Below are 144,179 nucleotides of genomic sequence, written 5' to 3'. Positions count from 1 at the left end.
GCGAGAACTCCATTCAAATGCATGTAATAGCGAAAAACGCACTAACGTGGTGAAATAAAGCGTTTTTGTACAACTTCTTAAACATGGCTATAACTTTTGATAGAAGACTCGGATATACGTATTCATGGCTTTATCTTATAGAACTCAATAAACCCGTGTTGAGCAAACAGTTTTAAAGCTGTTTAAGTTAAGACTTTCACGTTATTCACATGCATGTAATAGCCATAAACGCACTAACGTGGCGAAATAAAGCGTTTTTCATCAACTTCGTAAGCTGTAACTTTTGATAGAAGACTCAGACACAAATATTTATGGCTTTGCCTTATAGATTTCACCATCTCCGTGCTGGGGAAATAGGTTTTGCAGCTGTTTGAGCTAAGATTTTCAAGTTATTCTCAAAATGAAAACCTATACTTTGTGTCGGGCGAGAACTCCATTCAAATGCATGTAATAGCCAGAAACGCACTAACGTGGTGAAATAAAGCGTTTTTCATCAACTTCATGAAGTTAGCTGTAACTTTTGATAGAAGACTCAGACACACATAAATATGGCTTTGCCTTATAGATTTCAGCATCTCCGTGCTGGGGAAATAGGTTTGGCAGCTGTTTGAGCTAAGATTTTCAAGTTATTCACAAAATGAAAACCTATACTTTGTGTCGGGCGATAACTCCATTCAAATGCATGTAATAGCGAAAAACGCACTAACGTGGTGAAATAAAGCGTTTTTGTACAACCTCTTAAACATAGCTATAACTTTTGATAGAAGACTCGGATATACGTCTTCATGGCTTTATCTTATAGAACTCAATAAACCCGTGTTGAGCAAACAGTTTTAAAGCTGTTTAAGTTAAGACTTTCACGTTATTCACATGCATGTAATAGCCATAAACGCACTAACGTGGCGAAATAAAGCGTTTTTCATCAACTTCGTAAGCTGTAACTTTTGATAGAAGACTCAGACACAAATATTTATGGCTTTGCCTTATAGATTTCACCATCTCCGTGCTGGGGAAATAGGTTTTGCAGCTGTTTGAGCTAAGATTTTCAAGTTATTCTCAAAATGAAAACCTATACTTTGTGTCGGGCGAGAACTCCATTCAAATGCATGTAATAGCCAGAAACGCACTAACGTGGTGAAATAAAGCGTTTTTCATCAACTTCATGAAGTTAGCTGTAACTTTTGATAGAAGACTCAGACACACATAAATATGGCTTTGCCTTATAGATTTCAGCATCTCCGTGCTGGGGAAATAGGTTTGGCAGCTGTTTGAGCTAAGATTTTCAAGTTATTCACAAAATGAAAACCTACACTTTGTGTCGGGCGAGAACTCCATTCAAATGCATGTAATAATCAGAAACGCACTAACGTGGTGAAATAAAGCGTTTTTGTACAACTTCTTAAACATAGCTATAACTTTTGATAGAAGACTCGGATATACGTCTTCATGGCTTTATCTTATAGAACTCAATAAACCCGTGTTGAGCAAACAGTTTTAAAGCTGTTTAAGTTAAGACTTTCACGTTATTCACAGAATGAAAACCTATACTTTGTGTCGGGCGAGAACTCCATTCAAATGCATGTAATAGCCATAAACGCACTAACGTGGTGAAATAAAGCGTTTTTGTACAACTTCATAAAGACAGCTGTAACTTTTGATAGAAGACTCAGACACACATAAATATGGCTTTGCCTTATAGATTTCAGCATCTCCGTGCTGGGGAAATAGGTTTTGCAGCTGTTTGAGCTAAGATTTTCAAGTTATTTACAAAATGAAAACCTATACTTTGTGTCGGGCGAGAACTCCATTCAAATGCATGTAATAGCGAGAAACGCACTAACGTGGCGAAATAAAGCGTTTTTCATCAACTTCATAAAGACAGCTGTAACTTTTGATAGAAGAATCAGACACACATAAAAATGGCTTTGCCTTACAGATTTCAGCATCTCCGTGCTGGGGAAATAGGTTTTGCAGCTGTTTGAGCTAAGATTTTCAAGTTATTCACAAAATGAAAACCTATACTTTGTGTCGGGCGAGAACTCCATTCAAATGCATGTAATAGCCATAAACGCACTGTCTTGGCGAAATAAAGCATTTTTGTACAACTTCATGAAGTTAGCTGTAACTTTTGATAGAAGACTCAGACACACATAAATATGGCTTTGCCTTATAGATTTCAGCATCTCCGTGCTGGGGAAATAGGTTTTGCAGCTGTTTGAGCTAAGATTCTCAAGTTATTCTCAAAATGAAAACCTATACTTTGTGTCGGGCGAGAACTCCATTCAAATGCATGTAATAGCGAGAAACGCACTAACGTGGCGAAATAAAGCGTTTTTCATCAACTTCATGAAGTTAGCTGTAACTTTTGATAGAAGACTCAGACACACATAAATATGGCTTTGCCTTATAGATTTCAGCATCTCCGTGCTGGGGAAATAGGTTTGGCAGCTGTTTGAGCTAAGATTTTCAAGTTATTCACAAAATGAAAACCTATACTTTGTGTCGGGCGAGAACTCCATTCAAATGCATGTAATAGCCATAAACGCACTGTCTTGGCGAAATAAAGCATTTTTGTACAACTTCATGAAGTTAGCTGTAACTTTTGATAGAAGACTCAGACACACATAAATATGGCTTTGCCTTACAGATTTCAGCATCTCCGTGCTGGGGAAATAGGTTTGGCAGCTGTTTGAGCTAAGATTTTCAAGTTATTCACAAAATGAAAACCTATACTTTGTGTCGGGCGAGAACTCCATTCAAATGCATGTAATAGCCATAAACGCACTGTCTTGGCGAAATAAAGCATTTTTGTACAACTTCATAAAGTTAGCTGTAACTTTTGATAGAAGACTCAGACACAAATATTTATGGCTTTGCCTTATAGAATTTAACATCTCCGTGCTGGGGAAATAGGTTTTGCAGCTGTTTGAGCTAAGATTTTCAAGTTATTCACAAAATGAAAACCTATACTTTGTGTCGGGCGAGAACTCCATTCAAATGCATGTAATAGCCATAAACGCACTGTCTTGGCGAAATAAAGCATTTTTGTACAACTTCATGAAGTTAGCTGTAACTTTTGATAGAAGACTCAGACACACATAAATATGGCTTTGCCTTATAGATTTCAGCATCTCCGTGCTGGGGAAATAGGTTTTGCAGCTGTTTGAGCTAAGATTCTCAAGTTATTCTCAAAATGAAAACCTATACTTTGTGTCGGGCGAGAACTCCATTCAAATGCATGTAATAGCGAGAAACGCACTAACGTGGCGAAATAAAGCGTTTTTCATCAACTTCATGAAGTTAGCTGTAACTTTTGATAGAAGACTCAGACACACATAAATATGGCTTTGCCTTATAGATTTCAGCATCTCCGTGCTGGGGAAATAGGTTTGGCAGCTGTTTGAGCTAAGATTTTCAAGTTATTCACAAAATGAAAACCTATACTTTGTGTCGGGCGAGAACTCCATTCAAATGCATGTAATAGCCATAAACGCACTGTCTTGGCGAAATAAAGCATTTTTGTACAACTTCATGAAGTTAGCTGTAACTTTTGATAGAAGACTCAGACACACATAAATATGGCTTTGCCTTACAGATTTCAGCATCTCCGTGCTGGGGAAATAGGTTTGGCAGCTGTTTGAGCTAAGATTTTCAAGTTATTCACAAAATGAAAACCTATACTTTGTGTCGGGCGAGAACTCCATTCAAATGCATGTAATAGCCATAAACGCACTGTCTTGGCGAAATAAAGCATTTTTGTACAACTTCATAAAGTTAGCTGTAACTTTTGATAGAAGACTCAGACACAAATATTTATGGCTTTGCCTTATAGAATTTAACATCTCCGTGCTGGGGAAATAGGTTTTGCAGCTGTTTGAGCTAAGATTCTCAAGTTATTCTCAAAATGAAAACCTATACTTTGTGTCGGGCGAGAACTCCATTCAAATGCATGTAATAGCGAGAAACGCACTAACGTGGCGAAATAAAGCGTTTTTCATCAACTTCATGAAGTTAGCTGTAACTTTTGATAGAAGACTCAGACACACATAAATATGGCTTTGCCTTATAGATTTCAGCATCTCCGTGCTGGGGAAATAGGTTTGGCAGCTGTTTGAGCTAAGATTTTTAAGTTATTCACAAAATGAAAACCTATACTTTGTTCCGGGCGAGAACTCCATTCAAATGCATGTAATAGCCAGAAACGCACTAACGTGGTGAAATAAAGCGTTTTTGTACAACTTCTTAAACATAGCTATAACTTTTGATAGAAGACTCGGATATACGTCTTCATGGCTTTATCTTATAGAACTCAATAAACCCGTGTTGAGCAAACAGTTTTAAAGCTGTTTAAGTTAAGACTTTCACGTTATTCACAGAATGAAAACCTATACTTTGTGTCGGGCGAGAACTCCATTCAAATGCATGTAATAGCGAAAAACGCACTAACGTGGTGAAATAAAGCGTTTTTCATCATCTTCATGAAGTTAGCTGTAACTTTTGATAGAAGACTCAGACACACATAAATATGGCTTTGCCTTATAGATTTCAGCATCTCCGTGCTGGGGAAATAGGTTTTGCAGCTGTTTGAGCTAAGATTTTCAAGTTATTCACAAAATGAAAACCTATACTTTGCGTCGGGCGAGAACTCCATTCAAATGCATGTAATAGCGAGAAACGCACTAACGTGGCGAAATAAAGCGTTTTTCATCAACTTCATGAAGTTAGCTGTAACTTTTGATAGAAGACTCAGACACACATAAATATGGCTTTGCCTTATAGAATTTAACATCTCCGTGCTGGGGAAATAGGTTTGGCAGCTGTTTGAGCTAAGATTTTCAAGTTATTCACAAAATGAAAACCTATACTTTGTGTCGGGCGAGAACTCCATTCAAATGCATGTAATAGCGAGAAACGCACTAACGTGGCGAAATAAAGCGTTTTTCATCAACTTCATAAAGACAGCTGTAACTTTTGATAGAAGACCCAGACACACGTAAATATGGCTTTGCCTTACAGATTTCAGCATCTCCGTGCTGGGGAAATAGGTTTGGCAGCTGTTTGAGCTAAGATTTTCAAGTTATTCACAGAATGAAAACCTATACTTTGTTTCGTGCGAGAACTCCATTCAAATGCATGTAATAGCCAGAAACGCACTAACGTGGTGAAATAAAGCGTTTTTCATCATCTTCATAAAGACAGCTGTAACTTTTGATAGAAGACTCAGACACACATAAATATGGCTTTGCCTTATAGATTTCAGCATCTCCGTGCTGGGGAAATAGGTTTTGCAGCTGTTTGAGCTAAGATTTTCAAGTTATTCACAAAATGAAAACCTATACTTTGTGTCGGGCGATAACTCCATTCAAATGCATGTAATAGCGAAAAACGCACTAACGTGGTGAAATAAAGCGTTTTTGTACAACTTCTTAAACATGGCTATAACTTTTGATAGAAGACTCGGATATACGTATTCATGGCTTTATCTTATAGAACTCAATAAACCCGTGTTGAGCAAACAGTTTTAAAGCTGTTTAAGTTAAGACTTTCACGTTATTCACATGCATGTAATAGCCATAAACGCACTAACGTGGCGAAATAAAGCGTTTTTCATCAACTTCGTAAGCTGTAACTTTTGATAGAAGACTCAGACACAAATATTTATGGCTTTGCCTTATAGATTTCACCATCTCCGTGCTGGGGAAATAGGTTTTGCAGCTGTTTGAGCTAAGATTTTCAAGTTATTCTCAAAATGAAAACCTATACTTTGTGTCGGGCGAGAACTCCATTCAAATGCATGTAATAGCCAGAAACGCACTAACGTGGTGAAATAAAGCGTTTTTCATCAACTTCATGAAGTTAGCTGTAACTTTTGATAGAAGACTCAGACACACATAAATATGGCTTTGCCTTATAGATTTCAGCATCTCCGTGCTGGGGAAATAGGTTTGGCAGCTGTTTGAGCTAAGATTTTCAAGTTATTCACAAAATGAAAACCTACACTTTGTGTCGGGCGAGAACTCCATTCAAATGCATGTAATAGCGAAAAACGCACTAACGTGGTGAAATAAAGCGTTTTTGTACAACTTCTTAAACATAGCTATAACTTTTGATAGAAGACTCGGATATACGTCTTCATGGCTTTATCTTATAGAACTCAATAAACCCGTGTTGAGCAAACAGTTTTAAAGCTGTTTAAGTTAAGACTTTCACGTTATTCACAGAATGAAAACCTATACTTTGTGTCGGGCGAGAACTCCATTCAAATGCATGTAATAGCCATAAACGCACTAACGTGGTGAAATAAAGCGTTTTTGTACAACTTCATAAAGACAGCTGTAACTTTTGATAGAAGACTCAGACACACATAAATATGGCTTTGCCTTATAGATTTCAGCATCTCCGTGCTGGGGAAATAGGTTTTGCAGCTGTTTGAGCTAAGATATTCAAGTTATTCACAAAATGAAAACCTATACTTTGCGTCGGGCGAGAACTCCATTCAAATGCATGTAATAGCGAGAAACGCACTGTCTTGGCGAAATAAAGCGTTTTTCATCAACTTCATGAAGTTAGCTGTAACTTTTGATAGAAGACTCAGACACACATAAATATGGCTTTGCCTTATAGATTTCAGCATCTCCGTGCTGGGGAAATAGGTTTGGCAGCTGTTTGAGCTAAGATTTTCAAGTTATTCACAAAATGAAAACCTATACTTTGTGTCGGGCGAGAACTCCATTCAAATGCATGTAATAGCCAGAAACGCACTAACGTGGTGAAATAAAGCGTTTTTGTACAACTTCTTAAACATAGCTATAACTTTTGATAGAAGACTCGGATATACGTCTTCATGGCTTTATCTTATAGAACTCAATAAACCCGTGTTGAGCAAACAGTTTTAAAGCTGTTTAAGTTAAGACTTTCACGTTATTCACAGAATGAAAACCTATACTTTGTGTCGGGCGATAACTCCATTCAAATGCATGTAATAGCCATAAACGCACTGTCTTGGCGAAATAAAGCGTTTTTCATCAACTTCATGAAGTTAGCTGTAACTTTTGATAGAAGACTCAGACACACATAAATATGGCTTTGCCTTATAGAATTTAACATCTCCGTGCTGGGGAAATAGGTTTGGCAGCTGTTTGAGCTAAGATTTTCAAGTTATTCACAAAATGAAAACCTATACTTTGTGTCGGGCGATAACTCCATTCAAATGCATGTAATAGCGAGAAACGCACTGTCTTGGCGAAATAAAGCGTTTTTCATCAACTTCATGAAGTTAGCTGTAACTTTTGATAGAAGACTCAGACACACATAAATATGGCTTTGCCTTATAGAATTTAACATCTCCGTGCTGGGGAAATAGGTTTGGCAGCTGTTTGAGCTAAGATTTTCAAGTTATTCACAAAATGAAAACCTATACTTTGTGTCGGGCGAGAACTCCATTCAAATGCATGTAATAGCGAGAAACGCACTAACGTGGTGAAATAAAGCGTTTTTCATCAACTTCATGAAGTTAGCTGTAACTTTTGATAGAAGACTCAGACACACATAAATATGGCTTTGCCTTATAGATTTCAGCATCTCCGTGCTGGGGAAATAGGTTTGGCAGCTGTTTGAGCTAAGATTTTCAAGTTATTCACAAAATGAAAACCTATACTTTGTGTCGGGCGAGAGCTCCATTCAAATGCATGTAATAGCGAAAAACGCACTAACGTGGTGAAATAAAGCGTTTTTGTACAACTTCTTAAACATGGCTATAACTTTTGATAGAAGACTCGGATATACGTATTCATGGCTTTATCTTATAGAACTCAATAAACCCGTGTTGAGCAAACAGTTTTAAAGCTGTTTAAGTTAAGACTTTCACGTTATTCACAGAATGAAAACCTATACTTTGTGTCGGGCGAGAACTCCATTCAAATGCATGTAATAGCCATAAACGCACTAACGTGGCGAAATAAAGCGTTTTTCATCAACTTCGTAAGCTGTAACTTTTGATAGAAGACTCAGACACAAATATTTATGGCTTTGCCTTATAGATTTCAGCATCTCCGTGCTGGGGAAATAGGTTTGGCAGCTGTTTGAGCTAAGATTTTCAAGTTATTCACAAAATGAAAACCTATACTTTGCGTCGGGCGAGAACTCCATTCAAATGCATGTAATAGCCAGAAACGCACTAACGTGGTGAAAAAAAGCGTTTTTCATCATCTTCATGAAGTTAGCTGTAACTTTTGATAGAAGACTCAGACACACATAAATATGGCTTTGCCTTATGGATTTCAGCATCTCCGTGCTGGGGAAATAGGTTTGGCAGCTGTTTGAGCTAAGATTTTCAAGTTATTCACAGAATGAAAACCTATACTTTGTTTCGTGCGAGAACTCCATTCAAATGCATGTAATAGCCAGAAACGCACTAACGTGGTGAAATAAAGCGTTTTTCATCATCTTCATAAAGACAGCTGTAACTTTTGATAGAAGACTCAGACACAAATATTTATGGCTTTGCCTTATAGAATTTAACATCTCCGTGCTGGGGAAATAGGTTTTGCAGCTGTTTGAGCTAAGATTTTCAAGTTATTCACAAAATGAAAACCTATACTTTGTGTCGGGCGAGAACTCCATTCAAATGCATGTAATAGCCAGAAACGCACTAACGTGGTGAAATAAAGCGTTTTTCATCATCTTCATAAAGACAGCTGTAACTTTTGATAGAAGACTCAGACACAAATATTTATGGCTTTGCCTTATAGAATTTAACATCTCCGTGCTGGGGAAATAGGTTTTGCAGCTGTTTGAGCTAAGATTTTCAAGTTATTCACAAAATGAAAACCTATACTTTGTGTCGGGCGAGAGCTCCATTCAAATGCATGTAATAGCGAAAAACGCACTAACATGGCGAAATAAAGCGTTTTTGTACAACTTCTTAAACATAGCTATAACTTTTGATAGAAGACTCGGATATACGTCTTCATGGCTTTATCTTATAGAACTCAATAAACCCGTGTTGAGCAAACAGTTTTAAAGCTGTTTAAGTTAAGACTTTCACGTTATTCACAGAATGAAAACCTATACTTTGTGTCGGGCGAGAGCTCCATTCAAATGCATGTAATAGCCATAAACGCACTAACGTGGCGAAATAAAGCGTTTTTCATCAACTTCGTAAGCTGTAACTTTTGATAGAAGACTCAGACACAAATATTTATGGCTTTGCCTTATAGATTTCAGCATCTCCGTGCTGGGGAAATGGGTTTTGCAGCTGTTTGAGCTAAGATTTTCAAGTTATTCACAAAATGAAAACCTATACTTTGTGTCGGGCGAGAACTCCATTCAAATGCATGTAATAGCCATAAACGCACTAACGTGGCGAAATAAAGCGTTTTTCATCAACTTCGTAAGCTGTAACTTTTGATAGAAGACTCAGACACACATAAATATGGCTTTGCCTTATAGAATTTAACATCTCCGTGCTGGGGAAATAGGTTTTGCAGCTGTTTGAGCTAAGATTTTCAAGTTATTCACAAAATGAAAACCTATACTTTGTTCCAGGCGAGAACTACATTCAAATGCATGTAATAGCGAGAAACGCACTAACGTGGTGAAATAAAGCGTTTTTCATCAACTTCATGAAGTTAGCTGTAACTTTTGATAGAAGACTCAGACACACATAAATATGGCTTTGCCTTATAGAACTCAACATACCCGTGTTGAGCAAACAGGTTTAAAGCTGTTTGAGTTAAGACTTTCAAGTTATTCACAAGATGAAAACCTATACTTTGTTCCGGGCGAGAACTACATTCAAATGCATGTAATAGCGAGAAACGCACTAACGTGGTGAAATAAATCGTTTCTCATCATCTTCCTATAGACAGCTGTGAATGTTGATAGAAACGCACTAACGCGGCGAAATAAAGCGTTTTTGTACAACTTCTTAAACATAGCTATAACTTTTGATAGAAGACTCAGATATACGTATTTATGGCTTTATCTTATAGAACTCAATAAACCCGTGTTGAGCAAACAGGTTTAAAGCTGTTTGAGTTAAGACTTTCACGTTATTCACATAATGAAAACCTATACTTTGTTTCGGGCGAGTTCCCCATTCAAATGCATGTAATTGGAAGAAACGCACTGTCTTGGCAAAATAAAGCGTTTTTGTACAACTTCATATAAATAGCATTAACTTTTGATAGAAGACTCAGACACACATATTTATGGCTTTATCTTATAGAATTCTATATCCCCGTGTTGGGCAAACAGGTTTTGCAGCTGTTTGAGCTAAGATTTTCAAGTTATTCACATAATGAAAACCTACACTTTGTTTCGGGCGAGTTCCCCATTCAAATGCATGTAACAGTGAGAAACGCACTGTCTTGGCGAAAGAAAGCGTTTTTGTACAACTTCATATAAATAGCTGTAACTTTTGATACAAGACTCAGACACACATATTTATGGCTTTATCTTATAGAATTCAATATCCCCGTGCTGGGCAAACAGGTTTTGCAGCTGTTTGAGCTGAGATTTTCCAGTTATTCACAAGATGAAAACCTATACTTTGTTTCGTGCGAGAACTCCCACAAAACCAGCCAATCACTAGTGATGTGCGGATCGATCCTGAAATATCAATTCCTCTGATACCAATCATTTATGTTCTAGAATCGATTCTCACATTAAAATATCGATATTTTAGTACTTTAGGGTAATTTTGTAGTTTATCATTAACAGGAACACAGTGGAAAGAAATCATTCGGATTGTCTACATTCAAAGGAACTACTTCCTCTTCCGCCTTTCATACTTATGTGCGAAATACGGCTGCATAAATGTCTCGCAGCCGCTGGCGTGCGCACTCACAACAATGGCTGAGCGTCATGTGCGGAGCCAGCAGCGGAGTCATGTGCGGACGTATTTTACCTCCACAAACAGCTGAGACGTGGTTTGCGATACATGTGGCAAAACAGTGAGGTGTTGTGGCCATACATGCCAACCTTGAGACCTCAGAATTAGGGAGATATTCAAAAGGGCTGTTGGGGTGGGGGGTGATAAATACATTTTACAGTGTTTATTTATCGGATAAAATATGTTAAATGTCACCGTTATTATTGGCCGGTGGAGTGAAATGCTGCCGTCTGCTCCTTGCTATCTAAAATATAATCGGGCGCTGACTTAAACTCTCGACCATCTCACACTTTAATTAGTTTTCTGTTTGACGTTTATTCAGCTGTGTGAAAACCCCGGAGGAACCCTCCAGAGGGATTAATAAAGTTTAATTTAATTTAATCTAATCTAATAACTTTAATCTCAGCCAAACTGATTTACTCACAAACAAATAAAACACTGAAAAGCCAAACAATAACATTTTTAAGTTATCAAAGTGACTTATATATCATGTTTAACCCGAGTAATGAAAGACCGCGGGGGTTTGAAGATGATGTGTCGGTCGGCTCAGATATTTGAAGTTTACACAGCTACATTCTCACCTGAAAATATGTTAAAAGTTTTTTTGCAACCCAGAAAGAGAAATAAGAGTAATATTAAAACTAAGTAGCTGCTGCCATTGTTGGAAACTGGAATTGGCTGGGCCGCGCTGTGAATTCTGCCATATGGTTTTTCAATTTTGTTGTCCGGGTGGAAAATTGGGAGAAATTCGGGAGAATGGTGGCTCCGGGAGATTTTCGGGAGGGGCACTGAAATTCGTGATTCTCCCGGAAAAATCGGGAGGGTTGGCATGTATGGTTGTGGCAACATCAATAACCTTGTCAAACACCTCAGAGTAAATCATATCACAGAATATGATGAGCGTATGTTGAGACGAACCGAAGAGGAGGAGAGGGACAGGTGCTGCTAGGGCGAGACAGACGTCTCTCAGGGAGTCCTTTAGTGCTGCAGGCAGGCAAGTTTTTTTTATTTCTATATGATGAATAAGTGATAAGAACAAGTAATCTGATGTCCCGTAATCATTATGATGCTATAATTTGAGATACAATAAATAAAATAAGTTTATGTACAAAGTATCGGTATCGGATCAGTATCGTCGAATATTACTCGGTATCGGATCGGAAAGGAAATCAGTGATATCGCACATCACTACCAATCACAGACTGGGATGCAAAAAAAATCTGATTGGCTGTTTTGGTCTCCAATCAGCTCGAAATGACGAATTGCAATATCCCAGAATGCATTTCGTCCAAAACTCAAACGAGGCAATGGCAGAGGAACATAGAGTGGCAGAGTATGAAATGTTACTCTTTCTGGGTCACAAAATGAACTTTTAAGATATTTTCATGCGAGAATGGCGCTGTGTAAACTTCAAATACCTGCTCGATTTATCGAGACATCACATATTTACAAAAGTGCTCTAACGTTTTCAGAGATGCCTGTTACCCACCAGCTGACCGGGTGGTCACTCGGGTTAAACATGATGTATGAGGCTGAACTGACAAAAAAATCACTGACTACACCACCGGGTATTATAGGAAAAACCATAAAGCCTTTGAACTAAAACAAACACAGTTGTGACAGTGATGTACACTGTCTTGTTGGTATATATGTATGATTTGTATCACCTTCATGTTTCACTCTCACCAGATAACCAAACCGGTATCATGAGCAGCAGCTTTTACAGCTGTGGCTCCAGCAAACATCAGCTGATACTAGAAAGTAATATTAAATAAATTCTAACAACAGCTGATCAAGCTTAAACGTGCTGCTGTTGTTTAAGGCGACATCCGCTGGTTTCCTCTTTCTGGAGCAAAGTGGGCGATAAACAAACAAGAGAGACGATCAGCTGATCATTGATCAGTTTCATGACTGAAGTAGCAACAGGAGAGGGAGGGGAGAGAATGAGAGAAAAAGAGGTAGCTGTGCAGCAAAAACACAGAATAATTTCAGCTTTGTGTTTTCTTTTTCATTCTAGCTGAAGTCTGAGACAAATCGCATTCCTTTTCCCCTCAATACAGATGTATTGTCAGTGGCGGTCCTAGCCTGTTTGGCGCCCTGGGCGAACACTCCCTCTGGCGCGCCCCCCCCCCACACACACACACACGCAGACAAAACATATTAAGGATTGTACATTAACATAAAGCTGTTGTACACACACACACATATGAAGAGAGAGAGAGTATGCATAGTATGCAAACGGCTACCAAACAGCCATCATAATTCGTCATACAATGAGAACAGGGCAAATCAACAATTGACAATGACTAATTAATATTAAAATCTGTAACATAATGTATTGTTTGGAGTTTAGTCTGTTACTGTTGCTATTTTTACCATTCTTGGAGCAACTGTAACGCACATAATTTCCTTAGGGATTAATAAAGTATTCTGATTCTGATTGTTTCAGGATGACCTGCCATTATCCAATGACACATCTGCTTACCTGTATCTTTTGCTCGTTTCTCTTCCTCTTCTTTTCTCTTTTTTCTAAACTGAGGATATGATGGCTTTGAACTTTTCTTGTCCATCTTCCATTGGTTTTAATTTTGCACTCTAGTATGAACACCCATCCCTCAACCCAAGGATCACCACAACATGATCTAACACACCTACACCTTAGTTCACAGATTCACTTTGTCTAGGGTGCATTTCTGAGATTTCACACAACCCAGGATTCAAATCATGAATACATAATGGGCTTGGATTTACAACATTATAAATGAAATGCGCTCTATTTGGAAGCAGCCGCCCCCCCTCCCCTTTCGACGGGTTGTGTGTGAGACTTTAAATCATCAAACTGTAAATTTTAAATTGTTATTGATCCCTTTACGCCTGGTCCTAAAGTGTATATTTATTTTCTTACTCTTCTTATATATATTGTTTGTTTACTTGCACTGCTGTAACTGGAGCCTCGCCGTCTCGTCTCTCTATATACTGGACTGTAGCGGAGATGACAATAAAGTTTACTTTGACTTCAGCAGCAAGCAGGTGCACCGAGGGCTCTCGCGCTCACTTTTCGTGTATAGAATTTCGAAAAAACATCGGTGCAAATTATAAGTCTGTATTATAATGTCTGGTGTTTTCGTGTTTGTTGGTTTGTTTTAATTTTGTTTTATTTTGCGAGTTGGTTATTAGATGCTGCTCCAGCCGGTCAGAGAATCCCCTGCGTCCCCGCCCTCTCCTCTCTGCGCCGCAAGCAGCAGGCGCACCTGGCAAACGAAGGGCGCCCTTACTCCCAGGAAATGGGCGATAGAAAACCGATCGGTGCCTATGCCATTCCCAATATGCGCTGGCTGACGTCGGGGCAGCATGAGTACGAGCATTTTTTATTTTTTTTTGCCAATGCCCGTGATTGGCTGGTTTTGTGGCACAAATATAACGGTGTACAGAAAGAGTTGCGCGTGCACGGGCAGAAATGCTGAGAGCGCGAGCAACACATTGGGAGCAAACGCAAATGCAAAAACTGAGCGCGAGGGGCTGCTATTGTGTGTGTGTGGATAATAGTAAACACTGAAATACAGTTTTTGCACGCAGCAATGAATTTTGTTCACTCAAATTTAGCTTTTCTTCGCTCAAAATAATTTTCTCCTCAAAATGCAACACTTGCACCTGCAAATTTTTTTTTACGTGCGCTCAGAATAATGGCACAAAAATAACGCCATACGTATTGCACCACCAACTGCCAAAACAACGACAAAGAAGAACAACCTCTGCCGCCCTTCAACGCGGGTTTCTCTCCCACTGAAGTTAGGCCAGCAGTGTTTTGCAGTATGTTTTAAGTTACATTTTTTGAATTTGTCAAACATATTTACTGCACAGTTTAAAGCACTTCTTAATTTTCGCCCATACGGTAAACAATATATTTTAAAATATATTTTGAAATATATTTCAAAATATACAAAAAATGGCCAAAAAATATATGTGCTAAAATACATTTCAAAATATATAAATATATTTTAAAATTTATTTTAGCGCATATATTTTTTGGCCATTTTTCTATATTTTGAAATATATTTAAAAATATATTTCAAAATACAATTTAAACTTATTTAAAATCATCCAAAAATATATAAATTTAACCCTTCATATATTTCTAAGAAAACACATTCACATATAACAGCTGAAAGAAATCTTTATTTGATGTCTAAAACATACATATAGCATATCAATCAAGCAAGGAATATTCATTTTACAATTTTATTCTCAGTACATACTTAAACATTCTAAAAGAAACACACACACACACATATATATATATATATATATATTAGGGGTGCAACAATACTCGTATCGATATTGAACCGTTTGATACAGTGCTTTCGGTTCGGTACGCATATGTATCGAACAATACAAAATTTTTAATTTATTTTATCAACTTTTCTTCTGACGATGCTGTCTGTGTTGAGCGCTCAGTGGATCTGCGCTCGACAGTGCAGCCTAGGCGGAGTAGTCGAACGTAGATTCACTGAGCGCAGGGCAAGCTAGCGAGACAGAAGTTAAGCTGTCGTTGCAACATGGCAAATTGAACCTCCCCCACCCTCATTCAGATGTGGCGTTTGGAACTATTTTGGTTTTCATGTGACGCATGACCCTGAAGGTAAGCGCGTCATGGACAAAAGTAAAACAGTATGTTGGATGTGCACCGCAATGCTCAATTACATTGGTGGAAACTAGTGCGGTAGCTCGTTAACGGAGATTTGCCGTGTTGTGGCGTTAACGTCATTTCAACGAGATTAACGCTGACAGCACTAGTGGGAACACAACGAATATGACTGCACATTTACTCCGACATCATCCTAGTGCAAAGACAAGTGGAAGCAGACAAAAACAACAAGCACGCATGCTACAAACTTTACCCGAGTCATTTAGACAGCCGTTAGCACATGATTCTCCTTATGGGGACCTGATATGTTTAATATGCTGCTAAGAATATAGCCCAGAAGAAGCGTATAGTATAGCTTTTATTTTGGAAAGAGCCATTTCTCTGTAATAAACTCTCTTTTCCAAAGATGAGTGATTTGTCGATCAGATAGATTAATTTTTTTATTACTTTGTTGTTTCAGCAACATTAAATTTAAAAACTGTACTTTTGAGTTAAAATATATATTTATAATTTTAATAAATGACAAATTAAAAAGGCATGAACATTTTTTGTATCGAAAAAATATCAAACCGTGACACCAAAGTATCGAACCGAACCGTGAATTTTGTGTATCGTTGCACCCCTAATATATATATATATATATATATATATATATATATATATATATATATATATATATATAGTGGAACCCCGACTTACGAAATTAATTCGCTCCCAAGGGTCTTTCGTAAGTCGAAAATTTTCGTAAGTCGAAGCACCCATCGTGCCTGTTGAGTGAGGCGATGCTGAACAATAGGCTATAGGCTAATTGCTAACTAGAACAACAATACATTGTTCAAGTGGAACAGCGAAGCGCAATTACGAAAGCCAAGGGGTTGTCACATGATTTGGAAGGCATTGTGGGCATTGTAGGCTTAGGCAATCAGAGCCAGCGGATTTCGTTACACGGGCAATTTGCCATAACACGGGCAGAAATATTGCCATTCAGTGCCTTCGTAACTTGAATTTTTCGTTAAACGGGTTATTCGTAAGTCAGGGTTCCTCTGTATATATATGTATGTGTATATGTGTGTGTGTGATTGTATGAACATAAGTCAACATACTTAAAATGTAATTTCTTTTCTTTTTCCAGCAGTCTCAGTTCCCCCAGCTTTCACTGCAATCCTCAAAGCCCCTCTGGACACATTGGGAAACCTCTTCCTTACCGCCACTGTAACAAACAAAAGTCACAGTTCTATTACTTTTATCAGCGTTAAAATTAAAATATGATTTATGTTAGCTGGCTTCATTTAGCAAACAGATAATTCTGTTTATATAGATACAGATATTAATACGGATATATTTTACGCATAATTTTACCTCTTTTTTTTTTGTCTAAAGTCTATCCAGTTCACATTACAGTAATGCTAACACCCCTTTTGGTCATCTCTCCTTACCCTCCAGCATTCATAAATCTGACTTTCTTTGTCTGAGACCACCCACTACAATGCATCATCACCTACTTGTGCAATTTTTTTAGTGGTTGCAAAGTAAGTTACTTGTGCTGTATACAATTTTAGATACGCACAAAGTCTTCACTTACTATATATGGCTGTCATAGTGTCCGTTTTGCTCTGTCCTCCTATAAAAAGCATGAACATTTGAGTATCTGACTAGTTTTAGATTTCCAAAAATCTGATATTTGTACAACTAAACATTTGAACTACAATGATATGCTATTGAGAGATACTTTTATGGGTACTTTTTGGTAAAGAAACTGGTGACAGAGAAGTAGGCTTTTTAGAATACTATTAGCTAACCATTTGAACTGACTTTCAAAGCTGTTTACCTTTTTAAATTGCTGTGGATCAAAACCTCCAGTGGGAAGGCGGCCATTAGAAGAACAGGCACCACTGAACCTGAAAACAACAAAAACAAACAAACAAACAAACAAACAAACAAACAAACAAAAAACAGAACAATATATAAGAGTCTGGTAGGGTAATAAATCTCTTCTAAAGCAAAATAGTTCATTTTGGGTGAAAAACAAAACATTCCCCTAAAATATATATACTGACATCAGCAATCAACATCATGATTGTAATTATTTCCCTCCTAGTCCATCTACTGCTCTGTGCATGTGTCAAGCACTACGACTGTATCTATGCATATAAATTCACCGTATATATCCTGCAAAAATGTCTTATTATGGTCAAAAAAGGCCAACAAAAAAGGCATTCAAAATAAATAAATAATAATAAAAATAACATGATGTAATTAAAATGCACAACTTACATTAAGGACATCTGTATTTGTATCCACAGGCTAAAAGTAAAACAGTAAATGTGTTAGTAATAGTCCAGGTATTTGTAAAAAACAAAAAAACAAAAACGAGGCAGTAACTGTGACTCTTCTAGTCGGATGCTAAATGCAGAGATTTAAATTTACAGTACAGTACTGCATGTACAGGTAGCTGTGTTGTGAACTGTAACTGAATATCAGAGAATCTCAGAGAAATTAAATGTATTTATTTTTTGAATTTCTCAATCATAAAACCGTCTGTTTTGTAGGTCTGTTACGATAACAACTTTTTGTTGGTCTGTATATTGCCCCATAAACAATTGCGACAAGTTATGTCATTGTCATTTTAAGACCATTTTATGTCTTTGAATGTATAATCATAATATAACACCATAGTAATGCAAGATCATGTATCATAACAAGCTTGCCAAACATGTATGACCACTAAGCAATGTCTAAGCAGTAGTACTGGTCTGAATGACAACAAACATAGCTAGTGTTTGGGAAAATCTGTTAGAAAACAGTTATTATTTCAATAATTATGCTTAGCATGTGACACAGACACTGTATAAAAAACTACAACAACAAATACTTACTTTAGGAGGATGGGAGAGGGCAGCATGAGGTTGAGACTGTTCCCTGCTCAGATGCAGTGTACAAGGACAATCAGGGCTGTCACAACAATGGGGTGGGGCCAAGTGGCTGAAACCCTAGGTACAATGTACAAGTATATATAATTACATATAATATATGTGAATAAAGCAAGAATCTGTTTAGGTTAGTTACTGTGCTGACTGATGCTTGCTAGGTTTATATGATTGTAAACTGCACAAAAACAACAACAGCAACAACATTAATGATAACGACGAACAAAATTACTTAGATTTATGTAAATCTCACATCAGGAAGATCTGCATTCGATTTCATGGGCTGATAGGCAGAAACATTACTGCTAAACAACCAAAAAAACTCTAAAAAGCCTAAAAATGACTAAAAAAGCAAGGAAATGTGGAACATTGTAATTGGTGAATATTAATAAAGCATAACTGTGCTTTGTTTCTCACCTTGGTAAGTAAGTGCTCTGTAGCCAGAAGGAGAGCTGGGATTTCTGTAAAAGTCAAATTAAATGTGAATATTGTATATAACAAGTGTAAAAAGTTTTATTTGTAATTTTTTTTCCCCTTTCTGAGAAGGCAGAATAATAAGAAAAGGCAAAAGTACGTCACAATATAATTAATTAAGTTACATATCTTGATTACCAAATTATGGAAGCGTGGAGCTGCCACCCAGGCAAAAGCAAAATAGAGCTATATCACGTTATCACGTGAAAAGTTTATTGTTCTAACATTATGCTTTTCATGTTTGTATAATATAATATCACGTTATTATAATATACATAATTATCACGTTCGCACAATATTGTACGAACGTGAAAAATATGTATATTGTAATAACGTGACATTACATTGTTCAAACGTGAAAAGTATATTGTACAAACATGATAGTATATTGTTAGCACGATATACTTTTCACGTTATAACGTGCTATACTTATATTTCAGCTCTACGCTTCCGTGCCAAATAAACCAGAATAAAGTAATATTATATTGAGAAAAGGCACCTGCTATCTTGATGATGGAGGCTTCATAGACCGGCCACCCGCCTTTTGGCTCCTTGTCGCCACTCCACGAAATAAAGGTTATTCATCCTCATTAAAATCTCGTATAAGTTCAGTTGGCAGAATTGAGAATTTTACATCTTCCAACCACTTAATTAACGCGAACATAATCGGCTCGTTTCTTTCGTCTCCTGTATCCGGCCGTTCCTCTCACTGTCGGAATTCGCGCCTCAGAGACGTCGTTATTTTTCAAAAAAAAAGAAAGAAAGAAAGAAAGAAAGAAAGAAAGAAAGAAAGAAAGAAAGAAACAGCAATAACTACTAAACAGAATTTTTTGCACGTTCATTGCACATTTGTGGGAATATTTAAATATGTACTTTTTATTAATTACTTTTCATTTTATCTTTATTTTTAAAATCACCATGGCAATGCGCATGCGCATACTCTCCTGCACGCAACGGGCTTTGGAGTTGACGTAACGCTGCAATGCATTGTGGGAGCGCAGCACCATATTGGCAGGCCACGAATCAAAACAAACACACTGTGTTGGAAGGACGAGCAATTCTGAAAAGTAGCTCAAAAGAAAAAAGGACGGTATAGAGACGGTACTTGCAAAAAAATAGCGTGCATTGGAAATGGGGACCCGTATGAAATCCGGCAGTGGAGTAGAAACCCTGAGGACCAAACCGCTATTGACTTAGCCTGATATATTCTTGTACCTTGTCTGTAAAGTCAGCGCATACACGGCGCACCAATTTCGCCATTATAAATCTCTGGAGGCTCACATCCAATTCACCAAGGACTGGGTACAATTGTGAGTACGCCGTAATTCAAACAAAGGTAAGTCAGCTCGAGTACTGCCAGTAAAATGCGTTTGATTTCCCTCCGAACATTCAGATTAGTGCAACATTCATGAGGGGGAAATTACAGTGAGAACATGTGGAGGCTGTTAGGTGGATAACATAGTGAGTTCAGTGCACTGATGTGACATTGTCCTGAAGGATTTAGTTATTCTCTATGGTTAAAGAAATTGCACTAATTAATTCATATTTATTATAAATAATCCTAATTACACTTAAAGTCGAACTTTATGCTTTCTCACTCTTGAAAGTGATTACATCCTAGCATTACATACTTAAGTTTTTTGCTGATAGGTTTCTAAAAAGAAACATGCAGATTTAAAATATAACATGCAGCTTTCTATAGATGGATACATAAAAACACTTTATTTGCTACATTTATGATTAATATATTTGAACGTAGATACAACACATTTGTGTCGGCCTTGGCTTATTAAAGTTCGTGTCTTGAACTTTGTCTGTGTGTGTTTCATTGCATTGCAGCCATGGGTCATTGTGAGCATCACAGGGAAGGTTGAAGCCACCCACTGCAGCTGTATGGCCGGAGTCGCGGAGACCTGCACCCATGTCCCTGCTCTTCTGTTTAAAGTAGAAGCAACAGTGAGGATCTGTGGCACAAGGACTGTTACAGATGAACCTGCATACTGGGTTTTGCTGGGTAATATGACCAAGATACAGCCAGAGGTTGGCCATAAGATAGACTTCTCCTCTTCAGCTGCCCAAAAAAAGGCTCTCAATCAAAACATAAACAGACCATCTGTAGTGACAGGTAAAAGAAGCCGTCCTCAAAACAGAAAAATTCCACCTGCTACTGTGGAGGAGTTGGATCAACTGATGGGAAAATATTTTTCCAAGCATAGTTCTGTTCTGAATAACCCATAATGTTTTAATTTAGTGGGGCATGTAAATACTTTGTATTTACTGAATATGTACTTACTAATTACCACTGTTCAAAAGTTGAATAAAGAAACAAACAAACGTTTGCCTATTTTTAATTAAAAGCACTTTGTAGAACATCACATCAGTTACAATGTAGAATCAATGTCATGTATAGTTTACAAATGACAAAATGTTTACATAAAATCATGACAGCATTTAAATAATATCACCCACTACTAGCATTCTGTAATTTACTGTCTCTTTTGAAAATGTATCACTACATATACAGCACAAGCCTTTTAAGAGTATTTAACAAGAGTATTTTCCCTGGTTTTACTAACACACTGGGGCACATGTTCACCAAAATGCAGCAAACCTTTGCCATCTTATCCAGGAGGGTCACCTTTTCACCCTCACATGGAAGAAGTAATCTGATTGGCATGGTGGTATGTAGCATGTAGTTTGAAACAAAGATTTCGTAGTGCCCCATGTGTAGTGTTGGAACCCAGTCAGGATTTGTTTCATTCATTTCATCGGCTGGTTTGCTGCAATAATGCCAAATAATTAGCAACTCTATAAATAAAGGTAGTTCTGCATGTTTGTTCTAATTTGCTATGACCTCAGAGCGCATTGAAAATAAAAAGAGTAATATGAACTTATTTAGAACTTACAAGAATGAAAATACTGAAGCACACCAACAGATATCTGTGGCTGGTAGAGAACAATATCAGCTCATCTCACAGCTGCTATCCAGGCTAGACGCCTTCTTTTGGTAACATCCATCACATAAGCTCCCTCATGATGCTTCCAGGTGAGGAAACAATGAAAAGCTTTCAAGCTTATTCCTTTGCCAGTAGTGCAATCTAACATTACAACCGACCACACAGCAAGCATTTGTTTGGCCTGCTAATATGGCGCCTCAACCAGAAATCCTGGCTACGCCCCATCCGGTAAGATCACGCTCCAGAGCCCTATTAACGTACGGATCTAGAAAGAAGACGCTGCATTTTTAACTCTGAGGGAGATGGAGAATGAGCCTATTTCCAAAAAAAGTGGAGTGTGTTCCTTTAAGTACTATATTGCATATATTGTCAAAAACGAAAGTGTACATAGCAGTTGTTGTATCTTGTTTACTGTATCACTGACAGATAATTTCAAAGTCAAGTGACTGCTACATTATAGTGAGATATTGATATTATTGAGATATAGTGAGATAGTGAGATAATGTGAAATACTGTAAGAAAAATGAATAAACAACCTAATTCTTGCTAAACCTTTGACTCTGTTTTGTTTGAATCCAACTGTTTTTTGCAGATGTAAATAAAACATGTTGTTACTTTTAGTATTATTATTATTGTTATCATCATTATTGCACTAAATACATTTTAAATAAAGGATACTTTGATATACATTCTACTGTAAGACTGGAAATGTATTTTCTTCACCCTGAAATATCTTTTGAAATGTATTTTGGTTTGAAAAAAATATATTTTCAATTTTAAAAATATATTTTTTTGAGCATCACAAATACAACATATATTTACCATATATTTGAAATATATTTTGGCCAGGAAAAATGTATTTTTTTACCGTATGGGCGTGAATGTTGAGGTTTTTGTAGGTGAATTGTTTGCACCTAAATGTTGTCCCCAAAAGTTGTTTCTGTTCATCTGGACATAGCATTTACAGTCATCCAAGTGACTTCTTCAGTCTCAGCTGACTGCAGGTTTTCCCAACCTTATAAACAGTACCTTTGCACAATGACTGAAACTAGCCCACTGAATGAACAATGAGCTGTGAAGTCAGCTGATATGCATTAATATGCAAATTGTTATGACCAACCACTGGTCAAAGCACATTGATCAAAGCCCATTGATCAATGGTCATGAGTACCATTCACAGAGAGTTGGAGAATGGCTGCAATCACAGCATTGTAAGATGGTGAAAGTTTAACCCTTAGGCCCCCTCCTTGATTCAGACATGGTCTTTCCCTTTTCACATACTTCAGAAGTCACTTGGATGAGTGACGAAACGTTTCTCCCACTAAAAACGCTACATCCAGATGAACAGAATCAACTTTTTGGGATTTACTTACCTGGATGATTGAGCATGCATCAAGACACCTTAATGTTGGTTCTTATGCAGTAGATGTGGTAAAGATTATTGTATAATTTCATTGTTAAATTGTTTTTTGTTTAATACTAGTACTTGAACTGGATTACACTTTTCTGTTCAGCAGATGATTTAATGGGCATATGAATAATTGATCAATAGTTATCAGACAAAAATCTATATTGTTAATTAAATGTTAAATAAAAATAAAAGAATTTTTGTTGGTTCTTTTCAAATGTTCAGACTCCAAATTGATTGGAGGATAGAGGTAGTGGACCTCCTGCTATTTTAGTTGGGGACCCCTGGTGTAGTTTGTAGTAACCCAATGTGTATGTCGGAAAATGCCAGAAGAAAAAAATCCACTCAAGGACAGGGAGAACATGCGAACTCCAAACAGAACAGGCTGAGCTGGGCAGGGATTTAACATTCACTTTGACAGATTGTTACTGGAAAACAGAATCACATTCAATGCTGTTGTGCAGTGTCCACTGGGAAAAATGGTTAAGTTTAACTGTCACAATAACAAAAGCTGCAGCAGAGAACCAGCAAGTCAACCCAAACGACTGATGTATCAGCACACTTTCAGTCAGCATGACACACAATCACTAGAGGGCTGTAGCACACTATAGAATGGAGTCTGAGCTGCAGGTGGCTGAAGGTTTGTGTATTTAAGAGCAGGGTCTGATTGCGATAGAGTCTGCCTTCGGCTTTAGCGTTGCTCTACACTCTCTCCATCAATCCATCACTTGTAGGCATCACTTTTATCCTCTTACATCTACCTCCTAACACATAAAGTCTTATTAAAGTAATCATTTATGTGTATCCCTGGATTTATTGTTGATACAGGGGTTTACCTTCTGTAGGTGGTTCCCTTATATTTATTTATTATGCAGATTCCAGCTTTTATACTTTTATATAACATAATGTATCAAGTATGTATAAGACATTCTTGTTCATTATGAGCCCAATTTTAGTGAGTTTTTTTTTCTATCACCCTGCTTTACTTTTATGTTAGTAACACTGTGAATATGATTTAGTATAGTTTTGTTAATTCTTTTTATCTATGGACCAAAGATATTTTGGACTTATTTCAGAACTGAAGGAGACAGTCTTCCATCATTTTTGTAGAGAAACTAAATGCAGTGTGAACTAGAATACTTTTCTCTCTTGTAAAACCTTAAATATGACTAAATGCTAAGCAGCCAAACTTGCTCAGTCTTTTAAAAAAAGAAAAAAAGAAACTGCACTACACTTTTTAGAAAATTATTTGTTTTTTAATGTAATGTTTTTTTTAGATGAGGGCCAACAACCAGTCAGATGAGGTTTTTAGGAAATCATAAAATGTTATCAGAAATTAACACCAAACAAAGTACTTCAAAACCTTTGGAAATTCAGTGAGTTCTAAGGATTTTAAGGATTTCAGAGATTCTTAATTTGCAAAGACCTTCTGCCTTCATAAACGAAGGCTAGAAGATGTAACTGCCCTGTGATAATACAGAGGCTGCATCGAACTACATATCTGTTTGCAATCATAAACGTGTTTAATTGTACAGAGAAGAAGGTGGAAAAAGTGATCATTAGTTTCCCTGCATTATGATCATTTTTATGCCCCAGTTTGTACCTTTCCTGCACCATTTCATGATGCAAATATCTGTACTTATGAAAAGCAAAATAGAAAAATTAGGCATCAGGTACTCATATACTCAGTGACTGAGGCTCTCAGATTTTGACATGTAGACATGTAGACACGCCTCACTCTTCTGTGCTTTTTTGTGTTTGCCTGGTTCCAGATGTGAGAGTCGAAATTGTTCTGATATCCAGGTGCTTTTATTTCTTTTGACTGGGGAGATAGCTACTGATAAATAAAAGAAAATAAAATATATTTCAATTAATAATAGCTCACATGTCCCAGCAAGATTTCTTTATTTACTTTTGAAACATGTCATGCATACCTATGATGATTTCTGTCAGTCGCGTTCAGTATAACAGTTTCAATCAGGAAATTCAGTAACATTTTCTTAACATTAGTTAACAAGCAACAGCCTCCATAAACTCTAAAAGTAGTGGTTTAAAAAAAGCAGACCTAGCCTTGCTTTTTCTTTTTGCCTCCCACAAACTGAACCATGTATCTGTGTGTGCACAAAATGCAGTTGAGTGAGATCACAACACTGTGTGTGTGGCAGGGATACAAGAAAGCATTCAGTGGTGGTCTAAAGTCACATTCATAATCACATTTATTGCTTGTCCCATTCAGACAGTATCAGTGAACTTTCCTGTTTGACATGGGTTTCTTATTTCATGAAACTCTGCTCAGCTGAGCTAAATGTAGCCACCATTTAAGTTACACCTGCTGTGACAACATGTCTGCCATCATAGTAACATCATACGAAAAGACAGCATCTGCAGAAGATCATCTGCACGGGAAACAAGACACCACCAATCAGCAGCAGCAGCAGCAGTAAAAACCAATACAGTCATTGGTAAAAAACTCAGTGACATCATAGATCACTACACTGGGTACCTTATTTTTTATGTTTTTTTTTTTCATTTAATCCCATCCCGGAAAAAAACGTTCAAAAATACAAATGATGTCAAGCAAATATTTTATCACCCCCCAAAATTATTGAATTAAACAGGGGAAAAAAACGTATTTTCGGCTATCGAGCTACGTCACTTCCGGTAGTTAGGGGAGAGCAAACTGACAGCTGGTTTGTTTTCATCAACAAGGGGGATTTCAAAGTAGACGTTAAAGGTAGGCAGAATCAGGAGATTGTGAGTTATGCGGTCCTGGCTCGGTGTGTGAGCAGGCTGTCACTGTGCAGGCGATTGTTCAGAGTGTGTTTGTGTCGCTGCCTTCTGTGGTCCATGTCCGGCTCCACCGAGCTGCTGCTGGGGGTCACTGCGATGTTGAGCCCGGACTGGACACTGTCTGCTCCCAGGCTGTCAGCGGCACACAGTTCGCGCTCATTGTTCAGCAGCTGTTTCGCTGATTTCTTTGAGTTTGTGCTAGAACGGAAAGGGATGTTGTTGTGTTCTGTACTGGGCTAGCTTTACGCATTGGTGGACAGGCCAAATTCTATTCGAATATCTCTCAATTTTGAAGTGTAAGTGCCTTTTCGGCCTATTTGTAGTGTAATAAGATTAATGTAACACATTTGCCCAATCAATAATCCGCATTCATTACATCGGCTTAAATCCATCTGAAGAAGATAAGATGATACCATATTAAAGAAGCAACTTTTAGTGTTGTTATGTATGTTGTGAGAATTGAAAATTGATTGTAATAAGTCTGGATCGCTGTAAATATTAATGCTTTGTCAAAAGTGTTTACGCCGAATGTTCAATAGCTTCACGTTCAATCACACACAATGGCTTTTTTTAATGGATGGACAGAGATGGAACCAAGAACAAAAAAAAGACTTTGCTTAGAAATGTGCTGAAAGCCGTATTAGAAAAATACTCAAATATTAATATTTATTTAGATCGCAAATATTTAGATTTATGACTTTTACCCCGATTATTTATTGAGTTCAGGAATAAAATGATGATGGTACAAAATAAATGGTGTGGCCTCCAAAGAACAATATTTGCACCCAGAATACAGTAAAGTACAAGTAGAAAGCAGGTTAATATAGAAATATTTTTTACAAAGTACAAGTACATTAAAACTACTTTATTACTTAAGTAAATACTAAGAGAGACCTCAGCTTCTACCTCTACTCACATCCAGTGGTACTGGTTGGGAGTGCTTCTGTTCTCCCGTCTCTTTCTCTTTTATTGATACTGCCTGACGAGGCAGAAATTGACCTTTGGCCTTGTTTGCTCTCTATGTGGTGAATGACCTACCAGTCCTTCCTGTTCTGGATAGTCTGAAACAAATCCCACCCGCTGACCAAAGAGGAACCCGCATTTTTTTGCAGTCATCCGTCAGCCCCACCAGCCACTCTGGAGTAAGACCTGCTGATTAAGTCACAGTGCCTGTCCCAAAGGCTGTCATAGTTTCAGTGTGGAAATGGAATAATACAGTGGACTGAAAATGAATAAGGCTTTTCTTGGTTTCTTTGACAGGCCATCGGTACAAAAGCAAAAGAAGACGGCGAGCAGCAATCGTGGTCAGATTAAGGCAGACATCGCTTCAGGTAAGACGCTGTCTGTTTTAACAATTCAGGTATGGTTCTGAATTCCTCTAATCAGGTCACTGGTTCAAACACACATCTGCTGTGGTATTTATTTGTCTTAGGTCAGTAAAAACAAACCACACCATTGTAACAAATGGTGATTTATTATCTGGACAGTAACAAATTGATTTCATCCTTTACTGCAATTTACTACAGCCCATTTTTGACAAATAAGATATTGTAACAGTAGCCTTTTATTTTTTTTATTATGTCTAATCCACTACATAATTTATGCTTCCCTGCAGCAGATTCCACAGTGAGGCTCTGCCCTCCAAGCCTTGAGTGCTGAGTGAGATAAAGAAAGCAGTTCTTTACTTTTTCTTTTTCTAATTTTAAACGTTCAGCAGAAACAGTCTTTTTTCTAATTTTAAAAAGTTCAGCAGAAATAGTCTGCCTTCTTGTTCCTCTTTTTTGGGCAAATCCAAGGACATTTAAACAGGTCAATGTCTCTGTGCTCTGCTGATAAAGAGAGGAGGAAACCTGCTTGTGTCCTGTCATCTAATTGTCATTTTGTAACTCTTTTATCAAGAAATGTAGATGTTTGTCCGCCTGGATACATTTGTGTCATTAAGGAGATGTGAACAGTTGTGAGCCTATCATGTTCAACGTGATTATGTTGTGGTTCTAGTAAAATGGCACATAAATAGCTGAAATGTGATGTGAGGAAGTTTCACTGAGTGGCAGAACTGCTTGTGGAATTTCTCGATAGGATGTTATTGGACTGGTGTTTGTCAGTCAAGAGCAAGAAGACAGCTGAGCTTCTATTGTGTCTGGAGCTTGAATCCATTGCACTCCACTAATAAATCTGTGGCTATAGATATGATATGGTAATTGCTTGGTTAATGATTTGATCACATCTGATATCTGTTAGTTAAAACAATTAGTTGAGAGAAAATTAGCCAACAAACTGTCAAAGTTCTTGTCTAATCTTAACTGTTGTATTAATTGCTCAGTGACACAAGCAAAAATATTACAGGTAACTCAACGAAACAAGGAAAAGCTGGTGTTTGGGTCTTTTTTACACAAGCATTTAAAACCTGAAAACTCTGGGCAACCACCTTCAGTTGCAAGGCGATTGCAGAGGTAATCTGGTTAGCAAAAATTAAAAAATGGCAATTGTTCTTTCATTTACATCATGTGACTGTAGGCATTTTCTGCTTTTCTGCAGTTACTGGTTTTGTTCTCTGTTGTTAATTAGATTTTTCTTTTCTTTTGTATTTTTGTTCTTTGTGTATGTCTCAGTCTTTTATTGTGTATTTTAGGACTGGGCCATATCATACCGTTCACTTTAATACTGGTATGATGTTAGGGAATGATAAGAAAATGAAATATCATGATAGAATATGGGTAAAACATTCATCCGCAGTGCCGTTGTTTTCATACACACATGGCAGAAAAAGCATGGCAGCGACGGAGAATGAGAAGGGCGAAAGCGGATCATTGAATGAAAGACATGAATCAGAATTGGTTTGTAAAAATTGTGCAACTTCAGTGATGTGGAACTTCTTATTACCGTGTTTTTCGGAAAATAAGTCGCTCTTAAAATCCTTTTGATTTTCTGAAAAATCGACAGTGCCCCTTATAATCCAGCGCACCTTATTTATGAATTCTGGTGTCTTCATCTGCTAATTTAATCTCCCTCCTCTTTCTAACTGCTCCTCCATGTTCTGGCTCTGTGTGTTTGGTTTATTCTGGTTGTGTCTTTTGTAACTCGGATTGCTTTGCTGGTTTTCTTGCCACCTAAGTGCAGCGCACTAAGTTCAAATATAAGCTCCTTGAATATAACTGAATACCTTCAGTCTGGTGTTGTCAGCTATTGAATTAATCTCTGGCTCTCTTCCCCATCATGTCTTTTATCTTGCCTTCCTTCTCTCTCCCCAGCCAGTCTCAGCAGATGGCCGCCCCTCCCTGAGCCTGGTTCTGCCAGAGGTTTCTTCCTGTTAAAAGGGAGTTTCTCCTTCCCACTGTCGCCAAAGTGCTTGCTCATAGGGGGTCATATGATTGTTGGGTTTTTCTCTGTATGTATTAGTGAAGGGTCTACCTTACAATAGAAAGGACCTTGAGGCGACTGTTGTGATTTGGCGCTGTGTTTTGATTGAATTGAATTGTGCATTTCTCACAGTGATTGCTTTGCTGCATAGGTAGTTTGTATAAATGTAATATTTAAAAAAGGGTTTTCAGATGTCTGAGTGTGTATGAGTGAATTACCATATTACCACCAATTTAATTTTTTACTTTTTCTTCAGTTTATGTGGATTTTTATGGTAACATTACCCAAGATCTGTTTTAGGTTTTCATTTCAGTAGAGATAACGCTGTGGCTGCAGTGTACATTGTTACATTACATTATTATGAATCTAGGCAGCTGCATCTTTTGATTTCTGTTAGTTATGATAGATTGTTCGGGTTATTAAAGCTTTTTCACACTATTACTAAGCTTTAAGTCCAGCTTCCAGTCACCTTCTAAAAATCCATGGAATTTATTGTATAAGCCAGTCTGGACCAGAGCTGCAATAATTATCTAGTTAATAGATTTATTTATTTATTTTTTGATGAGTAATTAATTTTTTTATGACACCAAAGTAAAAGATTTTCTGATTTCAGCTCCTGGAATATCAGAATTTCGCCTCATTTTTGTGTGCCTGTAAATTCAGCACCAAAACAAGAACACTTCAGTATGTTACTTTGTGCATGTTTCATGTTTTATAGGTCAAATGATGTAGTGGTTATTCAGAAATACTTGTATATGAATCAGTGAATAAAAATAAGTGTGTGTTGTAGCATTGGCTGGTTAAAATATGCATATGCTTGCAGCTAATCGCTGGGAGTGTTTGCTTTGTTTGTGGGGCAGCTGAAGGGGAGGCTGCGCACCAGGAAGGAGCTATGGAGCCACCAGAGGATAAGGATGGCCGTACCTTTGTGGAGGTGATCAGTGAAAAGTATAGCCCAGAGAACTTCCCATACCGCAGAGGGCCTGGTATGGGGGTGGTAGTAGTGTCCACTGGAGGTCCTCAAGGTTCCCCTATGAAAGGTGAGCCAAGGAGAACTATTGGGCAACTGAAAAGGCTAACGGGTCTCTTTGTCACATCTTAGCACTTCCAAGCGATAACGAGCACTTTATTCAGTGTCATCACCACGACAGTGAACTCATAGACCTAGTATTAAAAATGCTGTCATCTCGTTTCCTTTATGTTTTCATGTTAATTTAGCTAGAAACTCTGATAACTCCTTCAGAAGAATTTTGGCGATGTCTGAGCTACAAACTATATATAAAAGATAGATGCAGGCAATGTGACTCCACATTTAAGCTGGAAGTTAGCATTTTTGGATGAGAAGAGGTAGTGAGGTTATCTGCTTATATTAGCAAGTTTGATTAGCAAGTTGCGACTATAAACTGTACATGCACTACACACAGGCAGAGATCTGCTAATTAGTGCTAAGTATCAGATTAGCGTCCAGGCGATTAGGGAAAGTAACAGTGAAATATTAGAATTTCACTTATTAATACTCATGCAAAAGTTTTAATTGTGTTTTTGTTGTACATTTGAATCTGTCAGTGTGTTGGGATTGAATTGCTCTTGGAGCCAGCATCGGTTAAACATTAACTATAATTTTATGCACTTTGGGTTAGCTGCATTTTCTAGCCCTGTAGATTGGCTCTTGATCTGAAGAAGTGTGGGATCTCAGGAAATCCAAACGTCTGACTCAGGCCTTTTGAATATTTCTTCACTGTGGACTTTCCTGGGATCCTGAAATTGAATTTCTGTGGTAGCTGGGTTATCCTTAGAGCTTCTCCATTTACACACCAGCTAAAGCAAGAAATCCAAAGGATTTTTCTGTTTACAGAAGGATTCTCTGGAAGATTTTCACTTTTTCCCGGAGAATGACTGATATTTGATGATTTTCATAGAAACAATAATAATTCAGCATATGAAGTGAAATAAGGGTAATGATTCACTAATAAACAAAGAAATGTCAGTGAGCATAATAAACTTTGGGATTGTGGCACTCACTACCACAGCGAGGCATTTTTCACTGTACAAAATATTCAAGCACCTAACTAGACATCTTGTTTTAAAATAATCATGTAACATGAATAAATCTAGCCAAAGTCCTTCTTGAAGCAAGCCTTCACATTCAGCAGCCACAAGGCACTTTGTTTGGACCTTTATTTTGAAACTCTGTAAAATACGAAAAATGTCAGTGGTTACAGGACATAAAAACTGCACGTATATAGTCACCAGAGCTGATAAAAGCTGCTTATAAAGTTTGTTGGTTTTGAAACAAAATAAAATCTTTATCTAGGAATGGGGTTTTTTTCCCTCTCGAAGGTAAACTGTGTGTGGCTGAACTCGACCCACAACTGAAAGGACATGATCCAAGGATACAACACAATACTTAGAGGTTATTTCGGGAAATGTTTAAAATTTCACGTTCTTTTGTTTGGAGCATCAGCATACACTTTTCTGTTTGATTAATTCTTAATAATTCAATCCTTCCTCTTAGACCGTCTGAACCTGCCCAGTGTGCTGGTTTTGAATAGCTGTGGGATCAGCAGGTCAGGAGACCAGGCTGAGATTGCTGCCTTCTGTGCTCATGTCATGGAGCTGGACCTGTCTCACAACAAGCTGCAGGATTGGCATGAGGTGCAGTCCCTGGGTTTCTGACAGTAACATTTTTTTGTTTTAAGGCTTTAACCTGTGGTGATACTGTTGACGACAGCACCAAGTGTATTTAAGAAAGATGCTACTGTCCTTTTTCAGATTAGTAAAATTGTTTCTAACATCCCCAACCTGGAGTTCCTCAACCTGAGCTCAAACCCGCTGGCAGGAATGACCCTTGAGCCACGGTGGGCTGAAGCCTTCTCCAGCGTGCGACGCCTTGTCCTCAACAACACTCAGGTGTCCTGGGACACTGTGCTGCTGCTCACTCGAGAAATACCGGAGTAAGAAGAACAGCTACCCTAAGCTGGGTGTAACTCCAAGCACACACAGCATTGCTTTATTTCACTTCATCTCACTATGACTAGCACAACACCTTCCTTATCCATAACTAACACTGATAAATCACTGAATGCATTTGATGATGGCAGTTTAACCAAATGATAACAAATATATTTTCTTACTTACTCCATGAGCCGTGCTTCCATGTTTTAGTTTATTTCAAGATAGAAGAAAGTACAGCCTTACTGCTTCCATAGGAATTAAGAGGGTAAGTATGCTATGTGCTGTTAATCAAATGCATATATATTAATTGATCATCAGCAAGTGTGAGCACCTCAATAAAAGAACTAAAAGACATAAAAGAAAAAACTAATTAAATTTTTTTTCTCATCTTTGCCTCCAAATAGTGCACTAGATAACCAATGCATAACTAAGATTCAATATAAGATAAGCTTTTTTGAGTTTTATTTTCTTTGTGTAGGAATGTAAAAGGTGATAATGGAAGAATAGAAAATTTCCAGGCACAATGAATACATAGTTTTGTGCAGGTAGTATCATATGATAAACAACATTTGAAGTGCAGTATAGAATTAATTTGTGTAGATGAGGAACGATATGCAGAATCTCAGATGGACAGAATTCAACACAGGGCGAGCTGTTCATTCACACTGTTGGCCGGTTTTTCAAAAAGGGAACTGAAAACTGTAACAACTGAAATATAAAGCCTGGGAAAACACTGGGGTGAGCTGACCAGACACTCTGGAGAGGGTTAATGAGAGGACAGTAAAATCTATATAAACAGAAGGAGAATTGGGGGTTTGGAGACAGCTGTGGACAACGAGGCTGAAAGGACATGATGAGACAGAAGGGAAGACAAAGGAAGAGAAACTAAAAGTAAGGTACAAGGAGCAACTAACTATTAAAACAAAGTAGGAAGTGAGATAGCTACATGGGGAAAACACAGACATGAACTTGAATTCAGCACGGACTGAGATTCATTGGCTGCACAGGGAATCTCCCATTCCACCACATTCCAAAGGTGCTTTCTTAGATTAAGATTTGGTAACTGTAGAGGCGGTATGAGTACAGTAAACTTACTTTCATATTCTAGAAACCAGTTTGAGATGATGTGAGCTTTGTGACATTGAATGTTATCCTCCTGGAGTCAGCCATCAGAAGCCATCAATATCCAAATGCTGCAGCAGAAATCAAGGCTCTTCAGAGCAGGCAATGTTTTCCCAATTTTGTGTTGTCTAATTTTGGTGAGCCTGTGCAAATTGCAGCCTTCTGCTTCAAGAGATGCTCTTCTGGTTGTAATAAGTGACTATTATTTCACAGAGAACTGCAGCTCTCTGGATATTTTCTCTTTTTCAGACCATTCTTTGAGATAGTTGTGCAGGAAAATCCCATTAGATCACCAGTTTCTGAAATACTCAGACTAGCTCATGTGGTATTGAGAACCATGGCACAATCAAAGTGAATCGTCACCGTACCGACCATGTCTACATGCCTAACTGCACTTAGTTGCTGCAATATGATTGGCTGATTAGAATATATTCCTAACAAGGAGTTGAACAGGTGTACCCAATGAAGTGGCCAGTGAATATATATTGCACACTATAGTACAACATACTATAGAACACAACATACTATAGTACAGTATAATCAATTCCACTGTAGTGTAGTTTAGCACAGTATAGACAACTAAGTTATGCCATGTAGTAATCTGTGAAATTCTGGAGTAGAGCAGGGCTTTATGTAGGTCTTTATTGAAAAGGTTGTGACTGAATGCTCTCTCCTTGTTGTTGTGCAGGCTGGAGGAGTTGTTTCTGTGCCATAATGAGTACAGCAGTGTGAGTTCCTCCAGCGTGGCCTGCTCCACCCTGCGCCTTCTTCACATCACCGACAACTGCCTCAAGGACTGGGCTGAGGTCCGCAAGTTTGGCTCCATGTTCCCCTGTCTGGACACTCTGGTTATGGCAAACAACAACTTGTCCTCCATCCAGGACAGCAAGGATATCCTGCAAAGGCTCTTCCCCAAACTACGCAGCATCAACCTGCACAACTCAGGTAAGTGCATTTCATTCCCAGCTTGTTCTGTGTGTTAGTTTTAGACATGGGACTATTTATACTTGGTGAGTGGTTAGCCATGATAGGGTCATTTCAGAAGGGAATGCTGAAATGTTCCTGTTCATAGCTTAGTGTGCAGCAGTCAGTTGGGTAACAACTGATAAAATTAGCATGAGAAAACATAGCACTGAATCCTACAGGCTTTGTAGTTTATTAAAACAGATTTATCCATGTGTCAGCTTTTATCTCAGGAATTGTTTCTATTTGGAGATTATCAGTCCTGAGTCTATTTTTAGAGTTCTTTTCAGAGGAAAAAAAAGAACAAAAACAGTATACAAAGACATGCTTATATTGACTGCAGTCCATCCATTAGTTATATCTCCTACACCTGAGGCAAGGAACAAGCCATTATGGCTCATATTTATCCCTTAATTCTTAAAATGTAGCATTCAAAAAGTCCAGCTTCCATTATTTAGAGTGTTTTAGAAGTGGCTTGAAAGAAGAAATAACAAGGCAGCAAGGATTGTCAGGATTTTAAGCAGCAGGTTTTTCATCAGCAAAACCAAAACTTCCTTTGTGTCATAGTATAAAAAGGCTCATGAGGTTTTGTTGTTGTTTTTTTTTATGGAGAGAAAAAGGAGGGATCAACAATATGAATTCAGATTCAAGTTAGCTTATATGTTATATAAACATTTTTGTACACACAATATTTTACATATTTAAATACTTGGCAGTAAATCAGAAATGAAAAACTGATAGAAGGCAATTAAATATTTCATGGTATGTTTTTACTCCTGAGTCACCTCAAAAACTCTGGAGTGAGCATAGCTGTCAGTTCACTTCTACCTCATCTGTCAATATGACAGGTGCCTACATCTGTTTTACGCTACCAGTCAAAGGTTTGGATGCATCTTCTCGGAAAGAAAAGCGTCTGGACTCTATGTTGAAGGCAACTTGTCTCTCGGAAGAGCCACCTCAACGGGACAAGACTCAGCTATTCATCTGCATCCAAAGGACAAAGGTCACTCTTTCAAGCATGCCAATGTTCCCATTTTGGACAGAGAAGAGAGATGGTTTGAAAGAGGAGTGAAAGAAGCTATGTCCACTGTGAATGACCATCTTTGAACAGAGGAGGTGGATTTTGACACCAACTGTCTGCTACTAATAATCCAGTTTTGAGATCCCTTTCCAGACGCCTTAACACCCACTCACATCTGGCACCTTGTGACCTCAGTAAATCACATGATAGGGTGGGCTAGCTTTCACAATGGGTTCACCGGAAACCTTGGCTGATTATGACCCACACCTGTTTTTGCACCTTGGCTCGTGTGATTAAGTATCAGGATCAATAGGGGTTCTGTGATTCTTTTGGGGATACTCCCATAGGGCTTAAAATCTGGGACTCTCCACCAATTGCTCTTAGAACTCATTCCATAAATACATGCTGTCTCTCTTCCACAGCATGTCTTTATCCTTTTTTCCTTCTCTCGCCCCAACCGGTCACAGCAGATGGCCCCACCCCTCCCTGAGCCTGGTTCTGACAGAGGTTTCTTCCTGTTAAAAGAGAGTTTTTCCTTCCCACTGTCGCCAAAGTGCTTGCTCATAGGGGGGTCATATGATTGTTGGGTTTTTCTCTATATCTATTACTGTAGGATCGACTGTACAATATAAAGCGCCTTGAGGCAACTCTTGTTGTGATTTGGCGCTATATAAATAAAATTGAACTGAATTAGAACTGAAGAAGCTTCTCGGATGAGAGGTGAAACGTCTTCAAGAAACCTAAAGAGGTCCAGACGCTTTTCTTTCCAAGCTTCTTAGACTATGATGACCTGGATGACTGAGAACCTTCACAGACATGCGACCATCACTCTCCGTCTTGGTCAAATAGCTGTTACACGGCTTGAAGGTGTGTTTGGGGTCGTTGTCCTGTTGAAAAATAAATGATGGTCCAACTAAATGCAAACCGGATGGGATGGCATGTCGTTGCTGGATGCCGTGGTAGCCATGGGGGTTCAGTGTGCCTTCAATTTTGAATAAATCCCCAACAGTGTCACCAGCAAAATAGCCCCACACCATCACATCTCTACCTCATCACATGCTTCAGGGTGGGACATGCATGTAGAGACCATCCATTCACCTTATCTGCATCACACAAAGGCATGGCAGGTGGAACCAAAGATCTCAAATTTAGACGCATCAGACCAAATCACTGATTTATACTATTCTAATGTTCACTCCTTTTGTTTCTTGGCCCAAACAAATCTCTTCTGCTCATTGATTTTCCTAAGTAGTGCTTTCTTAGCAGCTATTTGACCATAAAAGCCAGATTCGCACAGTCTCCTCTGAACAGTTGATGTAGAGATGTGTCTGCTACTGGAACTGTGTGGCATTTTCTAGGCTCTAATCCAGAGGTGGGCAATTCCAAGCCTCGAGGGCCGGTGTCCTGCAGGTTTTAGATATCACCCTAGGTCAACACACCTGAATCACATGATGACTTCATTACCAAGCCTCTGGAAAACTTCAAGACATGTTGAGGAGGTAATTTAGCCATTTAAATCAGCTGTGTTGGATCAAGGACCCATCTAAAACCTGCACCGGCCCTTGAGGCCTGGAGTTGCCCACCCCTGCTCTAATCTGAGGTACTGTTAGCTTGTAATTTCTGCACAGCACAACTGATAGTCCCATCCACATTAAGAAGGCAAGAAATTCTACAAATGAACCCTGACAAGGCACACTGGTGAAGTGAAAACCATTTCAGGTTACTACATCATGAAGCGCACTGAGAGATGGCCAAGGGTTTCATAGGGTTTGTGGCTTCCACAAACTGGTCCCCTGTGTATTTTTAATGGATTACTTATACGTTCATGACACACAGGTACTATATAACATTATGGAAAATAATGGAAATAAAATGGAAATTCTCATATATGTGCTAAGGTAATTAGCATTGTTAGCTAGACCACATGAGAGTACCAAGAATCAACACGTATATATTTCCCATGCTCTAGGAGAAATCTAGTTTAGCATTATTAATTTGTGCACTGTCACTATTCTAATCAGACTCCATTAACTTTTTTTCCTGTTTTATCTACAGAAACTTAACAAGCCCCCCTCCTCCTACTAGTGCCGCTGCTGCACACCAGCAGTGGCAGCATATATAGTACTTTTTTATTGTTTGTTTATTCTAAATTTTATTTAGATAGCACTGGTTCACAATCACAGTCACCTAAAGGTGATTTTAATTGTAAGGTAAAAACCCAGCAATGAGAGAAAACCCCTGCACTAATTCAATTTCCTATGAGCAAGCACTTGGTGACAGTGGAGAGGAAAAATTCCCTTTTAACAGGAATAGATCTCTGGCAGAACCAGGGTAAAAAAAAATCACCACAGGGGACCTCTGCTCAGCCAGGCAGGGCCTCAAAACCATGGCCTCTGTGAATACTGTGGTCACCACCTCCAGAACCATCCAGGTGGAGGGCAGCAACCTTTCCTCCCTCCCTGATGACCTCAACGCTTTCTACACCAGGTTTGAACAGACAATATCACCCAGCTTGAGGAGTGCAGATCCTCACTCAAATCTGGCAGCTCTGCACTCATCTTCAAGACTGAGGACGTGGTGAGAGCCCTCAGGAGGACCAGGGAGAGGAGCTCACCCGGCCCTGACAACATCAGCCGTCAAGTTCTGAGGCACTTTGCAGGGGAACTAGGAAGTGTGTTCCCGACTCCATTTCAACACTCAATTGACAGTCACACCGTCCCCCAGCTGTGGAAACACTCCACAGTCATGCCCATCCCCAAAAGAAACAACCCAAAGTCTCTGAATGATCTTCGTCCTGTGGCCCTCACCTCCCTGGTAATGAAGGCCATGGAGAAGATAATAAAGCAACACATTGTAAGAGCAGAGCAGAGCAGATCCACACAGCCCAACTGTCACCTGGTGAAATATGCTGATGACACAGTTCTCCTGTCACTGCTGTCAGGCCCCTCACAACACCACGGACCCGCTCTTCAGGATTTTGTAGAGTGGTGTGACAGCTCCAAACTTGAACTGAACGTGAGCAAAACCAAAGAGATGGTGGTGACCTTCTCCAGTAGGCAGAGGGATCTGGCTGCTTCAGTCACCACCACCATCCATGGGAAGCCAGTGGAGGTAGTTGAGGAGTACAAATACTTGGGAACCATCTTTGATGACCTCCTGAAATTCTCTGCTAACACAGAGGAGATTCTCAGGAGGTGCTACCAACGGCTATACCTCCTTAGGAAACAGCTCCTTTGGAGTCAGCACACCCATCATGATGACTTTTTAACTATGTATTCCTGGAAAGCATCATGACCATCTCCATTACCTGCTGGTTCCACTCCCTCAGCCTTCAGAACAGGAGCAGACTGCAGGACACTGCATGAGTGTGCTCAAAAATCATTGGCCTGCCTGTCAGAACTCTTGCACAGGTTTTCAGCCAACAGGTCCTTAGACAGGCAGCCAAAATTATTAATGACCCCTCTCGTATTCTTCGTCCTTCGTCCGCTGCACTTCCTGCAGGACTGAGAGGAGGAGAGCCACCTTTGTCCCCAAAGCCACTCTGCTTTTTAACTCCAGCCAATAAGACCATATCCTACGCCCATAAACTACTCTACACTCTTTTTTTTTTACACTGCTGACACTTTATTCAGTTTTAGTCACTTACAGTTATTTGTTCACTTATTCAGTCACTTTAATTTTAAAACTGTATATACTGTATATTTTAAGTATTTTTTTTTATATCATTCTTATTGCCTGTTTATGCCCTGTCCTTATTTTTAACGTCATGCTGCTCTGTATCTTAATTGCCCCTTGGGGATAAATAAAGTCTCGCTGATTCTGATTCTGTAGTCAGGAGCGGCCATCTACCAGGTCCTGTTGGGGTTGAGGGTAAAAAGAAGAGGAAAAAAAGGAGAGCATAGATGAACATGCACAGGGTTCTTCCTTATCAAAACCTGACAACTAGATTTCTTGCAATACATGACCTCTGAAGGTTCAGCTGCAGATATAGCTGTTCTAGTATCAGCTAATGTAGAACACTCCTTTGTAATTGACATCATGCAGAGTCAAGGGTAGGAAAAACTGTCAGGCACAAAAGCTTAGGCTACAGCAGTCTGAGCTTGAGCTTCTGGCTCAAAGGATCTATTTGTTTATGCTCGGATCACACCATTTAAAACTGTGACCAGGTTAAATATGCATATCCATCATTGTAATAGTAGATATATAAATGGGGAAATGCACAATAGGACCATTTTAAAACTAACATGAAGTATCATGTTTAAATAGAGTGATATAATGTTATATGTATATTGTGTAATATGATGGAGGATTATTTGTGTGATATTATATTGCATCTGTTATATTATACTGTATATATAATGTCTTGTAAGTAAGGTAGGCTCAGGTTGTCTGTCTTAAGTGGACATGAGTAGCTACTACAGAGCCGGACTGTAGAGGTCTGGTGAGCTGGCTTAATTTTAACGTTACATCCCCGATCCCAACTCAGTTGACTCCACTTGATGGCATTTATCACACAGCTTCCTCAATAAATAAAAATAGTGCACAGTATCCAACTTTCATCACATATGCAGTTTCACACCCCATCCCTATAAAGACTTTTTGGTGTGCAAGCTTGAAACATGACATCTATGTGTGTTTGTGTGTGTGCTGGTGCACGCACGTGCACTGTCAGGTCTAAACCAGTGGGAAGATATAGAGAAGCTGAACTTCTTCCCCAGGCTGGAGGAGGTGCGCCTGCAGGGCATTCCCTTACTGCAGGCCTACACCAATGCAGAGCGACGCAGCCTCATGATAGCGCAGTAAGTCTGTGACATTAGAGAGAAATGACATCCTTCACAGCAAGTAGAGGACATTGATGAGAGCTTGAATAATCCACAGATCTGAGCTGTACTCTGACCTGCAGAAGGTCAATAAACAGGTACCTGCACAATATGTCATCTCTTCTCTTCAGGCTTCCCTCAGTATCACTGCTAAATGGCAGTGCTGTGACTGACAGTGAGAGAGAGGACGCAGAGAGGTTCTTCATCCGTTACTACTTAGACTACCCTGAAGAGGAGCTGCCTTATAGGTACACCCACACCCTTGTTTACACTGTATGAGCAGTGGTATGAGTGTTGGTTTATGTGTGCTACAGTAAGTGCTGTTAAAACAGACGACACACCCTGCTCTCCTCCTCAGATACCATTCCCTCATAAACAAGTATGGCAAGCTTGAACCACTTGCTGAGATTGACCTCCGACCTCGCTGCCGTGCCCAGGTGGAGGTTCACTGTGAGGAAAAAGTAGAACAGGTCAGTGTGGCATTTAATAATCTGCTGTTCTGGAGAATCCTCGAATGAAAAATACCTTTTGGAAATTATAAAATGTTATAAAATGTAACCGTTGCTTTCTTTTCCTTCTCTACTACTCATACCACTGTGAATCACTTTAGTAAATGACTTATGCCTTTGTACTTTGCCCTTAGTGCCTAAGCACTTGACATTTAGAAGTAGATGAAATCTCTTAACACAGAGTTTACAAAACTCGGTGTTAAAAACTAGTACTATAAAACAATTTTAATATTTCAATCAGCACCAGTTTAACATTTTAAAATACCTTTGCTGTGAAGGACCCTGGAGATGATTTATTTTGCTTGGGTATACTTTATCAATGATGTAATCAGTGCACATGTTTGTTCAAGCCCACAAAAACTCAAAACAACAAAACCTTAAAAAAATACAGTTTTACATTTATTTGCAAATCCTAAATTTTCAAAAGATTGCACATATATTAGACACAATCGTAGTGAAATTTATATAAAAATATGCATTTTTGTCCCAAACGCTGACATTTCAGTCATAGTTTACAGGTGCTTGAATCAGTATTTTTATATTACCAATAAACCCCACAGCTGCATGTAATGTAGAGGGAGTTTATTTTGCTTCATGTCACAAATCTCTTTGGGTTGTGTCAGGATGAGCATCTGGCATAAAAATTTGGCAAATCAAATATGTGGAGCTAGCCACTTGTGAATAAGGCAGCAGTCAAAAGTAGATTTTTAGTTACTTTTATTAAAACAAAAAAATGAAAGAGTTAGTCTATGCGCAGATTGTCAAAGCATTGTGTTCATGCTGATTAATAATTAATAATACTATCTGTGTTCTGGTTCGTAACCAGTGTTAGGGAGTAACGGAATACATGTACTGCTGTTACGTATTTAAAATACAAAATATGAGAAACTGTATTCCGTTACAGTTACCGTTTAAAAGGGTGGTATTCAGAATACAGTTACTTTGTTGAAATAAATGGATTACACGGCGGTCTTTTCCTGTTTCATATATTAGGCTATGCTCTCTCTTTTTTCCTAAACAAAGCCAGCATTAAGAGGCTCTAATGCCTGTGTGTCAGTCTCGTGGCCCATGTCACTACTATTTGCAGCCCGCAAAATGACATGAAGAAATATTTTTTAAAAATTATTCACAAAAATTATTTAATAAGAAGGCAATAGGCAGAGTGTTACAGGCATAGCCCTAAAGAATGTAGCCTAATGGGCAGTATAGTCCATGCTGCAGGGAGAATGGACTGCCATACCCGTTATGTGTCTGTGAGTCTGAGGGAGGGAGAAAAAGTACAAGTTGTCACCCACCAGAAATGGGAGATGGAAGCATGTAAATATAATAATAACCACTGCAGCCAAAAAGAGTGCCTGGCAAGCCCAGTGGTAAGTAAGCTTGACTGTACGCTGTGTTCGTGTTTTCCTCCGAAACAATAAGTTCCATTGGAGAAGCCTTTGAACACATCTCTCTGTCTCTCGCTAGCAAAGTTGACCCAGACAACAAAGTAAAACTTGTTTTCAGCTACAAGCCAGAGGTCCCTTTACTACGGTTCGGAGCCGTTTTATATATGCACGGAATAGTTTTCTATACGAGATCGCTGCAAAAAGTGCAACCTTACCTAATGTCCACCCTACTGTTTTTCATTTTATATTAAGATTTAAAAATCTAGTTGGTATTGGTATGAAGAGTATCCTTCAGTAAAAGTAATAAATCACACAGCAATTCATGTAGTTGTAAAAAGCATGATAATATATTAAGTAATCCAAAGTATTCAGAATACGTTACACTCGTTGAGTAACATAACGGAATATGTTACAAAATACATTTTGGGGCATGTATTCTGTAATCTGTAGTGGAATATATTTTAAAAGTAACCTTCCCGACGCTGTTCGTAACAGCGTGAACTGCAGTTTCTTGAGTTCATGACCTGGGTTGTGTTGGTTCACTTTTAACAGTATAGCTGTCAACCTACAGACGGCTCCTAACTTTAACCTGCTGTGCTCTTGCTGTTACTCTGAAAGTCGCAAACGTAGAAATTGTTTGTCTTTGTGCCAGCTGAGCATCCGTTTGGACCAGACAGTGGCTGAGCTGAAAAAGCAGCTCACGACAGTGGTCCAGCTGTCTACCAACAGCATGAGGCTCTACTACATCGACAAGGGCAGTGCCTTCGGTCCAGAGGAAATGAAGTACAACACGCGAGCTCTCCACTCCTACAGCATCCAAGACGGTGACGAAATACTGGTGGTGCCCAAAACCAAGTGAACAGCTGATGACCTGCTGGCTGACGAGAGTGAATTGAAAAAATAATTTTTTTCTGATTGGTTAACTGATACAGCAAAATAATTGGAAAATAGAACAGCAGCAGTGGCCCACTGAGAGAGGGCATACACAGAAATTATGAAAGCAATATGAGCACCATCAAGGAGACTAGACTAGTGGACTACAGATGGCTGCTGAGTGCCTCTGAAATATAAGTGAGCACTGGGAATGCAGCAGATCCTGTCTTTATTTAATTGAGCTTTCTCTGAGGGGGAACCACTGGAGCGAGCGCACAAACGTGTCACACTTGAGAACGGGCTGAGAAGAGCACCTCGCAGTCAGCTAGCAGTTTCAGTGGAGGGGAGGGCCGCTGCTGGACCAGCAAAGCTTCACTGCAGCTCTGTCTCTTAGCGCACGGCATGTACTATAGCACCTGCGTAGGCAAGTCTCCAACATCACTCGCTTGCCCACTTGTCGCAAAAGTTACACTGATTGGTAGTCAGGCAGTACCACCAAGTGGAAAAGAACTGCTCTCATCTGCACTTTTACCTGAGGCACAACACGAGGAAGAGCAGAGGAAGGCTCGCACCAAAAGCACTGTAAACTGAAGGACTGGTGATTAAGCTCCATTTTGTTGTCAGGTGGTGTTTTTTGCCTTGTTTAATGTGGCAAATTTCTTAAGTTAGGTTGTTGAATCGCATTCACTATAGCCTTTTGACATTCAGTCAAAAGGCTATAGTGACGTGAATGTCACTGTGTGAAACTAATGTAATAAGCAGATTTGGCACTTCTATACTGGATGATGATTAGCTCTGTTTAACGTCCCTACAGTGAAGCTCAAACATCCAAATGAAGCAACACGAGGCAAAACAGAGAGAAAAGATAAAGCACACCACCTAGCAACAGAATGGCTTCAGGAGCAACAGTGCACACTCTCTGCCAGTCCATGTTTTCCTTTGTCAGTGATTAAGAACTGATGCTACTGCGTTTCCTATCATTGATAGTGCTGTGTGCACTCTCACGGCTGCCCACACAGAGCAGCTGTTGCTGTGTCATGTTATATGTGCTGCCTTCTACAAGCTTCACTGTGTTTTTGGTTGGATGTGTGTTCTGCCAGTGCAGGAAGAAATGACACACACACAGACCAGAGTACACAAAAGACATAAGGTAAGAGTCATCAGGACATCATAGCATCTGCATTTGAGATATTATTGATTACATTCAGGCCACGGTGCAACGTTGCTTCAGCAGGCCCCCTTTTGTGTACATGATGATATTAGTTTGAAATTATAATTTTGCATTCAGGACACAGCATTCAATGTTGTCACTGCTCCATGCTTTTTTTTCACCCAAAGAATGACTTTTATGTAACTTTAAATGCATAATCAGGATAATTTATTTACAGTTTATTTGGGTTTTTAAGAATATATAATCAGCAACCATCGTTTAACAGATGCTGATCTCACTTGAAGGCATTTAAGTGCACCCACTGGGTATTTATACCAGTGTTTAAAATGACTGTTTGGCCAATAGCTGACTTCTTCTTTTGATATGTAGTCTAATCAATTTATTTTGTATATAACCAGTTAGCAACAATACCTGCTTTAAGAAGCTTTATGTTATGAAGTAAAGACCCAACTGTATTAGAGGGAAAACCTCAGTGATCTCATAATCCTCTGTGAGTAAGCACTTGGCAGTGGGTAGGAAGGAAAAGACATCTGGCAGAAGCAAATCACAGAGAGGCAGCTACCTACCGTGCCAGGTAAAGGGTGAGGGGAGGAAGATATTTATTTCCACTTCTGTCTGGAAAAAAAAAGAAATCTTAATAAAAAACAAACAAACAAACAAACACAAAACAACCTCCTTGATACACTATTTTTGAACAGTTAGCCAACACAAATATGAAGTACACAATGTGTAAGTATTGGCCACTAACATCAGCAAATGCCCGTATATCAGTCAGAAGGGCTCATACTGATATTAAGCCAATAGTTCTACTTTGAAGTGAACGCTATACACTGAAATACTGATATATTCCAATGTTAGTGCTTCATCTGCCATAATATAGTGTATTCTACATTATAGTCCATTCTGCACAGATATAATTTCACCAAAGATAGCTCATGATGCTGGTAGTATTATAGTAATGTGGAATATATATACAGTTATATTGATTTTAATATGCGGCATTCATCTTGTATTAGAAGAGTGTAGATGTGAGATGTTTGGTGCTATTGATTTTTCCTATAGCAAGCAACCTAGCAGAGTGCTGGATTCCTGACAGTGTTACTGCTATATTTACAGCCACAAAATGAAATATTCACAGTTAGTGGCTGTTTGGGAATGAATGTCTGTAGCGCCGGCTCATCCACTGCTTATAGAAGACTCATCTCAATGCGCTTTGATCTTTTTTTTTTTACCCTGTCTATAACAAATATGTAAACCCTTCCTTTCCCTTCCAACTATAAGTTCATTTTGTAATACCACTGGTATACTTGAATAAGGCACCCCCTCCCCTGCCTATTTTATTATCACACTAGTGCTGAATAAATGTTAGTGTAGCATGAACCACAGCCATAGAAACCAGCACACACCAAGACACCAACATCCAAGTCTGGCCTGGAATATCGAGCTCGACTGTGCTGATCAGTGTGTGATTGTTTGAAAGTGTGTCATATATAATTGTTGCAGGGTTGGTGACGTAATGGTAAGCATGTGATTTATGTATTGAATTTACGTGTTTTTGAAGAAAGTATCACTTTTCTTGCTTATATTACACACATAGATACATAGATACACTCATATATATATGTGTGTGTGTGTAAACTCTTGAGAGAGAGAGGGAGAGAGCTAATAAAGCACTGATCAAAGATGAGATCATAAAAAAATATTAATTATTATTCAGAGGTGTAATAGTCAAAGTCTGAAGTGATTGGTAGGGGGGGATGTGTAAATCCATACTCTCAGGGTTTTAACTGTGCTCTTGGGTTCCTAATCTGTTCCCTACAGTGTTTTGTTCTTTATTGAATAATGTTGATCATCTGGCCGCATATAATACTAAACTCTTTAACAGAGAATATACCATTTTAACACACAAAAACACCACAGCATATGTAAGGTGGTCTTACCTACAATGCCATGAATATAACTAACTAGCCATGACATTGTCATCTGGGCTGATGACATGTCCTCCTCCTACTGGTTGAATTTGTTCAGTTGTCCCTGCCTTTCCCCTATGTAGCCAAGATGGCAATAATTGGGCCTTGACAGTGTGAATCCACTTGGGTTCTCAAAATAATGAGGAAAGGGTTTCCTTACACCTGTTAATCTGAAAGATGGATTTTGGTGTCAAAAGCACAGTAATTGCAATAAAAAACTACAAAATATCCAGTATTAAATGTATCCGTAAACAACATAAAATTGTTTAAACTCACCGCTTGTTGTCCTCTGTTATGAGAAGTCCATTTGGAAATCAGTAAGCATGAGTATGAATTTACACATTTTTTCCTCATTAAATGTACTATGTGGGGTTCCATTAAATTGTTACACATCACATTCTGATTGAAATTCTGAATGATCCAAATCACAGATGGTACCATGACATCAGCCACTGGTTAGTAAAATCCTGTTAGGAAGCCTTAAGATGAGTGTTTTCTCTGTTGCCATGTTGGTGTTTTGAATATTGTGTATTTTGTGACGAGTGAGGGGTGGCTCTGACTCTGACTCTGCACACTCATTGCCAGAAGGTTGACTCTGTTCAACTGGGTGTTGAGGTTTCAGTAGGAGGAACATTTTATCACTCGTCCACGTGACTTCTACTATGTCAGATAACTGTGGATTTCAACCTTATAAACAGTTGGTTTGCATAATTATGAAGCTAGCACCACTGACCAACAATGGCCCACGAGCTCAGCTATGATCATTAATAAGAAAATTGTCATGACCAGTGATCACAGAGGGACAGCTACCTACCGTGCCAACAGAGAGTTGAGGAATGGCAACAATCACAGCACTGTAACATGGTGAAAAATGTACCCTCAGGCCCCCTCCTCTATTCAGAAATGGTTGTTCCTTTTTCATGTAAATAAGGTGGGGGAAACCTGCAGACCGAAGAAGTCACTTGGATGAGTGACGAAACGTTTCTCCCAGTGAAAACGCTACGTCCAGATGAACAGAATCAACTTTCTGGGATGTCTTTACCTGGAGGATTGACCATGCATCCAGCCATGCACACTCACTAGCTAACAACTTACAACTGATCAGATAATGAGCATAATCCTCCTCTCTGGTTCTGATAACCACTGAGATGCACAAAATGGACTGAATGCTATGCCCATATGAAATTAAACTGGTTATTGAGCCAATAAATTCATCAGTAAAGCTTTTAAAGAGGTTACAGGGCGAGGGAGTCAACAGTAGTTTCCCCATACACTTATACAACCTCAATGGAACCACAGGGCAGATGAGTGAAAGGAATCCAGGTTCAGAAGGATTCCTTGTTGGCTTCACTTTTCAGACCTGTGAGCTTCACCCATTTGCTATACTGTCTATATAACTAAAAAATTATTGGCCATATTTCTAACAGTGACAAAAAAATATCTTCATGTGGGACCCCATCATTCCTAATCTGAATCTGGTTTACAAAATAGCTTTTCGAGGCCTTTAAGGGGGAACAAAATCCCAGCTTAAAACTCTCTGACGTGTCATGAGTGCAGTCTTTGTTTTCTTTGGTCACACTGTTGTTTTTTGCTGCAGTTATTGCACTACTCAGCCTAACTGGACCATAAACCTCATTATTTGGTATTGGCCCCAAAGAATCGTACAGTGAGGCTTCCTATAGTCACCTTACATTAATCACTCAGCTGTTCTACTGGGAAACCTCTATAACAGAGCTGGAGACACTCCACCAGCACTCGTGTTTCTATTTGCTGCTATCATTATTAACATTTTCACCTCTTTCTGTACATTAACATATAATCCACAGACAAATGTGATATTTAAAGGAGTATGTCCACTTTTTTGGAGTTGGGTAATTTATATTTATAGTTTAATTTATAGTTTAACTCATGCAGAAATGTTATTCGGTTACATGGCTATTGGGCCTGCCTGCTGAAATGGACAAAATAAGCATCTGTATTTGCTTTGCTTAGTTAAAAAGTCAACATGTGACGCCAGACATGCAGCAGCTTTATTTACAGCACATCCATGTTTGAATGGGAACCTGTGAAAACAAAATAGACATTTGCCATAATAGTAAGTGCACTGCTTGAGTCATCACCTGCCTTCAAAAGTGGATCCTGAATCTCAGATTGGGGCTTTGATTATAGTGTCACAGATTCTTTGTTGGTTTGTTCCCACCCACTCAGTATTTAAGCTCATCAAGTCACTTGACGATAACTTGGGACTATCTGTGGTATTTAAAGCATAACCACTTGTTTTGTAGGAGCCTATAGGAAGTCTTGAGTGGATCAGAATGAGTCATCTGTCTTGTCTTAGTATATGCAGGGAAGAATGCGTCACTGAATGGTAATAAATGGCAGTTTCCCTCCTCAGTGTGTGACACTGTTTCTTCATTCACAGCAGCAGCAGCTTTGGATCCATGTCAAAGGTTTTGACTGTATCTCATGATATGATTTCATGGTTATACCGCAGTATGATTTTATGACTCACTTTGATGCAGACACTCAGATACTCCAGCCTGATGTGCTGCCAGAGTGCAGCAACTTAGCAAACAATATTATACAACATCTACTGGCAAATCCTCGTTGATAGGTGATCCCAGTGACCATTCTTGGGGGCACAGGGGACATGCCTTGCTATTATTTAGACCAGGAGTGGGGAACTCCAGGCCTCAAGGGCTGGTGTCCTGCAAGTTTTAGATATCACCCTAGGTCAATACACCTGAATCAAATGACTAGTTTATTACCAGGCCTCGGGAGAACTTCAAGATATGTTGAGGAGGTAATCTAGCCATTTAAATCAGCTGTGTTGGATCAAGGACACAGCTAAAACCTGCATGACACCGGCCTTGAGGCCTGGTTTAGACCATGTTCATTTATTCCCCACCAATTCAAAAAAATGAATGAACCAGAGGAGCATTACTCACTCTAAGTCCATCTTTTTCTCTCACTCCCAAAATATGACTAATGAATCCATACCACCACTGAATCTTTTACACTTGACCTGATTACCAGAAAAGAGAGTAAGTGTGAGCACATCCCAGCATTTTTAAGAGCCAGACCAGGAGAAAAAATATTAAAGTGGAATTATCTATCATTATCTGGCTACAGTTACTATACTTTGATTCTCTAGACATTTATACAAAGGCTGGGTTTTGATGCATGTCTTTGTCAGGCGTGTGTCAAAGAGAAAAAGAGGTTGTTCCTTTCTGAAAACCTCTAATCAGTGCAAATTACTGTTGACCAACAGGGGGAAACAAATCCAGCACAAGATGGCAATTACAACTCTGTATAAATGTGATCTCAGTCAGCAGAAACACAGTCTCTTTTTTTCTAGGACAATAACCAGACAAGACTGAAAAATAAGGGGGTGGAGGTTTTTTCAAGGGCTTTTCCCCCCTTAGTCTGAAAACTCAGTAAGATACAAGCAAGTTTTTAAAGTTTCAAACTGTGTTGTTGCTGGTTTTCTAATCAATCTTCAGGAAGTGTTGCCCAGTTTTGTTTTCTGTTGTACTTAATAAGATAACAATGATGATTGGAAGGATTCAAGTTCATGTTTTGAACATGCAGAAATGAGGACAGAAAACACTATTTTAAAAGATTAAAGTCCAGAGTTTTATAAATGAAACTAAATAAATTCTTCATCAGTGTCTAAAAACGATCGATGTACATTTAAAAGACACACTGACTGGACTCAGGCAAACACCCAGAGGGCATCAGAATATATGATGTCTATATATGTGCTGAGCCAGCGGGGATGATATTAAATAAGAAATAATACCAAATAATTTTTCGAAAGCAATACAGAATACCAGAAACCAAGCATATGAATAATTATCTGGTGCCATTTATGTGTTTTTCTTTACACTAATTGAACACAGTAGTACCAGGTTGGACCCTCTTTTGCCTTCAGAACTGCATTAATCCTTCATGGCATAGATGCTGGAAGCTTTGTGACATGGGGCATTATCATGCTGGAAGCAAGCATCAGAAGATGGTACACTGTGGTCATAAAGGGATGGACATGCTCAGCAACAAAACTCAGATTGCTTGTGGTATTGACACAATGCTCAGTTGATACTAATGTGTGCCAAGAAAATATCCCCTACACCCTTACACCACCAGCAGCAGCCTGAATGGATGGTACAAGGCGGGATGGGTCCGTGCTTTCATGTTGCTTACACCAAATTCTGCCCCTACCATCCATATGCTGCAGCCGAAATTCAGGCTCTTCAGAGCAGGCAACGTTTTTCCAGTCTTCTCTTGTCCCATTTTGGTGCGCCTTTGAAAATTGTATCCTTAGATCCTTGCTCTTCTGCTGCTGTAGCCCAGCTGCTTTAAGAGATGCTCTTCTGTAGACCTTTGTTGTAATGAATGGTTATTTTCAGTTGCATTTCTATCAGCTCAAAGCAGTCTGTCCTTTCTCTTCAGATCTCTCACACCAAGGAGGCTCAGAGAGTTTCTCTTTTTCAGACTATCCTCCGAGATGATTGATTGGTGAGTCAATGGTAATTGTAGCTTCAATTTTCAGTTCTTAGCTGAAAGGATTTGCACCCAGTGTGGTCTTCTGCTGCTGTGGCCCATCTGCTTCAAGGTCAGGCATACTTGAATACATACATTGAGAGATGCTCTTCCACAAATCTTGGTTGTAATTAGTGGCTATTTGATTTTTGGTTGACTATCAGCTTGAAGCAGTTCACAGATTTTGTGTCCAGTACTGTCTGTAACAGTTTTGTTTTTCATTTCAAGGTAGGTACTAAAGTGTGTATGTACTTATGGAATTTACGTACTTAAATCAATTATTATTATTCTCCCTATACCCTCAATAAAAAGTAGCACGTGTCCACTCATTATGAAAAGAAAAGACAAGAAATGACCGCAGTTTCCTGGGTACTTTTACATAACACATCTCAGCTATCATAGACAGAGCCATTGACTTACTCAAGGGCTCTGATCATAAGGTGACGGCTTCAGTTGCATTAGGATAATGAACTTGTTGTGTAGGCTTTGACTTTTTCCCCCGCAAGCTGTTCTAATTAAATATACTATTTTTCACTATTATTTGTAATACTAATAATACCTACTGGAAAGCTATCCGAATAGCATTTAATTTTTGATTAAATCACGGGTATCGCCAGCTCTCTTCGACGCGCTTGAACATGGCATTTTTTTCAATGAAAGAAATCTCTGATGTTTACGTTCATTGCCATGACGACGGTGTAGGAGGCGGTTCACTCCGTTAGCTAGTGACGCTCAAATAGAGGTATGAACCAATCAGAAAAAAGCTTCGTTGACCGACTGACGTCACCGTTAAAGCGAAAAGAACCGTTACTTGGTTGCTGAAACTCTACAACTGCACTGGAAGGAGGATATGGCTGAATACCAGCGTACTCTTGATTAAATCGCCTGCAGGGCAAGCTTCCAGTCTAATGTTAATAGTGATGCTCTAAAAGCGACCACAGAGGTACTTTTGAGTGGCGCTTCCCTGCCCGTTTGGATCGGGATGTTCTCCAATTGCGGGGTGAGTGTATGCAGTTACCTGACACCACCATAACCCTGATAGGTGCTGTTCTTTCGTATGGACAGAAGCACAAACCGAACTCCCATCGAACTCAGAGAATGTTAAGTTTGCTTTGTGAGGGAAATTAACATATAAACGGCACTAAAAACAATCTAGCGCATTTTAGAAGTGACAGCGTGGCGGTTAAATATTCGGTATCAGCTGTGGTAGTGTAACTGCTGTCTTTTTTTTTAGTATATTTTCAAGTTTTAGAACAAGGATGCTCATTGCCCGAAGCTATGCTGCAAGGCTGATAACCCCGAACGAACTCTAAAAGTTCGTCAAATGAAGTCTTAATTTTTCTTTTGGATATACGTGTGCGAAGAATACTACCCTAGTAGGTTTGGAAGTACTGTGTTATGACACGTGAAATTTGCGTGCTTGCTGCATTAATATGCTTACACAGTACAGCTTGACGCGGTACTCTGACACAGTGCTACTGTCTTGGCTACACTGCACCGTTACTGTTGACTATAGTAAGCTAGCAAGACAGCTAATTAACTGACCAATACGTCGTGGTCACGTGCTTATATAAAGACAAAATCAGTATCCAGGTTAGTTAATACGCGCTGTATTAAGTTTGTGCGTCGCCTCCTCTGGGGATGACAAGTTTTCGGTCTGTCTATCGCCCCTAAACACCCCACCACCCCCTCCCCCTTCACGGACAGCACCGCAAGCCTCCCATTCCATTACCGAGCAACGCTCCCGGGGTCTGACTGGTTATCTAATCACGCGCGGAATAACGTCATCCCCCACTATTAATGAGCAGCATTTAAAATGCGCGTACATCATATTTTGCATCAAATCGGTCCCTTCAGGAGCCACGTTAAGTCCCACACCGCAGTGCAGCGAGCCTGGCAACACCGGTACCAGCGCCATCTCATCTCAGTGTCAGTGTCATGTAACGCTACACCCCTCACAGAGCCCATCCACCACAGAGCCGCGTCTGTCTTTTTCCATTGTCCTGCAAACGTACGTCAACACACTACAACATACTCCACTTCATTTGGTCCTCTCTGCTGCTCACGTATTAGCTTTTTGTTATCTGGATACCAGTGTCATATAAACATGTGGCCAGAGTGAGTGGCTGTCAGCCTCCATCAACAATATTGAGCAGTCTCCCTCTATTAGGTACTATTTAAGAGCCATCTATTTACTGGGGCTGTGTACAGCTTGCCACACACACACACAAACACACACACACACACAAATAAAATGTAGTTACTGTTACTGAGAAACTCAGAGATGCCCATGGAGCCCTTTAAGAGCAAAGTGGAATGCCAGTGAGTGTTGAGTGACCCATGGAGGTCATAGGCGGCTGCTATATTTACTGACTCTGTAACTCGATCGGTGGCATTCTGGAGTGCTGTGCTCACGCTACCCCCTCGCACTCCGTTACCCACAGAGTCCCAAACTAAACTGGCACCCGGTTGCCTTCTGTCTGTTGGCCTGGCCTCTCAGAACATCAAGGGTGAGCCTCTTAAAACCTGACCTAACCTGCTGCTCTTCGTCCTTTTCTTCTCTTAGGTATCTGCTTGAAAAGTTGACGTATACAGTGCGGGCTGCTCTCTCAGCTGTAGAACAAGGCTCGTCTAGGAGGATAGGGGATAACCTTTCAGAAACTTCTGGAGTTTGCTCGCATGAGTAGAAGAGCTTCTGGCAGCGCACTCACCAGAAATATACAGTTAGACAGTCTTAGCTTAGCTGGGCTTTATAATGAGCAACCTTTCTGGATTTGATAGTCCAACTGGGAGAAAGCCATCAATCTTTAATGGTAAGACATGAAATCCGGAACATGTGTTGACTGCTTGCACGTTCACGTCACGCTCGAACAGCTTGTGTGAAAGTGCGGCAACTTGTCTTGAGAGGCAGACGCGTTCATAAGATGCTTCTTTCTGGCGTCAGGGTGGTTTTAATCCTGTGTGCCTGTGTGTTTCCACAGGAGCGTGTGCATGTGCATAGACTATAGGGGAGCAACAGTAGGATGAGCTGCCCCAGAGCCATCACAGTCTGCAGGGACTGACACACACCGCTACAAATACGGCAGGTAATTACTTCACACAGATGCCTTTGGACACACAACTCTGTCCCAGCTGCTATGTCAGTCCTGCTATCATGTCAGCGATTGCAAGGTTTACATGCATCACAGCAGATTTACCGACAGAAAGTAAGGGAAAGTTATAAAAATAAGTTACGTGGTGTGTTTAATCTGCTCATTCAGTGACACACACAAATGTCTAAACTAGAACATTGATCTTGCAAATCAATTTATTCTCAGCTTACAGCACTACTATAACTTGCACACTAGGGCTGGGCGATGTGGCCTAAAATTCATATCGCGATATAATTCGAAGCATGTGCGGTAACGATACATATAGCGATATATTCTTTTTTTTTCTGTATAACGTATTTTCCACACTATAAGGCACACTTAAAATCCTTTAATTTTCTCAAAAATCGAGAGTGTACCTTATGTATGAATTCTGGTTGTGCTTACTGACCTCGAGCCGATTTGGGCGTGCAGAAATCGGTTAAAAAATGTTTTAGTACAACTTTGGTAAGCCCCACTGCTTGATGGATTGTCAGAGCATTACGGCTGCCATAGTAAGGAGCTTTGCGGAGTAATCTGGGTCCAAAACTCCGTCCCACTTCAGGTTCTGAGTGAGAGATTTTTGAAACTAATTAAAACGTACAGCTCTGCTATCACTTCCAACATAAATGAAGACAGAAAACTAAACAGCAGTGGCGTTTGTAGGGTTACTGAAGTTGGACTACCTGGTATATAATGTTGTGCTACGTGATTGCTAGCGACACAGCTATGTTAGCATAACATTAGCACAGTGAAGCTGGAGGATGAACGCTAACTTTTTTTCCACTCATTAAAAGTTAACGTGAGGGATTCTGGTGGTTAGGGACAAATGCAATCGCATAGCAGGATGCTATACATGGGGCAAACTTCAGTCAGGAGAACAATACGAGGTTAGTTATTAATATACTGCAATAACATGGGAATAGAGCAGCTGCGAGAGAATTCAACATTAATGAATCAATGTTACGGAAGTGGAGGAAGTGCAGTTTTTGGCTTTCCCCATATTTTAAAAGTGCTTCATCTCTTTGCCATGACTGTCATCCGGCATAATTTGCAGATGATAATGGTTGTAGCCGCTGCGATGCTTTCGACCAAAACAGGCGCAGCTTGATGACATCAGCGATATAGTCAAAATCTCTATTGTTGGCCAAATTTATATCGTTTCTATCGTATATCGTTTATATCGCCCACCCCTAATGCACACTGTGCCATTAATGGGACAGCTAAAAGGTTCTGATGCCAGTATCATAGAACAGCCTTCCAATATTCAACACATTTCCACTACATTAGACGAAACTGCTGTACAGTGTAGCTTTTATGTGATACAATGCTGGTAACATGTTCATATGTTTCTATAGGGCAACACTTTATAGACATGTGTATGGATTTTTTTTCAGATTTTAGAAGAACAAAGGATGGTATAAAACCAAGACAAAGCCATAGAAAACAACTGTTTTTTCAGATGATTTTTAAAGCGGACTAACATTAACTGCGTTGAAGGCATTATTAGAGAGTGAGAGACTCACTGAATCCTATGGGAGAATTCAGTGAAGGCAAAAGTGGTGGTTGCTGATTCTTTTAAAACCCAGATTTTATAACAAACTTTAAGCAGTTTTCTGGTAATTTGAATTAAGGCAGGGCAATATGGCCAAAAATATTTATCACGACATATATTTGAAAATTATATATAACTGACGACATAACAGATGCGAGACAAAATACTTCACAACTCCACAACTTTATTAGTGAAAACACCGCCCATCAATTCATCTTCACTTAAACAAGCAGCTATATAAAAATTTAACAGTGCAAAGGCAAATTCCTTGCTGACAATTTAACCAAAAGGCATTTTCAGTGGAAATGGGCTGACATATCCTGAGCATAATCATGTATAATATCCACAAAAGTTTAGAAGAGGTGCTTTGCAACATGAAACTGCAGTGAGCCAAATAAATAAGTCAAATACGTATTTTTCGGACCATAAAGTGCGCAGAATTATAAGGCACATTAAGCGAAACAAAACAGATAAGTCAAACGTTACTCAGCTCATTCTTCTTGCTTCCTCTACTTCTGTACCATTCATTCATTAATGCTGAATTCTCTCGCAGCTGCTCTATTCCCATGTTCTACTGCGCAACTGATAGCCTTGAGTTTAAAATGCGCTTCATACACATGTCTCTTAACAGGTGCCATTTTGGGGTCCTTATACACACACAATACGGTAATGTTATGTTGAAGCACAGTACGTATTACTCTGCGAGGCTCCTGACTACGATAGCCGTAATACTCCGACAATCCATCAAGCGGTGCAGCTTCATAGCTTACCAAAGTGGTACTAAAACATTTTTTAACAGATTTTTGAGCGCCATGAAAATTAAAGGCTTTAAGAGTACCTTAAAGTCTGAAAAATACTGTAATAACGACGGCCCACTTGCATGTTCTACAAAAAAAAAAAAAAAACATAAATAAAAATGTGCTTTGGTGGGTATCTGACAGACAAAAACCAAACCAGTTCCACATCACTGAATTTGCACCATTTTTTCAAACCAGTTCTGGTTCATCTGTTTCATTCAACGATCCGCTTTTGCCCTTCTCATTCTCCATCGCCGCCATCGTCTTTCCGCCATGTGCGTATGAAAACAAAGGTTTTACCCATATTCTATTGCGATATTTCAGTTCTTATCATTGCATAACATTATGCCGGTATACCGTGAATGGCCCTAATTTGAATGCAGATAGCCACTGAGTAGCAAGACTTGCTTTTTGAAGGACTTTGACAAAGGTTTGAATCTAAAAAAAAATGAAGCCAATATGAAAGTGCTTTTTTTTCCTTCTAATGGCAGCAGGGGGCAACTCCACTGGTCTGGTTATACAAAAGTCTATGGAAAAACAGCCCCATGTTGCAGTTGATCTGCAACCTTATTTCTGGTTGATTTTGTTATCTTAATGGCAAAAACTGACCTTGCTAACTTCACAGTGGATTTCAGTTGTGTCAGGAGTAAAATCCATCCCAAAAGTTACAGCGACACAGTAAAGAAAAGTTAACCCTGGAGAAATGTACATTCTATCTGCCTTTAGGGGACATACTGTCATTTTCATTATTCTCTGTCATTCATTTACTATTACTGGTAGATGTTCATGACCTAAAGTCATAAAATAATAAGGTCAGTGTATGTCTAAGTAATGTCAGGCTTCAGACTGCTTCAAAAGCTTAGTTTCAGAAAGTCTATACTATTGACTCTGTACGAAGCCATTGAGAAAGGATATTCTAACATGAGCATCTTAGGCGCACAGTTCTGGCTGTGAGCGCAGAAGCCTCACCAACCTGGTATTCTAACCTTCTGTTTATGTGGCACAGCCAATCAACAGGACGTCTTTATGCATAAAAAAGCACAACTGTCAGCTTTTAATTGCTTGTACTTTATAGTGTTTTGCCATAGAACAGATCAGTGCTAAAAATAAGTGGACCGAGAATTGATCCCTGCAGAACACCAGCTCACAATAGATCTTTAGTAATTGAATAGTGTTATATATCAGTCTGACTGAATTATCAGTCATACATATTTTTATGTGTCAGTTTCTGTTTCAGTGAAACATCAGCGCCAAAAGGAGCTGGATCAGCACAGGAGACTTAGCAGTATGTTGGTTTTTGCTTGAATTGAGCCAGTCTATAAAGTGTTTATCAGCAGCATGAATTACTGGATAAAATACTTTCAAATCTAAAGTAATCCAAGGCTCTGACAGTGCTGGTGCTTTATTCTGTTTGAACTCTGAGCTGTGAGTTTTAACTAGTTACACTTGAGCTTGTCCAGTGAGTCACTTAGCGTCACTCAGGCAGCGGGCTGTCAGAGCATGATAGGTGTTTGTTTGGCCAATTATTATTTGGCCACTATTATTATTTCAATTTGCTTAATGAATGAAGAATTACAGCAATCAGCTGCACAGACTGGAGCATTAATCACTGTAGCCCAGATCCCGTCCTCTTTGAGGTCACTGCTGTGTGTATGGCCGCAATGTGAGTCATCCACAGATGGTAGTAGTGATGAATGCTAATTGGTCTGCTCTTCTTCAGATTTTCATATTGCATAGGCTCGGTAGCAGATACTGTGAAACTCTGACTCCTCAGTTGCAGCCTTTGAATGCAGGGCTTTGGGGCTGTGCCCTGTTTTGGGGTGTTTCATGTATGTTCAAGGATGGAGAATGAAAGGTGACTGAGATGTTAAATTCAGAGCTCTCATAGTTTCCACGGGCCCAGTTGGAGGGCCCCGGGAACAAGCAAAATTGTAGATGTTAATTTTTTTCTTTCATAGCATTTTTAGGAACCCAGTGTTTTTAGTTGCTACTTTAATTTCATGGTTTATGCAGTGTATCATCTTTGTGCCAGCACTGTGCATTCCTCCAGTTCATTTCCTTTTCTACTTTGTGCAGCGCTTTAAATGCTGCATGTACACAGTACTGCACTGCCGTACACACAAGATGTGGCTGAGGTCAAAACAAAAGTGACTGGTATCTAACGACTAGTTAGGGACAGCTGGCGAAGGTGCAGCTATGGCCTGTTGGAATGGAGGAGTACTTGAGCCTCTTTTAATATGCTTGGCAGCCAGTTGTTACAGGCACAGAGAGATAGGGTAGGGTTGTCAGTATGGCCTTCAATGGCATCAGCATGTTCTTATCTACTCACATTTCAGGGTATATATGGCAACCAGCACAGCTCAGAGACAGTCACTCACAGTCCCCTTGTTGATTCTTAACATCTTTCCCTTTGAGAACCAAATTATTTTCTGAATGTCTGTGAAGGTTCTCAGTCATCCAGGTCATCGTAGTCAAAGGAGCTTGCAAAGAAAAGCGTCTGGACTTCTTTAAGTTGCTTGAAGACGTTTCACCTCTCATCCGAGAAGCTTCTTCAGTTCTAAGGTAAAATGGCAGAGATGCTTGGAGAAAACTCTCCTGAGTTTTTCTGATACACTGGCTATATAGGGGATGACAATGTTGTTGCAACATTGGAGAGAGGTGGCCTCCTTGAGTGCTCTATATGCTCACTATTGAGTTGGAAATTCAGCAAAATTAGGCTTTTTTGTCGCTGTCTATCTTCTGAAATTGAGGACCAAAACTTAACCAAACCAAGGAGCTGAAAGAGGGCCATCTGACCTCAGGAAATCGCATGATAAGGTGGTGCCAGGTTTCACAATGAGCTCACCCGAAACCCTGGCTAATTGGGACCCACACCCATTTTCACACCTTGGCTCAGGTGATTAGAGGATCATCAGGGGGTCCTTTTGTCCCTCTTTGGGGGGATACTCCCTCTGGGTTTAATCTGGGACTCTCCGCCATTTGACCTTAGAACTGAAGAAGCTTCTTGGATGAGAGGTGAAACGTCTTCAAGCAACTTAAAGAAGTCCAGATGCTTTTCTTTGCAAGCTCCTTTGACTATTTTCTGAATGTTTTCTGCTGGCATGTGCTGAATTGTGCTACTACTGCTGGTCGGTTTAGACTGAGGTGATGGCAACACTGCAGTGTACTGCTGTGAGGGCCAAATAGCCTTCAGTTTACTAAGTTCACATATTTTACTTGTAAATGTACACAGTGGTCTGACAAAAGTCAGTATGTCTGTTCTTTCCTTTCTAAATGTCAAATAGGTTGTTAATTTGCAGCAGCGAATGAACTGTGGTTATGAACAGCTTGATGTTAGCAGTGAGTTTTCAGATGGAAAATCTATTCAGTTACCATCAGTTCTGTGGGGTAGTTTGGTGTCTTTCAGCTCCTTGGTTTGGTTGTTTCGATCCTCAATTTCAGAAGATAAACAGCGACAAAAAAGCCTAATTTTGCTGAATTTCCAACTGAGCATATAGAGCACTCAAGGAGGCCACCTCCGCCCAATGCGCTAACCTGTGCAGTGAGCTGCTCTAAATGAAACAAAGTGGGACAATGGAAGCTGCTGTTCCTGATTGTCCGGCATCCTGAAGACTTTACTCCATGAACTGCAGATGATTAACATTTATGCCAGGAATGAACAAAGTCATTTTGGGAGATAATCTTTTCTTTGTAAATGTTTGTAAATCTAAAGTAAGAGGGTTTTTTTGTTTTGTTTTTTCCCCCAACTTTTTATAGATAAGTTAACACATTGTACTTTATGCCTTCTTCTGATGTATTCGCTAGTTATTAACTGTTATAGTTATCATTGTCTTGTTGATGGAATTAATAATAGGTACATCTCCCTCAGACTATGACTTGGCTATGGCTTCAACAATTGGAAAATAAGTGTAAAACAAATATTTGATTGGTTTGAGTTAAACAAAACTAATCCCCTTCCAGATGCAAATGAGGCAGTGACCAAGATGTCAGGCTGAAGAACTGATTGCCATTCAGACTATGAGGACATCAGTAATAGCACGTGGAAGTGGGAGGTGTGGGATTGGCAGTAGTCATAATAATCTGGTTTGGTTTCTGGCCGCCCCTCACTGAGCCTGGTTCTCCCAGAAGTTTCTTCTTGTTAAAAGGGAGTTTTTCCTTCCCACTGTCATCAAAGTGCTTGCTCCTAGGGGGTCATATGATTGTTGGTTTTTTTTCTCTGAATGTATTTTTGTAGGGTCTACCCTACAATATACAGTTGGATCCTAATTGGGAAAATGTTTTCTGTCTGTGGAAACAGGGCCTGAACCAGCAGTGAGTTTCACATAGAATTTACACATAGATTTCTCCTCAGAAATGCACTGACTCAGCCTGCCATTTACTACAGTACAGTACACAGACACACTCCCACTCCAGATCAGCCCGAGTGTCTGTACTGATGTTACATTCATGCAGTACCACTCCAAGGCACGGTGCCTTTAGCGTCCTGCATCATCAACAACACTGGTGGATAGCGGAAGCTTCAGATTGCTTCTTCCCTCCACCAGTCCAGGGGCACAGCCTGAGAGGACAGTGGGTGTGGGAGGAGATCTTACTCACTGACTCTTTTAGAATGACAGCATGAGCACATTTTAGTCCTATTTCTCTCTTTGTTTTTTTGGGGTTTTTTTTCAGCCATTTCCAGAGGCTTTATGTTTTTATGGCAGCCCATCCATCCTTTCATCTTATTCTTATTAACGTGATATCTTTTAAATATCTTAAGGGAAGTACGGTGAAACAGTCATCTGAACTCAAAGAGAAATTGTGGTGGTTAGAGGTGAAAAGTCAGAAAACATATATTTGATACCTTGTTTTTGCCAAAACTCAAAACCAATCAAGACTCAAGACAGGGAGCCTGGTTCTTGGAGACATAAACACATCAAAGATTATGACATGTAGTTAGAGAGTATTCAAAATAAGGCCCATGTGTTTTTGCCTCATGCTTTTCAACTGGAGATTTTAAGTCTAATACTCAGTAGCTTGAGAGCGAGCCTGAAACTCTGATGTTACAGGCACAGTGTGAGGGACCAGTAGGAATGGGTACCTGTATCCGGTGCCATGATGGCACCGGTTCTGACATAAACGGTAGTAACCAGACCGAAAAGCAGCGCACATTTCGGTACTTTATTTCGGTGCTTTTTTTTTTTACTGAGATGTCATACACTTTGGATTCTAGCCAATCATTTTACCTTTGCAAGCGTAGTAGGCGGGCCCATGTACGTACGTTCTTTTAGAGCAGAGCTTCAGATTGAAAATGCCCAAGGCGAAGCGGTCAAAAGTCTGGCTGTACTTCACAGCAAAAGATGAAAACTCAGCAGCCTGCAACAAGTGCTTTAAGGTGATACTGTGCAAAGGAGGTAACTCCTCGAATCTGATGAAACACCTGGTGACGCATAGCATTTTTTTAAAAGCTGAGAAATGCACCGTATTTGATAGCTTGCTGCGAGACCTCACACCGTGCACATCTACTGCGGGTGTGGTGCCTGTTATCGGTCCCGGAGTTAGCAACATCCCCCAAAAACCCGAAGAGGAGAGTCCTGGCCCCTAGCCCTGCCAGTGTAGTAGAAATGATGACGGATGATGATGGCAGCAACAGCCGTTCTTCTCTGCGTGAGTAGCTTAATGTTGTTCGTGTGTAATTTACGTTGAGTAGGCTAACCACGTTATTACATTAATGCATGTAAGGTGAACTAGCAAACACCGTCGTAGTTACATGACGCTGTCTTCTTGTTTGATGGCAGATACTCCCTTCACCCTGGCCAAAAAAGCTAAAATGACCAAAGAAAAAGTGGAAAACAGCTAAACATGAGAGGTTTTTGGACAAAGTTTGTGTTTTTCCCATTGTTTAAGCACTGCTTCCTGCCAAGAGTGATACCATATATGCCCTATAGCTGCAGAAAAGGCTAACATTGTTATCTTTTTACAAAAAAACAGCTAAACATGAGAGGTTTTTGTACAAAGTGTGTGTTCTTCATTCTTTAAGCACCGGTTCGAGCACCGTTTAAGCACCGGCACCGTTTCAAAAGTACCGGTTTGGTACTGGTATCGGATAAAACCTAAACGATACCCATCCCTAGGGACCAGTGGATTAAACAATAGTGATGACAGGGCCTTTTTTGGTCAAAGCTTTATGCAGGTCTCTAAAATAACTATCAGTAGGAGCAGAGATCAGTGAGAAAGGGAGACTTTACCACTCATTAGATTTTTGAACACACGGTCACATGTGGGCCCTATTTTTCTGTAGATGTTTAAAGATGAACATGTATACAGTAAATATCTATGCAGTGGCTTCTTCATCAGAACCGAGGACTTGAATGTTCAATGTTCTGTTGACCTGAGAGGAAGTGCAGAGCTTGTTATTGTTCAGCTCTGGTCAGCACAGCTACTAATAAAGTAACTTTAATAGTGAAAGCCAGATTCACCCCAGCTCCTACTTTCATACTGTGTCATGTTGCTTCTCGCTGATGTGTGCTCTGATCTTCGCCGGAAGTTCTGTTGTTGCTCTCCTCCCTCCTCATGCATTCCATGTACACACATGGAAAGGCGGGGAGATCCCAGAACAGAGCCAGGACACTAAATATAAAGTAGTTCAGAAAAAAAAGATCAAGCTTTTTTTGTTGAGGTCTTCTTCTGACTGTAGTGGTCCTTTAACCTCATGTTTTACTAAGAGGTCACAGACACCCAGGGAGAATTATGGCGTTGTCTATCAGTGTTGTTAGTTGGGGGGGGTTTAAAGTTGATTTGATTTTTTTCATCTTTCAATTACCTCTAGTGAAAGGAAGCTTCTGAGCTTGGTTTTCTGAAACCTGCCCCATAAGTGAAACCTCATCTCCTTCAGTTCTTTGCCAGCACGATGCCAGCAGTCACCTGCTGAAATCCTTTCTTGCACTGCACTCATGCAGTCACTTGTGCTACTCTGTTGACAGCTTTGTTAATACAGATTTAGGAGAAGCCTACCAGAACAGCCAAGTCTTTCACGGTAGTACAATGTTGTTTTCCTCTGGCCTCCCATATTAGATTCTATCTCACCACGTTCTGACTTTCCAGTTGCACAGAGACTTGTTAATCAGAGGGTTTTCACTTCCTTGGTGGCTCTAAAAGGGACGAAAAGAATGCAGAGCTTTGATACTTAGTGTAAATTGGTCATGGAATATGCCCTGCTGTTACTTTTAAGTCCTTTATGCGTTGGTAGCAAGCAAACAAATGCAGCTTGTTGCCCAGTAGCTATGGTAACTGCTGGTTATCACAGCCTCAGGGGAGGCCAAAAATGCAGAAGTAGCCAGAGTGCATTTGTGTGTGTTTTTGCTCGTGACTCTGCGTGTGTTGTTGTTTCCGTGGAGACATCTCTTCAGAAGTGGGATCTGTAATTTTCTTATCAATCCACAGTATCCATGATGTATGATACGACTTGTTGTTCGCACTCCACTTTTAGTGGCTCGCCCACAAGGCAAGCCCAAACTTGTTTCACTCAGCTGCCCTTTGTCTTTGGCTGCGACACAGCTGCAGGATTACAGAGAGGTGCGATGGGTACGCAGAGGTTCAGTTCAAGGTAGAAAGGGAGCCATCATACAGGAAACTTCACAGCCCCACACAACACTGGTAAAACCACAGAAACACATGTGAAATATTTATTTTAAGGTGCTTTAAGAATTCTGGAAAATCCCTCAGGATAACTGCCCACGGGGGAGCTTACATGAGAACTAAATAACTTTTTACATTACCTATATGTTTTTACCCCTACCCAGGACACCTACATTTGAAAATATGACAACTCAAGAAGAAGGCAACTTTAGGATTTTCAAATTCATGCCATAAGTGCATCTACTAAAAATCTCAGACAAATTTGAATCTTAGTGACCTTGAGGTCATAGGATTTTCAGTTTGACGCCATAGATCTTTCTGCCAGGAGGCTGAGGAGTGACTTCCTGTTTGCATTCACATTATGAATAAGAACATTGCTGGGTGCTTTCAGTTGCTCCCTTATCTCCCACGGGGGTCACAGTGGATGGATTTGCATGTTTGTTTGACACAGCTTTAATGCCAGAGGGATATTCTTGACATATCCTTTCTATTCATTTGGTAATAATTTGGTACTGTTATTAGGAGAATGCTATCTTATGACTGGGTTTGTGTTTCTTCCCAGAATTGAAATGGAGATCTTTCACATGTAAGGCAAATGTGCTAACCACCAAACCATGGAGCCACTTCACCAGCACAAACAGTAGCATGATGTAAGGACTAGGAATGTGCGTGACTAGTTGATAGGTAACTAATCATCGCTATTTTCACTAGGCATACTACACTTTTTAACATTGTCCAATTAACAATCTTAAAAATGAGCTTAATATGCGAGCATTTCTTGCTTTTAGACTAGTCTGTTAATCAACTTTTTTTTCCCCAGCTCGTTTAGTTGACTAAGAAATTAGTCGCCAGGATCATTTTTAGTGAGAACCAGGTTGAGGCTGGTAAAACAGTAACTACATCAATAAAATGAATGATGATCAGAGCTATATTTGTGTGTGTCATTGTTTTTTCTTATGACAACAAAGTTAGAAAAGTCTTTGACTTTTTCCTGATGTGTTTCAGTTCCTAACCCTTACTCCAAATTGCTTTGCTTTGTGGATGTCTGCCATAGCAAACTGAGAAAAAACGTCAGCAAAAATTTCACTTGGGCTCTGTTATTAGCAACTAACTGTTGCTTACATAGCTTATGTTTACATGGATTTTTTTGTATATGCCGGTTACCGATGTCGGACCAAAGTAAGCTTACTACTGTACCAGTCACAGTATACATATGTGGGTGATCGTGGCTCAAGAGTTGGGAGTTCGCCTTGTAATCGGAAGGTTGCCGGTTCGAGCAACAGTCTCGACGAGACCGACAGTCTCGGTCATTGTGTCCTTGGGCAAGACACTTCACCCGTTGCCTACTGGTGGTGGTCAGAGGGCCCGGTGGCGCCAGTGTCCGGCAGCCTCGCCTCTGTCAGTGCGCTCCAGGGTGGCTGTGGTTACAATGTAGCTTGCCATCACCAGTGTGTGAATGGGTGGATGACTGGATGTGTGAAGTGCTTTGGGGTCCTTAGGGACTAGTAAAGCGCTATATAAATACAGGCCATTTACATATGTCACTCAAAGGTTCCTCTTGTGACGGAATACCTGCTTTGTAATATGAGATGAAAAAAAAGACATCAAAATGAATGCTCTAAAAACTAAGACGTGAGAGTTAAGTGTGGACACAGGAAGAAGAGGGGGATTTCCTTAAAGGGTTATAAGAGGTGTGAAAAATTCCTGCAGTTTGGAACTGTCTGATGGTATGAATTAGTTAAAAAAAAGAGCTGTGCTCATTGTTGTTTTACATTTACAATTTCTATGCATTCATTTAATTTTCCCTCACATTTTTATTACTTCTGTTTACGCATAGTAATGTGTGAGCTACTGTGCTGATAAAGATGCGGTGGACTTACCAGCTTTAGCTGATGCCAGTGGATTTTTTTCCATGAAAAATGGTGTTGCTATCATCAAAGTCTGGTCTGAGCTGTGAAAATCTTGTTTGGCTTGTTTTTAGGCAACAAATTGTCCACTCAAATTACTCAAATGCTTGTAATGCAAATAACTGACATAAGCACAGACACATTTTGGGGGGGATAAACAGTGTTAAAAAGAGAATAGAATCAGAATACTACATATAAATTACTGAAAATGGCTGAACTAGTTTTTAAATAATATTCATATATTACTGATTAGGTTGCAATACATAAAAACAATTTAAGTCAGTGGTTAGACTTGATACTCTGCTTCATGTAACCACTTATCCTGATTACCAATGTTAGGGTAATTGGATCCAGATAACGGTAAGATACCCAGGGTACGCTGAACTCATGTCATACAGGGCCTAGGCCTTTTGAGTCATGTTAATATGCAGTACAGGGTCAGCGATTTTGGACAAAAATAAGAACTTTTTACCTGGCACTTTTGCAAAGCCTAGTGTGGCAGGACACCCTATAGCTAACAAAAGTCCAAACAATTCATCAAATGCATAGAGCCAGCAGGAAAAGAAACCAGGAAACACTCGGGAACAAGGGATATAACGTCTACCTGTTAAAGACACAAACAAAATATAATAAATAGTCACACTAGTGAGAAGGCGAATATAGCACAGGTGAACTCAGTTAAGATAATAATGAGGCTGGGAAAACAGCAAAGGAGGGAAGTAAAAATACACAAAGCCACATGAGAAACTAATCCTTCAAAGTAAAGCAGGATGTCATCTGAAAGAGGACTCGGATACACATGTTAATGGGGGCATCAGTTAAAATCATTTCATTCAGTTAAGTGTAAATATTTTGTTAGTAGTGATTAGAGGGATATACGATCGAGGACCTTCAACGTGGCTTTAAGGCTTTCCTTATGTCAGATGGCTTGGCAACTACTCCAGTAGTTAACAGGTGTCATGATGGTGGTTATCAGCTTTGTTAAGCATGGCTTTCTGTTTCAGGCTCTGTATGTGCTCACACAAAAAGGGGCGTTTCATACATCAGACTCTTCTTCATAAAATGATCCCTACGAGTGTCACCTATTCCAATCAGAGGTTATCAGGTGATGATAAAACTCTATAAAGATGATAACACCACTGCAAGACAGGAAATGAATGCTGCAGAAGATAGTTAATCTAGTGATAGTGCACAGGGCAGTGAAATAAACATATATAACATAAATAAAACAACTTACTGTCCCACAGCCTGATAAAGCAGGCGTTTGTCAGCAGATTAAAGTTAAATTAATTTGGTTGATTGAACAGGTATTCCTGGTGCGTGTTCTGTGGTGTAGTAGTTGCCATTCCAGCCATGTAAAACAGACTCAGCAGCAGATTAGAACCAAGTATAAAAACATTTATACATTTTCTGCATTACCAGCTGAATACATGAGAAATATACTTATAGTGTTTCATAACTGATGTTAGCAAGGTCCAGCTTAACAAGTTGCACAAAGATAATGTATTCCCCCAGCATAGAATAAAAAAAATAAAAGAATAATTAAAAACATGCTGTTTGCAAATGACATGAAATACAGTAAGAGGTGCATGTTTTTGGATGGTTTGTCTCATGAGCCCTTTTGCCAATGATTTTCTTCACTTAACTTCCAGCTGTACTTCCCACCATAATCACCAACTTGGTAATTATGGTAAGTAAGTCCAGATTCAGGTTTTATCCTGTCTGAAAACTGTTGGCTGATATCAGACACAGAATCCACATTTTGCTGTTGCCATCTATGTTACTCTGCCAAAACCAAAATAACCCTCCACATACCAGCACTGTCAAATGATTGAAACAAACCTTGACCGTCTACAAAGCTGGCTGACTGAAAGTGAGGCCAGCTTCTCATTGCTGCTAGTCCTGCTGGCTTAGCAGAACTGCACTGAGTGGCCACAGCCGCCTGGCCTCCCTCTGTGTGTCTTGGCCAGTGCTGTGAGTTGGTGTCTCTCCAAATGGTGCCTGTCTGCCTGCTCCAGATCCATATGCTGAATTATAGATAAAGCTGTGTTCATAGAGACAGACAGCGAGAGAGAGAGAGAGAGAGAGAGAGGAAGAGAACAGCAAAAAGGGATCAACAGAGACCCCGAAGGAAAGGAAATTACACTCAGTAGAGGTAGGTGCCGAGGAGGGGGAGAGAAGAGGGGAGACAGGCAGATTAAGGAAATAGGAGCCTCCCTAAATGAACTCAACATGGATCAGCATCACCAGATACTTTTATTTATTTAGACACTGCTGTGCGTGTGAACAAGAGCCTCTCTCTGCCTCAGCCACAGGAACACACTGTCCTGCCCACATGGCTTTACTTCCAGAATTAAGCTGGACTCTCCTGTTATAGCTGTGAGAGAGGGCGAGAGGGGAGACCAGGGCAGGCAGGAGGAGCACTGCTGGGTCTACGCAAGCGAGATTATGTTCCATATTTCCCCAAATCTCCATGATTTTTTTTTAGCGCTGAGTTAAGAGGAGGGTTCCATGTTGATGAGAGGGATTTAGCATTTGATATCCTAAACTGTGTGTCAGCAAGCATGCTTGCTGGTGTTAATTGTATCACCATGGTTTTCCCCTGGATTTCATATCATGCTGTTTGTTCTACAGCATGATATGTTCTACTCTTGACTTTGTATGATGTTAGAGGTAGCAGATGTGCATTTGACCTGTTTGGGAAGACAAGCCAATCAGGAGAAGGTTGACTTAAAGGAAACGGAAAGAGTGCTGAGGATTATTTTCTTATAACCATGATGCTACTCTATAAGAGTCTAAGGATAAAAATATGGAGCTGGGAATAAATATAAACAGGTCATGTTGATCACATTTTAGTCAAAACCATCATAAATGTTTTGTTTTTTCTATGTGCAGTTATGGAGAGCAGCAACAACACCCAGAACAGAATGAAGCGGGCTTCAGTGACAAACGATATAAGTCAAAGAGCTGGGTTGCAAAATGGCTTACAGGTGCAAAGCATCTGTGCTTACGGTGGCCAGCTTAAAGAGCACATCCAGTGCAGTTGGCTAATTGAATGTGTAGAAAGGTATCATTTGATCCAACAGCCTGAGAGTGTGAGTATAAGCTTGATGTAAACACACTGAGCACAGCTGCTATATTGCAGCAATTTTCCATCTGTCTGGAACAACAGCCTACACACACTTAATCAAAAACACATATAATATCTAGTATGTGTGGAGTTTAAGATGTGTCCATTTAAATATGGAAGACAGTGTTGCATGTGGAGTCATGTACTACTCTGCCACAGTATGCTTTTATGATACCATTAGGACCTTTAGAAATTGCTCCATTATTTTTGAGGGCTAACAGAGTTGAGTTAATGCCCATACATTTGAGTTTAATTCTTTTACTATTGCATTGTGTAGCACTCAGAAACTAAACTTTGTCCTTTGCCGATAGTGAAATAAGAAACGTTCAGTCTGAGGTGGTCCTGATGATTCTTAGTGTGCCAACTGGAATCCAGTAAGTGTGGAAAAAACACTAGCGCATGCTCAGGAAATGGACTGCAGCAATGCAAAGGAAATGGGATTTATGGTAAATTAGTTTAGACATGACAAAATACTGATGTCATTCTCTAAATGGCAGGACAGTGAGTCAGGATGAGTGAATGAATCAGTGTTTGTTTTCATATTCTGCCATTTAAACTCAGTCATGCACAGCCTTGAATCATTTTGTCTCTTTAAAACACAATTAACGCTCAATGGAGCGAGGGTAAATGATGGCCTGCCCACTGCCTACGTTGTTGCTGTGGTATTGATTGGATTGTTGCTGATGAACTAATACAGGGCTCTTGTGTCTTTGCTGTGTGTGCAGTCGATGCTGTCTTCCAGAGGCTATCCCTCTCCCTGGCTGAGAAACCAGCAGCAGCAGCAGTATGTCCCGTGTCTCCTCCACCGCAAAGCGCTACACTGGCCCCTCTTACACCAGCCACTACAGCTCCTACAGCTCCTCCCTAACCCCAGGCCTTAGCTCCTACAGCGAGCAGGACAGGCTGTCCTCCTACAAGTCCCACACCTCCTCTTCATCCTCCTCCTCAGGTTACTTATCCTCTAGCTATCTGAGCAGCGCCGCCGTCCGCAGCCGCAACTACAGCACCTCCTCGGACCCTGAGCGTGACCGGGGTCGAACCATCCCTCGCACTGACATCCTTGGCAGCAGCAGCAACCGCCGGAGTGAGAGCCTCAGCAGAACCCCACTCAAGAGCTATGGAGGGTCAGGGCTAAGTGGGGGGTCAGCCTACACTGGCTACAGCTCCTACGCTTCATCCCCAGCCCAGTCCAGCTACCTCTCCTCTTCTCCGGTGGCCTCCAGCATCTCGCTCAGTCGACGAAAATCTGTATCCCAGAATGACCTGAGCAGGGACCTGGCCTCTCTGAGCCTCAATGATGCTTCCTCCTCAACCCCTTCTTCATCCACCAGTGCCCTGCGGAGCTACCGCAGTCGGACCAGTGATGTGGCTGACTCGTACGGCAGTAGCTCCCGACCCGGCTACTCAGGCCTGTCCCGAAGCACTACTCAGGAGACCCTGTCACGGAGCTCCACCCAGGAGGCCTTCAGCAGGAGCAGAGCATTCAGCTCTTCAGCATGGGAGCCAAGCAGTAACCAGCTGTCCCATTCCCCAACGAGGGACTCTACGGTAAGAACAAGTCCCATGTTCTTGTTGTGCTTTAATTGGAGAAGCATTCCTTCACAGAGGATCCTTGGCAGGATCTTTGGCAGGAACCAAGGAAGGCTGAGTACTACGAAAGCTGCAGTCATCACCACAGAGCTTTCCTTTTATTAGTCTGCACATGGTAAAGACCCACAATCCACTAGTAGCACTGTTTCCTACCAGTTGGGGGCACTGTTGTTCACATTAATGTCAGTGCACTTGAGGTCTGGGTTTACAGTATTCTTGCACACCTTACACTCTTCTGTGGTTTTTTACTGTTACAGCTCTCCACTAGGACACAGTTACAATGCTCCTTATTCTTTTAACTCTCTTATTGTACTGTACAAAAGTAGTTTGATGGTTATCTGACAGCTCTTTCTAAACCCAGCAGTCTCTCAAAGAGCAGACAGGTCCTCTCAGCATCAAGATTAATGACTCAGGTTTCCACTGCATGGATCCCAAAGTATGACTGATCCACTTTTCCTTTGGATTAGTCTCAATAACTGCTTCCATGGATGGAAGGAGGAAAAGTGGGAATTAGGGAGAATTTGTGAGAAGTCTGTTTGAAAGTGGCTTTCAGATAGAATAAATCTGTCATCTTTATTGCATCAGATATGCTCCAGAATGTGACATTCTTTATTCATTTAGTTCTTCTGCTCATCATGTTCATAGATTTGCATATATGAAAAGCAGAAGGATATCTTCTCAACTATCAGCTGGTTTGCTGGCTGAGCCTGACAGTAGGGTGACAGAACTAATACCAGAGTGCATTTTTATTCCATTCTAGTAATGAGAACATTTCTGTCAAGTAAGCTAGCACAGCCTTTACTGTAGAGGCCCCAAAGGCCCATTCTAAACCAGGCAATGTCTAAACCCTGTAATGTCCAGTCAGCTGTATGTAACTCCCATGTGTGTTACTGAGAAGTGAATGTGTTTTAGGGCTCACCGGGTATGGTTAACACTTTTTAGCACTTTTTTTTAAACAATAACTTAATATATTAACAGTTTCATATCACCAAGACCCTGCACATCCACACAGATCTTAGCTCAGGTTGATAGTGGGTGCTGCAGTACTGGGAATGTGTGTGTGTGTGTGTGTGTGTGTATACCCACACGGCCTTGAGGAGAGGTCTTATCTGCCAAATTACTTAAAATAACCAGCGTGGGCTATACGTGCGCAGGCTCTTTAAAACTAACTGCCATTGAGAACAATGAAAAGAGAAGACATAATAGTACACTTAGTACACTTTACAGTATTACGGCACTCTGGACTATGGAGTTTTAACAGTGGAAACTAACTGCTGCCTGCTGACATCAGGGGGTAAACATAGCTCATGCAAGTCTTTATTCACAAACATGACCTAAGATAACCAAGTCATTTCAAAAGAGTGTTCCCAAAGAACACTTGGGATCATGGTGCTGCTGGGTTAACTATAGAGACAAAAAAAGTCAGGCTTTATTAAAGCAAAGGTGAAATACTGGTTATAAAGAATTCCTTGTTCTTTGCTAGGGTTATTCTTTTTAACCCCTTAGGTAATCAACACCTTTTTAACACGCAAGGTCTGAAAAGTGCAGGACTTTAACTGGAGGTCACCAGCTGGCCTGTGCATATTGCTAATGAACTCAAGCACATATAATCACCATCTTCCCAGGGGCTTGGTGTCAACACTGACAGCAGAGCGTGCAGAAAGCAGCCCCAGTGGGTTTTGACTTACGAAGCTGTGTAGTGCTTTAGATATGTCCTTGGGAAAACAATGGTTGTACTGATTAGACCAATAGATTATATATAAAAGATGGAAGTAGCTTCCCAGTCTGGAAGGTTAAGCTAATGTTGAATGCCTTAAGCTTATATTCTTTCCAGTGGCCAGCAAATGGTGAGTTCTCTGGTTTCAAAAAGAAATCTAGTTGTAAAATAAGTATACTGACTTGCACTTGATCAATGATCTCAGCAAATATTTTCCTGGGATCCATCCCCGAGTACTCTGGTCCACATGCTTAAGTATGATTAAGATTTTTTTCCCTCTTTCCTGCAAACAGTTTCACAACAATTGCTGTAATGGTTTTGATGGCCAGAGACTGGCATTGCCACCTATTTTGTGTGAAGGTACGCATAGCGACATTAATAATATCAACTTGCTAAGTCAATACAGTGATGTAACCCCTTAGCCTGACTGCCGATGTTACAGTAAGTGAAGCCTGATAACAGAAAGATAACCTGGGTATGTTGAACTTGCTTTGCAGTACAGTGCACAGTTCCTGTTGCTTGCACTTGTTTGGTGTATGAAAATAGTGTATGTCCACCAGCCCAGACTCATTGTTTCTTACTGATTTTAATGCAGCCAACTTTGTTTATTTCCCTTCATTTTTTTAATCTCCTTTTTTCAGCCTCTTTATGTAGAATGTAACCAATTGTCTTTTTTCTTAGGTACCTCGGATTTTCACACTGATACTATAGTGGCATCTAGTAAAAATCTGGGACGAGTTCTAGTTTGGGTGACCTGACGTCAAGGTCAGAGGTCAAATTTTCTGAAAATCTTGTGACTCTTGTGAAAGTAGATATGCTTAAATAGAACTTTGACAAATAGGCAGGCAATGAAGTGTAATCACTGTGTGGTGCATATGTGCATGGCCATGACAATGCAGGTAAGAATGCATTGTGATTAAGAGAGCTTTCAAATGCTGAGGCTTAATAGATCATGTATCCTTCTGGTGGGTCGAGTATCCAAAAGTTGTACTCAAGTAAGAGTAGCATTACTTTAAAATATTATTACTCAAGTAAAAGTGAAAAGTAGTCGTCAAAAAAGTTACTCAAGTAAGAGTAAAAAAGTACTTGGCGAAAAGACTACTCAAGTAGCGAGTAACTGTTTGAAATGTCCGATTTATTTTTTAAATAAATGTTATCAGACAAACAAAAATATACAAAGTTTACCATTTTCAAAAGGAATATATGTAAAAACATCAACAGAATAAGGCACAACAATTCTAATTTCCAGATTTCAGTTTTTCACAACATAAAGCTTTTTTCACCAATACCTACAGTAAATAATATAAATATATAAACAGTGCAAACAATTTCCAGTGACAAGATATGCTGTAAACTTTATATTCATTTTTGCTCCAAATGGCCCATCAGCCTCAGAGAAAACATTAGAACAAGGCATCTTCAACATATGTTCATACAAGGCAGCTCAGTTTACCATAAGTTGTACGGGTGTGCATTTATTTCTGCATATTTAGCAAAAATGTGCCATTTCTTCACTCAGTGAGGTGATGGTTAAGCTTCAGCAGCAGTTTGCTCTCAAGGTTCTTTCTGTGAAGCTGTAACTGTTTAGCAGTGAACAGGAGTCCTGCATGACTAAGAATCCTTCACAAGCTCCAGATGCAGGAAGAGCTGTATTGACTTTGATCGACAGCTTCTTGATGTGAGGAAAGCCATCCACACCTCCAGTGAATGGACATGAAAGGTACCTCTCCAGCTCCCCTGCTTCTGGCTTTCCTGACCCCATGGATCCATCATCTTCGTCGAATAGGCCGCTGTTTGTGCTGGCCTCATCCAGCTCTGTGTCTAGGCGATGTTTGATGAAGTGGAGACCTGGGAAAGATGTATGGTTTTCAAAAGAATTAGGTCTGGTCATTATAGTGCTGTATACACTGCCAAGCTGCACACTATGTTCAGTGTGTGAATGTGTGTGTGAATGGGTGGATGACTGGACGTGTAAAGCGCTTTGGGGTCCTTAGGGACTAGTAAAAGCGCTACACAAATACAGGCCATTTACCATTTACCATGTTTGTTTGGAGCTAGCCTCCAAAAGCTGGCCATACACTGTGTGATTTTTGGCCCATTTTGAGCCGATTTTTCAGTTGCGCAACCGTTTTGGGGATCAGCTCGTGTTTTGCCTTAATCGTGTGTGCATCGTGTAGTGCGAGGTTTTGAATGGCATAGCTAGCACCCATGACACAATCCACATCGCACAAGCTTTTGTATTTTGGCTAACAGTTAAACTTATTAGCATTATCACAAAGCTATGCTAAAAGTGCTCACTCAACATTATTATAAGTGAGATCTGATACAAATAAGCCACCAAGCTCTAAACACACTCTTGGGTTAGTCAGACATATTCAACAGAATATTTAAATGTTGACACATTTTTTCGCCACAGTTGTGTGTATTGTTGTTCTCCCATCAACAACAGAGATTTAGACCACTTTCAGTCTATTGTTCAAAGTGGTAGTACTTTTTAAGTTTCTTACTGCTTTTTAAAGCCAGCTCTTTGAAAAGACACTAATGGCCCTTCACTGACACTTTGATGAAATGAACAGGGCACTGTGGCATCCTTGAGACTAAACTCAGCAGATCCGTTTGTGCTTTGTGTCTAGACTTTTTGTTGGGTCAACAGTATGTTTAGACAGTCTGACTCTCGGTTCTGCCTGATTGGTAGGTTTGTGGGTCGGTGTGTGCCATATCTGTCAGAGCAATCATTATAGCAGGACTCTAAAACTACTGTTCACTGCCCCAGTACTAAACCATGCAGTGGTTTTTGAGTATCACTACTCGGATCTTTAAATCCAAGATGGCCTGTTACTGTTTGGACCTTGAGGTTAACACACAGAGATGGTTCAGATGTAAATCATCTGTTTTGTTTTCTAGCTGTGGCAGCTGGTCATTCATGTTCTGTTTGACTACCACTTCTAAAGTGCTATGCATATGTCAGCATATACTGTCTGGTCATTTGTGCCTGATAGACGTTCTGATCTTTCTTCCAACTAAATAGTCACTCATAGCAACTGGCTGAGCCCTGACTTTCTCTGGCGAGTTTCACCAAGAGCTTAGAATTGTTATCTCACAAGTAAACTCAAAAGATTGATGAATATAGACCGCTAAATCAAGAGCTTTGCTTTGTAGGTCAGCTTTCCCTCCACAACCACCATCTGATGCTGAGGTTACGTCAAGCCACTATAGGAACAATGGGCATCAGTGTTTAATTGTTGACTTAATTTGTTAGTTATCTGATAGTGTGACAGAATATACTCAAGTCAAGATTCATATATTACTTAGTGCTGGCTCTCCGCCATATTTCACAGTCTTTCTTATCAGAGGGAATTAGCTTAGAAAACCATAAAGACAAACTTTTTCACCTGAACCAGTTGTGTAACTTTAGATATTTTCTTAGTTTAATGTGAGTTTTATGTTGTATTTGTGAGGAACCATGTAAAAAAAACATCCCAGAAAAGAGAAGATGCCTTGTTTTACATTTATCTAAAAACTAATTTCCATCTCTATCTCTGGCAAGGTAGGCACAGTATTAAATATCTAATAAATAAGCTATTATCTGCTTATATATGATATATATAATTTGCAGATATTTGTGTCTGACTTTGGCATCTGTTCTCAATAATACATGCAGATTCCTAACCAAGCTAGCAAGACTGAGCTGATAACTAGAGCTTGGTTACTTCTGGCTTCAAAATCCAGACAGATGGCTCTGTCAACTTTTTATATACAGTTTATGGATTCTATTTGATACCACATGAACCTGGAGACAATCTGACTATGACAGAAAGATGGATTAATGGGCAGAGCTGTAACTTGGTAGCTGCTTTATATTGAAGGATCGCCTGCATTCTTCCTTTAGTTCTGAATCTGAATCGGTGCTAGTTAGTCAAAGTATGCTCTGTACGACGCGTGACTATAGAATGAATAACGGCGCACGAACAGCAATAAAAAGTATGAAATATGTTGTTCCTAGATTAAATTTAAACATTTGAGCGAGGAGATAATCAGCCTGATGTGCCTAAGTAATAGAACAGTCCTCCCAAGGTAACTGTACTCTGACTTCTCCCAGATAACACTGCTCAGACTCATTTGTCCCAATTTTAGATTATGTAGCTTTTTGCATCACATATCAGAATACAGACCCTTCTCACATTGCAGGTTTCTTCTTCAGGGATTTAGACTCTTTCTCTCTCACACACACACACAGACACACACAAGTGTTTAGTCTGCAGATGGACTGTGCTCTTTGGTTATTTGTTGTGTACACACACTTGAGTCTGGGTTATGATATTGTTGTTGGGTACATGTTGCACTTCCTCCACTTCACACACCGGATCAGCTAAAATCAGCTTGTACTTATGTTACTTTTGTCAGCAATTCGCCTGTTTGATGCAATGGTGAATTATACTGCCCATACGTGGAAGGGCAGGTACAGGACATTTGGTTGTTTTATTAACTACATTCATTGGGAAATTTCTTTTTAGCGTTATATATAATTCCGGGTTTCGGGTGAGCTGTCATCAAAACCTTATAGTCACAGGTGCTTATAGTCAACAGACCTGTGTGATCACAAGCATTACTGTAACATGTAGCTCTCAGTATTTCTACGGCAGGTCTATTTGGGGTTGCCTGAAGTGTAAAATGTGACCATCATTCACTTAGAAAAAAGGATGAGACAGAACATTAAGTCCTCCTTACTCACAATAATTCCATCTTTGTGTGTCACCTGACTGCCATCATGGAAACTTGTTTTTCTTTAACACTTTTTCTGTGAACTCCACGAAGGTCCATGAGTGTACTCTGCAAGGGCGTAGATTTGGTTTTGGCATTGGTGGGGACGGATGATTCAACCACCGAACCCTGCCCTGTTTCTTTTTTTTTCCTTTTTGTCTTTGCTTCTTGATTTAAAAAAAGGAGAAATATACTTGCCTACATATGCTATTCTACATGCTTTTAAACCATTTAAAATTACAATTCATAGTTTTATATGTGAATTATATAATGTTAAGTTACTATTAAACAAATGACTGACTAAGTATTTTATACTTTAGTTTACTTCAACATATTCCATATAAATCAGATATCATACAAAAATAAAAATAGCTTAAAATACAGTCATGACAATAAAAGAATATGACTTTAAGGACTTAACATCATTACTTCAGTTACACCAACATCTCTTATACATTAGCACTAAGGGGACACTGAATGACCTGGTGGTTTTTGTCCATAAAACTACTCATCTAAGATTACCACAAAGTAACAGATCTCTTAGCAAAATTATGCAACATTTTAGGCACACTATTGCCCGATCAAATCAGTGAGCTGGTATGTTTTACTCTAAACAAGAACTACTGTTACAGCAACAGACATGGACTACTGGTGTCCCACACAACAACTCAATGTCCACTATGTGAAGGGGCCAAACACATGCCTTCTCCTCTCATTAACTGAGATGAACTGCTGGCATATTTGTTTTACATCTATACTGTCCAGTCTCTCCTGGTGGACATGGCAACACGTTATTCATGGTTACATACAATTTTAGACTGATGTGGGCCAAAGCCTAAAACGATGTGCCGGGAGTTTGCTGTTCTCCCCGGTTCAGATATTTGAAGTTTGCACAGCTACATTCTCGCCTGAAAAATTTTTAAAAGTTTATTTTGCAACCCAGAAAGAGTAATAAGAGGGGCACTGAAATTCGGGATTGTCCGAGAAAAAACGGGAGGGTTGGCATGTATTCCCTTGCATAGCCTGTAACGTTATTATGATGGACAGATTTTATGAGTGAACTTGACTTTAAGTGACTTACAGGTTTCTTTGAAAAATGCTTTCTTATATCCAGGTTCTTTTTGCTGCCATCCTCCTCTCCTCCTTGCAGGTCCTCGCAGCGCAGGATTGCCGCTGCTAAAACTAAGCAGAGCTCACTGAAAGGCACAGCCAATCACATTGGCCATATTTGTCACATGACGTAGAACTCCAGTAGAGAACGTAATTTAACTCTTTCTGCACCGCTGGGTTAATGAGACGTTGACAGATCGCTTTTAAAAAAAAAAAAATTCTATCGGTTTTGTTTTTCTTTACTCGAAGAGATCAAATTATTGGTGGGGACAATTCAATAATCGCTGGATATTGGTGGGGACATGTCCCTTCCGTCCATGCCAAATCTACGCCCTTGGTACTCTGACACTTAGAGGGTTAGTCTGTAATTATCTTACTTTTGCGTTCCTCAACTTTGAACCTTAGACTTGAATTTTTACCATGAGTTTTGTTATCTTATTAGTAATCTTTGGTATTTTGATGAATGTCATCATTGATCAACTAGTTATTACTCACTATAACCCTTGTTACTTTTGTCTAAGTAAACCTGGAATAGCCAACAGGAGTTATTCCTGTGATCTGTGACCTAATTAAACACTTCAGTGATGGGTTTACAGGATTAATTCATAGTTTCAGGTCAGAGAATGTGATATGGTGTTCATTTTGTAACTTCTGTTACTAATACAGTGTACCATTTGGACATTAGTTGTTGTTAATCTGCTACATGCGGACTGTATGGGATATTTAGCAGACTGCTGAGCGGCACTCTGTGCTTGCTTGGGTACTGCTGATAGATCTAGGCTGTCATTCTACTACACCCTCTCATTAAGACAGACCAGAACTAACACTGGATGTGTCTTTGTCTTTGCTGGTGATTCACCGGAAACGTCATTAACAACCTTTTTTTTAGGACTGCACATCCTAATTTTAGAACTACTTGTCCCTGCCATCACATTAAGAGTGTATGCTGTCTTTCCCTTACGGCCGATGTTTCTTCCTCACTTTAGTTATTACCATACTATTACACTGATTTTTATACAGTAGTTGCCCTTATAGGTGACTTTTGTGTCGTGATCGAAATGGAGATGCGTAGTCTCCTTGGAGCACAGCGTTTAGTCCTTCAGACTGTAGCAGCAGCGCGGAGAAGGCTGGACTGACGTAGGCAGCACGGTTGGAGGCGGCCGCTGACGTTTGTTGTGGGCCGATTTTTTTTTTCTTCACCCGAGCCCAAAGGGGGTGGGCCTGCAGTCCGGTAAAACGGAATGGGAACACAGTGTGCATTTATTTGCATTTACAGACCCACACCGCCGAATGGACCCTCACCTGCGTAGAACGACACAGCGGCCAGTTGCTCTTATAACACTCGGCTTCACCACGTGTTTGTCGCTTTTAGCGTGTTCATTGCAGTCTGTAGTAGCACGGCGTGGAAGGCGAAGCCACAGGTCGTCTATATCGATGAATGAATGACTACAAGCAGAGAAAGCTGGTGAAACGTGTGATTGGCTTCCCTGAGATAGAAAGCTCATCATCCAGTCAGCGGGAGCACTCGGAGACCTACGCCGTTGTCTGAGTAACTCGTACCGGTGATCGGTTTTATTCCTCCGCCAGCATGCCGAGCATGCGACAGTCCTACACGGTGACAGTTCCCGAGGAGCCGCCCGCCGCTGCTTTCCCGTTCCTAAAGCAGGAGATGCGAAGAAAAGGCAGCATGTCCGGGTCGGTGCTGGTGTCAACGTTCGTGGGGCTTATCATCAACCAAGCCAAGGTAAGAGACAGCGAGAGTGCCTGCTGTGAGCTCTGAGCTCCACCGGGGAGTGCATCACACCAAACTCCATTCAAAAATCTGACAATTTAACCGTTATATTTATAATGCTCCATTTGTAGAGCTTCAAAGGTTCCAGCTAAGATTGTATATTTGTCAGTGGTTTATATAATGTGAGTATAATAATAATATGTGGTATTTGATATGTATCTACTGTGGGACTCCACTGTAACAAACTGCAGAAAGTAAAATATACAATATATTCGTGTAAAGTTTCATATTATACTGAATGTATGAAATTCTCATTAATTTGCAAGCGTATTTTATCATCATGTTTTATTATCTGTATAAGTGCTGGGATGTGTTGGAGGGCTAATGATTCCCGTGGGAGAATTTCTCATTAAAATAGGCCACAGATCTTACTTCACTCCCGGTGTTATGCATGTTGTGAAAGATGAAGCGAGTTTAACGCTGAATGAATCATTTGCAGAGGTAAGCCGCTCTCTTAAGCCGAGCTGTACTCTGCTGTGCCAGGATCAGGAGGGCTGCACTGGCAGGTCACTGGTTATATAACCAGCATTTAATCCCCCTCATACACTACAGCTGCTCCTACTATACTGCTCGTATGAATCCCATTGTAGTGTTACATTGGAGTTAGATGCAGGAATAAATCATTCTGGCTGACCTGTATGTATGCAACACAAAGTATAGGAGGAGGAGGTTGCCTCTTGCTGTTTCTGTATGGGCTCTATCACATGTACACATAAATGTAGGTGTGAAGAAAATTCTGACAGTCAGTTCCGTCTGTTGAGGAAAAAAGTGTGTGGTACTTTCTACTCTAAATAACTATTGATGTTTTCTCCTCAGCCAGTCATGTGATCGCTGGCTGTGTTGTTTGCTCACTGAGTGCCCTTGTCAGTTTTCTTTGTGTATTGTTGTTTTTATAGTTGAAAAGTGTTCTCTGTAATTTGGATGAGTGCAGCCAAAAACACAGTGTGTTTTATGCCAAGTGAAGAACTAAACAAATCCACTAAGTCGACTTGCCAACTGCCCTGATACAAACAGAAGAGGAATGACCTTAAGTGCTGTGAGGCTTGCTGCTGCTGCTGGTGTGTGTCTGTGTGCATGTTCTTGGGCTGCAGCGTGGAGTGGCTCTGCTGTGTGCCAGCTTCTGTTATGTAATGACAAATCACATTAGAATACACTTTACAGCTGGCCCAGCCCGGTGCTCTGCCGCGCTCGTCGCTGTTGTCTGTTCCGCTGTCAGCGTCCCACCTGCTCCTCCCGTCCTGCCCCTCTCCTTCAGCTCTGGCTCAGCACCTCCTCCCTCTCTGCAGACCACCGCTTGCCCATTGAACATGTCGTATCCTTCTGATGGTGAGCTTACAGTGGGTAATGTGTGTTGTCATCTGTGATGATGCACATGTTTGTACACTGCAGGCTCAGGGTGAACCAGCCGGTAGATTAAAGGTTGCTTTCTACCACAGCTTACCAACTCATTCTCACTGAGTTCCAACTTCAAAAGTTGTTTGTCAACAGAAAGTAATATCCAGCCACTTTGAAAACCATCATGTGTAAAATTTGATCACGTATCTGTCTTTTCAGATAAGTGATAGTGTAATTCTATGACTTCAGTTGCTAACAGTGATGATGGTTGGTTAAATGAAACTCTGAGATCATGACTCGCTGCTTTGTTTTCCATAAAGATTTTAATGGCAGGTAATCACCACTCTTAGTCAGCACCAGCTTGACAGCTTGAGCAGCAGCTCTTCTGTCTTCACAAAGAACAGAGCATCGTCTCTGTTCTGGCTCCGTGCTAACACAGTAACAGTCATCCACCCAGCAACACATGTTGGTATGTTGGTAAAGCATTTCATTTGCTGGGTGATTATAGACAGGAGACAACAAGAGTAGTTATTTTTATCTATAAAGAATTTCCAAATAGTTATTCCCTGATATTACCAGGGTATAATTGATATTTTTGTATAAATTTATGTAATGCAAGAAGGTGACCCAGTTTCACTCTCTTCAGAGATGAAGATATGCAGGGTAGAAAAATATCATCATTATGCAAACCCTCTCTTAATAGGGAGCAACATCATCATTGTTAAAACACATATACTGACCATGTCTTACATTTATCATGTGGTCTTTGATATATTTTTTCTTGAATGCCTGTCAGAGGAGTAAAAATCTCTCTTTCTGTTGGTCACCTTTTGTCTTCCTATGAAGTCATTCTGGGAAGCAGAGCCAGAATCTGGGATTACTTATCCTTTCCATCCTCCTCACCTTGTTTTGACCCATTTTTCTCCCAAGCCACCCTCCTCTACCCAGCAGTCCAAACATCTTTGAATTAATTGAGCATAGTTGATGGACAGATTTTACCTGCACCGAGCTGGGCTTGTGCCAAAATGCTCATTTCCTGTGTCTTTTATTCCCATCTCTAGGGAGCAGTCCAACCTGGCCTCTGGAATGCTTTTTAAAGTGGTTTCCCTGTTCCTGGTGCTTTTTAACATAAGAGGAGTAAGATTTCAGCTCCCCTGGTTGCCTGAGCTTCTTCTGACATTTATGAATAGAGCATTTATACAAATTTATCCCTCTGGGCTGCCTCTGTTGTGCACAGTGTGCTCACATGGAACAACAGGGAATATGAGGAGTGGATTCATATGATTTCCTGTGCCTGCTCTTTTTTTTATCTCCGGTCTTCTGCTTTCTTTATTTTCATCTTTTTAGTCTTCGCAGCACACTTTGGTTTTGTGATGATATTCCCTGTTCTTGTACTTGCAGGTGTGTCATTTTTACACCACCTTAATGTTTTTATCAAATACACCAGATTAGTGCAGTGAATTTAGGATATGTTGCTTAAAAGTATTCAGATTTTTTTTTTTTAAAGTGAGAGACGTCTAAATATATGTAAATATATGTCATTGACCTGTTCTCCCGAGGTCACTAGCTCCAAACTGGGCAAGCAAGAAACAAAAAATCCAAGAGTACTGAGGGTGAGTGATATGTGAGATGAATATACCTATTTAAATTATGATTATGGAGGTATGCAGATCTAGGGGATTTGCATGTTCAGGCTTGTTTCACTGTCATAAGTAGTTACTGCTACAGCACAAGTGTGTGTGTGTGTGTGTGTGTGTGTGTTGTAGCGTTAGAAAGCATTAGAAAAAAAGAAAATTATGTGTGAAAATATCACTTATATTTGACTCAACACCTGCATTTTGTAAAAAATTAAAATATTTGGAATTTATTTTGAAGAGTTTAACATCAAACAAGGCCCTTCTTTTCTGGTCCAGACACTGCTCTTCCTAATCCACCGTGCTCACTTCTGTTTACAAAATAGGCTGCATAGTTTGTCCATAAACTGTACATAAAAGATGAACATAACATCTGTAACATAACAAAGCCTGTGAACTTTTGCCCACCCAAGCGGAGGAGTTCATGTGTCTTGGGGTCCAGTCCACGAGTAAAGGGGAGGGAGGAAGCAAGAGAGTCAGAAAATTCTTCTCTATTTTCGACTGAATTAGTATTGTAGACTCCAGGTAATGTCACAGTTCTCTTAACACTGTATGTTATGATATGTTTATAGGATGAGCACCTAACTGAGCATTTAGCTGCTTTGTTAATTGAATGCATACATCTGTGCATTTGGCCCCCTCGTCGGTTTTCTGCTAGTTAAACAGTGTAAATGCAACTGGTAGAGCCTTCCATGAGTGTAATCCCACACTCACAGCCTGTGCTTCTGTACAGTGCTCACAGAGAAGAATCGCTGAATTAGCAGAATTAGCAGAACGGGTGTAGCTGTCATTAAAGTGGTCTGGTATGATTCCTGCACTGTCACACACAAATGTTTAAAGGGTCCTGTTTCATACACTGTTTAGTCACTAAGATTCTAACTGCATTTTACACTGAGTCTGAAGTCAGGTTGTAGGATGAAAGAAAAATATTAAGTCTTTTCTGCACAGTGTATTGCAGAATCATAGTATAATGCAAAGAGGTCAGTGCTCCACGCTTGTTCACTGATATTTTTCAATTTTCCTTTTGAATAATGGAGAGAGCAGAGAACCCTGCAACCCCCCAATCCAGTGTGATTTGGGAGATTTTCCTCAACAGTTCATAAAAGCTGCTTTGCTCTGCCCTCTGGAGAGCTTCTAACTCATCCAAAATGATGTCATCAGTGTGGCTTTTAGTGGACAGCTTTACTGTTCCATAATGCACTAAACAAAGCCTTTAAAAGAACACGAGTTAGAATCTATGGAGGTCCAGTGGGTTAAAAAAAACTAAAACAAAAAACCCCCCATTATTCTTGTGAATAATCACCAGAATAAATTAAGGAAAAGCATTTAATTGAAGTGGAAATAGCAAATAATTTAAGAAATTGGCTAATTACCATACAGTATTTTATTATATTTATTAAACAGCTTTATTTTATTACATATGGAAGGAATTTTCTTCCAAAATGTCATTTCAAAACAGTCTGGGTTTTTCCCCTGTATTGTCACTTTTTACTATATGACTTAACCTCCCAGCCTTTTTACATGGTTCCTGCCTCTTTCTGATATTTTATGTTTCATGTAATATTTTCATCGAAAACACATATTAATTATTTTTGTTATTATGGGATGACAGGATTGAAATGCTGACTACCAAGACTAAATAACTTGTGTTTTCAGCTTCTAAAACTTGTCGAAAGTCACATCTGCTCCAAGTTATTCAAAGCCATTTCTCCCAGAAACACACATACACACACCTCACTCTCTCTCTGAGAGCGAGATCTCTCTATGCTCAGTCCTGTCACAGTGATGTCACAGTGTCCTCTAGTTTTCTATTCTGCAAAAAAATAAAAATAAAAACAGTGTTGCCACGGTGACAAAGCCAAGATGTTATTTCACTGTTATGAGTTGCACTGGGCTGGCCAAAGCATCAGCCAATTGTGAGTGGACAAGCAGCCGTTACTAAAAGCAAGGCAGCTATTTTTGGTAATGACCATGGCATTACTCAGCAATGTCCACATTCCAGTTGTGTGTGTGTGTGTGTGTGTGTGTGTGTGTGTGTGTGTGTGTGTGTGTGTGTTATGAAATAAAATTTGCAGCAAGCAAAGAGGATTTGTCCTCCATCCTGTCATCGCTGAGATAGTGGCGAAATCACAGCAGGAAGTGTGTGCATGTGTTTGTGTATTTATGTTATATGGCCGTGGCTAATAAAATGTTCCAGTCACTACAGAGGAATTTACAGAAAGGGGGATTTAGATAAGCTGTAGTTAATTAAACTGCAGATATTCCCCTCCCCCCATCCTGTATGACTGTGTTATTGGTGAATCAGAGGCAGATGGCAGGGGTTATTTATATAAGAGCAGAGAGTTTCTCCTATAAAAGCATCATAACAAGATGAGCTGGAGGCGCACGTTACTCGTGAACAAACAGAACACACTTCCAATCATGTGAAGCTACAGAAGGCCGGCAGCAGAGCTCAGGGTGGGAGTAGTCACTTTGATTTCTGTTGTCACATTCAGCATTCTTTCGCCCAGCATGCATTGCAAGCGAAGCTCTTCTGTGCGCAGCTGAAACAGCAAAAAATTCCATCAGCAGCTACAGTATTCTTATCATCAGTTTAATATGCACTATCAGTTATTTCCCCCCCTATCAACAGTGACTCAAAGTGTGCAGAGTGTGTTTACAGCTCATTATAATGAATCCATGGAGATTTAAGACCAAAATAATGTAGCCATTGTTTAGATTTCTGGATTCCCTATTTGGTCTCAGTGGTCTCATTAAACTTGTTTCCAGTGCCAACGAGTAGCTGTTTCTGGGGGAAAAAAGATCTGATGAACCTGCTTCACACTTTTTGCTGATGAACAAATCTATTTCTCAGGAGTTTGTTGAAAAAAAAAACAGCACTAAAAAGAATGAAAAGCAAAAGGACGGGCAATAATGGACTTGAATCTGTGAAGAAGGTAGAACATTGACACCATCTGAATCATAGTGTTACTGTAATGGAGCTGCTGAATGTGTAAGTTTACACCATAATAATTTTACAAGCATAGCCTCTGCTCAATTCCATCTCCATAGGTCTGTTCTTGGACTCTTAACACTGTAGCTTTGCCTCATTCACAGTTCAGAATAAGCCCTACTTATTGTATGTACTGAGCCTTGGAGCAGCCTCACCTCTAGCTTTCTTCTGATAGGTTGCTCCTTATGAAGTGAGGGTGTATTTGATAGCCAGTCCCACCTGTACCTGAAATGAAAAAGTTCCAACTGTGACTTCATACATACTTTTTAGCCTCCTTCCAGAGCCTCTCAGAAAACGTCCTGCTCTGGTAGTAATGATGTAAGCCTGTTGCCAGTTAAACCCTGACAGTTTGACTGTTAAGCCTGTTCACATGCGACTGTAGGAAGTGTTGATACGATTATGAATGGTCACTGGGTTCAGGAAGGTCATTAGGTACGTGATGTGTGGTGACTCATATATTGGTTGTCAGGTCAATTCCAGGGTGTTGTGGGGAAGTTGAACACGGGATTGAGTGTGCGTGAGTGATGTTTTTTTTAATTAATTTATTTATTTAGGACAGTGCATGCTAATGAGCGGTCTCTGGCCTCTCAGGCATCATCTAGTTTGTGTTCAGACCCAGAGAGGAATTTGAACACTTCAGCAACTGAAATAGGAGAACATCTAAAGTAACAAACTGTAAACGCCACCTTTACCTGCAGTTTGACGTGTCCTGGACCAAATCAGTGAAAGCTAACTCTCCTTCCCATGCTAAATGGTTTGGTGAACTTGCCTTCTATGCAATTTGGCTGATTTTCATTGTGGTCCTGTTACATAGCACTCTCATTTACCACAGGTCAGGGTAACAGCCAGCACGTGAGTACATACCCACAGCCATCAAAGCCCTGAATAGACAGGCTCCTGGGTATTTATCTGACCTCTTGCAGCCTTTTTGTGCCCTCTAGATCTCTTAGATCAAAAGATCTTTTACTTTTAGCCAGACCAAGGTGTAGGCTGGTTCACAGAGGCGAATGAGCGTTTGGGGTCGTAGCCCCTAAACCAGGGGTCAGCAACCTTTAACACCCAAAGAGCCACTTGGACCCGTTTTCCACGCAAAAGAAAACACTGGGAGCCGCAAATACTTTTTGACATCTAAAATGAAGATAACACTGTATATATTGTTTTTTTTTAACCTTTATGCTTTGTGTGAACAACTAAAGTAAGTAAGTAAGTAAAGTTTATTTATTAAGCGCTTTTAACAGACAGGCATTCACAAAGCGCTGTAAACAATTCAATCAATAGACATTATACACAATGTAAAAGATCAAATGTAAATAATGTAAAGAATATAAAATACGTAGATCAACAAAAGGCTTGTTTGAACAGAAAAGTTTTTAACTGCTTTTTAAAAGAATCCACAGAGCAACTAAGGTGTGTTGCTTATGAAATCCATGAAGTGCTACAGAGAAAATTACATTTTATTTATGTAATTAACACATTTTGAACTCTTAAAGAAATATAACAAAAGGAAAGACACCCAGCTGAACTAAAATGATCCATGTAGCAAACAAAAACTGTTGTTTTTGTTAGGTTGAAGTTGTAAAATGTTGCTTTTTTTGATTCTTTCTTTGGGATTTGTTTGTGTGCCGCCACCCTCATATCGCCTTTGGGCTTTTGGAGCCTTGACCTGACTTTTAAAAAATAATTGGAAAAAAAGCACTATGCTGCTAAAAAAAATTGATATTTGCAAAATTCTGCCTAAATATGTATTTTACCTGGTTAATGTGTGTGGCGGGGCGTGGTCTGCAGTGCCGCTGCATGGGAGTCGGACGCACCTGAGCGGCACCCGCAATCACACCTCACCGCCTTAAAGTTTGTGCTCTCTCTGCTGTTGTGTTGTCGGGCTGTGAGCTGAAAAGCTACAGCCGGCTGTATGCGTACAGTAACCCTGTGTGAAAAGTGGTCAATAAAGAAATGTTGAAAAGCAGCGGGTCTGCCGTAGTATGTTTACAATGGAACTTCTGCTCCTGAACCTCTGCGCACAGCGTCTGCAAATCGGGGCTGTACGAAGTGACTTTCATCTTTACGCAGGACTGTAAGCTGTCATCTGTGAGGCGTAAGCGGTGTTTGTTTTTAACATAGTTCACGGTGGAGAATAGCTGCTGACATAATGTGGATCCGAAGATCCATAATTGGCCTACCTGGAGTTGAAAGTCTCGAGAAATGCACGGCGTTTCGGCGGGTACACCGGCTTCCGCGAGTGTGCCGCTTATTTTGAGCGATGAAAAATAATAAAATATAATTTTATTTTTATATTTCAATATCACAATAATCTTCCAGTTTAGAACTACAAGTTAAAAAAAGAACACAAATAAAATACACTTCAGCTAAATACTTCTAATTTATTTTTCCAAACCACCCGGTGCCGCAGTATAAGGACAAAAGAGCCGCAGGTTGCCAACCCCTGCCCTAAACTGTGGCATAATCTACCCCTACACATCAGACAGCCTCCTACTGTTAGTCTTTTCAAATCTCATCTAAAAACACATTTGTATTCACTGTCTTTTAATACAGTATGAGAGTTATTCGGTACTAGTTATTTCGTAATTCTGTACAGCAGGTCAACGTTGCTGTTGTAATCAAATGTGCTATATAAATTTTAAAAATGAGCCGAACAAAACAGTGAGCTCAGGTGACTGATGTCAGTCTGCCGACTCTCTCAGTGCCTAAAAACACAAGTTTACCCACACGTTTTTAGTGAGTGTGTTTTCACAGTGACTATAAACACGATTAGTACAGCAGCACTCTGGTTGATGGAGCATTATGCACAGTGAATTCAGTCCTACGCGTCTTTGTAAAAATGCTTCTGCCTCTTAGCCAAGGGCACCAGTGCATTCCTTATCCACCCCCGTCTTCTTTGTTAGTTCTTCCTCTGGTTACACTATTATATAACCACTAATCTTATGTAATGAAATTGAACTGCAGCGAGTGATGACATAAGTTCTTTAAAGCATTTCAGACCATTTTAAGATTCTGAAAACATGATAATATGCCGTGCCATCTGCTGTGTTTCACTGAGCTTAAATGTGTCTGTTTCATAGTTTCCTGCCTAAAGAACAGTGAAAGTTACAGTATGAATTAAACTCGGCGAGGTACAGTGACTTTGCTGTTGTTGATCAGATCTCAGCCATCTGGGAGTGATTACCCAGAGAGGAAGCAGCTGTGAAATCACAAAAACAAGCTTCTGTCTACAGATAATGCTCACCAGGAAATGCCTCCTATATGGCATTCTTAGAGGGACACAGCGCAAGGTCAGATCTTTGTCACATGTCTCTAGATTCATGAGGATATCATTAAAGTGCAAATTCAGCCTCAAACACATCAGCACTGTTGGCAGTGGCGAAGTAGCTCACAATCCCGGCTTATTCAGTAGAAAGACTGCCAGATTAATGGATACATATTCAGTTATGTAAGGATTTTCACCCATTGGATTCAGTAAAAAAAGAATCACATTCTGTGGGTGTGTATGTGTGTGTGGTTCCTCATTGATTGATATTTTTTTTTACATTTAGTAATTAATCTAAATGCCATTTTAACTAATCTAAAAGCAAGAAAAGTATTGGAAACAGTCGGCATTGAGCACGGTGTAACAGATGGTATTAAATCTTATCTGTTCAAACTTAAGTTCCATTTCAAACTGTTAATTGCATTCTTACATCATATTTAAAAATTGCTGAAATGTTTCAAAAATCCACCATGCATAATAGTGCACCCACAAGATGTCAGATTAGCAGGGCTTCGGTCCTTCTGTCCTTAAAGGTTAAAATCCACACACATACACACCTGTCCAGCATTCGGTTACACATTAGTTAAGACATTGCATGACTAGACCACACAGGTTCTGGAGAGAGTGCACCTGGATTATTGCTGTTGTTGGCCTTTGTCTGCTACTTGCGGCTAAAAATCTTTAGCAAAATCAGCTAGCTGAGAGAAGCTGAAGATAAGATGCTGACTCAAGATTGCATAAATAAACAATTCCAGCAATTAGAGAAGTTTTCAAAGAAAGTGTCTTGATGCATGCTCAATCATCCAGGTAAGTAAATCCCAAAAGGTTGATTCAGTTCATCTGGACTTAGCCTTTTCAATGGGAGAAACATTTCATCACTCTTCCAAGTGACAGAAACGACGATACCCATTGAAAATGCTACGTCCAGATGAACAGAATAAACATTTTGGGCTTTACTTACCTGGTTTTATCTTTAAAATTCTAATACTCTGTAAAGTATTGCTAAATGCCTATACATAAATGGTAACTTTTATTTTGAAACTCTTACAGTTACAGCATGTGATGATGGTGTCTAGTGCAAAAAGGACACACCAAAGGATACTGACAAATTCCTGTAATGGATTGTTGGACTATTTTAAAAATCTAACATTTCACAACCACCAACCAGTGGAGGCTTTTATTTTTGAGAATTCAACATGTTTTAAATAACATTGGTATTCCAAGAAGGAACCGGACACTTTGGTTATGAAAATTTAACATAAGTCATCCTGAAAACATCCGGTGTATAACTGTGGGCTTTTATTTTTAAAGTCTGACACACACTAAGACTTTCCTGTTAGTCACTATTAAGGCCTTTGCACTGTAAACTGTTCCATTCCATTCTAACCCAGTGCAGACAAAGCTCCACACTAAGCTAGAAGGACTTTGTTAGATTTGGTTGAGTAGTGTCATTTCTGAAAACAGCTGGCTGTGACCAATAGTTAACTGGTGTTGTACTTTAATGCACTACAAATTATTAATTTAACTGACTAGTATTTCTTATGCAGCATGGACAGTGACACGAGAGATAACGTTGATGCTGGGAATGGGAATCTTCTGTTTGGAGATTCCTGAAGGCTAAACACTACCAGAAAAAGCTGAATGCTTCAGTTCATTCATTCAAACCACTACATGGAGTGCTCTTCAAGTGTTTTTGCTTCAGGAATAAAATGAAACATTTTAGCACTGTCAGTGGTGGTTGGGAGACACCAGCCCTCACTGGTCTGATCAAAAGACTGTACATATGATCTGAAAATGGTGTTTTGTTTTGTTTTTAAATTTGATATTTATTTATTTATATTTTCAGAATTCAAAGAGCGCCCAAGGCCTGGTGGGACTGAAGAATTTAGGAAACACTGTAAGTACAGCAGCCACGTGCTATACATGTAATTACATCTGTTGTGAGACTAACATCTTGAGTGGTGTTGCTCTTGTTCTCAACTGATTTGCAATAGCTTTCCAAAAATCCAGTGAGTGTCACTGTAAGCACAGTGTGTTGCGATCTGTTCGGTCTGCCAGGCAACAAGCATAAGGACGACTCCTAAAATAAACTGTGCGCTGTGTTGTGTGCTTGTATAGAGTAACCTAATCAGAGAGCTCTGAACTATGGACCAGAGAGATCTCATTCCCTCCCTCTCTGACTGGTTTGTTCTTACCAAGCTGCACATGTGTCACATGAACACGTGACATGAGACAGTGCTGTGATACTTCTTTGTACCCAGGAGTTACACTGCTGCTTCTCTGCTTCTTTAAACATTCATCAAGGACAAATGATTTCACATTTACATTGAAAAATCCCTCTCTTACATAATATGTAGATTTAGCTTTTATTACATGACTGTACACCACCTTTTTTCAAAATGATGTGAACAGAGTTCTGGCGAAAACACTTGATTGCCTTTGTTCTATGAACTTGATGATGCTCAAGTCTGAGGAGTAAATCTGAGTTGCTTGGCTTTTCACTAAGACTTAGAACAGTTGTAAAAACAAGTATTTGTAATTACAGTGAGGTTAGCAGATACCCAGCTATGATGTGCTCACCCAAGGAATTAGTGCACAAATCACATTCTGTAAAGTCCCAACTTTTTATTCTTACTCTTTGAGCACACCGAAGTCAAACAAGACAGCATATTCTTCAGTGAGCTTTGAGTGCCTATATGAAGATGTTGTTATCTTTATACATGCTAGCTGTTTTTTCATCTAACTCTAGGCAAATAAGCACATCACTCAAAATGTTGAAGTATTCGTTCAAGCTGTTAAGCTACTGTTTTGTCATCTTTTAACACTGCAAATTGCGCTCAGAAATATATTTTGGTAACATATTGGAACAACATTAGAAATGACTGTTAGACATGATGCAGGGTGCCTGCACATCCTCAGAAAGGCCTAGAATGTCTTAATTGTGAATTATCTTTTATTAAAACACCTTTAAAAGTCTTCAGCCGTCTTAAGTTCAGTTTAGATCTTAGTTCATCTGGTTGAGCTGGTGACCAATATACCAACAGCCCATACACAGGCCTGCCACATTGCTTGTGTGTCATTCCCCCATGCTCCCTCTCTGCTTTCTTCTCTGTCCTGTATCTTATCTACTAAAGGGTAAATGGCAAAAATAAATCTTTAGAAGAAGGGCAGCTCTCCTGTTGGTTTGTGGTCATGGGATGCTGCGGGTTTAACCCAAAGACTTTGTATGAAACTTGGCCTTAGCCTCCAAAACATTCACCCCCTGTACAGCTGTTATGAAGTAGAAATGATCTGTCACAGCTAAATCCATTTCCTGTGCCATTTTCAATGCTGCGGAGTTGGACATTGTTACATTATAGTCTATGGGGATTGACTTACTGTTTGAGACCAGCATCTGTTGACCAATAAAACAACTGCAACTCTTAGCATGTGTCCATATTGGCTTAATTTTCAGCCATTTAGTGAGCAAGAAGTTGCTGCTTGATATAATAGCAAAGTTGAGTCCTGATGATTAAAGCTTGCAGATGTTTCTGGAACAAACAACATTGCCTGTCAAAGGTAGGTAAAGGATTTTTGAAACCAGTGCTAATATTTGGTGATTTTAAAATGCCATATTCCAATATATATGCCAGTATTTCTTTTCCATTTAGACATGGCAAAAGGATTTCCCTAGATTTGTTATGTGTAGTTATTTATTTACTCGTGTACATTCTGCCCGACTGTGGTCAGATCAGCTGTTTGGTGTGAGTGTGGCGTTCCAAACAGCATGCCAGCAGTAGCATATTGCTGGTTTCAGCCAATAATATCAGATAAATTGGTCAGGCTTTCAGGAGTTTGACATTTGGGTGAACAAGGTGGTTGTCTGTTTATATTAACAAATACATTCAGACAGTTTTTCAATTCAATTCAATTTTATTTATATAGCGCCAAATCACAACAAAAGTCGCCTCGAGGCGCTTCATAGATACAGAGAAAAACCCAACAATCATATGACCCCCTATGAGCAAGCACTTTGGCGACAGTGGGAAGGAAAAACTCCCTTTTAACAGGAAGAAACCTCCGGCAGAACCAGGCTCAGGGAGGGGCGGGGCCATCTGCTGCGACCGGTTGGGGTGAGAGAAGGAAGACAGGATAAAAGACATGCTGTGGAAGAGAGACAGAGGTTAATAACAGATACGATTCAATGCAGAGAGGTCTATTAACACATAGTGAGTGAGAAAGGTGACTGGAAAAGAAAAACTCAATGCATCATGGGAATCCCCGGTAGCCTACGTCTATTGCAGCATAACTAAGGGAGGATTCAGGGTCACAGTTTTTAATACAGTTTTTCCTGTATTAATTTGACCTTATTGTTCATTTTGAACTGACAACAGTGTGTTTGTTGCTTTTGATGTCCATGTCAAGTTTGGTCTTAAATCTTATTAATTATGACTTGAATAGTAATACGTTTAACTTAACAGTATTAATTAAGTAAAAGCATAAACTGATTTGATTATAGCATCTGGAATCAAACCGTTTTCTCTGCTTTGTCCTGACAGTGTTTCATGAACAGTATCCTGCAGTGTCTTAGCAACACACAAAGCCTGCGAGACTACTGCCTGCACAACTCCCACCGCAGAGACCTTAACAACAACAGCCGCACCAACACAGCCCTCATGGAAGGTGAGAGACATGTCACACAGGCCCCTTAGAGTCCAAAACAAACTCTCCTCACAGCGGTCCACCAGCAGCACACTCATTCCCCCCCTACCCCCCGCATCTCTGGAAGATTTGCACATTTCACCTGAAAGCATGTTAGAAGAGGTAAAAACAAGAGTGGTTTTCTTGGTCTTTTAAGAGTTTGCATGAAAAAGAGTCCTACCTTCATTTCATTCCACTGTGACACAAGCATTTTACGTCCCAGCATGTGTGAATAACCTTAGCTGCTGCTGTGTTGGTAGAATTTGCCAAGCTGCTACAGACCATGTGGACATCATCCAGCAGTGAGGCTGTCAGCCCGTCCGAATTTAAAACACAGATCCAGAGATATGCTCCCAGATTTGTGGGATACAAGTAAGCTTTGTAATCATTTTATTTTTTATTTTCTGTTTTTTTGTGACCTGATTTTGATTTTCATAGCCCTAACTGTTTTGGTGTATCACAGCCAACAGGATGCTCAGGAGTTCCTGCGCTTCCTCCTGGACGGCCTGCACAACGAGGTCAACAGGGTCACTGTGAGGCCGAGAGGCACTGTGGAGGACTTCGACCACCTGCCGTGAGTAATCAGACCGACACACGTGCGCATGTACCTGCACTGAGTCACACTAACACTGTTTTGAAAAGTGGACTTTGTTAGCTGGAGATGAGGATGTGTTTGGAAGTTTCACAGATGAACAGTACAACTGTTTATTGTATTTTATTAGAGTTTTTACTCATACGTAACCAGCCTGAATCACATTAGCTTAGTAATTCAAAAACATCAGGGCCAAATCTCTGAATAGGTTATGTGCAGCGTACAGTATGAATACAAGCCCCAAACCAAGACAGCACTAATCACTGAGGCCTCATCATTAAGCTTTAATTCAAGGCCATGTGCAATAGTTTCACCTCCCATGCTGATTTGTTTCCTCTCTGGGGGCCACAAGCACTTAATGCTCCAGTTTTTCATTGATATAATTAACAGTTATCTAACCACGGTTTGTTTAAGGGTCAGAGTTAATTCCAGCAACTTCCAGTATTGTCCTAAAAACACATCCTCTCTGCTGCACTGTTAAAACTGCAGGAAAATATCTGCACACAGCATGAAAAAGTGTTTCACAGGAGGAAGTGTTTCTGTAAAGCATCTTTTTAATCCCCTAAAATGGTTCTTGGACACCTTGGTAGTTAAGATAAATTAGGCCAGGTTCTCTTGTTGCTTTTTGTTATTTTTGAAACCCTTTTACAGTGTCACAACAGCTCAGTATGATTTCCCCCATCTTAGCCATCTTTCTAACTATCAGCTGCCTGCTGGGGGCTCAGGCACTACATATGTACATGAAGTGTAAGCCTTACACTTCATGTAAGGCTTACACTTTCTAACTTCTAACTCATACTCCCCCCTCAGAGATGAGGAGAAAGGGAAGAAGATGTGGAGTAAATACCTGGAGCGAGAGGACAGTAAGATAGTAGGTGAGTAAATGGGCTGCAGCTCAGTTTTATTTGTCACCAACGTGAAAATTCACCTTGCACAAACAAGACATAAACAGAACGTGGTTAAATGGAAATGAAAAGGAAGATAAACTTTCTCATCTGTTTCTTTGATGTACTCTTTGATCTGTGCTTCTCCAGACCTGTTTGTGGGACAGCTGAAGAGCTCGTTGACCTGCAGCCACTGTGGTTTCTGCTCCACTGTCTTCGACCCCTTCTGGGATCTCTCTCTGCCTATCGCCAAGGTTAGAGCACAGACTCACAGGTCCAGACAGGGACCTGTGTTTGTCCTTCTTACGTAACGCGTACCAGAAGGGCAGCAGACACAAATGTCAGCACAATCAGTGTATGAGTGTGGGTGTGTGTGTGTGTGTTTTATGATGATTTGCACTAAATATTGAAACACTTCCTGTGTCCACAGCTCCTAATATGAACTTCTTCGTTTCTTTCCTGTCTCTATTTGTTTTTGCTTCGTGTGTGTGAATGTAATGTGAATGCATCTGTGCTCAGAAGGGCTATGGTGAGGTGAGTCTGATGGACTGCATGCGACTCTTCACCAAAGAAGACGTCCTTGATGGGGATGAAAAGCCGGTAGGTGTTCACTGCTTGCACTGACAAAAAGAGCTTATGATAATCACCACTTTGACTTCATACTTTTCCTATCCAGTGTTGAGTTAGCACAGCTAACACAGAACATGAGATTTGTTTTATTTGTGCGCATTTGTGGTTATAAGAGTTGATATTGTTTACTTTATAATTAAGCTAATTTCAGCTCATTTTTTATTCTTAGACGATGACAGAATTGCATGATTCACAGTTTAAAATAATCCCTATTAACATATACAGGGCTCGTTGCTGCCCCTGACTCAGTTGAGTTGATCCTCTGTTTGAAACAAGCTGCTGTAGTTCCTGTCCTTTTAAGTCCACCCTTTCACTTCTATATTATTGGCTCCCCCTCGCCTGGCTTTAAGCCATTAAAAAAAGCCATAAGACTTCCTCCTGAACTTGCAATTGTAGGATTTCCAAAACCAAACTGCAAACCTAGCATTCAGTTCAATTTTATTTTTACAGTGCCAAATCACAGCAACAGTTGCCTCAAGGCACTTTATATTGTAAGGTAGACCATACAACATAAATACAAGTAAAAAACACAATTCTCAAAACAAATTCATACTTTGACGCACAAAGTGCACAACAATATGTTTACATCTGAATGAATCATAAATGACAGTAGAACTGTTTTTACAAATGTGAAGGTGTTGTTGGTCATGTTTAATGTGAGCATCCAGCAGTGTGACAGGACAAATATAAAAATAAGAATATTTCTGGCAGAAACTCTTCATATACATGTAATTAGAGGAGTTACACTGCCCTACAAAGGCAGAGCAAAGTAACTGCAGAAGCAGCAAATTTAGGAAAACTGGTTTGGAATTTTCCTGTTCAACAACAAACTGTAAAATGCTTATAAAGTAATTCAAATTAAAAGGCTTTCTTTCCCAGAAAATCCTTCCCACAGAACTTACACAGCATCTAAAAGGGAAACTATCTATAAACTGCAGTTTGTTTTATGCTCAGTACAAATGTAAGCTGCACATAGATGGTCAGAGATAGTTTAGACTGAGTGAGTAACTTGTGCTTTTTATCTTGTGTGGTGGTTCCTCTATGATTCCTGTTCTTAAACACTGACTGATCTTATTCTGTTTCTTCTCAAAGACGTGCTACAGATGTAAAGCCAGGAGGAGATGCACTAAAAAGTTCACAATACAGAAATTCCCCAAGATTTTAGTGCTGCGTATCCTTTGCTTTATTCATCACCTCCTGTGATGCTGTACTGAGGCATGTGGGGTAGCTGAATGCTTTATTGAGATTTTATGACTTACTGCTTTGTATTCTGTTCTACTGAATTGCAAAAAGTGTTTTTCTAGTAATTAGCTGACCCTTAGCTATGACAATAGCTGCAATAGAAAAGTGCTGTGAACAGTTAGCAGCAGACAGCTCTGCCATGGAGGCAGGAAGTTGTCATGTGTATAAGCCCAACAGTATAATTAAGTGAGTGAGTGCTGACAGCGCACATGATCAGATGTTTTAGCGAGCTGCTAATTGGCTGTTATGAATTTGTCAAGACACTGAGGTGATGGATGTGTCATTCTAAAGCCTCAGTGGAGTGAAGCCATTCCGAGTAGTCATGTTGAATGTTGGCTTGATGTACAGTTTACTGTATGCAGAGCATCTGTTCCTTGACTCCCTTTCCTCTAAAGACCTGAAGCGCTTCTCTGAGGCACGAAGAACCAGCAAACTGTCCACATTTGTTAACTTCCCCATGAAGGATCTTGACCTGCGGGAGTTTGCCTCTGAAAACAGCAGTAAGTAATGAGCTTGTACTCTCCACGAGTGGACTGCCACAGAACGCTATGTTTACACTAAATGTAGAACTTTTCTCTCTGGCTCACAGAGAAGTTTATTCAGTGTTTAGGTGTGAGCTAGTTTCTGCCTTTGTGCTGTGAGGCAGCAGTTCAAGCCAATGCCCCAGATCTACAACATTAAAATAATGGTTTCTACATGAAACTATTCTCCATTCAGATTTTTTTCTAGTTCCATTATACTTTAATGGAGTATAATGGAACTAGATGGCCCCATATTAAAGTCATGGCCCATTGTGGTGAGCAATCACTACAGGCTATTGAGACAATATCTAGATTTGATTTTTGGGTGAACTGTCCCTTTAAACATGTGTTTTGTCTTGCAGTAAATGCAGTGTACAACCTGTACGCAGTGTCCAACCACTCAGGCACCACTATGGGCGGCCACTACACAGCCTACTGTCGCAATCCCAGCTCGGGAGAATGGTACACGTTCAATGACTCCAGGTAGGTTCGCCACAAATCTCACACAGACACACACACACACACACACACACACACTTAGTGTTACTATGACAGTTCACTGTTCATGTAGAAGATCATAGGAGCTGTGTGGAGAAGTCAGCTCGTTGATAATGATAATTTTACAGGCTGTTATTGCTCTCACAAGCACACAAACACCCCCTGGCTAAGATAACAGAGTTGAGGAGTGATAGTAAGAGTTGCGGGTGCTATCTGCTCTGCTTAGCATCCCGTTGGTCACTCCAGGCTGTTTCCTGCTGCGCTGCACTCATTCATACCCTTCCACGCTTCCTCTTACTCAACACTGTTGTCAGGTCTGATGCTGGTTCTCCGTCACTCTTCGGGGGTTGTACCCTGATGACTACACATAGCTCACACTGTTCTGTGTGTGTGTTTGGGAGTGTACAGCATGCACGCTGGCACTGAAACCATTTGATAGCTTCATGAAAGATAAATGAATTGATGATGATTCTGAAAGTTACTCCAGCATGGAAACAAAGCAAATTAAATTGACTAAGTGAATTTGTTTCCTTTACCTCCTCATACATCAGCATGCATACAGTATATATACATATGCATTACTGCAAAGTAAGATTAACCCTGTGAAGCCACCATCCATAAAGAGGCAGTGAATCGTTAGTGTTGTTTTTCTTTTCTACCCGTGTGTGTCTGCTTTGTTCTAACATTACATCTGAAACTGAGCTGCTCACGTTGGAGCTGATAAATCTTGAACAACAGTAACTTTTACTATAACAGAAGACAGCCGACTGAGTGCACACAGATGATTTCAAGCTCAGAAAACAAGAACGCTTGTAGATTTCGACACTGTTCCACATTGCTGCATCAGCAAAATGAGCAAGCTAGAAACAATTACAACTGTGTTACATTTAACAGATGCTTCGTACTGTATTCTACACTCACACAACCAAACAGATGTTTAAGGGAAGGCGTATGTCAGGCTGCAGCGTTGATTTAATGCTCTCCTATTAGTCAAGCATCAAAGTCGTTCCTGGAAGGCATACATCATTTGTTACACATCCTCCTGGCATCAGCACTAGCCAACAGAATGAATCCATTTGGAAACCATGTTAGCACGTGGGCTCCCTCAGACCTGACATCTCATCTCAAAATCACCAAATTCAGACATTCTGCTTTTAATACGGTGCTCTACTAAATGTACTCACACACATATGAGGCTCAGGTGGAGCTTTCAGCTAACTCAATTAGTCATTACATTCAAAGTCTGGGCAGGTTGTTTTAGACAGCAGTGTGTGACTGAAGTAGCAACTATAGTGCCTGACAGCTTCATTCCCTTCGTGCACTAACTTTCAGTTTGACTTTTTATCCCATTTATCATGTTGTAACTTCTATTAGAGTAAGATAGGAGTTACACTATATGGCATCCTACTGCATACTAACTGCTCAAACAGACTGTGATTATGTCTACAGTTAATATCTATAAAGACACCCTATAGCTCACTCAGAGGATCATGAGATAATTTTTGCTTGAATAAAATATATAAATGATACATTATAATCAAGTGTTCAAAGGCTTAAGTTCAATTTTAATTTATTTATATACTTTATATATTCTCTCTTCTCTTGCTTTCCTTTCAGAGTAACGCCAATGTCCTCCAGCCAAGTGCGCAGCAGCGACGCCTACGTCTTGTTCTACGAGCTGGCTTGCTCCTCGCGGATGTGAAGCGTCGTAGAGGAGGGCAGGCCACAGCACCACTCTGACTCACAGACAGACACTGGACGGATGGACACGCAACACATGAGAGTGCTGTTGGAGCCTGGCCTGTTTGGAAATTTTACTTGGACATACATTACATGGCTCACACAAACGCACACACACACATACACATCACTCCACAGAGACTGCTGGATGGGGGGACAGGCTGGAAACCACTGGCTTTTTTTATTCTGCTCTCCGTTTGTACTCCCACATGTTGCTGGTTGTGGGTGGACGTGTGTTTACTCTGTGTGTGTGTGTGCGTGTGTGTGTGAGGTTGACAGAGGGCAATAATCCCATCTGAGTGAACCAACCAGGTGACTCAGTCTCCATCTCAGAAGCCCCTCTCTATGCACTGCAAACTGAACTCTGGTCCTGACCACGCCTTTCCTTCTTCTTCGTCTTCTCTTTGTGATCTTCTTGTTTGCCTCAAACCATTAAAACTGAGACGACCCAGTTTTTAATTTTTCTTCTTGCTTTCTTTCTTCACGTTTTTCTGCTTTGAATTCATGTTGAGGGTTTTTCATTGATAGTTTTTGGGGCGGGGTAGGGGTTAATACAGGCCCCTAGCATCGTTACCATCCTGGACTGTGGATGTACAGTGTTTAGACCGTGTCTATAACTGGACTGGTCATGGATACGAGAAGCTTGCAGCCCACCGGCCTGCTTGGTTTTCCCTCCCACAACCCTCCAGCACTCCCAGGTCTCTATTAGCATCTCCATCACTCTCCTGTTTTTCTTTTGTTCTCTAAAAGTGGTTGGGAGGGTCGGTGGCACTGTGAGCGTGAAATGTTCCAGAGAAGAAGTCTGCCTCTAACTCGTGTTTTATTTTATTTGTTTCTCCCACGTGTGGCTGCTACTGATGTTTTAAAAGTGCTGTGAACGGATGAGCGCACGGTCCGCTAAGGGTCGGCTACAGATTAATAATACAGATGATAATGGTAATAATCCTCATTGTCAGTATGGGGTCTTTTCTTCCTCTCTTGTTTCATGCCATTGAACAACATGGAAAGAATGTTTTAAAAAACACTATATCTGTATATTTTTATATCCTGATGCAATATAGAGAATGTACTATTCAATGGTGCTGAAAATGACCCGTAACTGTTTTCAGTTGGTTTATTTACCAGGTTTCAAGAGAGAAAAAAAAGTCATTATTTATGCTTACAGGTGATAATGTGATGAGTCACACTCTAACTGTGGCAGTCAAACACATGACTATATAAATATATATATATATATATATATATATATATATGAATAAAAGTGAGCGCAACAGTGCTTTTACTTTCTGTCTTTGTATTTTTTTGGTCTCTGCTAGAGAGTCTGCAGCTGCCTAAATCTGGTCTGATAGTTAAGACAGAGATAGCTACCATAATGTTTGTTGTTCCCAAAGAGAACATTTGTTCTAGTCACTACTAGTACAACCATTATAACCAGCACATTCAACGGGTAAAATACGTTTTCTAAGTAAATATATTTCTAAAGGTGCTACTGGCATGAAATTCTCACCAGATGTTGGTAACAACCCATCCAATCCACACATAAATTATGTGTAGTAATGAGAAATGGGAACAGGGAAAAAGGACTGAGCATGGGAAGAAAGGGAAGTGCAGAAAGTCATGACAGCTGCTGAAATCTATCAGTAATTAGAAAGAAACGCTGCCACTTAGTGGAAATTAATATCAGCTAGTTCAGTCCCAGCTGATCCATTACAAAGCAGTGTCACACAAGCAACATCTCATGATGGGTAAAACCAGCGAGCTCCCTCAAGACCTTCACCACATTATTCTTGCAAAACATACAGATGGCATCGGTTCCAGAAGGATTTCTAAACTACTGAAGGTTCCGGTGAGCAGTGTTGTGGCCATAATCTAGAAGTGGAAAAAACATCCACAACTAGGTGCTCCCCACACCAGATTTCAGACAGAGTGAAAATGATGAGAATCAGAAATCCAGGAACCTACAGGATTTGAAGACAGAATCACATTTAAAAATGCATGTGACTGGTTTCTCCATACAGTAGGCATCTTGAAGCTGGCATCACCAACAAAGGCTTTTGTATGGAGTATTAAATACATTCGGTAAGCATGTTCAATACTTATTTTACCTGCAGTACATAAAAGCACAACAAATCACAATTTACTAACACAAATCACTGATCGTGTGACCTGCACACTGCAGCATTAAGTGAATCTAACTATATCTTTTAAATGTAAAATGTGGAACCGTGTGTCTTCCACCTGAAAGTAACCATTCAGATTGATAGATTTCCATACTGTTCTGTTATAACTTATCTAATTCTACTTTGTGAAACAACTGATAGGGCAAACACATTGAGAAATCCAATTCACCAACTGCAAAAAGCAGAGCTGAAGCCAAGCAGACAGCTGCATCGACACTGTCAGGAAGCCTGTCAATGAAATTCCAAACTGTGAGCCTTTGCAAAGTTTAATGTGGTCTAATAATAGGAAGAATGTAGCACACAGAGTTCAGAGAGAAGTTGAGACAGGCGACTAGGACAGTAGAGTGTGTAGTGAAGGAGGACATGCAGAGGGTTGGTGTGACAGAGGAGGATGCCAGGATATAGTGAGATGGAATCAGACGATCTGCTGTGTCAACCCTTAAAATGACGCTGAAAGAAGAAGATGGTCTCATAAAGTTCACATGTAAGATAAAGTACAACTAGCACTGAAGCACTGAAGTACAAATCCAACAGTCAAATTAAACACTCAAGTGTATTTATTTAAACAGGCAACTGTGAGGCGTTCCTGTGAAAGTGCTGCAATATTCTAAAGAAATACATTTGATTTCAAGGACAGTGACAGTCACAGTCTGGTTCTGCAGTTGAGTATCCTCCAACTGCTGAGAGTTTAGTCTAGTTTATCTATACAGTGCCAAATCACAATAACAGTCACCCCAAGGTGCTTTATAATACATACAGAGAAAAACCCAACAATCATAGGGGGTATGAGCAAACACTTTGGCGAAAGTGGAAAGGAAAAACTCCCTTTCAACAGAAAGAAACCTCTGGGAGAACCAGGCTCAGGGAGGGGCGGCCATCTGCCGTGACCGGTTGGGGTGAGAGGAGGAACACAGAATAGAAGACATGCTATGGATGAGAGCCAGAGATTACTAAAAAGTTTTAAAACTTTGTACAACTATTAAAACATAGTGAGTGAGATAGGTGACTGAAGAAGAAATACTCAATGCATCATGGGAATCCCCCAGCAGCCTATGCCTATTGCAGCATAACTAAGGGAGGATTCAGAGTCACCTGATCCAGCCCTAACTATATGCTTTAGCAAAAAGGAAAGTTTTAAGCCTAATCTTAAAAGTAGAGATAGTGTCTGTCTCCTGAATCCAAACTGGAAGCTGGTTCCACAGAAGAGGGGCCTGAAAACTGAAGGCTCTGCTTCCCCATTCTACTTTTAAATACTCTAGGAACAACAAGTAAGCCTGCTGTGCAAGAGCAAAGTGCTCTAATGGGGTGATATGGTACTACAATGTCTTTAAGATAAGATGTGGCTTGATTATTCAAGACCTTGCATGTGAGGAGCAGGATTTTGGATTAAATTCTGGATTTAAGCCTCTCTGTTGTCACACCCTCCCCTCAGGTCGGGTGTGTCATTCTCAATAGCACTCTGTCCTTCACAGCACATATAAATAATATCACTCGGTCTTCCTACTTTCATCTCCGTAATATTAACCGTCTTCATCCCTCACTCACACCACACAGTACCGCCATACTTGTCAATGCTCTTGTCACATCTCGTCTGGATTACTGTAATTCTCTTCTCTATGGTTTACCTCATAAATCCCTCCATAAACTGCAGTTGGTTCAAAATACAGCTGCTCGTATTATTTCCAGAACTAGATCCACTGAACATATAACACCTGTTCTAAAAACAGCTCCATTGGCTCCCAATTCACCTCCGTGTCAATTTCAAGATCCTGCTTCTCACTTTCAAAGCGCTTCATAACTTTGCTCCTCCATATCTATCCGATCTTCTCCATACATACTCACCCCTTTGTACACTCCGCTCTTCTTCAGCTTCCCTTCTGTCAGTTCTTAGGCCATTTTTTACCTTGCTCAGTTTTTATATGTGCAGTCATACTTTCATGACTGTTTATGTCTAAATTTTATCTACCATGTTTGCTATATATACATTTTTCTTATGTTTTTTATGGTATTGTTTACGTGCTACTGTAAGGTGACCTTGAGGGTCTGAAAGGCGCCTATAAATAAAATGTATTATTATTATTATTATTATTATTATTATTATTATTATTATTATTATTATTAAGCCAGTGAAGCCAATGAAGGGAAGCCAGTTTAGGAGAAATGAGCAGTTTCTTTCTAGTCCCTGACAATACTCTTGCTGCAGTGCTTTTGGATTAACTGAAGGCTTTTCAGTGAGTTTTTAGGACACAGTGATAATAATGAATTACAGCAGTCCAGCATCACTCTGAGATAGGATATTTCTAATTTTAGAGATAATGCGCAAATGGAAGAAAGCGGTCCTAGCAGACTCATGTGGAATCCAGTCCAAGCGTTCCCGCAGGCAAATGGGAACTCAGTGTGGATTAGGTGACATGCAGGGACAAGCACCCTTCACACTATCAGACTGATGTATTTGTGTCAAGTCACGCGGTCACACATAATCAACACAACTGGAAGTAATGCTTGATGTAGGAGATTAGCAAGTTGCCAGTTTGCACTATTTCTAAGCTTTAGGTCAAAGACTGCTGCCCCGAGGTCACAAAGAAACTCCAAACCATTGTTGCAGCAGTTCTCTGGGCACTTATTGGGCACTTAATTTGAAGTATGTAGCTTTCATTAGCTACATGCTTTCATTTTAATTGGCAAGAGGAAATCAAGAAGACCATTAACTGAATCTTCTGTCAAATCTGTTAAAATAATACTCAGAATTTTGCTGACGTTTCTTTAAAATATGGTTTTAAATAAGCTTTTCTTCCCTTGGAAGTTATATTTCTGTCAGCATCTTTGCTGGTACAGGATTCTTCTGTACTGTAGGTTCCAGTCCAGGATCCTTTCAGTACCATGTCTCTCTCTGTTATAATGCCTCTGGAGAAAGGCCGGAGCCGCCTTGCATTCCTGCTCTGTGAGAACCAAGCACACTTTCCTGCTTGCTGCCTGTAAATATATGACACGCTGGTTCTACTATATGTTGGTATCACAGACTGCATACTGGAAACTGTTTAAGCCCCTGTGTTTTATTTCATTTGTAATTTTTGAAATTCTCACATAATAATAGTTTTAATCCATAGTTTTCAATGAGTAATTTAATCTAAATGGACATGAATCCATAATATTGTTAAACGAAGACTTATCTTAGACTGGACTGACATGTCCTTTTATTGGTAAGTCACTGTCATTACGACATTTTCTTATAATTTTATTAAAACATAGAATTTCCTAAAACTTTCTCTTTAAAAAATAAATACATAATATAATCCTGTAGTACTGAATCACCATTACCTTCCCACGCGCATTTCTTTTTCAATGAAAAATGGGAAAAGGACATTATAAAAATAATAATACAAGTAAAGATGGGTAGTATTTTTAATAATTTTAAATATCATTAGCATTTAAATATTATACATATTTCAATCACCAAAGAAGAGAAGAAACGTATTGAAACAGATTCGAATAAAGTAGACTGAGAAATTCAAAGGTAGTTTAAAGTCAAGGATTTCTATTGGTTTAAAGCTCTTCTCCTACAGCCAATCATAGCTCTCTAAATAAAGGTTGACGGAAGTTCAACAAAACATCAGAGAAGCTAGTTTCCGTTAGCTTACTGAAATACGATGGTGTCCCTACGGCAGGTGTTGGTATGTAGACTGTGTTAAAACGGTTACGGGGACCAGGAGGAAGCCGGCTAACATAATGCTTTCTGCTCTGGTCTGTGGCGCTCTGGTGTTCCCTGGACTTTTCTGCAGCTCCAGAAAAGTCCTTAAATCCACTTTCACACAGTGGAGCGACGCTGACGTGGTTTGTGTCAGTGAGAGGTCAGCATCCACACGGGTCACCTCACCAGACTACGTTAACACAAACGCCAGTTTAATGTTGTGTTGTTTATCTGTCTCGTTACACACACTGCGGAGATTTGCTTCCTGTGTCACATTACTAACAGGAAAGAGCAGCTAAATTCGGCACATATATAACAAACCATAGAGGCGTTTTTGACGTAAGGAATCCTCTGATTCCCGTTAAATATAAGCTTGACTTAGATTTTAGAATTTGACATAATAATTTGGTTATGTGTTTGTAGGATATGTGCCGAAGGCACCACATTGCACGCCTGTGAGGGTTTGAATATTCATTGCGTGTGCAGTGGGGACTATTAAAAAGAAAGACAACAAATAAACGTGCATGTATTCGGGTGCAGTTGTGTCTACCCAAACAGTTGCTTTGCTTACTTTAGGCTGGTTTCTGCCATACATGCTTCTCTGGCTACTGCAGCTGGAGTCACAGTCATGACATCCTGCAGGGACGTCATGGCTGACAGGTTAGTGTTTCATAGTTTGTTGCACATGAAGACATGAGTTATCATTAGATTGTCAGTTTGTTAGTTCAGTGAAAGTGTTTCCTGTCTCACTTCACAGTCACTGGCTGGTGAACGCGTTTGTATTGTTTGGAGTGCCCTACATGGTCTTTGACATCTATGCCATGTATCTGAGCCACTACCATACTCAGAAGCTCAAAGGTCATTCCAGCTCATACAGCGGCCACTCTCTTCAGACAGTGAAGGCTTTTCTCATCAAGGACTCCATGTTGGTTCTTCATCATGTGGCCTTGCTTCTCATTTTCATGCCCATCACTCTGGTGAGAACACTGAGGAGTCTCTTCCGCTTTGTGTGTTCAGGCTGACTTGCCACTAAATGTTTGATTTGCAGTTCTTCAGAAGAGGACTGGGGGACTTCTTCATCGGCTGCCTGTTCACCACAGAGTTCAGCACTCCTTTTGTCTCCATTGGAAAGATTCTCATCCAGGTAATGCATGGGATTTACCTTTAGCAGATAGAGGAAGGCTGACATCAAGAAATCCCACTAGTGGCAAGAAAAGGTTGGCTTAAAGGACAGCAGAGGCTTCGATCTTGGCAGCACAGGAACAGGACCTAAGCTCCCGATCCATAGATTGAGGAGTCTCCCACAGCTGACAGGACCAGAGTGGCAGACTGTACAAAGACACCAGAGACTAGCCAAAACATATGGGTGTGAAAATCTGTCACACTAACAATTTCAGATCATCAAGCAAATTTACTGTTAGAGAAAGATAATTGATTAAATACAAAATGCAGTTTTTAATGATGAACCTACCTGGTCCTGTGTTTTTATTGTGGGACCGTGTGCAGGGTTTATAATGGTCACGTATAAAAGATTGTGTAGTACGACAAATGGCATAAATTCTTATCATGTTTGCATAAAAGTGTTTTGTGTTACGCACATGGATGTATTAGGGAAGTCCCCTCACCATCTTTCTGTGTTTCATATCCAGCTGGGTCTCGACAACACCAGACTCCACAGGATCAACGGCATCATTGTCTTGCTCAGCTTCTTCACATGTCGGATCCTGCTCTTCCCCTTCATGTATTGGATGTATGGCCGGCAATTTGGGATTCCTCTGCACAGAGTGGTCTTTCACCTGCCACTGCAATGCAACGTGGGTAACCTAGTGCTCCTGGCTCCACAGATCTACTGGTTTATACTTCTGCTGAGGAAAGCCAACAGACTGTACCTGAGGCAGAGGAAGGGGCCGGCCCGCAAAGACTGAAGGCTCCATGATTTTCAAAAAAACAACACAAAACCCTCAGATTATTGCTACAGTTAATGAAAAAATAACTTTATTATGAAAATAATAAACTTAAGTCAGATTTAACAGGAAAGAGTTGTTTAACTGTGACTCTATCACATAGTCTGTCAGCAGTGCTGTTTTCCTTTTGTCTGTTCAGCTTTTATATGTTAGAGCCTCAACAATGTTACCCAACTACACAGAATCTGTATAAATTAAAGTCACTTTAATGAATAAAGGATGAAATAATAACACTGATGATGACTGAGTGCCCCTGGTGTACAGTACACACATTTAGCTTACGTTTTCATGCTGTCTACAATGTTAATGCAAATAAGAATAACTGCTCAACGTGTTGCAAAATATGATTTTAAGTTTGGTTTTTAATTCACAGAGATTTCAAGCTTGTTACTTCTTAACCTGAGTTCAGTGTGACAGATTTCCTCCTTATTTCCATCGCCATGCTTTCATTCTTGCACCCTACATGAGTAGTTTTGTGTCTTGCCCTCACATACAGCAGGTCTGCGTCTCATTATATTAAAAATATCTTTTCTATGACATCACATAGAGCCAAGAATAAATAAAAAAAAAACTATTTAGTCGTCTCCAGCCTGAGCTTCTGGCTCACAGGGATAACTTGTATACACACTGACATCATTAGCGGATTCTTAGAGAGGTGCTCATATTAAACATGACCTTAACATTACACTGTTGTTAATCAGCAGGCATATTCAGGATTTTGAGTTTTTGCAAACTCAAAGTGCTCAGTGGGAAACAGCAGATAGATCAGTGTGTGCATCATGCTGCTGAGGACACGAGCTGAGCAATTTTCTGCTGCAGCACAGCCTTCATCTCCGGGTTCTCCAAGTTGTCTGAGATGGTAGAGAAGAAGTGGCGGGTGTTGTCGCACTCCAGTGGGGTGCAGCTGTTTGGGAAGGCGGCCATAATGGCCTCGTACTGACTGAGGATCTCCAGACTAGAGAGAAACAGAGGCTCACATTGGCCTCCTGGCATCATCACCTGAAGGGAAGACACATTTCACCAGTGAGCCTGTAGTCCTGACTCAGGAAAAGAACACACTGAGAGAACTTTGTAGCAGTCAAATACAATGGCATCTAACACATGCTGATCCAAGTGCATTACTAAATTTGAGCAAACATGCTGCTTGGTTATAAGAGGAAAAAATTAGCCAATCAGAGACAGAATGGTGTAAAGAAGTCGTACCTGGACGTGCTGAACATGGCAGAAGAGCTGGCTCAGAACAAAAAGAACTTCCTGGCTTGGAGCAGTCTCCTTCTGTGAATCCTTTAATATCAGAGGAGTGTCTCTGGCTTCTTTGGACTTTGGACATATGAGAGTTGGATTTGAGTCTGTGGTTGCTGGTGTTTTAGGAGGAGTTGAAGCAGAAGCAGTAAAAGCACCAGATGAAGGAAGAGGCAGTTTGGCTCGTAGTGAATTCATCATGTCCCTCACAGCGTGGGCGTATAACCTGCCTACGTGTGCCCAGCCATTCGCCGACAGCCAGTCAGAGCAGCTGGAGCCGCAGAGCAGCTGCAGGACTCGAAGCAGGAGGACTGACAGGCGGAGTTCACATGAAAACTTCCTCAGGTCCAGTAGGGGCAGAAAGTCCACGTACTCCAGAGAGAAAGGCACGTGAAGGCGGCTGGATGTGATCAGCTCACGGAGGCCTCTCAGAAGCCTGCTCCACTGGGAGACGGAGCACCAGGGCAGCATCTGAGTCAGAGCTACTAGCAGGCCTTTGCTGAACATGCTGACGTGGTCAGGTTTGTGCTGGTCCAGAGTGAGACAGGACAGCATGGTGCTCTGCAGAGAGTCAGATATGGAGCAACACTCCATCCAGGCTAAAAGACCTGTGCCCAAACCGTACGAGGGAAGGTCCACACCCAACCATTCCTACAGGACAGACATAGTGTTCAATGCAAACTGAGAGCAAAAACAATCAGCTCTAGAGAAACCACACAAATAACAGTATCACATATTTTTTTTCTCAAAAAGTGAGCCTGTGAGCCAGATTTCAATGTTAAAATGCCCAAATTTACAGCATTAAAAATTTGGTTTACAGCCTGCTACAAAAATGGCTTAAAGGTCTACAGGCTGAGCAGCATCTGCTGATTGAAAACCTAAAACTTTCACATTACGGTGGCCCGCAGAGGTCAAAGAACACCAGCAAATAGAAAAATCATTAAAAAAATGGAAGTGTTTTTGTGGACACAATAACAGCTGGCTGTTTAACAGCTAATAGCAAACATGTACAGTATCTACAGTTTTATATGAATCTTGTGTTATCCTGCATCGTCTTCTCTGACGAGTCCTCTTCTTTTAAGCATGTCTCAGTGTGATCATGTGCATGTTTTAGTTCTGGTCACTTCTCTAGCTGGTCCGTCACATTATTGTGTCCCCATAAACACTTCAGTTGTGGTTTGTGTGCTTTTACGCGTTTTTCTATTTTCTGTTTTTTAAAAAAAGTTTCAGTTAATTTGACCTTTCAGGGCTTACGAGTTTTGATTTATCTGATCACAGAACAGTTTGGATCTATCAGTCCATTTATGACCTTTGCCTCAGAGAAGACGGCAGTGTTTCTGGATCATATTCACAAACAGTGATTTCTGGAAGCGTTCCTGATTTCTATGATGGAATCATGGCTGTTTTTTTTAATTCATTGCTTTCTGAGGGCCTGAAGGTCCTGTCCTCTGCCACAGAGATTTCTCCAGATGCTTTGAACCTTTTTGAAGTTATGTACCAGAGATGATGAGATACTCAAAATCTTTGCGATTACATTTCTTTGCAGACTGGTATATCTCTGCCCATCTTTTACTTCTGAGAAACACTGCCTCTCAAAGATGCTCTTTGTACTCTGTATTGTTACTGACTTGCTTCCAGTTAACCCAATTAGTTATCAGCCACTTGTTTTAGTAACACTGACTTTTCCAGTCTTTTAAGGCCTTATCTCAAAGTTCTGCCTCCAATTTGAAAAAGAGATTTTTTTTCTTCTTCTTCTTCTTTTTTTTTTTAAAAAAAAGGTACATTTTCTCAGTTTAAACATTTGACACGTTGAGTGTTGTACTTTGAATAAAATGAGGGTTTAAGATGTTTGCAAATACATTCATTCTGTTTTATTTATGTTTTACCCAGACCTGGGTTTGCATTTTCACAGATTGGATGTTGATACTTGACACCGTTCTTCAAAGAAATTCAGGAGTAGGCGGGTTCCGCAGTAGGACATACCTGTTCAGGTAGATCACACACAGCCAGCAGAGAGGAGGGCACTTCATTTTTAAAGTGCTCCCCCCACACAGGGTTCAGCAGGAACTGAACCGTCCAGTCCAGCTCTTCCATCTTGTTGTGGAGCCAGAACAGCGCTCGGGACCAGCTGCTGGGGGCCGCTGCCACCTCCGCACCCACCACCTGCCCCAGAGTGGTCAGCACTGACAACAGCAGCTCCTTCATATCTATGGACCAGATGTGGTGGTTTGGTGGTTGCTCCCAACATCTAGGAGGGATCAGGTGGGTTTAAGTTGAAATCAAATGATGTTAAACGCTATAAAGGTTTAACAGCTCAGAAATAAAAAAGTGGAAAGCTTTACTTATGATACAAACCTGAGAGTCTGGTTGTGTAGCTGGGCCAGCATGTAGAGGAGGGGGAAAGGAGAGCAGTCGAACACCCAGTGAGGAGTGGTGGCTGCTTGCTGCATGTCCACAGACAAAGCAGTCTGGAGAAGCTGGATACTCACCTCTGCATCCACAGAACAGTGAGCTGGCAGAACCACAGAATAACTATCAGTGACAAATAATTTACTTTACATCCCAATGCATTGATGTGACAGCCTTGGGTTATAGGTAGATTAGCCAAATGTAACTTAAAATGGATCTACAGCTGTGGTCAGAGGTTTCCATCCACTCATTCTGGTGATACATGTCAGGGTGATTTGGGTGACTTTTCATGATTTCCTTAACCTGTTTCTTTTCTAGGCTGGAATGCTTGTATAGCATCCATCTGTAATGACTTCAAAAAAAGAAAAAAATTGGGTGCATGTCTGAATGCAAGTTGGAATTTATTTTAGATTTTCTTTGATCCACACAGGGCCAAGATTAAACATACAGGCTCTCATATATACATGCACCTTACTAATATTTGATTAAATGTGCCTTTAACCACACTTTAACCAGATGCTTTTAGTAGTCATCTGCCTTAACTCTGGCTGCTATTTAAACACTCTTATTGGCAGAATTGGTATTTAATTTAAACACATTTCATTTAAATTGGTTGGTCATAGTGCACAACTTTTAAACAGGGTTCAGTTCAGAACTTTAGGAAGGTCATTCCAGATGCTTAATGGAGCCAGCTTTCAGCAGCTAGACTCTGTGATCACCAGTTCAAACAACTGTATGTAAGAACAAGTACACTGTAATTGAACCGCTGTTCCAATTTCTGGAAAAGACAAACAGTCACTCTCAGATAAGATGAAAGTGGTTCAGGGACAACCCAGGCACCACCAAGCCTGCCTTTAACTGGAAACTTCTGGAACAGCAGCATCACTGTCCACAGTGAAGAGTTGTTTTTTTTTTTACATCGCCATGGACCAAGAAGGTGCCGATATAGAAGCCCCTGCTCCAAAATCGACATCTTCACACTTAACTGACACTTGCAGCTGCAGAGGCTTTCAAACCTAAGAATGCTGTACCTGCTGTCAAGCATGGTCATGGTAGCATCATGCTCTGTGGCTCAAATCAACAGTCAGATGGTTGAAACGTGGATAAAGAAGGCTGACATTACCGTAAACATCTGGAATTCCCTTCCTAAAGCCCAGACCTCAACTCTAGTGGTCTATGCCTGGAAACCAATAATTTTGAATAACCTATCAATTCTGCCAAGAATTATGCCAGACGCTTATTGGTAACTACTAAAAGTGTCTGATGAAGATGCAACATGCTACGGTACACTTAACCTTTTCATTTAACATTTAGAATTTTGACCCTGTCAGGATCAGTGAAAATAAATTAAAACCTGCGAATCCAATTCTTGTTTGGTTTTTTTCAAAGTCATCACACATGTATGCTGTACAATCATTCCACCCTGGAAATGTTAAAAGCCCAGACGTGATGGAAGCACCACGTTTACCATGACATTCATATCCATGACGAGTAGATCTAAACTTTTGATCACAACTGTAAAATGCTAATAAAATAGCTAATGTAGGTTGTGGTAAACAAAAACATGTGATATTCACCTGTAGCTGAGAGGTTAGGCAGGACAAAGGTTTTCACGACTTCGTGAGGTGACAGAACGCTTTCCCTCTTTCCTTCTCCCTCAGCTGAAGTGACGGGCTCCATGAGCAGACCCAGAAACTTGAGGAACTGTTCTTTTTCAGTTGCTAACAGTGACTTGGTCTGGATCATGTCCTGTAAACACTTGCAAAGTAAACTGCACACCACATTTTTCCTCCCTCCATCTCTTCTTCCCCTCTGGTCTCTGAGTCCTGGCAGCTGTTCCAGGATCTTAGCCATTAGAGAGAAAGCTCCTTTGTTGAAAACAGCCGAATGACAGCAGGACCTCAAAGTGGCTTCGGGGTTCTGAAAGGCCACTCTTGCAACTAGAGAGGCTGCCGTAGTCAGGTTGCCCTGTGAAGCGCCCACTGAAGCTCCGCCCGCCCCCTGAATGATGCAGTTGAAGGCCATGTTGAGCTCCTGTTCAAACCCATCAGCTAGAGCAGCAGGTACAGAGCACTCGAAGAACCCCCTGCTGGATAATCTCAGCATGGCAGCCAACGCTTTGTTCTGGTCTTCTAATGTGAGTGTGGAGAAAATACCTGAAGTGATTTTCAGCAGTTTGTGGCACTGCCTCACATTAGCGCTCTCGCTATGGAGTCTGCTCATTAGGGTGGAGGCGAGGCTCATGAGGGTGCTGTGCTGCCGGAATGCCCCCTGGTTTTTTTCCAGGCAGTCGAGCCAGCGATCCGCACGTTCTGCCCATAATGGCTCGCTGGCAAACAACACTGCAAAGTCCTCACAGTCTTCCAGGTGATGGGTGATGATGACAGCAGCAACCTCTGCGCTCACTTCAGGGCTGCTCTCTGCTGCAGGGAGGGACAGTGACTTCAGCACACCTCTGAGTGTATCATTCTCTCCTTCAAAGTCGTCACTCCCAGCTCCAGGTGCTTCCTCTAGAGAAGCCAGGACCCTCTGGATGCTTTGTTCTAGCTGGAAAGCAGAGTAACTAGGGCTGGAGTGGTCACACTGATTGAGAACACTGCTTTGCCAAAACTGTGCAAGCTCTGTGATAATCCTCAGGGCTTCACTCAGCTTCATCTGGCGCAGATTAAACTGAGAAGGTGTGTGAGAAGCACGCAAGTCTTTCAGAGCTTCCTGAATCATTTCAGGATTCAGCTTCTCCATGTTCTCCTCTCTGGCTCGGAGGATTTTACACAAACAGTCCAACTTCTCTTTAGCTGGAAGCACCACGTTTTGGTCTATCAGGAAGGTTGTGTAAAGAGCATCGAGGGAAATGGATAAGGCCTGAAAGCAGAGGTCAGGTGAGGATATGTGACCTTTCATGTCTTTGAGTGCGTAAAGAAGAATGTGCAGAATATCTGCTGAATTTGGCGTGTCTAACTTTAACCTCTTTGCAGCCTGAGGGGACAGACTGGAGGACTCAGAGGAGAGGCGAGCAAGCTGGCTGGCAAACATCTTCTCTATGCTCTCTTCTTCTCCAACCTCCTCTTCCACTCTGCCTTTCCACAGCTCCCACCAAACCTCCAGAAGGAGTCGGATATCGTCTTCCCCTATGGGATCGCTCCTCACATGTTCCACCAGCCTTTCCAGCTCAGCACAGATTTGAGCGTGAGGAAGATGCAGGAGGAAACTGGCAAAAACACCCGCAGCTGCTGCTGACTTCACCAGCTCCAGCAGGACGACACGGCTGACCTCAGGGAGGCTGTTTTGGAGAGAGAAGAAAGGGTTCTCCCTCCAAGCAAACTCAACGTTCTCCTCAGCCTCTCTGCACAGCAGCTTCAGCCACACAACACAAACCATCCTCTTTTTCCAGCTCTCAGCTGCTGGGTTGGGACAGTCACTGACTTCATCCTGTCTGCAGATTTCTTTGAGTGCTTCCAGGATCACATGTCCCACCCGGCTCCAGTCTGCTTTCTGAATGGTGGACAGAGATGAGGGGGAACACAGCTTATCAGCCAGGAGGAAAGCTCCCCGAAGCACCGTCGAGTCTGAAAGAACAAGAGAAAAGGCATCAAAACTCAAATTTGCCAGAGGAAATTGATTTTTTTGAAAATTTTCAACTGTCCTCTCAGCTCCTTAAATTAGCCTAAAATGGCAAAGCTGCGCAAAAAACAACACTTTGATCTTAAGACCAAAAAATGCCACTTTGAAAATGGCTTTTGACTGGAGATAAGCTGAAGTTCAACTCTGGTTCATCTTAAGTTGACAGTGGAAGGAACATGGTCTGAAGCCTGAGCTCAGAGAGGTTACTTATATCTCATTATTTTAAATCGTGATCTTGTATATGAACATCCACACTCTGTAGAATAAGGTATTAGTGTCTATTTCTCAGTTCCACACAGAATGAATACAAGCTATATAAATATATATAGAAAAAAATGTCGCTGCTCTGTCATTCTCACACACATACAGCAGAGCGGTTAGAGAACAGCATTACCTCTTAAACTGCTAAAGCTGATACTATTTAATTTTGTGGGGGTTGATTATGGCGAAAAATCACGGTTTGCTGTTATTTCCTTTTAGCACATGCAACATTAACTGTAGCATAACAGAAATTGTGACTCGTGTTTTCTGTATGGGAACGTGAGGAGTGTAACGGTTACCTTTGTTCATTATTAGTGCCAAAGCTGCAGAGTGGACCTGGATGCTGAGAAGCTAGTTTGCTAATTTTAGTTCTAACTATAAGCTGTACCACAGCTCTAATACTTTACAACAGAGTATAATGAAGTAGAGAGCAAACGCGAAACTACCTCCCAGCAAAGGTTTCTATCAGAGTGACACCAACTTTGTATAAAGCGCTTCCGCTGTTAGCGTCAGCGTGTAGAACCAGAGAGTATTCATGATCAAGAACTCCCACTCTGTGGAGTTCCGGTTTCATAGAGGGCGCTCTAAGCATATGGCAGAATGAATAGAGCTCTATGGCTCTGTAGCCCCAGAATGTCATTTGTGTTGGGTAAACAATTTTGGTTATTGTTTTTTGTTTTGTTTTTAAATATTTTCCTTAGTAGTTAATAGATGTAGCTTCATTTTCACATTTTTATGGTTTCCAACATTTCGGTGTAATACAAACAGCACCAAGAGCCGCATAATGCATCGACTACTTTACTTTCAGGCATGAAACACACAGCCGCGGAAAACTTCTGACAGTAACTTCCTGACAGTGATCACCTTCGACCACCACAAGCAGCGTGTTCTCATATGCATGATAGGTTTTGTTGTGGTTTAACTACGCTCCCAATATCTAAATAACGTATGATGTAGATTATTAGACCTAAAATCGGGCATGGAGAAATAATTATTTGAGTGCTTTCGCTACATTCACAGCTATTATTTGAGGACTTTCTGTAATTTCTGTAAAACGAGATTAACAGGAAGTGACATGACTCTCGTCCATCAGCTCTGGTGTCGGAAAGACTAGTAAGGCTGCTGTCGTCATGCCCTCACAGCGACATCTCAGGGCAAAGTCAATACTACGAGTTTTATATAAAGTCAAAAGCAAAAGCATCTGTTGCAAGCTGTTGACTCCTCATGAACTATTTATTAAACTATGTGGTGCGGTGGTTCACATAGTCACATTACAGCAATCCTGAGTTCGAATCAAGTATGGAGTACATTTGCCCCGTGACTCCAAGTACACCGGGTACCGCTCACAGTTTAGAGTCCGTTTGTGTGGTAATGGATAAAGTAAAATATGCACCTTTTATTAACTTTTTTGATTATGATTAATGTTTTTTTTTAAAGGTTTGGTTTTCGAGCTGCTCATCACGCCAGAAATCGCACTCCTTTTTTCTTTTTCCTTTGAAATGAAAGTGAAAGTGTCAAGAGAAACTTTGTGTGGACATCGGACAACAAGGAGTTCGACAGTGGAGAAGAATGACGGTTTTCATCTTGAGGATTTTTGTTTACTTGTATCTAAGTGCAGGTGAGTTATAGTGCAACACGTTGTCACAGATTAGCTTAGGTCAGTTTGTGCGTGTTAGGTCAACAGTGACTATAGATATTCTACTCTACCGCATGAATTCCAACGGGTATGCTGTCTGACTGATGTATTCGTGTCATTCAGGTGTGTGGAGTGTCCATCAGATCCAGTGGCTGCCTTGTTACTTCACTGATGAGCGTTTGTATTTGAACAAGGACAACCACACTGAGACTCGGGTCATCCCCAGAGAGGCTATACTTCAGTTTGGTCAGAAAGGAGATGCTCCTGTTAACCCAAATGCCATCACTTTCCTGGTCATCAGTGAGTTACTGCAGCCTGCATGAGGAGAAGGCTGAAAAAACAACTACAGTGTGTTAGTGTTTATTTTATTGTCTTCTAGGATCAAAGTTGGATCTGCTGCAGTATGTGGAGGGGGTGGAGGCAGAGCAGCTGAAGTGTGAGCTGCACAGATACAGCACAGAGGGCGGTTACGTCCGCTGGCCTGTCCTCGGTGCCCGGGAGTACAACCACTGGTTTACCTGCATCCTCAGACACAGCAGGGGCCGCTTCACAGTCGCTGGCACCCTTAGACACCCCTCTGACCAGCCTCCCCCAGGGCAGCCAGACTACCACAACTGGTCTGTCATTGCTGACAAAGAGGTACTCACCACCGCAGGTAAACTCACATATGAGGATTGTGTTTTTTTGTTGAGCCATACAGACCATCTCCTAGGGGTTTGTTAATTGCCTGCCTGTTGCAGTGGCAGAAGTTCAAGGACAGAGTGCTGAAAAGAAACTGTGTTTGTGTCTTGGAGATTAGAGTCGAAATAGAGAGAGACAGTTATAGTTATATTGACTTGGAATGGTGGATGGCCAAATAATTGTCATGTCATAGATACAGGAAGTGGTTGTCGCCTATTTGAGTAAAGGACACTTGTGTTGTTTGTCACGTCTGTTTCCACAGTCGCCATGGTCATCAAAACACAGACTCCCTCAGTTAAAGCACGCCTGAAGTCCCAGCAAAAGCTCCACTGCCAGTTTGATGTTGACCACAAGGGTGCAAAGGTCACTGCAGAGTGGCATAGGCACCGCCCTGGTGAGAGGACTGAGCTCTTCAGTTACAACAGGCGCACAGGACAGACCGAGGGGAGCGGTGTCGGACTACGTGCCCTTGCGGCTGGAGATGCCACCTACACCCTCGCCTCCACCACAATGATCAGTGAAGGGACCTACATTTGTTCAGTGTCCGTGAATCCACTGTTCGCCAAGGTGGATATATATCTGCAGATTGAAGGTACATAGGATTGGATCATTCCCTAAATGTCTATACTACCAGTCAAAAGTTTGGACACACCTTCTCATTTAATGGTTTTTGTTTATTTTCACGACTATTTACATTGTAGATTCTCACTGAAGGAATCAAAACTATGAATGAACACATATAGAATTATGCAGTAAACAAAAAAGCGTGAAATAACTCAAAACATTTTATATACTTTAGATTCTTTAAAATAGCCACCCTTTGCTTTGATTACTGCTTTGCACACTCATGGCATTCTCTCCATAAGCTTCATGAGGCAGTCACCTGAAATGGTTTTCCAACAGTCTTGAAGGAATTTCCAGAGATGCTGAGCACTCCTTGGCCCTTTTGCCTTCACTCTGTGGTCCATCTCATCCCAACCCAGCTCAATTGGGTTTAGGTCAGGTGACTGTGGAGGCCAGGCCATCAGGCACAGCACTCCTCACTCTCCTTCTCAGTCAAATAGCCCTTACACAGCCTGGAGGTGTGTTTGGTGTCATTGTCCTGTTGAAAAAGAAATGATGGTCCAACTAATAGCAAACCGGATGGGATGGCATGTTGCTACAGGATGCTGTGGGAGCCATGCTGGTTCAGTGTGCCTTCCATTTTGAATAAATCCCCAACAGTGTCACCAGCAAAGCACCCCCACACCATCACACCTCCTCGCCTGCTTTTCCTTAGTGGTGCTTTCTTAGCAGCTATTTGACCACAAAGGCCTCATTCGCACAGTCTTCACTGAACAGTTCATGTAGAGGTGTCTGCTACTGGAAAATCTGTGTGGCATTTATCTGGGCTCTAATCTGAGGTGCTGTTAGCTTGTGATTTCTGAGGCTGGTGACTCAGATGAATTTATCCTTAGCAGCAGAGGTGACTCTTGGTCTTCCTTTTGTGGGGCAGTCCTCATGTGAGCCAGTTTCATCGTAGTGCTTAATGGTTTTTGGGACTGCACTTGGGGATACATTCAAAATTTTAGCAGTTTTCCAGACTGACTGATCTTCAGTTGTTAAAGTAATGATTGACTGTTGTGCTTGCCATAAGAAGCTGTGTCCAAACCTTTGACTGGTATTGTATATGTTGTCAGTACAAACAATGAGAGTAAGAAACCTATTTTTAAATAGCTCTTTATAGCATTTTATTACTTTGACCTTCAGATCAATCTATTGACCTTGAAGGAAATGTAAGAGGCCAAATGTGACATGATATTTGAAATCTTTATATAGTACTTTTTATATGTTGTCAATATACAGCACCCTTTTAAGAATCTCAGTTTTAATGAACTGTTAAATCCATTTGTTGGATTGTTACTCCACTCCACTAAGTGTGGTCAGAAACTATAAATAAATAAATAAATAAATATATAAATATATATATATATGGCTTCCTCCCACCGTCCAAAGACATGCAGCTTGTGGGGATAGGTTAATTGGATAATCCAAATTGCCACTAGGTGTGAATGTGAGTGCGAATGGTTGTCTGTCTCTGTGTGTTAGCCCTGCGACAGACTGGCGACCTGTCCAGGGTGTACCCCGCCTCTCGCCCCATGACAGCTGGGATAGGCTCCAGCGCCCCCCGCGACCCTGAAAAAAAGGATAAGCGGAAGCGAATGGATGGATATATATATATATATATATATATATATATAATTTTTTTTTTTTTTTTTTAATTATTCTGTTAAGTGTGTAACCTGAAATGCATCTTACCAAATTTGACTTCCTTCCTAGAATTCTGGAACTCAGACCAAATCTCAACTTTTAAATGTCACCAGTTTTGACCTGAAAGAATATTAAATTAAAACGAGTGAATTAAATAAAACAGCCCAGTTACTATAATAAATGTCTGCTGTTAGGTATTGAAATTACTATTATTATTTATTTTTCTCTCTCCTTTCCTCAGAGTCTCCCCATGTCTCCCTCAATGTTGCAACCACCCTGTTATTGCAGGAGGGCAAGGACTTGATGGTTAAGTGTGAGGCAAATGGCTACTACCCTCGGGATGTGGAGATAATTTGGTACGAGGAGGATCCAGGCACTCCACATCCCAAGCCACTAAACCATAGTGTTCTGTTCAGCCACAAAGTAAATGGGGACATGACCTTCTTGCTGTCAGGTGTTTTCTACCTCCAGGCTGCGCTCAGGGACTCTGGGAAAAAGTTCACATGCAGCGTCTCCCATCAGTCCCTGAAAGTGCCCATCACAAAAAGTTTCACCCTGATTGTGGAAGGTGAGTGTCAGTATAGTACTAGGAGCTAGCAGCTGGGAGGAGCAGAGCCTGATGTGTGTTCTGTTTCAGAGCCAACAAACTGGATTTTGTACCTCGTTGTGGGCTCTGTTGTGATCCTGCTGTTGTATGTGAAGCGGCGCTACCTGCACTCAGGTGAGTGATACAGAATTCCAGCTAAATCACACCTGAGGAGCACGTGCTTGCTGTTTGGGATCAACTGACATATAAAGCATGTTCAACCCCAATTTTAAAAAAGTTGCAAAGTTGTGTGTAAAATGTAAAGAAAATAATATAAATAACATATATTAGAGAAAATGATATTTATTCTACAGAAAATAATTATTAATATAGATAAATAAACAGAATGGATGATTTGGAATTTAAAAGAAAATGGAAAACATGTAAAAAGACTAAAGTGAGAAAATTTACGGAGAAAAATACTAGACTATATTGAATTTGATGACAGCAACATATCAGAAAAAAATGTTGGTGCTGGGCAAGAAAAGTCTGGAAAAGTCTGCAGTACTGAAAAAAAGCGGGAGAAACATTTTTGGAGTCAGTAACATGACTGTGTATAAAAAGAGCATCTCAGAGGGGCAGAGCTTCCCAGAAGTGTCTAAGAATTGTTTAACAATTTCAGAATAATGTTCCATAAAATTGCAAACTTTAAATATGTCATAGTTTCCTGTACATAATATCATCAAAAGGTTCAGACAATGTGTCTAAGGGACAAGGTCAATTTCTTTTTTAAATAGTTGCATTGAAGCATTAAATTTGATAGTTAATCAAATAATATGCCACCTGGCAAATGAAAGGCAACAGACGATAGACAAGGCAGAATATCCAATCAGAATTGGGCCATGCTTTAAAAACAGGGATTCTGTCATGGAAATCAATGCAAAGCTCACGAACACCTCTACAAGTGAGTGTCTGTGAATACAGCTCACATCCACAAATGCAGGTTGAAGCTCTGTCACACAAGAAGTTTTTGAACCCATTTTGCACAGAGAGGCATTTTTTGAAAAATGTATTGATAGCAATGTTGAATATTATTACACAGGAAAAAAACAACTACACGTAAAATAATCACACCGTGACGCCTCCGCCTTTCTGAATGGAGGGACAGTAACTGCGTGTGTATATGTAAGCGTGTAAAAACTGAAGATAGTCAGATTAACAGTATTTTGTCTCTATCTGCCATTCTGCAATTCATCTCATGTAAACAATAACGTGGCGCACAGCGTGACGTGAAATAAGGCACATACCTTTGACGTTGCGTGACGAACTCTGTATTCCTCGTCCACACGTAAACGCAAAAAAGGAGTTTTAAAAAATTTCAGTTTTCAGTGACTTGAACGCCGTTTATGTGTGGACGAAACAGCTGCGTTTTCAAAAATACCCGTGTAGGTGTGGACGTAGCGTAAAGGAGTTAGTCGTTTATTTTATTACTACCTGTAATTTATTGCAGATTACTTTTATTTGCTTAATTGTTTACTAAATGTTTGAGGTGTGAAATAAACCGCAATGGAACAAAATATGGGTGTGTGTGGTTGGAGGATGGCGGGGATGGGGGGGGCAACATTTGTCTTGTAAAACAAAGGGGGGCCTAGCAAAAAAAGTTTGGGAACCACTGTGTTAACCAAAGCTTATGAAAAATGGACTGAAGCTAAAGGAAAAAAGATGTTCTGTGGTCAGATGAATCAAAATGAGAAAGTCATGAACCAAGGTTCACACTCAGTAGGGACCCAAAAGCAGACTTGATACAAAATTCACAGGAACTATGTACAGATTTATTTCTTTAACATAAATGATCAGGAACAACCAGGGGAACGAGAATATAACTCAAGTCGAGGAAACCGGGAACTGAAATGCCCTGAGAATCCGTGATGGGGACTGTGGGAAGCTGCAACAGAAAGGGAACAATTATTTGTGTGCAGGAAAACAGAGAGTTAAAACTAAACCAGATTAAGAATGCTGTGGGTTACAATCAGAGTCAGACCGTGGGGCTCGGAGGGGAGGGTGTCCATGGGAGAAAATCCGAGGAGGGAGAGATGGAGACTATGGGAGTTCTCTTCGATGCAAAACAGGCAAGAGATGTCTTCAATTGCTGGATGGTGACCTGAGCACAAGTGCGTAATATTAACACGAGTTAGAGAATACTTGAATAAACACAGAGGTTAAGAGAGCCAAGTTAACTAAGAGTGAATAAAGGACTGGCGTGGAGCAGCCATCCACGGTAAGTGAAATAGTTTTGGAGTAATTGCCAGGGATGGAATACAGGTGCAATACTGATGGCCCAACCCAAGGGCGTGGCCACCCGGCTAGTGTTCCCATTGACCATGACAGAGAAATTCTTTTTGGAAAAAACAAGTTCCCAGACTTGTTATCAGGGAAGTTCAAAAGCCTGCATCTCTGATAGATTAGAGGTGCATTAGTGTTTATGGGGTTACCACCTTCCAGGCAGTTCTGGGACTACAGGTGCAGCAGGTGGTGCTTTTCTATTTGTGCTCTATCCTTTTATCTTTGATATTTTCTATTATTACCTATTTTCTCCCACTTGCTTTTTTTTCTCCTGCCTGTTAGCTTAGAAATGGTCATATTACACTGTAATAACTGAAATAACACTAATAGAAATGAATACATAAACGAATACAGAAACACACAAACAGGAGGAGCATATAGAGATTTTATGGCGCTCATCTTGGAAAAGCGAAATATGTTTGGCACAACATGGGAGTCGGCTAATAATTCGGATTACAAAAGCTGTGAGGCAGGACTGGTTTAATGGGGGAAAAAGTTGTTTTTCTGATCTAGTTCTCTTCTGGGTTTTTAGTCTATTTTGTATCCATTTAGTTCGTTATGTGTTCCTGCCTCTGCTGTAGACTTGTAGTCAAGACCGCCTAATCCGAGACCAAGACAAGACCAAGACCAGAGGGTATCGAGACCAAGACAAGACCAAGACCAGAGGGTATCGAGACCAAGACAAGACCAAGACCAAGACCAAGTTGAGACGAGACCAAGACCGAGACCGAGTCGAGACGAGACCAAGACCGAGACAAAAAAAGTCTTTAAACTGCAGCCAGATGCTATTCTATATACATATGCAGGACACCTTAAACTAGTTTTTTAATTAAGCAGCAAGGCAGAACAAAGTCGGGCCTGTATCAAGACACAGGGACTAAACCCCAATTCAACCAGACCCAGAACTGATCCGGAATCAAAACAGGACTAGAACAGTAACCAAGACAGAACCAGAATCAGAACTAGATGATAGTAGCACTAAAAATCATCATAGACCTGCACTACACTTGTTTTTTAATTCTACCAAAGTACAATATTTAGATTGAGAAATGTTTATATAATTATTTAGCCTTGTTGTGCAAACAAACCTGCATAACTTAATAAATACAGAATTTGAAAAGTAACAAATGGTATCTAAAAAGAAACACTAGGTACTAGATACATGTTCTGATGAGTTTTGGCAAACAACCATTTGACTAACATGTGTGTCTCACCTGCTCTTGTTCCATCTCTGTTCTGTCGTCATTCTCTCTCTCTCTCTCCCTCTTTGTGCTGACAATCAAGCCAAACACCAACATCATCAAATATACAGTTGAAACCAGATATTTATGTACTCTTCAGATAAAAACAAACACTTTTTTAATTGTAACATCAAATCAGACTAAATGTTTATTTTTTTAGATTGATAAATATAAAAAACATATTTGTTAACTTTAAGAGTAAAGAGAGAAACTATCTGTATTTCTTAATTGTAAATGGCACCAAATTGTATTCAAAATTGAGCCACACTTATGGAGCTCCACAATTCTTTTCCAGGTGTTTTGGTTGATATCTCTTGATTTTTCCCATGTCAAAGAAACAGGCTCTGTGTTTTGCCTTATATGCATCCACAGGTGTGCCACCAGTTTACTCACATGGACTCTACTAACCTATCAGAAGCTTCTTCAGCTCAGAATGGAATCGTCTGGAGTTTTCTTATTAATTAACAATAAACTTAGTGTATATGTGCTCCTAAATTTGATGAAAGTGATTAAAATAGACAGCTCCCTCTTTTTATTCTGACATTTCACTAATTCAAAAGATATTTCAACATTTATTTATCTAAAACAAAAGTTTACTTTAAATTGATGTTGTACAGTAAAAAAAATGTTCTTGTGTTTTCCATAAAGTGTATGTAAATATCTGGTTTCAACTGTGAGTATACTGCTGTGTATTGAAATTCCTCTTGTTTTGCATAGATATACTGAACAACATCCAAAGCATAATATATAAAATAACATCTACCTGAGTTTTTTCTTTGAAAGAAGCTCCTTATGTCCATTGTTGTGTTCATCAGTACACAACTGAAACCGATTTAGAGAGTTTGTTTAGCCGTGGAGGGTAACAACTGAAAATATGAAATGTAAGCTAAGACTCTCTAAAAAATCAGCATTGCTGTTCGGCTTTTTATTTATCCATTTGTTGATTCACTTGAAGAGCAAGTAACGCAACCAAGTGATCAGTTTGATATCAATCTTTTGTGATACACCGTCATATTTACATTATTAGTTCAGTACGAATGATTTGCTTTGGTACCTGGTCAAACTTAAGCTCTCCTCTGTCTGTAGCAAACTCGCAGGCAGCAGCTTCTCCCCCCTCGCTCACATGGGTGCTGTGCTCAGTCGCCTAGTGCCTGAGCTCGGATCATACCAAAATTAGGGGGAATTTACGACGGTGCCCTCTGTGCTTCGTGTGTTGTTTTTGTTTTATACAGTTGTCAGTCAGGCATCTAACTAACAAATTACACTCCAAAAGACCCCATGCTTCTGAAAAGATGACCCGGGCTTAAGCCCAGTAAGTCACCCCCCCCGCTCCGCTGATGGTTGACTCCAAATCTCCCGAACACTATGTCGATTTGAGAACGCAAGACCGAAACAGCGAGACCAAGACCAAAGTCTGTCGAGACCAAGACAAGACCAAGACAAAAGTCCGTCGAGACCGAGACCAAGACAAAAGTCCGTCGAGACCGAGACGAGACCAAGACCACGTAAAAGTGGTCTCGAGAAGACCGGTCTCGAGACATCCAACTCTACTCTGTTGTGTTCTTGTATCAGACCTAATCTCATTTCGGTATTGTGGCACTTGCTCCTTTGTGTTAGTTTACTGATAATTGTGTAGTGTTTCTAGTTTGAGGCCTTAGTTTTACTTCTCTGGGCTCTGTTCTGGGTTATTAGGTTGTGTTCCTTTCCTCTTTGTAATTCCATGTTTAGGTACTTCATGTTGTATGTTAGGCGTTGTTTGTCTCCTGTGCTTGTGTATGGTTTAAAGCCTGTGGTCTCACCATTCCTGATTTTTTTTCCTTTGTGTCCCAGCCTTATCAGTTCACTCCCGAATCCTGATTTCTGCATTTGGGTTTGATACACTCAATACACAGCTCTACACCATAGAGTTACTGCCATCAAATTCCATCCACCCATTCTCTTACATTTATCCTTATCGGGGTTGCAGGGGTATCTGGAGCCTATCCTCAGTCCAAAGACATACAGTTATTGGGGTTGAGTTAAGTGGTAATTCTAAATTACCCATGAAAGGTTGTATGTCTCTCTGTGTTAGCCCTGTGACAGACAGGCAGCCTGTCCGGGGTGTACCCCGCCTCTCACCTTGCAGTAGGTGTGACAGACTCCAGCCCCCTGGGACCCTCACAATAAATAAGCCATTAAAATCAAAATGAACTATTTGTGTTTCTTTAAATTTTCCATTTTATCAGTTTTAACATTTGATATGTTTTCAATGTTTGTGAATAAGATATGGGATCATGAGATGTGTAAAGCATTACATTCTGCTTTTATTCAGATTTCATACACTGTCCCAGCTCTTTTGGAACTTGATTGTATCACATGTGAGATGCTGAAGTTCTTTAAAGTAATTATTGTTTTTTTTCCCTCCACAGTGTGGAGAAAGTTGGTGCAGGTAAGGTGATATAAAAACAAAAAACAAAAAAGGGAATGGCAAGAACCTTGAGATGATTGTTGTTTTGGTGTTGTACAAATAAAATGGAATTGAATTGAAAGGAAGAAAGGAAGAGGTTGTGGCCACAGACTGAATAAGAGAGGTGAGCTGCTGAATGAGTCTTCCTTCAGAGTCTTCACAGATACATCGACGGACTGAGGGCTGGTGAACTCCTGCATTCCATGTGTGACAGTGAGGCAGTGCATTACAACTCTGCTTAAAATGATGGGTTACCAGCTAGTGAACTGGTTGACTTGAACAAGTGTTGTATTTTATTTTATTTTTCTTTGTTAAAATTCATGGTAAACATTACAGTTTTGTTTGGGTCATTAAATTTCAGGGCTTTTTAAGAGAGGCCCTTTTTTAGTTTGCAAAAGGGCAAAAGTTTGATGGCTTCTTTTTTATCAGGTATGAAGAGTTCGTCATGTTTTATTAATTTAGATATCAGTGATTGAGACATCCAATGTAAGTCAATCACAAGCCTCTTGGCAAATAGTTTTCTGAAGTACTAACAAATAAGTAGTCACTTTTTATTCCAGTTTATGCTCCACAGATTACTCTTTTGGATTCAGGATGTTATCCTGTATACTCAGGACTCTTTCAAAGATTATGTGAATCAGAGCTGAAAACTGAGGATCTGAATTCAGTGATCCTGATGATGGCTTCAAAGAAATATACAGGGACATACCAGCTCACAGCTATTTTAGAACAGATGGTCAGTTGTAATAACACTGGACTGATGTCAGATTGTACTGATGGAAGCCTATTTAATTCAAGAGCATGGATATATTGTATTCTTATATTTTTGTAGTGCGTTTGATGATGTCAAACATCTTTTTCTAATGAAAACTTTGCACTACTTTGGATTTGGAAAGAAGCTTGAACACGCAATCCATAAACTCCAAATTCAGTTGCATTTATACCAAATGCATCAACATTTTTAACCACATTTATTTTCTTTCTATAACAAAATTTGTTTACTAAATTAAAATTGCATTATCTATATCTTAAATCACTTTGAGACATTGGAAAAGAGAATGCTGCATAGGTTAAACTGGACAAACCATCCTTCTGAGATGAGATAAAAACTTATCCCACTGCCTTCAAGATGGATGGATAAAGAAGACATTGTGTACTCTGAGACTTCTCCTGGACTCAGACTGCTCTGCATAGCAGCAATTGACTTTTGTGATGATAAATGTACAAAAGGTTTTTAGAAGCATTCAGTTGCAGAAAGTCTAATCTTCTTCTATTTTGAAGGAATTTGAGGCTGAGGAGGTTCATGTAACAAGGAGTAAGCATATTTCACTTCCTCTTCCTCCCAAAGGGAAAGAAGAGAAATTCAAAATTGTAAATGAATTTACCAACAAAATAATCATTCAGGCTTTAGTTGGTTTTACTTGGATATGACCACCTGAGTATTCTGTGAAGATGATATAGAAAGTGTGGATTGTCTGCTTTTTCCACACTGAATCACTGCAGGCTTTCTGGAATCACAGGAGGAGTTGGTTACAGTCCAACAGGATTCAATAAAACAGTATGGAATATGTTTTGGGGCTTTGGTATCAGGACTCTTTTTTTCTTTAGGAACTTTTTTTTTATGCTTATGCTTTTTTTATGTTAATTAATGTTTTTAATATTTATTGTATTTGATATGTCTCCTAAACACTCAGCCTTTGTATAATTTATTTTTGTTTGGTGGATAAGCGCCTCATCTGTTCGTATTGCTATTGTTCATTAATAAAATTGGGTGGAAAACTTCTCTTGTACGTGTGTTGAATTTCAGGACTTCTCTCTATTGATCTGGTATTTTCATGCGGTCAGTTTTCACAGCGACACTTCAGGACAACAAAGGTACTGCAAGTTTAATACAGTTAAAAAACAAAAAAAGACACCCCCCACCAAAAAAAACAAAAGACAAAAACAAAACTATTCGCCGTGAATTAACAATAGATCTTTGTGGGAAAACGAATCGGTAAAAATCCAGCTTTTATGTATCACAGCACAGACAGTAGTTTACACAGGACACACAGTCATCCTCATAATGACTGACAATAAAATAATTAGGACACCTGTACAGGCTATCCGGGGAAATTAACGCAATTTAATAGCAAATATTCTAGATTTTTTTTTTTTGTTATTTTCTTCTGTGAGCAGCTCGTTATCCTGTTCTGCACAGCATTCACCCCTGCAGAGTGAAAGTGAAAGTATCCCGACAAACTTCCTGTGACAATCGCGCAGCAAGGGGTATGACCGTGGAGGGCACCGGGGAAGAATCATGAGTTTAATATTCACGATATTTATTTACTGGTCTCTAAGTGCAGGTGAGTTATTGTCACAGATTACAGCTTGTGTGTAGGTCAGCAACAAGTATCGGCACTACAGGCTACCACATGAACTTAACACTGTTTGATTTTCTATGCCCGTGTGTGTGTCATTCAGGTGTGTGGAGTGTCCATCAGATCCTGTGGCTGCCCTGCTACTTCATTGATGAGCGTGTGTTTTTGAATAAGGACAACCACACAGAGACTCGGCTCATCCACAGAGAGGCTATACTTCAGTTTGGTCAGAAAGGAGATGCTCCTGTTAACCCAAACGCCATCACTTTCCTGATCACCAGTGAGTTACTGCAGCCTGCATGAGGAGAAGGCTGAAAACAACATGAACAACAACAACAGTGTGTTAGAGTTTATTTTATTGTCTTCTAGGATCAAAGTTGGATCTGCTGCAGTATGTGGAGGGGGTGGAGGCAGAGCAGCTGAAGTGTGAGCTGCACAGATACAGCACAGAGGGCGGTTATGTCCGCTGGCCTGTCCTCGGTGCCCATGAGTACAACCACTGGTTTACCTGCATCCTCAGACACAGCAGGGGCCTCTTCACCATCACCAGCTTCCTCAGGCGCCCCTTCGACCAGCCTCCCCCAGGACGGCCAGACTACCACAAATGGCCCCCCATCCCTAACAGAGAGGTACTCACCACCACAGGTAAACTGAACATATGAGGATTTCAGACTAAAACTGAATATATTTGTCTTAAAAGTTTGTTTTTTGTTGGAGTTATGACTAGTCGTAAGTATTGCTGTGCCAGACCCCATAAAGGAAGAAAATATAAATATTATGGGAACAAACTTTGACTGAAGGAAAATAAAACAATTAACTTGATTCCAAATGACTAACCATCCATTAAAACAAATAATAAAATGTTCATAAAATAATTAAAATAATGAAATAATAAAAATGTACTTAATTCTTCTCATAAAATACATTGATTTGGTCAGTCTGATTAATAATTAAATGAAGAACTACAATCAAAGTTAGACATCAGCAGTCTCACCTGATGACATATTTACATATCTACAAAATGTATTACACCAGCACATAACCTAGAAATATTAGTATTTGTTTGAGAGAGAGTGCACGCACATGTTGGGTGTGTCCCAGAACAAATGTGTATTTGTCCTATAAGATGTGGTTGAATGCATCGTTAATGACAACAAAGAGCATCTGTGGCAGGTGCTTTGGATTTCCTCAACATGTGCAGGAATTTTTAAGCTAATTAAAGATAAGAAAGTGTTATCATGTGGAACAATGGTACTGAGTTAATGAGGAAGATTGCACGCATGTAACAGGAACCTGTGTCTGTGTAACTAATATCAGCCAGTTGGTGTTAATGATTACATGGATGAGACAAATAAACACATGTACACAGATAAGAGGTAAGGATCCTTGTGTTAAGCTATATGCACAGTAGGCTGTACCCAGGTGGTTTGTTAACTTAGTGGTATATGTACCCAGCTAACCAGGAATCTTCAGCCGTAATGGCCTAGAATTAGGGATTGCCAGAGGTGTCACATTTCAGATTTAAGAAATGTTGCACCACTTAGGGTTCATCTTCAACTTTCAATACACAAATGAAAGATGGCCTTTCTCATGGCTCCTACACTGTTATTGGACACTTGTATTGAGAAATGTGCTTAACAACTCGCATGTGTTCATGTTTGTCACACTTTTTCACAGTCGCCATGGTCATCAAAACACAGACTCCCTCAGTTAAAGCACGCCTGAAGTTCCAGCAAAAGCTCCACTGCCAGTTTGATGTCGACCACAAGGGTGCAAAGGTCACTGTGGAGTGGCACAAGCAGCACCACGGTGAGAGGACCAAGCTCTTCAGTTACAACAGGCGCACAGGACAGACCCAAGGAAGTGGTGTTGGACTACGTGCCTTTGCAGCCGGAGATGCCTCCTACACCCTCGCCTCCACCATGATAAGCAGTGAAGGGACCTACATTTGTTCAGTGTCCGTGAATCCACTATTCGGCAGGGTGGATATAAATCTGCAGATTGAAGGTGAGGAAAACAGTCAGAGAGTTCATAGGCCATGGACAAAAGTACTAATACTAAATTGTGCTTATATGCTTTCAACCACATTTATTGATGGAGTTTAAGTGGATGGAGTTTAAGGTGGACTGTGAAAAAGCTGTTTGTGATGTGTACAGCATAGTGTGACAACCATAAATACTCTTATTATTACTGTTTAAAGTTTGCTGGAGATGTTTACTGCTATCAGGAGCAACGTCAAAAATATGTGGTAGAACCAGTCCGTCGCTGTTTCCTGTTGCATGCCTGCTGTCACTCACTCTGCTATTCACGCCCACTTTTCAGCATTATCAGCATAGCGTCATCGCCATCAGGCTACACGCTGTTGGAGGGCTGCACATGAACATGTCTGCAAAACCATGTTTCCTGAATAGGGCAAAATAGCGTGTAAAAGTATCTTTGTAAATGCTGACAAAAAATTTTTTTAACTCTTTTTTTTTTTATTCAGTCTTTTTTTCTTTTTTTTTAAAAAAAGCAAATCAGGCTCTTAAAGTGTTCATTCTCATCTTATGCGATAAAAGTCGTATGGTGTGGAGGTGTTTTTTAGAACTCAGAAATATAGAAAGTCAGCAGAAAAGCCACTGTTCATTTCAGCATTTAAAGTAATGTTTTTTTTCCCTCTCTGCTTTCCTCAGAGCCTCCCCATGTCTCCCTCAATGTGGGACCCAGTCTCTCACTAGTGGAGGGTAACAAGAGGAAGATTGTGTGTGGGGCAAACAGCTACTACCCTCGGGATGTGGAGATAATTTGGTACGAGCAGGATCCAGTCATGTTGGACGCTCCACATCCCAGGTCACTGGAGAATGTCTTCCTTTCCTACCACAAAGAAAATCGAGACATGACCTTCTCGTTGTCGGGCTTCTTCTACCTCCAGGCTTCGCTCAGGGACTCTGGGAAAAGGTTCACATGCAGCGTTTCCCATCAGTCCCTGAAAGTGCCCATCACAAAGAGCTTCACCCTGATTGTGGAAGGTGAGTCTCAGTGTAATACTAGGAGCTAGCATCTGGGAGCAGCAGAGCTTGATGTGTGTTCTGTTTCAGAGCCAACAAACTGGATGTTGTACCTCACTGTGGGCTCTGTTATGATCCTGCTGTTGTATGTGAAGCGGCGCTACCTGCACTCAGGTGAGTGATACAGACCTGCTGCTACATCAAACCACACACACAAGGAAAAAATACAGTCACACGAGCTTGCTGTTTTGGAGTCACTGACATGAAAGCATGTACAAATATGAAGATCATTATGACATAACTCGTTGATGTTCTAGAGGGTAATTGTCGTTTTTCTTCACAGCATGGAGAACGTTAGCAGGTAAGGCGATATAAAAACAAACAAACTGGAGGAGTGGGATCAGAGCGAGAGGATGTGGCCCCATTCTCAACACACAAGGCTGGCTGGCAAACTGTCCTTTCTGGGGTCCCCATGGAAACATCAGTGAAAGGTATATTTGTGTCGATGTGTAAACTCCTGCATGTATGAATGTAAAACAGTGCAATAACATTAAAACTACTGAAGATTACGGGTTAGCAGCTGCTGAGCCAGTGGATTCAGGAGCCAGGACTGATTCTTCTGATGCACGAGACACTTTTTGGACTAAACACTGGGGAGACAAGGTTCTATATAGAGCTGAATAAAAACAGAATATTGGAAACTGAATGTCAGTTTACTAAATGAAGATTACTGTAAAATGAATAAATATAATAAGGATGCTGAAAAGAATGAATCCACTGTAGAATCAGCTTAGCAAACAGGAACAGAAAGATCTCTTTCAGACTGGAATGAAATGCAAACCAAGCTAGTGTACTTCTAGTGCTGGTTTATCAAGGCTGGATAAACAGGAGGGTTGCATCAGGAAGGGGATCCAATGTAAAATCTGTGATAAATAAAATATGCACTACCTTTACTATAAGCTTTTATTTAAACACTCAGGTGAAAAATAAACCAAGTTAGATGATGTTTGGAGAGCGCGGGCAATTCTAGGTTTAAACCTTTTGGGGGGGTTCAGCTCCCAGTCATGCATGCAGTGCCTTTATTTATTAGTAATGGAACATGCTGTTTGCAAATGTCATCAACCTTTTTCACACTTGCAAACCTTAACTCATTTGGATTAACATCACAATGTCACCTTCAAAAGGAAATGAGTTACTTGGATGACCTATTGTTGTTTCTAAGAATAATTCAGAGTGAATTATGAGAGATTTCAATCTAATCCACCCATTTTAGCATGTATCCAAACTGAGGCAAATGCTCAGTCATTAAAGAGGCACTATTTCAGTTTCTTAATCACATAGAGCCAGCTCACTGAGTCATCAAGCACTTAAAGTAGCATTATATAGTATAAACAATGGAAAATCCCCCTGCCAACTCCATAGACCTTGTACATGAAGCAAACTTGTAATAGAGTTGTTTTATATGTTTTTGAATTCATTTGTTATGCAGACTCAGCACAAAGCATCATGTACCCTAATTTCACGAGCGGAGAACAGATTTGTAGTCTGTTCTCTCTGACTCTGTGTGTCTCTCTCCATATTCCTGGAATTGTGTTTGTTGGAAAATGATAAAAATATAATCTTATAATTACTATAAGAGCAGGTTGGTGTTCCAAATAATCAACAACAGTACAACCCACTACTTAGATACGTGAAATCATCATTAATAAATGTGGGTAAAAAATGAAGCTACAGCTTTATAATTTTTGGTGAATGTGACTACATGTCCACTCTTACCTGTTTCTTTTTGCTCTCTCTCTTTGCTGTCTTCACCCTACTCCCTCTCTATCCTCCTCTCTCTCAGTCTTTGTGCCATCACCCAAATGTTAAATGTTGCAGTGAATAAAAGATAAACTGATCCATATCAGTTTATAGCAATATTCAAACTGAATACAGGCTGCTGCTGACATACATAGATAACAACATTCTGACTTGCTGCCACCTGGATTTGGAGCTGTACAGTAAACAAACACTGAAGCCCAATTTGACCAGAATAGGAATAGAAATTTGTAACAAACTATTAATAGTAAAGTTCATCAGCTCCTTGGCTGGCAACTCGCAATATCCCAGCACACTAGTGGATTAAAGGTTAAAATTAGCTACATCAGCTAATGCTTTTGACCCTATATAGCATGCTTGAGCACACCCAAAAAGAGTCTAAACTCGCCTATCATGATGTTATGATGGTATGTCCAAGAGCAGCCTGTATTCAGAGTTCAGGATCCCTTTATATTAAAAATCACAAGAAAAAATTAAGCTGAGCAGATGAGAAGAATTCCTCATATTTTAGCAGTTTTAGAAAAGACAACAAAATTCAGTCACAGGTTTATTGGTAACTGGGGTCAAATGCAAAGATTTGAAAGAAGAGTCGAAAGAGAAGCACTCTCACTAATGGAGGGTAGCAAGAGGAAGCACTCACGTTTTTTACTCCAGAGTGTTCCCACATAGCAGACAGGTCTGGCCCGGATCTGGTGTCTAGCTGCCACTGCTAGCTGACTTCTGGCATGGTAAGTGGTATGTCATCCAGATATGGGCCAGGCCTGGCATAGGTGGCACTGTCTATGTGATGGCATGCCACATCTGGCCCGATTACGGTTTGGTTTATGTGGCCCAGGCTCATTGAAAACAGGCCTGGATCCGGCATCAAGCTGGCACTTCTGACTGACTGGTGTCATGGCAGGGTGTATGTCAACCAGATGTGGGCCAGGCCTGGCAATGATGGCACTATTTATGTTCCTCTTTTCCTATTTTAGTTAGAAGACCCAAATGCCATGTTACAATACTATACTGCAATGGTAGCCAATGTTTCAAATGCAGGTTTGACAGGTTTGTGAGTGTACATTTTATCCAAAACCTAGTGAGGGTTTACTCATGTTTCGCACTGGGTGGCTGTAGCTCAGGAGGTAGCACAGGTCACCTACTGATCGGAAGGTTAGTGGTTCGATCCCTGGCTCCTCCAGTCTGCATGTCAAGAGTGTGAATGTGTATGAATGTAGTTAGGAAGCACTCAGTTTAGAGAAAGTGGGTGAATGTGGCATGTTGTATAGAACACTTTGAGTAATCTGGGAGAGTAGAAAAGTGCTATGTAAGAATCAGTCCATTCACTGTCTGAACAGAGTTTCGTCATGTTATTTTTGCACTATTATGTTCCGGCACATGTTGTTATTACATGGCTTGATTAAGGTACACATTAGGCTGACATCTGGGGCCAGAGCTGAAACTGTTCTGGGCCAGCACAGGGCCAGCAGTATGTCTGCAACTGGCCTTGTGCTGGCCCATGTGTGGGCCACCTCTGGCAAACCAGATCTGGGCCACCAAAGGGCCGTCATTCTTTGCAGTATGTGGGCCATGTGTAAGCACATTGTGTGAGCCAGATCCGGGCCATACCAATTTTGCTATGTGGGTTACTCCTCACCTTACTCTTTTGGAGATGCTGACATGTTCTTTGATGAGATTCAGAATGTTGTGCTTTGGTCCTTAAACCTGGATACTGGTTGAAAGAACCTCACAGCCCATTGTTCATTCAGTGGGCTAGTTTCAGTCATTGTGCAAGTGTACTGTTTATAAGAATGTGGAAACCTGCAGTCAGCTAAGACTGAAGAAGTCACTTGGATGAGAAATGAAGCGTTTCTCCCACTGAAAACGCCACGCCAAAGACATTCTGTCTAATTTATTAAGAAATTATTTTAACAAATAAACCTTTCTTGTTTAAATATGTTATGGTGTGTTCTCCCTTTGATTGGGACGTCTTGGTGTTTTTTTATTAAGACAAATAAAATATACACTGTATATAATAATGTACAACACAATGTTATAATAGATTTAGAGTATTGTTGTGCTGTGGGAGCTCCTCCACATGATTATGTAATTAAGGTACGTTTATATATATAATATACTACTACTTATATAATTATAACCATCACTATATGTATAGTGTATGTCTTTCTACATTTTAGACCAGTGGACCAAATAGGTTGTGAACTGGCTTTTATTTAGGAGTAGGTAGGTCCTCTCTTCCTTGATGGCTCCATGACTCTCATTATGTTAGACACTGGTTCACTCTCTCGCGCACAAATCGCCACCAAAACACAGCACAAGCCCTGCCAGTGATTCAGTTCCTTACAAACCATTGAATTAGGTACTGAAGCAGTGACATGCCGAATGAAGCTTCAGACGTCATTGATCATACGACTCTGTTCAGACACAGGCACAGTGTTTCTGAAGCAGTGTGTTGATTTTTGTGACACATGCACCAGAGCTTCAGCTTCAAACGGGCCAGCACTACAAACAGGAGGTGGAGGTGGAACTCTCTCAACCTGTTACTAATAGGCAATAATAATATAAAACAATGAAGAGCATAAAATATCCCTATGTGCTGCTGATACAATACTATTTCTAACAGAACCCAATCTTACAATATCATACCTAAAAAACCTTATTCTAGACTATGGATATTACTCAAGTTACAAGGGTAGCATAGATAAGACCGAGGCAATGGATATAAATGGGACAATTCCAGAAAATATTAAAGTACAAAGTGAATTAAAATGGTCTAAAGTGGGTATTAAATACTGTAGGATTAAACAAGTTATTTTACTGCTATTTTATTATCAGTATTATCATTGCATTAGAACCACATAACAAGCATTGCATTAAAGAATTTATTGAAGCTGTTAACATTACATTAAAGTCTGTATTACAGGTGGTATCATAATCATATAATAATCTTTCATTGCAGGAGCAACTGTAATCATTTTATACACATTGCATTTTGGTGCTTATTAAAGAGTTGAAGCTCGGTCAGTTAATTGATGGTCAGAAGCTTCGTCCGGCGCGATGCCGATCTATTGAGCAAAGTGGCCTAGAGCTATGGAAAGATTGCATATACGCTTACAATACATATATCACATATAATCTAGAAACAGGCCTGAATAAAGACCTGAGTGTATTCAGCAACCTGCTGTGTTTGAGTTTGCTTGGTAACAGATGACTCAGAATAAGTCAGGAAGTGTACTTCTGAAATGTCTTTGTTTCCTCTGTAAAGTGTGCATTTTTTGGTGGTTATTTTGAGGAGCTGTCTGGATGAGGCTATTTGAATAACCAGGTTATTCATTGTTATTTTATATTCTTTTATATTCTTTTATGAAGTTTTAAGTAGTATCATTTGATTAAAACATTTATTCAATATATTACACATATAGTTTCAGTTGTGTACGTGCTGGCCTTCTGTCTGGTGGAAAGGTTACAAGATTTAGCTGGTGAAGTGAGAGGTGAAACTGAGTGCATTTCAGGTCGACACAAACACACACACACTTAGAATCCCTCAAAATATTTTGCTTGTGACTGCAAAATTGTGCCTGCAAGAGAACAGTTTGTTGCAGAATGTGTGCCTGATGTTCCAGACGATAAGCGAGCGTCCGGCAGCGACAGGAAGACACCTGGGATGGAGACGAGGCGATGTTGTTTTTTCAAACTGTGTTAAAAGTCATTGTGGTTTTGAAACTTATGCATGTATTGTATCTGCTTGACGCATGAGGGGGGCGTCATAAAAGTAAACCCTGATGGTATAAAACAACTGCTTGTGTATTGATGCTGTCTGCGTACAGTGTTCATCTCCCACACGTGTGTTCATTAAAATCATAGTTTGACCGACCCTCCTGTATCCCTCCTCAATATTTGAACCCTTAACAATACTTAGGAATTTTCATTCCCATACCTTTGGACCACTTGTTTGAGAAAAATTCTAATAAAATAATTCAACGTATCAGCAATGATTGAGAGCAGTGGTCTATTCTCCTCCTGTCCCTAATGAGCTGAGTTGAATGTATATGTATGAATGTTCTGCCCAGACTATTCTATTTATTTTACAGATGATACCAGTTGAAAATCCAAACGACAATGCTTGATAAGCTGGACAAAATAACTTCTAACTTCATACGGGATAAACAGCAGCGTAGAATTAGACTCAAGACCCTGCAGTTGTTCAAGATAAGGGGGGGTATTAATGTTCCTAATTTTAAACATTACTACTGGGCTGCACAAATAAAACCTTTGCTGACATGGCTGCAAAGTGATATTCATACTCGCTGGCTCAATATAGAAAATAGCAAATATCCTGAACCAATGGAAACACTTCCTTTTCTAGATAGTCTCGTAAAATAAATGGCAATCTGGACAAAAAAATGCATTAGAATTTTGGAACAAAATTCAGTCAGCACTAGGACCACCAAAGTATCATTCATCACTATCAAGCATTGGATCTATGAAACCATTTTCCCTGTCCACTTTTTAAATGCAGTATTTGGATACTGCATTTAAAAGTGGGCATATAATGGACTGAAATGTGTACATCAACTATTGGAACAAGGGAACTTTAAGACATTTGAACATCTGAAGAATGAATTTAATCTCCCCATAGATAACTAAGGTCCTTTTTGACAACACTCAAGAGCTAGGGAAACATTGCCAACCCCACACCAATTGAAGAATTTCTAAAAAAAAAAAAAAAAAAAACCAACCCAAAAAACAGATGGGAAACAGAGACAAGACTACTACTATTAGTCAAACCTATAACGCATTCCCATCAATGATTAAGCATAATTCCCTGAGGATGAGGGGAAGGTGGAAAGCAGAAATAAATGAAAAAATACGTGATGATACCAAGTGGGAAATATGTACTAAAGCACACCAGACCACTAATTCAAACAGATGGAGAGAGTTTAAATGGAAAATTATCAGCAGATTCTACAGAACACCAGAAATAACTGATAAGATGGGCCCCACACTTCTGAGTTCATACTGGAGGAACTGTGGGACACAATCTACCAACCATACCCATATATTTTGGCTCTGCCCTAAACTCTGTGTATTCTGGAGGCAGATATTTGATCCTGTAATTTGAGTTTTCAAAGTAAATATTCCACTAAGTCCTACAGTAGCAGTTTTGGGAAGGATTCCAGAACTTATTGACTGCAAAGCCAAAACTTACCTCACTGCAGCCCTAAAATGCATAATTATTAGATGGTTAAAACCAGGACCTCCCACATATAATATATGGATCCAGAAAGTGTACGATGTCTATCAGATGGAACAAATTACATCATTACATTACTCATTAGACATTAACTACAGATGCATTTGAAGATCAGCATACTGTATCCTGTATCCTATGCAGTCCTATGCTAAAGGCTGATCTGAGGAGCATTCCTCACACACACACACACACACACACACACACACACCTTTATAGAGTAAGGGGGTTATTCATTGTGTCACTATTTAGCAAACATAAACTAATGTAAGTCTATTAACCAACCAACCACGTGACTTGAGCTGGTCCTGGACTTTTCATCGCCTTTTTTAAGCGTTCTTCTTGCTTGAGTTCTTTCTCTTTTACTTGTTTTGCTTTTTTGTCAATTACTGCCTGGCTTAAGTTTTGCTTCAGGGTAACTTTTTTTTTCAATGTCTTGATTTTGTCTTGAAAACCAGAAATTCCACTACCTTTTCTTTCTGCTCCCATGTCTTTTTTCTTTTTTTTTTTTTACAATGGCACATTTGTTTTCAAGGTCCTAGCATTTCTTCTGGAGATCCAGGATTTTTTCCTTGTGTTTGTTGTTTAAAGATGCTAAGTGCATGGAAATAAAAACTTTTCTGTAATGTGTTAAACCTAAAGTAACAAACCCATGTTTAAAGGTAAGGCATAGAAAATACAGAAGTTTCTGTCAAAATGTAGGGAGTAAAAGTTAAAAGGTGTCAGAAAAAAAAATACTCATGCAACATTTCTAAAATATGCTGATTCTGAAAATAGAGATACCTGAAACTTAAGTACAGTAAAGTATTTGTACTTTGTACTTTAGGTTTTAGAATCACAGTGGAAAGTTTAGAGTTAGTACCTCATTTTAAGGAATGAATACAATGAATATAAGTAGATCAAAAGTGCTCAAATACAACCACTCAGACTTAAACCAAAGGAAATCAGTTCATTTCAATTAAATTTTACTTGCAAAATGCCAATTCACAAGAAGCTGCTTCAAGGCACTTTATATTGTAAGGTAAAGACCCTACAATATTACAGAAACCCCAACAATCCGAGGACCCCCTATGAGCAAGCACTTGGCGACAGTGGGGAGGAAAAACTGCCTGTTAACAGGCAGAGACCTCCGGCAGAACCAGGCTCAGAAAGGGGCAGTCATCTGCCGCGACTGGTTGGGGATGAGGTAATGACACAGATGGAATGTGTTCATGTCACTTCCTCACAGCAAACAGATGTTATTATTTATTGTTGTCTACTATTTTTGGTGTTATGGTAAATACAGGCCCTCCTGGGTTAGAGATGTAATTGCCTCAGTGTATTTTTAGTATTCTTTTTAACCATATCCCTTAGTGATTGAGTTTTATTTTAGAAAAAGTCCATTTATGTTTGTTGACCAGTCTAAAAGCTGATTATTTCTTTCAATGTATGGAAGGAAATGATTGCTTTGTGGTGGACCACTGGAGGGCTCCACTCACACCCAGTTCTCAGGAAGTGTTGTTGCTGTGTTTTGGAGGGAAAAGTATCCAGTTGTGTGGTGATGAGTAATAAACGAGCAGTGTTAATCGAGAGCTCTCGTGTCGTCTGTGTTTACCTCCACATTGGTGACCCGTGACTCGAACATGCTGCAGTCCGATGGTGGCACCGACTCCGCTCTAGATGCATCAGCAGCCGCCAGCCCTCTGCCTCCGGCTGCAGCTACGTTTGCTGTGGCGCTCGAGCTGCTGGACTTTTGGCTTCACGATCCCCCGTCGTGGTTCGTGCACGTGGAGGCTCAGTTCGCCCTTCGTGGCATCTCGGCTGATGACACGAAATATCACCATGTGGTGGCTTCTCTCGACCCGCTAGCCACCCGTCGTGCGTTGACTCTCCTCCGGGACCCACCCACCCGAGGGAAGTACGCCGCCCTTAAGGAGCTGCTTCTTCGGCACTATGCCCTCTCCGACGCAGAGCGAGCCGAGAAGCTCCTCTCCCTCTCAGGCCTGGGTGGCGGTACGGCTCTCGAACTGATGGAGCACATGCTATCCTTTCTCGGACCGGACGACAGGGTATTCCTCTTCGCCCACATCTTGGCGAGGCCGTGAGAGCCGGCCTCGCCAACTCTCCGCTTCTGGGCACGAAGGATTATCGCTCCCTGGCTGAGGACGCGGATCGTATTCTCCTGGCTACCCGCACTTTCCACGATCACGACCTAGTTCCAGCCTCGCCGGCGGCGCCTTCCACTTCCCCGCTGACCTGCCCCGACGTATCCGATCCTTCGCTGACGGCAAAGATCGCGGCACAGCGACACCACAGACGGGACCTCTGTTTCTACCATCAGCGTTTTGGCGCCGGAGCGCGCCGCTGCCTGCTGCCTTGCGCTTTTCCGACCCTGGGACACGGGCCCCGCCAGCGCGCAGTAGCGGCCGCGACCGCTGGCGACAAAGAAAAACTGCTCTTCATAGAAGACTCGCGCTCTGGGAGACGTTTCCTGGTCGACTCCGGCTCCCAGAAGAGCCTCCTTCCCCCGTCCGGAGCCGACAGTTTAGCAGCGGGCTACGGACCGCAGCTTATTGCGGCTAATGACTCTCCCATCGCAACATTCGGGGAAAGGTTCGTGACTGTTTGTTTTCATGGTCGGGATTTCCAATGGACCTTTGTTGTTGCGGCTAGCTCTGTACCTATTTTGGGCACCGATTTTCTTTGTGCCCACGGACTGCTGGTCGATGTCGCTAACAGACGCTTAATCAATGCCCTGTCTTTTTCTTCAATACCCTGTTTCACTCGCGCCATCGAGCCCCTGAATCGGGCTAATTTAGTGACTTCAGGGAATGTTTTTCAGCGTTTGCTCTTGGAGTTCCCTTCATTGACTGTTCCTAATTTCTCAAACACGGCAACGAAGCACGGGGTTGAACATTATATTCCGGCGGTCGGTCCCCCGGTGTTCGCACGCGCGTGCCGCCTCGACCCCGCAAAACTCTCCGTCGCTCGGGAAGAGTTTGCCGCAATCGGCGCCTCGGCATTGTGCAGCGCTCGAATAGTGCCTGGGCTTCTCCGCTACACATGGTGCCCAAGTCAGACGGTCGGTGGCAGCCGTGTGGGGATTTTCGCCGTTTGAATAATGTCACGGAGAACGACCGTTACCCCATTCCCCACATCCAGGATTTTTCCGCCCACCTCGCCGGCACCTCGATTTTTTCTAAAATTGACTTGGTGCAGGCGTATCACCAGGTTCCCGTGCGCGCCGAAGACGTCCCCAAAACTGCCGTTATTACCCCTTTCGGCCTGTTTGAATTTTTGCGCATGCCGTTCGGCCTGAAAGGCGCCGCCCAGACTTTTCAGCGGTTGATGGACTCTGTCTTGCGTGGGCTGCCTTTCGTCTTCGTGTACCTTGACGATATATTGGTGGCCAGCTGTTCTGAGAGTCAGCACGCGTCCCATCTGCATCAGGTTTTCCAGCGCTTGGCGGCACACGGCCTGATCATCAACCCCTCCAAGTGCCAGTTCGGCTTGCCGGTTCTGGATTTCTTGGGCCATCGCATTTCCGCTGACGGTGTGGTTCCGTTGCCAGACAAGGTCCGGGCCGTTTCGGCTTTTCCGCGTCCCGCGTCCGTTAAAGCGTTGCAGGAGTTCTTGGGGATGGTCAATTTCTACAACCGCTTTCTCCCCAGAGCTGCGCACCTGCTGCAGCCTCTCTATGCTGCCTTGAAGAGTAAAACAGCTAAGGACCCGATTGATTGGCTCCCTGAACGCATCCAGGCATTTTCTGGGGCCAAGACCGCGCTGGCAAACGGCGCCCTGCTGGCCCACCCATTTCCGTCGGCGGAGATTGCGTTGACCTCCGACGCGTCGGACATGGCGGTGGGCGCAGTGTTAGAACAGCGGGTCTCCGGTGTCTGGCAACCGCTCACTTTTTTTAGTCGCACGCTTAGGGACAGTGAGCGCAAATATAGCGTTTTTGACAGGGAGTTGCTGGCCCTGCACCTCGCGACACGGTATTTTCATTTTTGTCTCGAGGGTCGGAGCTTCACCGCGTACATCGATCATAAACCTTTGACATTCGCGATGTCCAAGGTCTCTGATCCGTGGAGCGGGCGCCAGCAACGCCAGTTGGCAGCCATTTCCGAGTTCACAACTGACATTCAGCACGTGGCTGGTAAGTCCAACTGCGTGGCTGACTGTCTATCCCGCGTGCTGGTTTCTCCCGTTTATGTTGGCATAGACTTTGAGGCTATGGCCGCTGACCAACAGGCCGACCCGGACGTCCTGGCCCTTCGGTCTGTGCAAACGGGCCTTGTACTGGAGGACAGACCCGTGTGGAACGGCGGGCCTAGCCTGCTGTGCGATGTTTCCACCAGCCGTCCACGCCCTGTAGTTCCCCTTTCGTGGCGTCGTCGCGTTTTCGACTCCGTACACGCCCTCTCTCATCCAGGCGTCCGGGCCTCGGTCAAGCTGGTCAGCTCTAGGTTCGTTTGGCCGGGCCTTCGTAAATCGGTGAAAGACTGGGCAGCCGCTGTCGTGTTTTTAATAAAACATCAATAGTAGTGAGCAAGCTTCTTTATTTTAACGTGGCTCACATCCATGCATGTAAAACAACACACCACCTGTTGGTTCAGGTGGTGTGTTGTTGTCATCACACTGTCCTTCCGATGGTCCCATTGTCTTTTGAGTGTACAGTAAACTCCTCCGATTTCTCCTTAATATCAGTCCATCTTCAGTTTTCACATTGTATGATCTTGGGTTTACCTCCTCCAGTACAGTTGCTCTCTTTGTCCAGATGTTTGCATCTTCCACTCTGACTGCTTCATTGGGTGCGAGTGGTTTTAGACTTTTTGAGGACTTGTCAAAGTTGACCTTTTGTCTCTTCTGCAACTGTTTCATTTTGTCTCTCACTTGTTTGTGTTTCCTGGTTGTTGTGTAAGGAAGAGTGGTCCGTAGTTTTCTTCCCATTAATATTTCTGCTGGTGACTTGCCATGCTCCAGTGGTGATGCTCTGTAGCTCAGTAGTGCCAAATAAGGATCTGCCTTACTATCTTGTGCTTTCTTTAGTAACTGTTTCACAATGTGCACACCTTTCTCTGCTTTCCCATTGGACTGTGGATGCAGGGGGCTTGAGGTCACATGTTTAAAGTCATATTCCTGAGCAAATAGTTGGAATTCTCTACAACTATAGCAAGGTCCATTGTCACTATGAACAATCTGTGGTATCCCATGTCTAGCAAATATTGATTTCATGTGCGTTATGACACAAGTAGCTGACATGTTGGACAATAATGCCATCTCTGGATAGTTTGACAAGTAATCAGTAACCAGCAGGTAGTTTTTTTCCTCCCAGGTGGAAAATGTCTGTTCCGACTTTCTGCCATGGTTCCTCCGGTATGTCTGTTATGGTC

General features: G+C 40.6%; 6 protein-coding genes and 1 long non-coding RNA gene across 12 annotated transcripts; 5 read left to right on the top strand and 2 right to left on the bottom strand.

The window, feature by feature from the left end:
• Positions 1 to 17,359: 17,359 nt before the first annotated feature.
• Positions 17,360 to 19,657, bottom strand: LOC146374277 (uncharacterized). Its single transcript, XR_014802141.1, has 5 exons — positions 19,440 to 19,657; positions 18,884 to 18,927; positions 18,416 to 18,529; positions 17,814 to 17,843; positions 17,360 to 17,437 (listed from the first exon to the last, which is right to left on the bottom strand). It is a non-coding gene; the product is annotated as an uncharacterized LOC146374277 (long non-coding RNA).
• A 6,298-nt stretch (positions 19,658 to 25,955) lies between these two features.
• tbcela (tubulin folding cofactor E-like a) lies at positions 25,956 to 48,641 on the top strand. Of its 3 annotated transcripts, XM_084951492.1 has the most exons (11): positions 25,961 to 26,039; positions 27,137 to 27,237; positions 27,356 to 27,426; positions 30,316 to 30,495; positions 31,971 to 32,110; positions 32,228 to 32,409; positions 34,221 to 34,477; positions 40,189 to 40,315; positions 40,468 to 40,584; positions 40,695 to 40,806; positions 42,886 to 48,641. In XM_084951492.1, exons 4-11 carry the CDS (start codon positions 30,348 to 30,350, stop codon positions 43,090 to 43,092), a joined length of 1,290 nt encoding a protein of 429 aa, XP_084807618.1. In that variant the 5' UTR covers positions 25,961 to 26,039; positions 27,137 to 27,237; positions 27,356 to 27,426; positions 30,316 to 30,347; the 3' UTR covers positions 43,093 to 48,641. The 3 variants fall into 3 exon arrangements, with proteins under 3 accessions (XP_084807617.1, XP_084807618.1, XP_084807616.1); XM_084951491.1 differs by lacking the exon at positions 27,137 to 27,237 and having other exon boundaries at positions 25,956 to 26,039; XM_084951490.1 differs by lacking the exons at positions 25,961 to 26,039; positions 27,137 to 27,237 and having other exon boundaries at positions 27,324 to 27,426.
• A 2,935-nt stretch (positions 48,642 to 51,576) lies between these two features.
• On the top strand, positions 51,577 to 100,367 carry LOC146374275 (ubiquitin carboxyl-terminal hydrolase 2-like). 3 transcript variants are annotated; one of them, XM_084951488.1, is made up of 15 exons: positions 51,577 to 51,789; positions 53,356 to 53,602; positions 53,771 to 53,875; positions 69,649 to 70,471; positions 90,963 to 91,013; positions 93,655 to 93,778; positions 94,057 to 94,168; positions 94,260 to 94,370; positions 95,199 to 95,263; positions 95,423 to 95,526; positions 95,792 to 95,872; positions 96,995 to 97,073; positions 97,540 to 97,644; positions 98,028 to 98,148; positions 99,781 to 100,367. In XM_084951488.1, exons 4-15 carry the CDS (start codon positions 69,710 to 69,712, stop codon positions 99,863 to 99,865), a joined length of 1,800 nt encoding a protein of 599 aa, XP_084807614.1. In that variant the 5' UTR covers positions 51,577 to 51,789; positions 53,356 to 53,602; positions 53,771 to 53,875; positions 69,649 to 69,709; the 3' UTR covers positions 99,866 to 100,367. The 3 variants fall into 3 exon arrangements, with proteins under 3 accessions (XP_084807614.1, XP_084807613.1, XP_084807615.1); XM_084951487.1 differs by lacking the exon at positions 53,356 to 53,602; XM_084951489.1 differs by lacking the exons at positions 53,356 to 53,602; positions 53,771 to 53,875.
• A 5,310-nt stretch (positions 100,368 to 105,677) lies between these two features.
• Positions 105,678 to 107,972, top strand: LOC146374274 (ceramide synthase-like). The gene is made up of 5 exons (XM_084950570.1): positions 105,678 to 105,931; positions 106,348 to 106,431; positions 106,529 to 106,748; positions 106,820 to 106,915; positions 107,421 to 107,972. Exons 1-5 carry the CDS (start codon positions 105,810 to 105,812, stop codon positions 107,694 to 107,696), a joined length of 798 nt encoding a protein of 265 aa, XP_084806696.1. The 5' UTR covers positions 105,678 to 105,809; the 3' UTR covers positions 107,697 to 107,972.
• Positions 107,829 to 115,749, bottom strand: gemin4 (gem (nuclear organelle) associated protein 4). The gene is made up of 6 exons (XM_084950568.1): positions 115,568 to 115,749; positions 112,964 to 114,952; positions 111,333 to 111,489; positions 110,961 to 111,225; positions 108,939 to 109,628; positions 107,829 to 108,734 (listed from the first exon to the last, which is right to left on the bottom strand). The coding sequence occupies exons 1-6, from the start codon at positions 115,575 to 115,577 to the stop codon at positions 108,513 to 108,515; spliced, it is 3,333 nt and encodes a 1,110-aa protein (XP_084806694.1). The 5' UTR covers positions 115,578 to 115,749; the 3' UTR covers positions 107,829 to 108,512.
• A 678-nt stretch (positions 115,750 to 116,427) lies between these two features.
• LOC146374272 (tapasin-related protein-like) lies at positions 116,428 to 128,229 on the top strand. 2 transcript variants are annotated; one of them, XM_084951600.1, is made up of 7 exons: positions 116,428 to 116,886; positions 117,028 to 117,204; positions 117,284 to 117,559; positions 117,848 to 118,177; positions 120,077 to 120,403; positions 120,473 to 120,556; positions 126,354 to 128,229. In XM_084951600.1, the coding sequence occupies exons 1-7, from the start codon at positions 116,838 to 116,840 to the stop codon at positions 126,380 to 126,382; spliced, it is 1,272 nt and encodes a 423-aa protein (XP_084807726.1). In that variant the 5' UTR covers positions 116,428 to 116,837; the 3' UTR covers positions 126,383 to 128,229. The 2 variants fall into 2 exon arrangements, with proteins under 2 accessions (XP_084807726.1, XP_084807727.1); XM_084951601.1 differs by lacking the exon at positions 126,354 to 128,229 and adding an exon at positions 123,286 to 124,509.
• A 421-nt stretch (positions 128,230 to 128,650) lies between these two features.
• LOC146374271 (tapasin-related protein-like) lies at positions 128,651 to 137,609 on the top strand. Its single transcript, XM_084951748.1, has 7 exons — positions 128,651 to 128,736; positions 128,855 to 129,031; positions 129,121 to 129,396; positions 130,429 to 130,758; positions 131,424 to 131,759; positions 131,829 to 131,912; positions 132,082 to 137,609. Exons 1-7 carry the CDS (start codon positions 128,691 to 128,693, stop codon positions 132,111 to 132,113), a joined length of 1,281 nt encoding a protein of 426 aa, XP_084807874.1. The 5' UTR covers positions 128,651 to 128,690; the 3' UTR covers positions 132,114 to 137,609.
• Positions 137,610 to 144,179: the final 6,570 nt, after the last annotated feature.

This window comes from Perissodus microlepis, chromosome 14 (genome assembly GCF_051167445.1).
Source record: "Perissodus microlepis isolate ML-2025 ecotype Zambia chromosome 14, ASM5116744v1, whole genome shotgun sequence".
In the NCBI taxonomy this organism is placed as follows: domain Eukaryota; kingdom Metazoa; phylum Chordata; class Actinopteri; order Cichliformes; family Cichlidae; genus Perissodus; species Perissodus microlepis.
This window is presented reverse-complemented; position numbering and strand designations above follow the sequence as displayed.

Excerpts from the sequence above, each read along its gene's own strand:
- LOC146374274 (XM_084950570.1), top strand. The coding sequence starts at position 105,810 with ATGCTTTCTGCTCTGGTCTGTGGCGCTCTGGTGTTCCCTGGACTTTTC. Across the intron at positions 105,932-106,347 it reads GTGGTTTGTGTCAGTGAGAG|GCTGGTTTCTGCCATACATG; the intron begins GTCAGCATCCAC and ends TGCTTACTTTAG. Across the intron at positions 106,432-106,528 it reads AGGGACGTCATGGCTGACAG|TCACTGGCTGGTGAACGCGT; the intron begins GTTAGTGTTTCA and ends CTCACTTCACAG.
- tbcela (XM_084951490.1), top strand. The coding sequence starts at position 27,324 with ATGAATAAGGCTTTTCTTGGTTTCTTTGACAGGCCATCGGTACAAAAG. Across the intron at positions 34,478-40,188 it reads CATCAACCTGCACAACTCAG|GTCTAAACCAGTGGGAAGAT; the intron begins GTAAGTGCATTT and ends GTGCACTGTCAG. Across the intron at positions 40,316-40,467 it reads CGCAGCCTCATGATAGCGCA|GCTTCCCTCAGTATCACTGC; the intron begins GTAAGTCTGTGA and ends TCTTCTCTTCAG.
- LOC146374271 (XM_084951748.1), top strand. The coding sequence starts at position 128,691 with ATGAGTTTAATATTCACGATATTTATTTACTGGTCTCTAAGTGCAG. Across the intron at positions 129,032-129,120 it reads CATCACTTTCCTGATCACCA|GATCAAAGTTGGATCTGCTG; the intron begins GTGAGTTACTGC and ends ATTGTCTTCTAG. Across the intron at positions 130,759-131,423 it reads TATAAATCTGCAGATTGAAG|AGCCTCCCCATGTCTCCCTC; the intron begins GTGAGGAAAACA and ends TGCTTTCCTCAG.
- gemin4 (XM_084950568.1), bottom strand. Across the intron at positions 111,490-112,963 it reads GCCTAACCTCTCAGCTACAG|CTCACTGTTCTGTGGATGCA; the intron begins GTGAATATCACA and ends TGGTTCTGCCAG. Across the intron at positions 108,735-108,938 it reads GCCATGTTCAGCACGTCCAG|GTGATGATGCCAGGAGGCCA; the intron begins GTACGACTTCTT and ends TCTTCCCTTCAG.
- LOC146374272 (XM_084951600.1), top strand. The coding sequence starts at position 116,838 with ATGACGGTTTTCATCTTGAGGATTTTTGTTTACTTGTATCTAAGTGCA. Across the intron at positions 116,887-117,027 it reads TTACTTGTATCTAAGTGCAG|GTGTGTGGAGTGTCCATCAG; the intron begins GTGAGTTATAGT and ends CGTGTCATTCAG. Across the intron at positions 120,557-126,353 it reads GCGGCGCTACCTGCACTCAG|TGTGGAGAAAGTTGGTGCAG; the intron begins GTGAGTGATACA and ends TTCCCTCCACAG.
- LOC146374275 (XM_084951489.1), top strand. The coding sequence starts at position 69,710 with ATGTCCCGTGTCTCCTCCACCGCAAAGCGCTACACTGGCCCCTCTTAC. Across the intron at positions 93,779-94,056 it reads CAACACAGCCCTCATGGAAG|AATTTGCCAAGCTGCTACAG; the intron begins GTGAGAGACATG and ends CTGTGTTGGTAG. Across the intron at positions 95,264-95,422 it reads AGAGGACAGTAAGATAGTAG|ACCTGTTTGTGGGACAGCTG; the intron begins GTGAGTAAATGG and ends GTGCTTCTCCAG.